Raw genomic sequence first — 144,179 nt, forward strand, 5'->3', positions numbered from 1 at the left:
CAGGTCCAAACTTAGTGGCAGAGCTGGAAATGAAATGCAGGCACTCTTGGTTTCTGTTCTCTTGTTCAGTATAGGGAGTCATGGTGACTATTTTGTAGTTTGTTGGTTGTTTGAATTGTAAAGGAGTATGTTTTTCTTCATTACAATGTCAGTAAGGTCAGAATTTCACCCAGTAATTCTTCTGTATCTCTCAGGTGTTGGGATTCCCTCTGAGACCTTTTCCATCCCGTTTTCCAATAACTCAGTTTGACTCCACATTTTGTCACTCAGATATCTTTATTAGGCATATAGCAAAGCTAAGTTAGTTGATCAGACATATGCAGGGTACATACATAAGTGCTGGAACTAGGAGTGCTGGGGGTGCTTCCACATCCACTGGCTTGAAGTGGTTTCCATTATATACAGGGTTTACAGTTTGGTTCAATGGCTCTCAGCACCCTTGGGTACATAACAGATCCAAAGTACTAAATAACTAATCAGCTTAAATACACATTCTGAAACAAACTCCACATGTGCCCTCTATTCTACATCAATTGTGATTGGTTCATTAGTTTCTGGGAACCAGTTTCCAAACAGATCGCAAGTTGTTCACACACCACACATATGCTTCTGTTACATATTGCTTACTATCCTACTATATTTTATATTCGCTACATACTTCACATGTTGACAAGGCTACTGTAAATTCAAGATTTGTTGATTATTTCATGTCCTTGCTTAAAATAGATCTACATTAGGCATATCACCAAAATGTCTGACCACCTTTTTTTTTTTTTAAAGATAATATAGCATATATTAATTGTATCTCTTTTGGCTTCCCCCCTGGATCTTTTATTCACCTGTTCATACTAAACTCAATAATGGAGAGGGAATATACCATTTTTAAGTGATCTCTCAGTATGTCAGTATCACATACCTCTCTATAGTCTTAACCTATATAATCCTGGGTTTAGATTTTAGTGCAGGTAGTTAAATTTTCCTATAGCATGTTTTCCAACAGAAAAGGTCATTAAAACATATTGTATTTTATATGTAATAAATAATTAAATGATTCCAGCAGTTGTTTGAATTTTCCTTGTTCAAGACCATAAGAAATGCTGGGGGTGGGGGGGTGGGGGAAGCAAGCAAAATAGGTGTTTCAGACATAGTTTGCGGTTACATATAGACTTTGAAAGATCATATTATACCCAAAGCTACTAGAAAACTTCTTTGTAATAATTAGAATCCCCTACAAGTTCATTTGGAAGGTTGAATTCCTGCCCCCAACAGGAATATCCCACCATTCTTCACAGCAGTCATGTTTCTGTAGCAAGCCATCGCCCTTGGAAGAGAGAATGTAAGATTCCTGAGAGGGTTCACATATTGTACAGCTGTGTGAATATCCTCCGTCAGTGTTGGCATGAAATGCAACCTGGAATGCAGAATGAGGTTATGGGTTTAATATCATAGTTAATGTTCTTAAAGTTTTATTAAAAAAATTCAAACATCAAAGTGTTTTTAAATGTTGTGAGATAGAGATGGCAGAGTTGCCAGACATGAAGGGCCCTTAGCCAGCTTGGATCCTATATTACTATAGTAAATGTAATACAAGGAATCACCCTTGTCAGAAACCTCTGTCTTGACGGATCATCCCAAAGTGTTCCAAAACTTATCATGTACAATTCTACTCCACATTTATTAGAACAATCACTTCTGTTAAGCTACCTGAGTTTTCTTGATCCCTTGTTCTGTCTCTAAAGACCAGTTTCACTGTATGTAACTGAGTGAGTCTGTAACTTAGTGTAAATCCTTTGTGCACCTCTACAACTAATTCTTGATTTGACACATTTCCTTTTAAAAATGGGTGCTAAGGCTGCACACCTATGATTTAAAATACATAGTCAGTATCCAAAGCACTTCAGAATGCAGAATATCTTGATGGATCAAAAGCGCCAGAATGAAATATTATATTGAAAATGCCTCAATATTGTGAAATTTGTATATGTTTTTAAAAGTTCTTCCATAATTGATCCTACAGGCTGTGGCCAATGTCATCCCAAGCCAGAGAGCCAAAGGAAATGCTGATCTAAGTTCTTGGGCTCTCCAGAACTCCTTCATCTGCCTCTGAGCCCTTCCCACCCACAGCAATAGTTCATTGCCAGCTCACTTTCTAATAGGATTTAACCATTCTTGCCCCTTGTGACAGAAGGTCTTTAAAGCTGTGGATGGGTAACTAGTCCTGGCATGACTATAATTACTCACCACTGAAATTTGCAACATGCTTGTGGGCCTTTCCCCATAGGATCATGCTGTACAGTGGGACTGTTCCAAGGTTCTTGTCCTACCCTGCCTCATTATGTGTCTCTGGATTTGCCATTAATCCCAGGTGTGGTGTTTTGAGTCTGTATACATTTCACCGCTATTCACCACTCTATAAGATCACCATCTCCTTTGTCCCAGTACTTGCACTGTTTGGTGTTAGACGAATGTAGTTAGTTTACAGTGATAGATTTAAGACCAGAGCTGGAAAAAAATTTTGACAAATCTTTTTTTTTTTTTCCAATGGAAAATGCTGGTTGATTGCAACTGGAACTTTTCAGACATGTATTGGTTTAATGAGACTTCTGTTGGGGAGGTTTCTAATGGCGGGATGGAATTTCTGGTCAAAATGAGAGAGAATTCCTCACCCCTTAACCCAAAATAGCCAATGGCCCAATGGTTAGGGCACCCACCTAGTTAGGCAAAGCAGGGACCTGAACCTGCTCTCCCACATCCCAGGGGACTGCCCTAACCAAATGAATATTTTAGACGAATGTAGTCAGTTTACAGTGATAGATTTAAGACCAGAGATGGAAATATTTTAGGGTGTGTGGGACTCTTTCTACTGGTTTTAATGAATATTTGTGAAAGTCTCAGTTTTGTCCCCGCAGGGAATGAAACCAAATGTTGAAAACTGAAATTTTTTCTTGAAACAGAATTTTATTTTCTGACCAGTCCTACCTTTGACAAATAATATAGTACTGTCCATCAGTTGAAGGTTAATACACTAGCATGTCATGTGACCGAAACTATTTGTGCCCAACTATGGTAACCTTAAGGGAGGCTGTTTGGAAGAACAAGTAGTATTTCAAGAATTTGCAAATATATTTTATGCCTATATAATTCATTATATTAGATACGAAGATGACATTATAGTTATGGAAGGCTTGCAAAAAGCAAAATAATTTTTTTAAAAAGTCTGCTCACTGACTTAAGTTTGAGTTTCACTTTATGGAAAAGTCAAGTTAATATTGAATATTTAGATTTATTGATAGCTAACAGTCATAACAAATTTTGAAATTAATATACCACATGAAGAAACCCAACAGGCAGAAATATCAATTTACACAGTTATAGTTTTCATCCAAAATATATTATATATAATATCCCTTAAAGACAGCTTGTGAGATTAATCTAGAATGGTTCTACAACAGAAGAACTTGAACAGTCTAATTTGTCATCTAGTGGAATTGCAGAAAGAGGTAGTATGCATTGTATATGAAAATCAGTTACCCAAATATAGACAATATGAAGACATACGAAGCATGCACTCTTTTCAGTAAGAATTTCTTTTATGGAATTTTTGGAGCTTTTGTGCTAGCTAAAAGATAAAGGCCTATGTTTTCAAAAGTTGACTTGTGACAACAGAGGACTGAGCTAGCTCATGTCTGAAGTATATGCTACTATGCATATTTTATACTGCTGACTGCTGTAAGAAATTGTTATATTTTGCTTTGAAAAATGTTTATTCAAGTACCACTAATGTGATACATGGGTCATATAATCTTTTTAGTTATATGCAGCAAATATTTACTCTCCAGAAGGAAAATATAGTATTACAGGAGCCTTTTGCCATGAAAACTGGTATTGTAATTTATTGATCCAATAAAAAGTATTGCATTATCTACAGTGGCTACTTTAGTCTTCTTACTGAAGATAGTTGCACTTTTTGATGGATACAGTTTGAAACATTTCAGACTTTTAAGGTAACCAAGCCTTTTAATGTTCCAATGCTTCAAAGGATTTTATAAAACATTCCACACTCTTTTTTTTATCATCTCCTTCTATGCTTTTTGTTTGTTATCAGGAGAGAGAGGAATCAGTTACTGTGTGACACCAGTGGTTTCAGGTACAATGCCTTTATCAGACCGTAAAGATTTTATTATCCTACCCAATTTATATTTTTTGAATTTCTGGATTTGATGCATGCATCGAGCTTGCTTCCCTGCTGTGCCAGCTGTCAGCATTTCCTATTCTTGGATTTTACCGTAACCATATTTTTCATGTTTGCTTTATTTTTTTTTTAAAAATTGAATTTTGATAAACATGCAGAAAATACAGAAAGTGACACATACATATAATCTATACATACGATGAGATACAGCAAAAATATCATAAAACAAATTAAATGTATGCAATAAATGCATTTTATCTCATATAGATGACACTGCATCCTTTGGAATTGATAGCATACAAATAAGCAATAAAGTAAAGGTAAAAACTTGATTATGCTGATGCTCAAGATTTTTATCAAAGAGTTTCTCCTTTGTTCTTGTGCATTTTGACATGAAGCTATAAGTTTTAACCAGTATATAGCATGCACTGTTTTAGTATAAAGTATGAATAGATGTTTGTCTCTGTGGATTTAAGAAGCTTTCTGAGAATGTCAGGAAGTACCTTTCTGAGCCTTTTCTTTCAGTTCACTACCAGTTTTTACATATACCTGAAATTTACATGAAATTTACAAAAATTACCAGGAAATTTACATGTACCTGAGATGGCTGCAACACTGCTTAATTTGATGTGTTATAAAATAGAAAATGTGTAAGGAGGTTTCAAAGAATTGTTCTCATGACACTTTTCAGAGTAGCAGCCGTGCTAGTCTGTAAACCTGGTGGCTGCACGTTGTGACTTTGTCCTCACCCATAACTATCTCACATTTGGGAACAATGTATATCTTCAAATCAGCGGCATTGCTACGGGTACCCGCATGGCCTCACAGTATGCCAACATTTTTATGGCTGACTTAGAACAACGCTTCCTCAACTCTCATCCCCTAATGCCTCTACTCTACTTGTGCTACATTGATGACATCTTCATCATCTGGACCCATGGAAAAGAAGCCCTTGAGGAATTCCACCATGATTTCAACAATTTCCATCCCACCATCAACCTCATCCTGGACCAGTGCACACAAGAGATCCACTTCCTGGATACTATGGTGCTAATAAGCGATGGTCACATAAACACCACCCTGTACTGGAAACCTACGGACCGCTATTCCTACCTACATGCCTCCACCTTTCACCCAGATCACACCACATGATCCATTGTCTACAGCCAAGCTCTACGATGCAACCGTATTTGCTCCAACCCCTCAGACAGACACACACACCTACAAGATCTCTATCAAGCATTCTTACAACTACAATACCCACCTGCTGAAGTGAAGAAACAGATTGACAGAGCCAGAAGAGTACCCAGAAGTGACCTACTACAGGACAGGCCCAACAAAGAAAATAACAGAACGCCACTAGCCATCACCTTCAGCCCCCAACTAAAACCTCTCCAACGCATTATCAAGGACCTACAACCTATCCTGAAGAATGACCCATCATTCTCACAGATCTTGGGAGACAGGCCAGTCCTTGCTTACAGACAGCCCCACAACCTGAAGCAAATACTCACCAACAACCCCACACCACACAACAGAACCACTAACCCAGGAACCTATCCTTGCAACAAAGCCCGTTGCCAACTGTGTCCACATATCTATTCAGGGGACACCATCATAGAGCCTAATCACATCAGCCATGCTATCAGAGGCTCATTCACCTGCACATCCACCAATGTGATATATGCCATCATGTGCCAGCAGTGCCCCTCTGCCATGTACATTGGTCAAACTGGACAATCTCTTCATAAAAGAATAAATGGACACAAATCAGACGTCAAGAATTATAACCTTCAAAAACCAGTCGGAGAACACTTCAATCTCTCTGGTCACTCGATTACAGACCTAAAAGTGATAATTCTTCAACAAAAAACTTCAAAAACAGACTCCAACGAGAGACTGCTGAATTGGAATTAATTTGCAAACTGGATACAATTAACTTAGGCTTGAATAGAGACTGGGAGTGGATGGGTCATTACACAAAGTAAAACTATTTCCCCATGTTTATTCCCCCCCTCCCCCTATGCCTCATAAGTTCTTGTCAACTGCTGGAAATGGCCCACCTTGATTATCACTACAAAAGGTTTTCTCCCCACCCCCCGCTCTCCTGCTCGTATTAGCTTATCTCAAGTGATCACTCTCGTTACAGTATGTATGATAACACCCATTGTTTCATGTTCTCTGTGTATATAAATCTCCCCACTGTATTTCCCACTGAATGCATCTGATGAAGTGAGCTGTAGCTCACGAAAGCTTATGCTCAAATAAATTTGTTAGTTTCTAAGGTGCCACAAGTACTCCTTTTCTTCTCATGACACTGATTCACACTGATGCCTGTTCAGCTACTGCCTTCTGTTATGAATGGGAATAAAAGTATCCAATACCACAAAGTTATTGTGCTGGTTATAAATCTCCCTGTTTGAAAAATAAAAGAACAAAAAAGGTTAAATTAATCTCATAAAAATTGACATTTCCAAATCTTATCAGTTTCTGTTACAAAACTGAAAATCTGCTGCTGATCTCTTTCCTGGAGGATTTAATTTTATTTTTTATTTAAAAGTTTATTTGCTTTCATCGAGCCAACAGGCAGTCCGATATCAGATTTGAAAGGAGAGGCACAGAGAATAGCTTTGAATGCTTTTGCCCATGACTATGCTGACCTCTACAAATGCCAAATGGAGACTGGTAACCTTTCAGTATAGCATATATTGATGCTCTGTTTCACAGGAAGTGAGTATCATGTTGTGGTTAGGGCACTGATCTTGGACTCATGAGACCTGAGTTCTGGTCCTAGCACTTACCTGCTGTCTGATCTTGGATCAGTCCATTCACCGTGTTGTGCCTTTCTTCCCTCTCCCATCCTTTGTTTGTTTGTTTGTTTTCCCCGTCTCCTCTGGTTCTTGTCATGCGGACAGAAAGCAGAAGACCAGATGTCTGAGGTGCAAGCAATGCAATGTTTATTGAGGTTAGTTTCCAGCAAGCAGGTCCATAACTCTGACGCTGCAGAGTCTTGTTTCCCAGTGTCCCATTCTCCCCCCTCCTTAGCAGGCATAACTATACCTGAAATGCATGCTCTTGGTCCCATCCCTTACAATTTATGGTCTTGTTCCATTTTGGGGGGTCATGAGTCTGGGGTCTTCATCCCAGCTCTTTTGAATCCCATGGGAGGAAGGAGGTTGTGCTACGGTCAGGGACAGGCATTTATTTGTCCTTTTAGTGTTTTATACTTCCCCCAAACCCTTTTTGCCCCTCCTGACTGGTTGCTTGACTTTGCCTTGAAACAGGAGTTCAGGCAGTCTTAAAGTGTGCGCGTGTATATTATACTCCCAACATGCCCAGTAAGACTTTAACTGTTTTTATCTGTTCCCATTATACTAACAAATCTATCTGGCTAGGCAGAACAACATACGCAGCGTCTTTGTTCTTTGTTTATATATATTAGTAAGACCTATAAGTGTATCAAGAAGCAAACGGGAGACCAAGACCTAAAATTCTATCTTGGGTGAAAATACAGGCCTGAATCCTACATTATCACTAGTACTCCTAACAGGGCCTTTCAGTGCTACTGAGTAATGATGATCATAATATATGGAGTGCATGTCTTTCCCAGTCTAATTTATTTTATGCTATGTTTGTTATAGCAGGTGGGATAGAAGTGTGTGATTGTCATGTGTTCCAGTTTGTTGGTCAAATTATCCCCTCCCAGTTAAAATTGGAAGAAGACCTGTTACTCAAAAATATGAGTATTTCCTACTTATCCTCCTTGGGTTGGAGGTGAGTTGTTTTGCGTTCTCTGCAGAAAAGTCTGGTATATTTCAAGGGATACATGTGGAGGTCCTTTACCACTGTGCAATGCTGGCCCCTGCTTTTCTGAAGTATCAGTGACTCCCACTAGTTACAATACCTCTCACGTTACTGTGAGGAAAGAGAAAGGCAAAAAAGTTAATATAGACATGGGCTTTGCATGTGATAACCTCCACAGAGAGTCCTCTGTAGCATTTGATGGGTGATAGGCATGGAGAAAATGCTATAGAGTCATTCAAGCTTCCCTTATACACATAGAGGGCACCTCCACATGCAAATTTCAGGGGGCATTTTTTGACCATACCAATGGCTGAGCAACAAGCTGCGGGATACAAAATACTGTATATCTTTTGAGTGTCCTCTCAGAGCAAATGGTCCATCATGGGAGATGTAGTCTGTCTAGGTAGCACAGCCAGTCAAAGAGAATTGAGTCATAAGGTACCCTCTTTACAACTCCCAGGAGGCCATGCAACCACATAGGGAAATGAAGTTTGATGCTGAAATGATTCAAAATGAAATGTTTTGGATCAGTTCAGCAAACTAAAATGAAACCGTTCAAATTGGGAATATTGAAATATTTGCTTCAATTGAAAATTCCTAAACAACACGTTTTACCATTTCCTCATCAAAATGTTGGGGGATCTTTCATTTAATAAAAATATGATATTTCAACTGGAAGAAGACCAATGTTGAAATATTACAATTTTTCACAAGATGGAAATTCCAATTTTCACTCACTTCTTCCAGGAACATTTTGCACTTGGCTCCTGCTTAGCTCTGCAAGGAGGATATCCCTACTTGTACTCCTTCTCTCTTCCTTACTTGTGGATTTGGCACAAGGTGGCCCCACATATGGAAGTCCAGTGACATCAAAAGGAGTTTTGCATGTGTGGCACCGTCATATAAAATAAGGGCCCAAACTTGTGTCTTGACACAATTCATATCCCCGAATGCCTTCCATAGGTAAATCATGAAGTTAGTAAAATAATAGAAGCTGAGAGAGATAGAAAACAAGTCAAGGTATTAGGACTGTCAATTAATCACAGTTAATGCATTTGATTAATGCAAAACCAATAAACTAGATCAAAAATTGTGATTAATAGCAATGTTAAACAATAATAGAATTCCAATTTAAATTTATTATATATATATTTTGGATTTCTTTCTACATTTTCAAGCATGTTGATTTCAATTACAACACAGAATACAAAGTGTACAATGCTCATTTTATATTTTTGTTTACAAATATTTGTGCTGTAAAAATGATAAACATAAGAAATAGTATTTGTCAATTCACCACATACAAGTAATGTAGTGCAATTTCTTTCTTGTGAAAGTGCAACTTACAAATGTAGAATTATTATTAGGGCTGTCAATTAATCACAGTTAACTCAAAATGAATTGTGATTAAAAAATTTAATCTCAATTAATCACAGCTTTAATCACACTGTTAAACAATAGCATACCAATTGAAATTTATTAAATATTTTTGGATGTTTTTCTACATTTTCAAATATATTGCTTTAAATTACAACACAGAATACAAAGTGTAAAGTGCTCACTTTATAATATTTTTAATTACAAATGTTTGCACTATAAAATAAACAAATTATAATTTTCTGTCCACCTCATACAAATACTATAGTGCAGTCTCTTTATTGCAAAAGTGCAACTTACAGATGGAGTTTTTTGTTACATAAATGCACTCGGCAACAAAACAATGTAAAATTTCAGAGCCTACAAGTCCACTTCGTCCTACTTCTTGATCAGCCAATCGCTAAGACAAACAAGTTTGTTAGCATTTACAGGAGATAATACTGCCAACTTTTTATTTACATCACCTGAAAGTGAGAACAGGCATTCGCATGGAACTTTTGTAGCAGGCATTGCACAATATTTGTGTGCCAGGTATGCTAAACATTCGTACACCCGTTCATGCTTCGGCCACCATTCCGCAAGACATGCTTTCAAATACTGATGACACTCATTTAAAAAAATGCATTAATTAAATTTGTGATTCAACTCCTTGGGGGAGACTTGAATGGAGACTGCTCTGTTTTACCCGCAGTCTGTCATACATTTAATGTTATAACAGTCTTGTATGATGACCCAGCGCATGCTGTTGGTTTTAAGAACACTTTCACTGCAGATTTGACAAAACGCAAAGAAGGTACCAATGTGAGATTTATAAAGATAGCTACAGCACTTGACCGAAGGTTTAAGAAGGTGTAGTGCTTCCAAAAGCTCAGAAGGATGAGGTGTGGAGCATGCTTTCAGAAGTCTTAAAAGAGCAACACTCCAGTGTAGAAACTACAGAACCCAAACCACCAAAAAAGAAAATCAACCTTATGCTGGTGGCATCTGACTCAGATGATGAAAATGAACATGTGTCAGGTTTGGGTTGTTATCAAGCAGATCCCATCATCCGCATGGACGCATGTCCTCTGGAATGGTGGTTGAAGCATGAAGGGACATATGAATCTTCAGCATATCGAGCATATAAATATCTTTCTACACCAGCTATAAAGTGCCATGCAAACTCCTGTTCTCAATTTTAGGTGGCATTTTAAACAAGGAGCGGGCAGCATTATCTCCAGCAAATGTAAGCAAACTTGTCTGTTTGAGCGATTGGCTGAACAAGAAGTAGGACTGAGTGGACTTGCAGGCTCTGAAGTTTTACATGGTTTTATTTTTCAGTGCAGTTATTTTTTGTATATAATTCCATATTTGTGAGTTCAACTTTCATGATAAAGAGATTGCACTACAGTACTTGTATTAGGTGAATTTAAAATACTTTTTCTTTTGTTTATCTTTTTACAATGCAAATATTTGTAATAAAAATATGAAGTGAGCAATGTACACTTTGTATTCTGTGTTGTAACTGAAATCAATATATTTGAAAATGTAGACAACTATCCAAAATATTTATAATAAATTTAAATTGGTATTCTATTTTAACAGTGAGATTAAAACTGCAATTAATTGTGACTATTTTTTTAAATCTTGTGATTAATTGTGATTGTGTTTTTTTGTTTTGTGTTTTAATAGTTGACAGCCCGATTAGGGACATCTGCTATACAGAAGTATATTTACAGCTGAGATTTTCAGAGACAGAGTTAGAGTTTATAGCTAGGATCTTCCCAAATTCCTTATTGCCTAACTTCCTGCTCCAGATTTAAAGAAAAAGTGGAGAATATACCTTAAGAATTTGAGTTTCCTCTGATTTTGTTTTGTTTTAAACAATGCATCCAAGCCACGTGAACTTTCACTCATGCTAAGTGTATCTATATTTCCTTTTCTGAAAGAGAATTAATGGGGATTATTTTGAAAAGCAGGATTATTTGCCACGTATGGGTTTGCCTTTGGTGTCTCATTTCAGAAGAACAAATTGTTATAGTAAGGGGGAATGTGCATGAGAAATAAAGTTTACTTCCAATTGCACAAGGGTACTGATAAGTAAAATCTTAAGTGGAAGCTGATTCTTGCTTCTCAGAACTGAACACAGTGTGCCATATTTGAAGGGAGGGGAGGGAGCTAAAAGCCAAAGGTTAAAGTTTCCGTGGCAAGTATGTTCCTTATGTAAGCATGAGTGGGAATCAATGTTATGAATTTGCTGAGATGCAAGTTATATTTTAAAGCTGCAATCTAATAAACTAGGTTTGCCAATTTGATAAGTGTTTGTAGTCAATATTAGAATTGAACGTAATTAGGATAAACATTTTGTTGACAGTATTTCTCAAATCAGGACACTTAGTGCTCTTAATAGTTTATTAATTCCCCCAGAACCACATAAGTTTACAATCAACACTTCATCAATCAAGTGTAGACACAGCCAATGTTCTAGCCATATACTTACCACAAAAATACAGATTCCAAGCAATTGTCATGTCATACTAGGGCTGAGCTCAGTTATACCATATAACAATAAAAATCACCACACTCTCTTATTACATTTACTTATGATCATCACTTATTTAGTATCTCTAACACACTTATTACACTTCCAGTATTTTTCCAATGAGTAAGGATTCACTTGTCTTAAATGCACTTTTAAGAGTGTGGTCCCTGCTATTTGAATGGATTGGTATGAAAGGGACAAATTTAAAACATCAAAAGCAATTGTGTAAACTTATTGTTTTAGATTTCTTAGATGGCTTTGCTTGAGTTTACAAAGGAGAGCATGCATAGCCAGTAAAAATCCAATATATGGCTCCTTGAGGTCTCACTAGAAAGAGTGTAGACCAGGGACAGGCAAACTTTTTGGCCTGAGGGCCACATTGGGTTTCCAAAATTGTATGGAGGGTCGGTTAGGAGAGGCTGTGCCTCCCCAAACAGCCAGGCGTGGCCTGGCCCCTGCCCTCTATTTGCACCCCTCTGCTTCTCACCCCCTGATGCCCCCCCCGGGACTCCTGCCCCATCCACCTCTCCTTGTCCCCTGACCGCCACCAGATGCCTCGCCCCTGACTGACCCCCATCACCCCATCCATCCCCCCTCCTTCCTGACTGCCCTCCACCCTGGGACCCCCTGCCCCCTTCAACCCCCCTGTTCCTCACCCTCTGACCACCTGGACCCCTAGCCACACCCCTGCCCCTGACCACTACCCCGAACTCCCCTGCTCTCTATCCAACCCCCCCACTCCCTGCCCCCTCACTGCACTGCCTGGAGCACTGGTGGCTGGTGGTGGTACAGCTGCGCCACCCAGAGCACCAGGACAGGCAGCTGGACCGGCTGGACCCAACCACGCCACCGAGCACCGGGTCAGGCTGCGGCTCTGCAGCTGCACTGCCCGGCAAAAGCTTGCAGCCCTGATGCTCAGAGCAGTGGGCGGGGAGGGGGGAAATATTCTGGGTACTCTTCTGGCTCTGTCAATCTGTTTCTTCACTTCAGCAGGTGGGTACTGTAGTTGTAAGAACGTTTGATAGAGATCTTGTAGGTGTTCTCCCCCCCCCCACTGTTCTTCATACGGTCTTGTCATCTGCTGGAAATGGCCCACCTTGATTATCACTACAAAAGGTCCCCCCCCACACACACACACTCCCCTGCTGGTAAAAGCTCACCTTACCTGATCACTCTCCTTACAGTGTGTATGGTAACAGCCATTGTTTCATGTTCTCTGTGTATATAAATCTCCCCACTGTATTTCCCACTGAATGCATCCAATGAAGTGAGCTGTAGCTCACGAAAGCTTATGCTCAAATAAATTTGTTAGTTTCTAAGGTGCCACAAGTACTCCTAAGATTTCAGGCGTCTCAATTTCTCTGTTGCTTCAGTCAGTATCCAGTAGAGGGCACTGATGTATAACAAATTTCTGCAGTCCTTTTATTGGAGGTTTCTTATATTTGATTCATTTCAAGGATAGAATTTCAGTATTAGGTTAGACTGTCAGTTCAATCCCCTTCCCTCCTCTCCCCACATGCCTTTTAAGCAATTTTTTATAATCATTCAAAGTTATAGCCTGGTTAGGTGCTTATATCTTTCAGTATTCTTTTTTGCCTTCTTGTGTCATTTGACTTGCACCACTTTTATAGTGCAAAAATCATTTCAAAAGAAAATGAACAAAATTCCTTTATAGTCTTCTAAATCTAGTGGACATAGTCCTTACATTCTTTGATTAGATATAAGTATTTCACAATCTTTAGGGCTTACAACAGAACAAGAGACATTGTCCACATATAAAGAGACAGTTTATCTGATTCATACTACTGACAAATATGTAGCTTCTGATCTGGGAGGAACCACAATTGAAGGAACTAAAGACATCATCTATGGTACATTTGTTTAATAAAGCAATAACTGCACAGTTTAAAATATAAGGTGAAAGCATGTAAACTGGATCTCTTGAGGTTCCTGTTTAGTTAGGTTAGTATGGAGAGAGAGGTTTTATCCATATGTAAAATATGACAGGCGATTAACAATAGTTTTACTTAGCCATCTTTCTTTTCTATTTTGGGGGAGTGGAACTGCTAACCTTAGCTGACTTGTGGGCCCTTAGACAAAGTGTCATCGCACAGTGATTCATTTTCTTATTGTCTGTACATCCTGGGGTGAGTTCAGTACTAGGTTGGTCCTATTTTGGGGTAAACAGAGGATAGCTTTTCTGATTCAAGGGGCAGAAAGAATTAATTGGTATTAACCAGTCCAGGGATATTCTCCTATATCTCTCAAAGTAAGAATTAATTACATTAGTTGTGCTAATGAAGCACAATTAATAAGGTTGTAATATAGGGCTTTTCATTTAAATTTCTTAAATAACTTTATTAGCTCTAATTAAATATTACCATGTCCCTATGAGGTAAGTATTAGTACACCCATTTTACAGATGGCTGATTTAAGGCCACCCACTTAATTGGTGTTAGACCTAGTAAAAGAACCAAGGAATCATGCATCAGATTTCTTTGTAACATGTAGTCTGAACTCTCTATGGTTAATATTGGAGGAGAATAACACTACATTGTTTCCATAAAAGTTGGTATCTTCTTCACTGTAGAATGTCTGTAACGTCATATAAGACTGGATCTATATTTATCAGACTTAGCTTTTTTGTTTATCAGTGTAAGTTCAACAAGAATACCATAAGATGGCAATATTGCCCTTTAGGAAACAATACCACAGTGAAGTTTGTGAAAGAGAAACAAACTTTTGGTGGCTCACAATACTTTTGAATTTAATCTTAAAGTGTTGTATTGCCTTACTAAAATTATGCCCCCTTTGTAGCTCTTTAGTTTAATTTCAAAGTAGTCAATTAATAATATATTTAGTAGCAAAGTAAATATATTTTTTCTGTTATGTTGGTGGATTTTGAATCACAACATACTACATTATGTATGTCTTTTGTGGAAAACAATTTCTTGGATTATTCACACTTCTACTTGAACCCAACAATTTCCTGATGATGATGTAGTAACAGTCCTATATTCTAAAAACAGCATTTTGTGAGAGATTGTGGACTGGCACTTCAGTGCATCAGCAACCCCCTTTGGTGAGACAGGGCTTTGCACAAAATCTGCACAGAATGGCAGGGTGGCCAGTCCACAGTCCTTGTCTGAATCTCTGTTGTCCTATTCTGGGGATAAGGATGTTAATGTCTATCTGTTCTGCTGGGGTTTACGGACTTCCCCTTACGTTTGGTGTGGGTTATCTGATCCTTGTCCTCAAGGGGCCTGGAACCCCCTTAAGTTCTTAATTCTCTTCTTAGCGATAGGTAGGGGAACCAGGCCCACCCAAGGCACTGGGTTACTGTTCAGGTCCCTTAACTCAGGCATACAGAATCAGGTCTCAACAATTGTCCTGCTGTGTCCTGAATTCCTTCCTATCTTCTTTGGTTCTATAGGCTTCTGCAGCCTGTAGTTCTGGTCGTCCCTTCTCTGGCTCATTGTCACTTTGGGGTGGCTTCTTACCACCTTGCCATAAGAACCTTCTTTCTCTAGCCTTTTTCTTGCTCTGGCAGCCAACCCATTCTGCGGCTTCTTGGCTATTTGATTCTCAGCTGCGGTGAGACTGCCAATCAGTGCTGGATGGCAGTTCCTGCATTAACTCTTGGTTGCCAGGCCTGCGTGGGGTCTATAGAACTCATGACAGAGATAAAGAATAAGAAGTGGAAGTTAAATCATGAAAAACTACAACAAAGTGAAGATGATTGGAGTGCTGAGGATGCAGTGAACTCCTTTGGAAAGTTATTTGGGCCACATTTTCACAATTGGCAGTGACTTGGGATATCTCAGTACCCATGTGTGCAACTTCAAGCACTTTAGGCCTAACATGCAGAAGTGTTGGGCACCCAAAACTCTGTTTAAGGTCAGTGTTTAGCTGTGGGTGCTCAGCACCCAGGAAGTGAGATCCAAGGTATCACAAGTTGAGCTGCCCAAAACCAGAGGCTACTGTTAAAAATGTTGGCCAAAATCAATCCTGAAGTCAAAAAAGGTGACAGAATGGTAATTTGCTAGGAAATTTAAGTCCTCAGTTCACTCATGAAACACGTGCAGCAATATTGATAACTGGTTCTTTAATGTCTTTATTCAGACATGGAGGGGCAGTGATTCTAAATGGATGACAGTGTTGAAAAGCATTCGTATTACCAATCTGCGGTTCCTACTGTAGAGACTTACCAACAGTTTAAAAGTAATAAAATGTAAATCAAGATTTATTTTGCAGATCTCAAGTAAAAACAAATCAACTATTTTTAAGAGTGGATACAGTTTCTCATAGGTGTTTGCTGTCACTGAATTATACGGGTTTCTTAGCTTGCATTTATAGACACTGTGACAGGGTTGGGCCAGATGGCTACAGGAGAGTAATAAAAGGCAGATATATTCACCCCAGGTTAAGCCGGTCTCTTTTCCCTGGGTAAGGTAACAGAGGCAGTTCCAGAACAATCAAGAACTTGCTGGAACCAATTAAAGCAGACAGGCTAATTAGGACACCTGGAGCCAATTAAGAAGCTCCTAGAATCAATTAAGGTCGGCTAATCAGGGCACCTGGTTTAAAAAGGACCTCACTTCAGTCAGTGAGGGGCGCGCAAGGAGCTGACAGTGAGAGGGCGTACTGCTGGAGGACTGAAGAGTACAAATGCTATCTGGCATCAGGAGGAATGTCCTGTGGTGAGGATACCGAAGATGTTGGGAGGAGGCCATGGGGAAGTAGCCCAGGGAGTTGTAGCTGTCACACAGGTGTTACACAAAACACTGTAGACAGCTGTGAGCCACAGGGTCCTGGGCTGGAACCCAGAGTAGCGGGCGGGCCAGGGTTCCTCTCATCCCCCCAACTCCCTATTGGATACAGGAGGAGTTGACCTGGACTGTGGGTCCCACCAGGGGTGGACCAGGAGAGACTGTGGGGATTGTTCTCCTTCCTTTTCCCCATGCTGGCCAGTGATGAGGTTAGCTGAGTGAACAGCAGGTTTGAGCCACTAGCAAAAGTGGCCAAACTCAGGGGTGCCGTGAATCTCTGAGGCGAGCAAATCCGTTAATAAGTGCAAGACCCACCAAGGCAGAGGAGGAACTTTGTCATAACACTTTAAATGTAGTAAAGAAGTGAGGGTCCCTCACTCACAAGACACATGATATTGGAGGAAATGTATAGGATGAATTGTACCATTTGGGATTTTTCTGTGAAGTCAAATGGAGGTTTACTAGTTAAATTATTTTCCACCCCCCGCCAAAGTTTGCATAATGTTCCAATTGTGAAGCACTATACACCCACATTGTACTGCTGTAAAGAACTACACAAGGGGCAGGGCAAATATGAATCGGAGCTTGTGCTCACAGGGAGTCCAAAAAGGAAATGTATGAATTTTTTCACCTGCTTTGTTGTAGTTAATTCACAAACCATGTTACCCTAGAAGTAGTGCATTTAAGATGCCAATGTGCAACAAAAAGGGCTATGTTAATTTCAGACACATTAAAAATGGGGAAAGATAAATATTAAATGGGAAGAAGATCTTAATTTCAAGCTCCGAGTAGAGTATTGCAAAGTAAACACTAAAGCCGAGATCCTCAAAGGTATACTTGGGAGTTAGGCACCTAAATACGATTTGAGGATCTGGGCCTACATCCAAATTAGACATGTTAAAAATGAAATGGTTGATACTGTCCTCCAATCATTGTTTTAATATTAGGTCTACTTTATCTATGAGTACCATAATTTAATAAACTGTTATTTAGAAGGTATATTTCAACTGAAAGCAAGTGGCCATGGAGGTTTCAGATTTTGTTTCAACAAGATCTAGCTTTAAAATGGCTTAATATATTTTTACTGAAAATAGACATACATCTGGCAGCAGTAATCTCTAGTATTTTAAAGTTTTCAATTAATATGCCATTTTTAGAGGTGTACATTAGAAAATTTGCTCTTAGCTGACTTGCAGTTTCTAATTGTTCTCTTTTTAAATTCTTAAAGGGTGCTGGAAGTTGCCTAAAATAGCTGAGATTCATAACTGTTTGTTGGGGCTATCCTTTTTTAGTGATCTAAAGTAAATGGCATTTAGTGCTTTTATTCTCCTATTGCTTGAGTCATTGACTTAGGGGGCAGAGACTGATAGGTTGTTGCATTCCTGTTTTCCCAAGTTGGTGTCTGAGTCCATTAACTCAACTGTTTTATCAATAAATTTTATTTGGGTTGTATTTTTTCATATCCATATCAGTTCTCTCATACTTATTAATGAGCTTTATTTATACTCAGTTTCTCATTTAAGCTCAGTTAAAAATATTCCTGGCTTCCTCAGTTCTATAGTGTCACTTTTTCAGTGCTTCCAGTTAGTGATGGGTTAACCTCAAATGGTTTGCACATTGAGTTCAGATAAGCACTTCATTTTTAGATGCTTATTCATCTTATCAAAACTATACAAGCATCTTGTGCTGATAAAAATCTGATGGTGATCTTATGAGACTAGCTTTTCTTGTAGTATTTGGGCATTTTTGCTTCATGTCCCAGGTGCAACTGACAAGTTCAGAGTTTCACAACAATGAAAAAGTAATGAGAGAAAAGTTTGTTTGACTTTGGAGAAGTATCAGGCTGTTTTGCTATTCAGTGTTCTGAATGAGATAATTTACGCATTCTTAATTTCTGCTTAAATATAAGTGATTTTGTAGTTATTACTACAAATGTAGTAATGGCCACAGCAGAAACTTGGCATTTTTAGAAGCTCATGCTAGATTTCTTAAAGCAGATTTATTTTAGCACAAACAAATAATTTAGTTTGATAATAGCAACATATGTACTATGATTTCTGTGACTTCTGCAGCAGCTGGTGTGTCTGGCCTGGGAGCCACCTGAGCAGCTTGGGCAGCCCCCAAACCAGATACACTGGCTGCTACTGGGATAGTCTTGGGCCCCTCTGCCCCACAGCAGCAGGACTGTGTGTGTGTGTGTGGGCTCAAGGCTGGGGATTGGGGTGCAGAATGGTACTTACCTGAAGGGGGGGTACTCCCCTCCCTCAGGACTTAGCTCCATGTGCTGCCTCTGCTGGCAGGCACCACACCTGCTACTCCCATTGGCTATTGTTCCCAGCCAATGGGCGCCACAGAACTGGGGCTTGGGGTGGAGCAGAGTCAGCATGTGGAGCTCAGAAGCCAGGTAGGGAGCTTGCCCCAGCCCCACCAACCTTCCCCCGCCCCCAGAGCACCCGTGGCGTTCCCTGGGCTGTTCCCCTCCCCCTCCCGAGGCACCCCCCCCAAATTTTAGTCAAGGGTATATAATAAAAGTCATGGACAGGTCACAGTAATTTTTGTTTACTACCATGACCTGTTCATGACTTTTGCTAAAAATACCCTTGACTAAAACATAGTCTTAATTACAATGCCATGCATATGATCTCTGATAAACTCAAGTACAACCAACCAAATCTGCTTGGTAGGATCAGTGCACTCCATTTTTTCTAGGTCATTATGCAACTGTGCATCCAGTAAGCATCTGGACATTAGATAGAAACTGACGCCTCATTGTGCTAGTGAGACACTTGTGAGCTGTCCCTTCAGCTTTCTGGGTTCCCTACTAAACCCGTGGCAGTTAATAAGAGGTTGAATTTCATTCTTTCATTCCTTATTACCAGAGTAGGGTAATCAAATCTTTTGGGCTTCCCTTCTGCTCTCATATGCTCATTTAGTGTCCAGGTCCTGTAACCAAAGGATTGCGTTGTAAACCACTCTTTAGATGTCAGATTGGGCACTCTCCTACAGCGTGAATTACTGTCTGCTGTGCTGCCCCACAGTTACAGCGTGGAGAGGAAGCCAGGCCAAGCTGGTGCATGGTTGCAGCAATTCTTGGCAAGCCAGAGAACAACTTATGGAGCCTGGTCCACGATCTACAATTAAAGATCTACAATGTGACAACTGGTTGGAATGGCAGTGACTGTCCTTGTACATGGATCAAGATGGGTTGATTAGGCCTGCATACTGATAGAACGCACATAATGTATCTATTGGAACATCACAGAATGAATGGAACATTACCTTGTGTAATGCAACATGTGTAAAGCATAATATTAACAGTAACTAAAGGAACTTAATAGATGTGGATATACACAGTTCAGTACACTATACCACTGCTAAGCCATGTCTTTCTGGGAATGCCTACCTTTCACTTATGGGCAGTAACCCTTTGGTTAGGAACTGATATGTGCATAGATTTATTTTTTTTTTGCTGTTTTTAATCTTTGAAAATGCCAGTATACACACAAGCTAATCATACCTTTTATTTATATAGCCTGAGGACACTACCTTGAAGGTATTTTGTCAAAGATGACAAGCTCACGAACTAACCTACTATAAATATTTTCCTTTTTTTAAAAAATTATTCCCTTTTGTAGGTAACTATCTGTGGAGATTATAGATTTTTATCTACTGCTATCACCTCCCATGTGTGTTGGCTAAATTCATATAATACATTCTCTTTAGTATTCAACTTTGAGCATATTATCAACAATCTGCCACTAGTCTGTTTCCACTGTGACTACTTCTAACATTTCAGAACCGCTTTTAATTTCTGTTTAACATTTAAATTTAACATTTCTGTTCCCTTGAACCTGCTAGATCTTGAGAGGTATCTTCCATAGTTTTCACATTGTGGACCTGCTATCAATTTGCAACTTCTAGCTGTGTCAAATTCGTCCTGGTCCTCTTTTCTCTGGTTGCCACAACCTGCTCATTCTCATCTCTCTCCAGCCATGTAGAATGCCACCGTGACCTCTTGCCCCTGGTGGTTAAAAGCCACTAGGCCTCCTCTCTGACCTCCCCATTCTCTGATTCCTTAGTGAGCAGCTCCTTTTTTCGCTTCACCTTGGGTACTTGTCTGTCCTGAACTGGCTATCTAGGAACTCCTCAGCTCTTCCGATTCTCAGTTGCAGGTCTACTTGCCCTCCATTCCAAGATGCTTTTCCTCCAGCACAGCCATCTACTTCCACTTCAGGCACATGAAATTCCTTCTGTCTTCAAGCAGGAAAGAGAACCTAGTACATCCATTGCAGGTCACCATGACTGTGCCATTGCTAGCTATCTTGATATCACATGTAGTGCTGAACCTAGAATGAAAACCTCTCTCACTCCCCCTGAAACTTTCCTGTTAGCTGCCTCTGTTAATGGTATCGTTGAATAGTTCCAGACCCAGGAGAGACCCTGTGGGACCCTTTTAGATATGTCTTCCCAGTTTGACAACAAACTATTAATAACTACTCTGAGTATATTTTTTCAACCAGTTGTGCGCCTACTTTATACCAGTCATCTATATCACATTTCCCTAATTTATGAGAGTGTCACGTGGCAAGTGTCAATAGCTGTGCCTTGTTACTTCCTCCACTTTCTGGAACAAGAAGATGTCCCCAATACTTACCAAGAATTTACAGGACATTTTGTGTTTTGCCATATTACTTTTTTAATGGATATGTAAGAATTTAAAGTTTCTCATTACTACTTGGTCAGAATGACATAAGCCATTCTGTTAACGTGTACAATGGATCATTTATAAACCTAAATTCAATCTAAGCTAAATATTTTTTCAAGTTCAAGCTGCCATCTTATCTGTAACCCATTTCTCAGTATGTAGGCTTGGCAGCATGTACTGGTATGAATCAGATGACTGCACGTTATTCTGAGATTCAGAGGCACATTTTTCTAGTATTTTTGTACAGTGCCTAGCCCAAAAGGGTCCTTGTCTATGAGAGTGGTCCCAAGGGCATTACCTCAATATAAATAATAAAATCATTAATATTTCATTCTTATTTAGTGCTTTTCATCTTCAAGGTACCAGATATTTTCAAATATTTTACAAATATTTTCTGCCTCTCTCAACATTTCTTACTCATAAATACAAGTTTTCTAAGAAGCAGCACCCTTAATTTATGAATTAATAAACAGAGGGCAAATAGTGTTCCCGAGGCCACAAAAGGAGTCTGTTTCAGAGCTCAAATTAGTAATAACAACAATACTTAGTAAGTATACAGCACTTTTATCCACACATATCCAAGTGCTTTACAAAAGTGTGTAAACCTCAGTACTCCCCTTTTTCTTGCTTTTAGAGATGAAGAAACTATACAGAAAGAGGACTATTTCATAAATACAATTTCAAAAATATCAGAAAAATGCCATTATGGATCAAATGTGGATATATTTTGTGAATAGTCAAGATTTTTTTTCAATATACATATGTATGCCTTGCAAGGGCAATGACTTATATTTGTAAACTTTTTTTTAAAAGGTGGTTCAGAACAGTAGGAGGATAGTACATGAGTGCACATGATGACATGGGGAAATCATGCATGGAACTAATGTTCACTTGAAGATGTTCTTGATGTCATAGGAAACTGGCAGTAAGTATCTGCTGTAGGTGATGCATCCTGTTCTCCCAAAATTGTTTAAGATAACTAATTGCAGCAGCTTGTTTGATGAGAGTGATGGGTCGTCCTTCAGGATAGGTTGTAGATCGTTGATAATGTGCTGGAGAGATTTTAGCTGAGGGCTGTATGTGATGGCCAGTGGTGTTCTGTTATTTTCCTTGTTGGGCCTGTCCTGTAGTACATGATTTCTGGGTACCCGTCTCGCTCTGTCAATCTGTTTCCCCACTTCCCCAGGTGGGTACTGTAGTTTTAAGAATGCTTGATAAAGATCTTGTAGGTGTTTGTCTCTGTCTGAGGGATTGGAGCAAATGCGGTTGTATCTTAGGGCTTGGCTGTAGACAATGGATCGTGTGGTGTGTCCTGGATGGAAGCTGGAGGCATGTCGGTCAGTATAGCATCAGTAGGTTTCCAGTGTAGGGTGGTGTTTTTGTGACCATCACTTTTTTGCACTGTCGTGTCCAGGAAGTGGATCTTTTGTGTGGACTGGCCTAGGCTGAGGTTGATGGTGGAGTGGAAGTTGTTGAAATCCAGGTGGAATTCTTCAAGGGCCTCCTTCCTGTGGGTCCATATGATGAGATGTCATCAATATAGCGCGAGTAGAGGAGGGGCGCTAGGGGACGAGAGCTGAGGAAGCGTTGTTCTAAGTCAGCCATAAAAATGTTGGTATACTGTGGGGCCATGTAGGTACCCATAGCAGTGCCACTGACTTGAAGGTATAAGTTGTCCCCAAATCTGAAATGGTTGTGAACTTTGTGACTTTGTCCTCACCCAGAGACAGGGCTGCAGATACAAACCAGGGCACAGTGATAGGCCCCCTGTTGGACATACGTTACCCTGGAAGGGGTTTGTTTGTTCACATATTCATAGAAGATTATGGTTGGAAGAGAACTCAAGAGGTCATCTAGTCTGACCCGTGCTCAAAGCAGGACCAACCCGAACTAAATCATCCCAGCCAGGGCTTTGTCAAGCCAGGCCTTAAAAACCTTGCAGAATGGATATTCCACCACCTTCCTAGGTAGCCCATTACAGTGCTTCGTCACCCTCCTACTGAAATAGTTTTTCCTAATATCCAACTTAGACCTCCCCCACTGCAACTTGAGACCATTGCTCCTTGTTCTGTCATCTGCCACCACTGAGAACAGCCTAGCTCTATCCTTTTTGGAACCCTCCTTCAGGTAGTTGAAGTCTACTATCAAATCCCCCCTCACTCTTCTCTTCTGCAGACTAAATAAGCACAGTTCCCTCGGCCTCTCCTTGTAAATCATGTGCCCCTGCCCCTAATCATTTTTGTTACCTTCTGATGGACTCTCTCCAATATGTCCACATCCTTTCTGTAGTGGGGGCCCCCAAAATTGGATGCAATGCTCCAGATGTGGCCTCACCAGTGCGGAATAGAGGGGAATAATCACTTCCCTCGATCTGCTGGCAGTGCACCTACTAATGCATTCCAGTATGCTGTTCGCCTTCTTGGCAACAAGGGTACACTGTTGACTCATATCCAGCTTCTCATCCACTCTGGACCCTATCCCTAGCCTCCAGCATATTTCTACCTCTCCCCGCATCTTAGCGTCCTCTACAAACTTGCTGAGGGTGCAATCCATCCCATCATCCAGATCATTAATGAAGATGTTGAACAATACCGGCCAGAGGACCGACCCCAGGGGAACTCCGCTTCATACCAATATTGATTGTGTGTGACCTGGCTGGAGAGCTGGGGGAGCCAGGAGAAAGAAAGAGTGCAAGATCGCATCTGACTGACAGAAGGAGCTCCAAGAAGTGATTGTCACAGAGATTTAGACATTAATCATCTTAAGCTCATTCACCTTTATTATCTGTCATTCTACTATGTCCTTTGGATCAGATGCCAATATTGATAGCAGATAGCCCTTCTCTTACCTAAGATGCCATCCTATACCGCTTTTGATGATGATGATCCATGACAATGTAGTCTGGAACTGAAAATTCCACATATGTGGTGGGATGCCTCTCCTGAAGCAAGATTTATAATAGTGCTTCAAGATTGTAAGTAGGTGGAGGTGGAGACAGATCCCTTTTTGCCACCAGTTTCCCCTGGATATTGAAATGCAGCATCCTGAAAATCAGCCACAGCACCAGAATTTCTGGTGGTGGCCCTGAAAGGGGCCCCATTAGAGAGCAGTTCTTTCAGGTTGCATCTTGCTTAGAACACAAGCCTGTGTTCTGCATTTTGTTTACGTTCATTTAGCTTTTATGCTACTCATAGGGTATGCCATGAGAAGGGAGTAGACATGTCCCCCAGCTACTTAGATGAAATGAGATTTCATGTTATCAGACAAGAGAGTGGCAACTAATACCCAATGCACGTAAATCTTCATAGAGTTGTAGTGCCTTAAATTGAACTCGGAAACAAATAGGAAGAGGGTGGAGACCACAGAGGACAGTTGTAATGTATACATTGAAATAACACCCCATTCTAGACCATCTGAAGTTTTCAAGTCATCTTTTTTTGGTGCAGCACCAGATTCAGTACATAATAATAATAATAATAATAATTAATACAGTTTCAAGGTAACAAATGGATGGACCATTGTTGTAAGGTTTCATGGAACTGTATCCGTTTTTTGGAGGTTTTCCTTGCAAGTATTGACCAGGTGCAAGCTTACTTAATGCATGAGATCAAAACAAATCAACCCACAGTAGAATTTGCTTAATTAACACACTGACAAACAGAAAATGCTTTAATTGGGATAATTGCCATGGAACTGATCTAATGTTAATATATTTCAGTAACTGAACAATGTATAATTGGAGTATGTCTGGGAAGCTTAATTGGCAGGTGCAATATATTGGACTTCATGCTATTTGACAAATAAACTAACAAGATGAAGATTATATATTTTTCCTTGAGGAATAAAAGATGTCAAGTAAGCCAGTCTGGTTGGATCTTTTGCTTGGAATGGAAGCAAAGCCCCAGGTTTGTCTGGCAAATGGACTACGGAACAAAAGTAATTGTAAGACTTAGAAAGGAAAAGCCAGTTCAGTTTAGATTTTTGGAGTTAGCAAGAGGTAATATCCCCAGTGTCTCAAGATCAGTTTTTTGGATAAAATCACTTAAGAAGATTGTATTGAATTAGAGACCAAGTTAATAACCATTGATATTAACAGGAGTCTGATTGCTTTCGACAGGCATCAGATTGTGCCCTTGTTGTTTATATTTTTACCTCATTTCAGTTTGAAATTCCTTTATATGTTCAACAGTTAATTATCAAAAGAACCTTTTTGTTGCTTTTTTCCTTTGAAATCTTGTTTAATACATTTTCTGTTTTTGTTTGTATATATCCTATTATTCGTGTTAAACTCCATAAATATTAATGTTCTGTGTCCCCCTTTCATGAGAATGATAGCTTATTTAAGATGCAGTACAAAGAGATAATCATTAGGTAAATTTAAACACTACTTACATAAATTATTAATTTATGTTTTTGTCACTAAAATTGCACTGGGCAGCTGACTGTTTGGTTAAGGATTGGACGGTCATGACAATGGCTGTGCATATAGATTCTCTGACGCCACTTTCTGATTGGCCACTGCTTGTTTCAAGCAGTCACAGAAAGTTATATAAATGTTACAGATCAACCAAATGACTCTTTGAGCACAGTCTGTGATACAATAGCATTTTTCAATGCAAATGAGTTTTGTCCAAATCATTACCATTGGCCAGAAAACATATGAATTACTAGGAAACCAAATTCAATTTTTCTCATTACAAAACATAATCCTTTTGCCAGTGTGCCATTTATGACCCTGTGACCATTTAATGTGGCCTTCTTTTTCAGTTTTTCTCTTCAATACAACTGTCAATATTTTCAGCCAAGAATGTTCTTGACTACAAATATTGACCAAGTTACTGCCCTCAGTATGAAGTCTTTGATCTCAGCAAGAAATAATTCACTCTCCATTCATAATAATGAAAGTTTCCCAAATAATTGAGATCAATTTATGAGATTGACCTAAGATACATTTTGATAGCTTTGCTTCTCCCTCATCAAAGACCCCTGAGTCCATCATGTGAGTAGCTATGTACACTTTTCAGTGATGTTATCTATAAGCCTAACAGTGTATGCTGAAACGTACCAGCAAAGTAGATTATCCTTCAAGGTCAAACACAACACTTTTGTGCTATCTTTAAGCTAGTTATTAATTTGACAAGCCTAAATTCAGATGGAAGTTTGAATATGCATACCAAACACTGGATTAATATGTGCACGGTGCAAAAGCATTACAATGCCCTATAATACTATGCTTCTGCTAAAATATGTGAATAGCAGCTGCCAGTTGGCATCAAAATCCTAAGCAACAGAAATGTGTTGGGTAACTGGCAAATGAATGATGGTTGACTGTCAGCATGAATTTTTTTAGCAAGAACCTTTAGATGAAAATCTTCAAGATCATTTGTTAAGCAACTACATTTCTATTTCCCTTGCCAGAATATCTTTTGTTTTTAAGTGATTTAGGTGCTGCTAAAATCTTTATTACTGAGTATTCATCATTGAGGGCTTCTGTGTATATCATCAAGTATTAAGCATTTCTCTATAGTCTATATACTGTCGTTTAGTTTTAGAAAACTCCAGGTCAGAAGTAAGGTCACACTTTCATGATAATTATTAAATGAATAAAACGTCTAGGTACAAGAGAAGACATTCTGAAAACTGCTTCAAGAAACCAGCTTTCTCAGCCAAGTTACAAATTGTTCAGTTACACAGTTTAGAACCACAATAGTACTATGAGCAATTCCTAGATCCAGTCTAAATCCACTTACTCCATATATAAACATGTCATTATTAATGTTACTTTCCAGTGTATGCACAAAAATACACATACATGATTGGAAATAACAATATATTAGCAAAATTACTGTGACTATTTTATTTAAATAAAATGTCACTAGTTTAATGGTCCTTCTGAGGTCAAACTGTCTGAAAGGAGGACAAAACAGGTTTTTTTTTGGCTCCATGGGTTTTCGGTCAACTGTGATGAAAGCACTACATCAGCAACAGTTGTGAGGAGGAGGAGGGAGCTGTGAAAGGGAGCCCTTTGGCCTAGCCATTAATGAATAGGTTGGAATGTGACTTTGAGACCCAAGTGTTCAGGAGGCAGACTGATGATCACGAGGGCCACCTGTCACCCACCCTCATGGAGGAAGATGACGACAGCTCATCAGAGTCGCCATTGGACAAGGTGAACAGAGAAGATGGTGCTATAGCAAATAAACTATAAAAAGAGGTTGCCAAGGATGGGGTGTAATGGGGTAGGTACTGACCTGAGGTTGAGTAGATCTAAACACTTGGGTCTTAAAGCTGTTTGTTTTCTGAAAATTACTCAACAGCTTGATGATGCCTTTCTAGATCTAGAGACCTTTGAGCACCTACACATAGATTTACCCCCACAGGTTACTGATCATGTATCAGGTTTTTTTGCTCATGCCTGAAAGACAGATCTCAAGAGGAGACCTCAGATAAGAACAAAATGGAAGAATAAACCAGCTCGCACTCCAGTAATGGCTCAGATTACAGCATCCATTTTCCACAGGCAGCTGTAAAATGGTGTGTTAAATCATGGTGATTAATAAAACCTGTTTTTGTTTAGATTTGTTGTTGTGAAGATGTCCCCTCCATACTCATGTTAGTAAAAGACATTGCAACTAACAGTCATGTCTATATAGGTGACTCTGTTAAAGAAAATATTACACTCTTAAGGAAATTGTGAGCTTCGGACCTTTCAAGAAGCCAAAAAAAATTATAAAACTTTGAATAGAAGACAAGTAACATCCTGGTATGAAACACAATCTGCTTACACTTTACACAAACCATTTTGAATATGTTTTAAAAGAAACAAGACCGTTTGCTTCAGATGTGGATGCACATTTTATGGATATGCAGCAGTGGTCCAAACACAACAGTAGTTTTAAGTAGGTCTTAACATTGCTAGGGGCTTTAGGCCTAGAAGAGAAGATGGGTGATGATGTTTTCAAAGCCTTTAGTAGTATTTTCAGTGAAGTTTATGTGCCTCAACAATTTCAAAATTCTTTTCCCTGGTCAGTTTGCAACAAACCTTTAAGCAAATTGTTAAAGAGACATGGTGTTCACCATTTTGTTACTAATAATGAAGTCAAAGCTGGAGTTGTGGAGCAATTTAATGGAATTTTAAAATGTAAGATGTGGAGATATTTTACAGCCCACGAAACATTTTGCTATGACAAAATGTAAGCAGGGTCTGAATGAACTCTCCCCTGACAACTGGACCAGGAGGGGGAGAGACTTCACGAGCAAACCGTATTTATGTGAATACACCTACTCTGTATGGGTATCTAGCAGACAGGAATTGTGTAGCTCTAAGTGGTCAGCATTGGTTGATGTTGGGTTACAAATCACTTTAGTATTGCAGGGGTAGTGAAATGTTATCAATGTTATCTTCATTGTATGACTAAATGGGAGCAGAACTGTGCTGAGCTTGTCCCGACTGAGGGGTCACCCCCAGTTGAAAGGAACTCGCTAAGCCAGGGGCTTGAATGCTAGACCCCTGTGGAAGTCAGAGGGATGTGGACAGGTGTCCTAGCCAGGAGATGGGGACTCTCCCTAAGGGTTCCCGGTCTAGTTTAACCCTGTTCCTCCCACTGTTCAAAGACAGAGGACCTAGGGGTTACAGTGGACGAGAAGCTGGATATGAGTCAACAGTGTGCCCTGTTGCCAAGAAAGCTAACAGCATTTTAGGCTGTATAAGCAGGAACGTTGCCAGCAGATCAAGGGACATGATTGTTCCCCTCTACTCGGCATTCGTGAGGCTTCATCTGGAATACTGTGTCCAGTTTTGGGCTCCACACGACAAGAGGATGTGGAAAAATTGGAAAACATCCAGCTGAGGGCAACAAAAATGATTAGGGGGCTGGAGCACATGATTTATGAGTAGAGGCTGAGGGAATTGGGATTATTTAGTCTGCACAAGAGAAGAATGAGGGGGGATTTGATAGCTGCTTTCAACTACCTAAAAGGGGGTTCCAAAGAGGATGGATCTAGACTAGTCTCAGTGGTGGCAGATGACAGATCAAGGAGTAATGGTCTCAAGTTGCAGTGGGGGAGGTTTAGGTTGGATATTAGGAAAAACTTTTTTACTAGGAGGGTGGTGAAGCACTGGAATGGGTTACCTAGGAAAGTGGTGGAATCTCCTTCCTTTAGAGGTTTTTAAAGTCCGGCTTGACAAAGCCCTGGCTGGGAGGATTTAATTGGGGACTGGTCCTGCTTTGAGCAGGGGGTTGGACTAGATGACCTCCTGAGGTCCCTTCCCTTCTGTGATTCTATGATAGAGCTAAATAGGCTTCATTAGGAGCCTTTTATTATGATAAAGTGCTCAAATGAGAGCTGAAATCACTTGTGGCAAGGCAGTCTAAATCCACTTACTCCACTTCTGTCCAGCCTGCAAAGAGCTGAAAATCGAAACAGACTGATGTGCAGAGGTCACAACAGAGAGAAAGGTGGTGGCAGAAGGTGACTGACAGCCAGCCAGCGAATGAGCAGCTGGAGAGGGGGCGAGCAGAATGAGAGGCTGGCAAGGCAACAAGCAACTGGTGAGGTGGCAAGTGGAATGAGTGGCTGGTGGGGTGGCCAGGTAGCGAGGAACTGTGACTGGCAGGATGGCCAGCCAGAGTAAGCGCTCAAATGGCAGAGCAAGCAAGGTGTCTTCTTCCCTGCGTGGGAGGTGAACTCACGCAGATGCACCTCTGAACCCTGGTCCTAACTGACTGAGGACAACCTCTGAGAGTGGGGTATGATGAGGGAACAGAGAGGGGCATAGAAAAGGAACTTTTCGTTATAGAACTCAAGAGCATGAGGCAGAAGGCACTGCCCAAAACGCTCTGGGGTGGGTGTCCTGCTCACAGTTTTATGATTATGAACAGAGCTGTCCCTAGGGTACGGCGAATCAGGGCAACCGTGTTGTGTGTGACCCCGCAAGAGGCGGGCAGGGAGGTGAGGTGGGTGGGTGAGCGGGGTGAGGAGGTGAACAGGGAGGCGAGTGGCAGGCAGGAAGGGGGGGAGGAGAAGCCCCCCCCTACCAGAACCTCCCCTCTTCCTAGTGCCTCCTGCCTGCCAGCGGGCCCCACTGATCAGTGCCTCCCCTCCCTCCCAGCACCTACAGCCTGCCATGGATCAATGTTTCACCTGTTGCATCAGGAAGCGCTGGTGGGAGGGGAGAGGAGCGAGGGCGCAGCATGCTCGGAGGAGGGGGCAGAACTGGGAGGGGAAGAAATGGGTAGGGGGCAGGGAAGAGGCAGGGCACGGGTGGGAAGAAGCAGGGCAGGGGTGGAGTGTTGGGGGAATGGGGCTGGGACCTGGGCAGAGACGGCGGATTAGAAACTCGACACCTGTGTCTGGGGCTTAGCACTCCCCTAGAGACAGCCCTGATTATGAATCCTGCTTATGGCACTTTCCCTAAGTAATGTCGGGTGACTTCCTTCCTTTCATTAAAAATTTATTTTCTACACTCAACTCTATGCTTGTGAGTGGGGACGCATTGTCTCTCAAAGGTGCCCAGGGGTGGTGTGCAATTTTCCCAGTTACTGGGTGGGGGCTTGAGCTGGTTCTGTGTTTATTGTTGAAAAGGAACCCATAGATATTGAACCCAGCCCTGGTCGCTACCGGCTCCCCCTGGCAGAAGGGTTACATCAACATGTCACCTGCATTTATAAAGAATTACAACCACAGCTTTCACAGAACTATAAGTACCAGACCAATTGATGTTAACCCCTCAAACTCTTTGAAGATATGGAAAATGGCTTATGGAGACAGTTTTAAAATAAAACCGGTTGTTGCCCCTTTTAGAAAAGGTGACCATGTGAGACTATCTAAAACCAAAACAGCTTTTGAAAAAGGTTATGAACTAACATTTGCCAATGAGATATTCATAGTGGATGAAGCTTTAAGAAAGGGCCAGAGGCCTGTATACTGATTAAAAGATTATGGGGGTAAGACAGTTACTAGATCTTCTTTCTCTGAAGAATTACAAAAAGGTCACCTCAAAGAGGACAGGATTTACAGGATTGAAAAAGTTCTAGCTGAGAAAGGAAAGGGGAGAAAAATGTATTACTGGTGAAATGGTAGGGGTGGCCCAAGACATTTAACATCTTGGTGGAAGCTTCCTGACAGTGTGACATTTAGATGGCTGGGGGGTGGGGAGGGAGACAATTATTCTTGCAAAGAGAGAATGAGCAACAGCAGCTTTTACATCACTTTGCTCAGGAACACCAGCTCAGGTTTTTCTCCCCAAAACACCAACTCTAACTTTACAATACAGCTAGTTAAGCCCTTGAATCTCCCAGGGTCCTGGGTGGGGAGGTTAGTGGAAATACAATACCCGGTACAGTATCAACCTTCTGAAATCACCTTTGGAGTTAAGAAATGCAGCTTCATCAAATGATAAGGCTATTACTTGTTCATACCTGAATTATTGGATCATATGTACAGTACTGTGGCTAGTCAACCAGGCCCACCTGAGGTGGTCATGAACTATGAACCTGTGGGTCGAAAAGTTAGACTTAAATTCCTCTGATGTTGCTTATGCAATCTCTTCTGGTGGGGAGCTAGCTAATATTTGGATTTGGGCCCCAATCACAGTGTCAAAAATCCATTTCTCAGGAGAAATTACTGGAGGTTTCAACTCCTTAAATCTGTACACGGACATCATAGAACATCAGTCTGTAGGGTACTTTTCTGGTGAGCTGCATTGCCATCTGAGGAATGAGCAATGAGTTTGTCACGATTTTGCATGAAAAACTGTCAACCCTGTCCGTAAACAGCACATCGACTCCATCCTCATTGGAATAAAGACAACCAGAAGAGACACATCTCATTTCAGTTCAGCAAGGTGGTCATCAAGCTCCATCTGCTCTCCCAGGGACAGGGGGTTTTAAAAAGCAAAAGGCTATGGTGACCCTAAAAGATTTTGGGGACCCTACCATCTGGAGAAACTACTTCAAAGCCCAGGCTGGATATGCCCTTCCTGGATATCACGAGGGTGGGTGGAATATAGCCTCTTTTAAAAAGCAAGGGGGAGTTAGAAATGACTAAACCCCACATAAAAGCACCACTCAAAACAGTCAGCTGTTCTGGAAAAGGTGGTAATCCAGCTACACAGGAGAGTTTGGGGCTGATGTCTACTAAGAAGAGGAAGCTTAAGAGAAAAAGAAATGCATCATACAAGAATCCTGGAAAACCCTTTAAAATAAGGCCTTTGACACATAGGGCCAGACACAAATGAGAGACCAAGAGGAAGCATCAACCTGATAAGAGATGTTTTAATAACCATGGCTTCTGTTCACTGTGTGTTTGAAGAATGCACCAAATCTGAACTAGACTTGTTCCCTGACTAGCAAGGGAGGAGGTCTGGCTCCTGAGGTAAGGAGGTAGCATCTTGGACAGAGCAGTGCTGGGCAGCTCAGGGGAGCAGAGGAGAGCTCCGGCCCAGTTATCTGCTAGGCTGCGGCCCCTCCTAAAAAGGGTCGAGAAGGTGCACGGGGCCAAAGGGGAAGTGGCCCAGGGAAGATGGGCAGTCAAGAGGGGAGAGAAGGAGGGCAGAGAGAGGTTTCCGCTAGAGGGTCCCTGCGTTGGGACCCAGAGTAGCGGGTGGCCCTGGGATCCCCTCCTTCCCCCCTTCCACTGCACCTGGCCACAGAGGAGTGTGGCCGAGACAGACTGCAACTTGCCTCTGAGGTGAGGGGATAGACTTTGGGGTTGTGGTTGGCCACCGAGGCAGGTGCTAGCCGAAGGACTGTCGTTATCCCCTCCCTCCCCCCCAGAAGGGGGTGAGACCGGAGTAGTGGGCACTGCCGGAGGGCAGTGTCCTGAAGAGGACGCCGCCAGGCAGGGAGCAATGCAGGTCCCAGGTCAGCAAAACAGACAACGGGCGAGACACCACACGCCGAAGGTGCTCCACAGCTGACAAGAGCTAATTCCCGGAGAAACCAGAAGGAGGTGCCAGCAGTGGTGAGGCATTACAGGGGGCCAGGAGGGCCATTTGGCCGGCGCCACAAGCTCAAGGGGGCCTCAAATTTAGACACTTGCTAATTTTTTGGCATTTGATAAGTTTTGCAACTTGTTTTTATGCGCATCCCTGTCGGACCAGAAAATAAAAAAAATATTCAAATTATGTCTCACTCTTTTTTTGGTGACTTATTTTGTTTTCATGTGTTGTCATTTTTTATTTTTATTATGGCTAGGGGCCTCAAAACCTGGAAGTGGCCTGGGCCTCTCTGGACCTCTGAGAGGGCCTGAGAATTACTACTGCATTTTTCTTATAACTCTTATTTACGTTTATCCAACACTTTCTGAGTAACAGAGTCAGAATGTTTTGGTGTTACTGGGGGGTTGATAGTCATGCTCCATTCCTGTTCAGGTAGAAACAGATTTATTGTCCCTTTATCCACATTCTTCTGTCTCACGTACATTAGTTATGTTTGGAGAACGGCACTGTAAAGTTAAGCCTTTTCAAATTCAAGTTAAATCAGTCCTTTGGAGAATAGCCTCCATTTTAACATCCAATAAGTGAGTCACTGTGGTTCTGATATATTCCTCTGCTGGAGTGGGGGCCCTTAATTGCTCAAACTGCTGGCTAGACACTAGGTACATTTTTTTTCTGCATACTCCATTATTGATTAGTCTAAAGCCCCATTATCAGAAGGAGAGCAAAACTTAATGGAGAGGTCTGATCAACTCTCTAAATGGCTTCACCAGTTGCTTCTTTCTTTTAAGTGTGACTCTTTTATTGCACAGAGCTTTTATGAATTTGCATCTTTTTCAGTGTGCACACTTGATTTTGTGTCAAAGTTACTTTTCCTTTTTAGGTATTGAGTGCTATTTCTCAGATAGCCGCTAGTAAATCATCAGAGGCTGAACAGACTATAGCCTTCCTTTGCTGCAGGGGGTGATTTGCTAAGTAATTTTAAAAGAGTCAGGTTTCTCTTCACACAGCTAGACATATTTTCAGTCAGCAGCCTTGGCTGTTAAAAAAGGCCTGCCGATAATTCATCTTTTTTTATACCCTGCTGTTGTTCTTTTCAAAATATAAACCACTTGCTTGTCTGGAGGGAAAAGCCTAGTTCTTAATCTATAAGCCTCTAGTGTAGCAGCATTTAAATCCAACACCAAGTACCCATAAGTTCTTTTTGGCAACAATCTCTAAAGCTTTTAGAAATAATTGTGCCTTGCCAGGTATATTTGCTGAGCCAAGTGTAACAATTTGTAATTTATCACCGGGGCATTTTAAATAGAACCAGGTACTTAACGTTTAGGTTAATTGTGCAACTCTTTTTTCCCTGACAAAATATGTTCTGAACTATATATATAATGCTCAGGTTCCTGTGATGCACATACTTGGTAAAGGCTTTCTCAATTTCGTCACTTGTGCAAGCAGAGTCCATGAAATTGTCTACAATAATCATATTTACTTTATTGGTAGGAAACAACAGGTCATCATTAAAAGCATCAGACAACACCTGCACAAAACTGGTAAAATGGTATTTATGAAGCAGTTCTTTATACAGAAGTAGCCAGCAACTGTAACACCACCCAATATTCTCAGGCATAACAGGCAACATTCACTCAGCATTATCCAACACATATTTTATATAAAAGTTACTTTTCCCTCAGTTCCTAGGCCCAGTGAGAATTACAGAAACAGGGTGTTTCAAAAGCTGTAGGGTAGGGTTTTGTGATGACCTTCTTGTTGTAAATGACTTTTTGCATTTTCTTAACGGTGTTTATCTCTCTTTGCCACGTTGTTTTTTTTTTTTGTTCCTTACAATAGACGGCTGCTGCACCTCTGTCTCTTTTGGGGTGCTCTCCCCTGGTTCAATGCTATAGTATATGAATGGATCTTTCAAACTGTCAAAGTTGATCTTTTCACAATTTAAAGTAATCCCTTTGACTTTCATATAGACCTTTCCTCCTGACAGCTTATACTAAGTTATTGGACCTGCTAACACAAACTCAGCGACGTGTTGATCTGGTGGGATCTCACTTGTGAGGTCCCCTAAATAATCTCCCAATGGGGGTTCCAGTCAGCCACTCTGTCCACAGATATCATCAAGTCTTTGTTATGGTACAGGCACCGCTCCTGCAACCTGTCTAGCAGGTTGTATAGTTCTAAGTGGGCATAAGCGGTAGAGAAACAATTTATGAATATGTTTATGTTACCAGAAACTTTGTAGCATTCTTCTGCATGGTTCCAAGACACCCAAGCTGTTTGATCATCAATAAACTTGCAGGGTGAAGCCTCATAATTGGGGCGGTGGGAGGGAATAGGTACTGAAAGAGTTTGTCAGGGTCTCTCAAGATGTTTGTATTGGGTAGGTTTGTCCTTTGGCCAAATTTACTTCAAAGAGAATTTAAAAGCAGTTGAGGGATTCAACATGTACTCATGTTGGTGTAAACACAGCCACCACCTTTCTGGTAGAAATCATTAACATACATTGTTTTTTCTTCGTACTTGCATCATTTGGGATACCCTGAAGCCTCTTGTTTCTGATGGATGTGTAATTTTATGTAGTTGGAAAAGAATTTCAGATTTTTCTTCAAAATGTTAGATTTTGTAGATATTCACCACCACGTACCCCTTTGCTATGGCCGCATTCAATTCCACTGTGCACCAAGTCACCAGGATGGCCCCCTCCTCATCAGTAACAGTGAATGTTTCCTTCTGCTTGGTTTCTGCACAGATCTGACACAGTGAGAACATATGTTTCCTACCCATTCTGACAGGTAACAGTGGGGGGAAAAAGAGATCTTGTGGGGCTTTGCTTTAACTTTTACAATTAGATTTGTGATACATGCAAACAGCATTAGTCATCCCTCCCAAAAAGAGCAACCCTAGGTACCAGAGGTTGAGGCAATTGGACTTAGTTTAAGAAATTTGCAAGCTCCCTGTCTGTTTCTATCATCACCTAACACTTGTGCTCCCAGAGGGTTCTGACTATATACCCTTGATTTTTCAGATAGTGAATCTTGAGCTGTGTCTGGTAATAAAGAAACCTAAATGTTGTCTCTATTTTAGGATTCTGCACTTTTTTACAATAACAGGTAACACAGCCATGGAAAAAAACACCCATACATTTTAAAGGCCATGTGTTTCTTGTCAATGATGGCATAATCGTCTAGAAAGTAGAGTCCTAATTGTAATTCCCCACCTTGTAATGCATGCCATATCTATATATTTTCTTTGTGAGCAGTATATAGCAGCTCTGTGATATAGTTGTCTGGAGAAATGCTACGGTGTAATTGTAAAAACATAAACCTGTATGTACCCATGCTGACAGATGCCAGCATTATGTACTGGAAAGGATCCATACACAATTTTACCTCTATAAATTTATCAGGACCTTGGTGTCCTGCTGACAACAATACACAAGCTCTTTCTGCAAGTTATATGTCTTGTCTTATCTCAGTTGTCCTGTTACCAGACTAGAAATTCTGCTCTCTCCCCAGGCATAATGCTGTCTACATTTTCATGTTCCACCCCTTCCACCTGGTCTCCTGCATGCATTAAAAAAATACACTTTTCTGATCATTGCGGCTTTCTAAGTTTGCCCATAAAACATAGATGATGGTACAGCACCAGAAATCAAACACTGACACTGCTTACTATGACTCCCTTTCCATCTGTACCCCTTGTCCACATAAGACTGACACTTATCACATAAAGTTTTAGACAGACATTTGACTTGTTTTTTGATGCCAAGTCTTTGTGTCTGAATAAACAGTCTTTAGACCTGCAATACAGTTTACAGCTAGAGCATCTCAGCTGCACACCCATGCTTTCTGCACATGTTATGCTCTAGAAGAGATGGCACCAGTACCTACAAGTGTAGTTGTGACTGTACAGCATATGGCAAAATTCACAATAATTTCTCACATCAAACAACTTCTCACATCTAGAAACCCATAGTAATGTTCATTGTGCAGCAGGATAAAATAAGTCTTGAGATAAACAGGTCCCCCATTTAAAAAAAAACACCCCCCTTCCTCTGCATAAATCACCATCTGTATATTGACTTGTAAATGCTGTTCAAACACTGCTACATTGCTGAGCATAATCTTTTTTTTTTTTATCTGACCACCCCAGTTTCTCATGCAGCTTTCTTGTTCATCTAACTTCTGCATCTGTAAGTTTACTTTCGGACATAACGACCAAGAGGCCACCCACAAAACACAGACTAGTACCAGTGTAAATCAGGTCTACTAAATACTGTCTCTTTTTATGAACAATCAGACCACTGAAGATAGAACTTTATGGCCACTCCTGATCAAGTCTTTTACAATTATCACAATACGGCGTAATGTCCCATCAACATGTGTATCTCTGTTACTCTGTAGCAGTTTGGTGGCCTGATGTAAGAAATCTTTAGCGGACAGATCATCTCTAGTTCTTCTTATTGAAAACAATTTATAGCTCTCTAAACGTAACTAAACAAAATCATCTGGGGCTAGTTTCCCGTTAACTTAATTAAGAACTAACTCTATCTGTGTATGGCTTCCACAATCTGCCATCTTGAATTTATTTGCTCAAGATTGACAAAACGAATATTCCTCACAATACACTCCATCCCTACATCTATGTAATTTATATTGCCAGTTTCTCACTCATTCCATATATACATCTGTTTTGGGTCTGCATCTGCATTTTCAAGGGTGTTTGGGGGTTTCTCTATAAAAGCACTAGGTGTCTTCTATATCAGAAGCTATTTGAAAGTCACCATTGCCCCTGAGGAAACATAGGCCAGATGCCTCCTCACTCTCGGCTATAAAAGTTTGAGAGGTTCCATTAAAAGGCATTTTTGTTTTTTCTCCTTATTTCCTCTTTTAAAATGTTAACAGTGACCCAGCCATAACTTTTTAGCAACTGGTTGTCCCCTGACCCTGCAGATACAAATGCTGACCCCAGTTTGTTTACCATTCAGCTGATGTGTATGCTTCAGGATGCCCCTTTTACCCATACCCCTTTCCATGACTAGTCATGCCTGCTCAGAACCAAAACCACCCTCTGGAAAACTGAAGTCTTTTTCAAAGTCATCCATGAGATCTTTGGCATTTTTGATGGAGTTTCCAGTCACCCTTCTTTTAGAATCCTTGAGGATATACAGGTTTCAGAGTAACAGCCGTGTTAGTCTGTATTCGCAAAAAGAAAAGGAGTACTTGTGGCACCTTAGAGACTAACCAATTTATTTGAGCATAAGCTTTCATGAGCTACAGCTCACTTCATCGGATGCATACTGTGGAAACTGCAGAAGACATTATATACACAGAGACCATGAAACAATACCTCCTCCCACCCCACTCTCCTGCTGGTAATAGCTTATCTAAAGTGATCACTCTCCTTACAATGTGTATGATAATCAAGTTGGGCCATTTCCAGCACAAATCCAGGTTTTCTCACCCTCCGCCCCCCCCCCCCAAACTCACTCTCCTGCTGGTAATAGCCCATCCAAAGTGACCACTCTCTTTACAATGTGTATGATAATCAAGGTGGGCCATTTCCAGCACAAATCCAGGTTTTCTCACCCCCCCCCCTTTCCAAAAACCACACACACAAACTCACTCTCGTCCTGGTAATAGCTTATCCAAAGTGACCACTCTCCCCACAATATGCATGATAATCAAGGTGGGCCATTTCCAGCACAAATCCAGGTTTTCTCACCCCCCCCCCCCACCCCCATACACACACAAACTCACTCTCCTGCTGGTAACAGCCCATCCAAAGCGACCACTCTCCCCACAATGTGCACGATAATCAAGGTGGGCCATTTCCAGCACAAATCCAGGCCTTCTCACCCTACCCTCCCCCCCACAAACTCACTCTCCTGCTGGTAATAGCTCATCCAAACTGACCACTCTCCTTACAATGTGTATGATAATCAAGGTGGGCCATTTCCAGCATAAATCCAAGGTTAACCAGAACGTCGGGGCGGGGGGGGGGGGGGGGGGCTAGGAAAAAACAAGGGGAAATAGGCTACCTTGCATAATGACTTAGCCACTCCCAGTCCCTATTTAAGCCTAAATTAATAGTATCCAATTTGCAAATGAATTCCAATTCAGCAGTTTCTCGCTGGAGTCTGGATTTAAAGTTTTTTTGTTGTAAGATAGCGACCTTCATGTCTGTAATTGCGTGACCAGAGAGATTGAAGTGTTCTCCAACTGGTTTATGAATGTTATAATCCTTGACATCTGATTTGTGTCCATTTATTCTTTTACGTAGAGACTGTCCAGTTTGACCAATGTACATGGCAGAGGGGCATTGCTGGCACATGATGGCATATATCACATTGGTGGATGTGCAGGTGAACGAGCCTCTGATAGTGTGGCTGATGTTATTAGACCCTGTGATGGTGTCCCCTGAATAGATATGTGGGCAGAGTTGGCAACGGGCTTTGTTGCAAGGATAGGTTCCTGGGTTAGTGGTTCTGTTGTGTGGTATGTGGTTGTTGGTGAGTATTTGCTTCAGGTTGGGGGGCTGTCTGTAGGCAAGGACTGGCCTGTCTCCCAAGATTTGTGAGAGTCCAGACTCCAGCGAGAAACTGCTGAATTGGAATTCATTTGCAAATTGGATACTATTAATTTAGGCTTAAATAGAGACTGGGAGTGGCTAAGTCATTATGCAAAGTAGCCTATTTCCCCTTGTTTTTTCCTACCCCCCCCCAGACGTTCTGGTTAAACTTGGATTTATGCTGGAAATGGCCCACCTTGATTATCATACACATTGTAAGGAGAGTGGTTAGTTTGGATGAGCTATTACCAGCAGGAGAGTGAGTTTGTGTGTGGGGTGGGGGGTGAGAAGACCTGTATTTGTGCTGGAAATGGCCCACCTTGATTATCGTGCACATTGTGGGGAGAGTGGTCGCTTTGGATGGGCTGTTACCAGCAGGAGAGTGAGTTTGTGTGTGTATGGGGGTGGGGGGGGGTGTGAGAAAACCTGGATTTGTGCTGGAAATGGCCCACCTTGATTATCATACACATTGTAAGGAGAGTGATCACTTTAGATAAGCTATTACCAACAGGAGAGTGGGGTGGGAGGAGGTATTGTTTCATGGTCTCTGTGTATATAATGTCTTCTGCAGTTTCCACAGTATGCATCCGATGAAGTGAGCTGTAGCTCACAAAAGCTTATGCTCAAATAAATTGGTTAGTCTCTAAGGTGCCACAAGTCCTCCTTTTCTTTTTGAGGATATACAGTCCATCAGTTTTCTGAATATATCATCCTTTTAGAATACTGATGCATTGTGCCTAGCTTATTTGGGCAAGAGAACAATTCATAACTATTCAGATACTTCAAAAAGAGATAATCACATGAGCTTTCCATTCTTGGTTTTTTATTTATAACCCTGAATAGAGCATAAGCTTTGGGTTTGTGAATCTTTTTTGTTTTCACTCACAGATTTCTCAAGGCTTGATGTGATGTCAACCACTGAGGAACTGGAGGTGCATTTGCATTGTTACTTTTTATTAGAGTCTTTTTATTTTGTCCTTTGGCTTATCATAGCCAAGCTTTGACCTGTCCTGGTGCTTTGTCTGTGTTCTGCTGCTGTTTTATGTTAGCGTTGTTAAAGGTCTCAGAGCAGATTTCCGGTTCTTTGTTGGTTCTCTTGGTGGTGTTTCTGTAGCTCTGAGTAAGGCATCATCAGGAGAGTTGCACAGGTCTGATTAGGAAAACAGAGATGTTCTAATTTAGCATCAAATAAACATTTTACAACATTCACACCAACCCCCCCCCCCCAAAAAAAACCCAAAGAAACAAGAAAACCCACAACTTTGCAAACTCTTTCTCATCAAAACGCACCCACATCTGTGTATTTGCTTAAAATCAAAATCAGTTAAATGACCAAACAAGCAAAGTACATTTACTAAGATTCAACTATCTGTCAGTTGCTGACACTGGAGAAATTTTCCTTTTCAGATGTTTTTCTTTTTTCTTTTGAGTTTGTTTACACTCTGTTCTAGGAGTGTTTCTTACTTTGACCATATTTGGGTGACAACTTTATTACAAAAACACATGAAACCATCTTGTAATATTAAAAAATAAAATACCAGTTATGGTGTTTGTCTTCTATTTAAAAGTCATATAAAAGTTATTGCTTTACAAAATACAGGCTGTAAAACAAATACCCACACACTACACCACCCACACTGTTTTTGGTTTATTTCTACCACTAGTGTTTCTCCAAAACACAGACTGACATTTTTAATACAGTCATGTTTCCTCCATGAACCCCAAACCAGTTTGCAACAAAATACTTTTTTAAAAAAATCCACACCTATCTTTCAAAAAAAATCCACACCTATTATCACAAATAATTTAAACATTTGAACCAACTTTTTAACCATTTTAAAACACACACAAAACACATTTTACACAGAGTAAAACCCCTCAGTATTTTAAGCATCCAAAACCCAAACAATTTGAAACAAAATATTTTTAAAAAAATTACACACCATCTTCCCCTCTTTCCTGAAATCACACATACCTTTTCCCATAGACAAAAAAGGCACATTTTATGTGCCCCTAAAACACAAATAACAATATAAGGATCAAAACTAATATAAAGCCTTTAAAATACACATTTAAAAGCAAGTTTCACAAATTTACCTTCCCCCACAGGATAAAGGGATGCTGGCACATGGTTTTTCTGTTTTCCTATACATGTACGTGAGCCTTTTGGTTAAAGAAAAAGCTAAATTTTATGCAATATTGTTGTAGCCATTTGGTCCCATGTTCGTCAGAAAGACTGGCAGGAGTTCTCAAGTGGGGTTCCACAGGGCTCTGTTCTGAGTCTAGTATTGTTTAACATCTTCATTAATGACCTGGATGTTTAACATCTTCATTAATGACCTGGATGTAGGAATAGAAAACATACTGATCAAATTTGAAGATGACACAAAGCTAGGGGGGACTGCCACCACTTTGGAGGATAGAGCTAAAATTCAGAGGGATCTTGATAAATTAGAGAACTGGTCTATAGATAACAAAATGAAATTCAATTAAGACAAATGAAAGGTGCTATACTTAGGGAAGAAAAACCAAATGCACAAATAGAGAATTGGGGAAAACTGGCTTGATAGCAGCACTGCTGAGAGGGATCTGAGAGTTATGGTGGATCACAACTTCAACATGAGTCAGCAATGTAATCCTGTTGCAAAAAAAGTAAATGCTTATATTGCACTAACAAAGACATAGCATGAAAGTTGTGGAAGGTGATAGTATCACTCTATTCAGTGCTGGTTAGGTTTCAGCTGGAATACTATGTCCAATTTTGGTCACCAGTGAATAGAAAAGATGTAGAGAAACCGGAAAGGATCTGGAGGCGAGTGACAAAAGGATAGAATGGAAGCCATGTGAACAAAGACTGAAGGAACTGGGTAGGTTTAGTTTGGAAAAGAGGAGATTAAAAGGGGACATAATAGCAATCTTCATATTTGAAAGGCTGCCATAAAAAGATGAAAAAAGAGGAAAGTTGTTTTCTTGCCCCAGAGGGCAGGACAAGAGGCAATGAGTTCAAACCATCGCACAGCAGATTAAGATTAAATCTCAGGAAAAACTTCCTAATGATAAGAACAGTAGGACAATAGTATAGACTGCCAATACAGTAAGGTACTTAAATGCATTCAGAATGTTTACGCGCTGAGGTTTATGCCACCTCAGAGGCATATAGGAGCAAAAAATAACTCTGTTCATCTGATTACTTTTTGATGAGAGATTTATTCATGAAGTCCATATCTGAAAGAAACCAGAATTCAAGGGTTTCAAGGGTCGGGTTGTCAGATCATATAATTTGATCTGGGCACGTCTTCCATGGACCAAAGATATGTGGCATTTTTAAAAAAAATTTACAAGATAGAAAATTGCTGGGAAGCAGCAAGGAAAGGAAGCAAGTATTATAAAGAAAAGAAAAGTATTGCCTTGGTTAATGTTTTTCATACTCTTATGGAAAAGTCCTATAGAACTACATAGAGAACAATCATTGTTTTGTAGGTATGTTGAAATAAACTATAGAATTTTATTAAGAATTAGATCTGTGATTTTAGAATTTCACAGAGTATTTAAAAACAAAAAAAAATAGGATGATTATATTTCTCTACTAAGTTCTATATTTGTAGAGTAATTTCTCTTGACTCCCATTGGGTTTATAGGATTTTTTTCCCCCTCACAATAGGAAGCAATTCTTAGGACTCAAATAGAAATTTGGGGTGCCTAGTAAATGCAGGAGCAGGACCAAAAGTCCGTATTGCAGGATGGAGATATGAGTGCTATAATATGCATATGTAAACATGACCATTTATTTTGCTCTATATACATAGAGCAAAATAGCTGCATTCATTTTTCAATAAGATTCAATCTTGAGCAACATTTAATGGGCATGAGAAACATTAGGCTTTTGACCCTATATGTCTTAGCATTCACTTTGGCGTTTAATTAAACATTTTAATGTATTTTATTACATGATTAATGTTGATGTCATTGACGAATGTGAGGATTATTATTTGCCTTTTATCACTTAGTAATTGAGTTCTGTGTATAATTTACTACTCTGCCTTTTATTGTAAAAGGCATCAAGGAAAGTTTCCATTAATCTTGTTCTTTCGGCTACAGTCTACTTTTAACAATGTGAATAGCTATCAGTAGAAGCAGTGTATTAAAAAGAACAATGACAAAGAAAGAATTTAATTTGGTCATTAGCCTGGTTGCAAAATGTGTTTGGAATGGTGAAGGGATCACTTCCCCATTACAGCTTTGTTACGTTTAAAAATGTCTTTTAATTTGTCAGATGTCTAATCACAATATAGCTGATAATACCATAGATTCTTTCAACCGTATAGTTTATTCACTGCTTCTATATGCCTCCTTGCACAGGAATTGCTTGAGCCTTGTTCACTAAATAAATAAACCTCTGATGGGATCACATTTTAAGAATAAATCATTACACCTATTCTTTGTACAGACGACTGTTAAAGAATTAGACTGATTATTTGGAATCCAAATGATAGAACTAATGTTGTTTCTTAATGGTGAGATGGGGCAAAAAAGATGAATAGTAAGCCATTATTAGTGACAACAGCATGTTTACTACTTACATAGACTAATTTCTGTATGCATACATAATTACCGTGAGGAGGTTTTGGAACAAAGGTTTTGCAATAGAGGAGGTTTTGGAACAACTAATAAATTAAACATTAATAAGTCACCAGGACTGTGATAAATAAAGTGGTGGAAAAGCTCCCTTTGATGGACACCCAGTCAGCCAGTTAGCTGTAAAATCCCTCTTGGTGGCTGTTCTCTGCTAACTTTACTTGTAAATGGTTAACAAGCCCACAGGTAAAAGGAAGGGAGTGGGCACCTGACCAAAAGAGCCAATGGGAAGGTTAGAACTTTTTAAAATGGAGAAAAAAACTTTCCCTCTGTCTATTGTGTCTCTCTGGGAAAGAGTGGAACAGAGGGCAGGAGGAATGCTGTGTAAGGTTAGGTATGAAAAAATATCTTCCATACCTAGAAGAAATAATTTGGATAAGGAATGTTTAGTTAGATGCTATCACGTTTATTTCTTATTTTGGCTTGTGATTCTCCTCTGTGCTAACCCCGATGCTTTTGTTTGCTTGTAACCTTTAAGCTGAACCCCCAAGAAAGCTATTTTGGGTGCTTAATTTTTGTAATTGGTTCTTTGAAGATCTAGCAAAAAGCCTAAATTCCAGATGTAATTTTTTCCTTTTTGTTTTTAATACAATTTAGGTTTTTTAAGAACAGGATTGGATTTTTGGTGCCCTAAGAGGTTTGTGCATGTTGTTTGATTAGCTGGCAGCCACAGCTAATTTGCTTTGTTTTCTTTCTCAGCTATTCCCCGGAAGGGGGGTGAAAGGGCTTGAGGGTACCCCACAGGGAGGAATTCCCAAATGCTCCTTCTTGGGTTAAAAGGGATTTTTTTGTATTTGGGTGGTGGCAGCATTTATCAAGCCAAGGTCAGAGAAAAGCGGTAACCTTGGGAGTGTAATACTTGCCACTCCAGGCTTGTATTAATTTTTAAAATCCTTGCAGGCCCCCACTTCCTGCAGTCAAAGTGACAGAGTGGGGATTCAGCCTTGGCAAGGACCAAATGGTGTTCACAAGAGTTCTGAAAGAACTCAAATTGGAATTGTAGAATTACTAAATGTGGTATGTAACCAGCCTCTGTATGAGATGACTGGAGGATAGCTAATGTAACTCTTAAAAAAGGATCCAGAGGCAATCCTGGAAATTGCAGGCCAGTAAACCTAATTTCAGTATCAGGCAAATTGGGTGAAACTGTAGTAAAGAACAGAATTGTCAGACACATAAATGAACATGATATGTTAGGGAAGAGTCACCATGGCTTTTGGGAAAGGAAATCATGCCTCACCAATCTATTAGAATTCTTTGAGGGGGTCACCAACCTATGGACAAGGGTGATCCACTGGATCGAGTGTATTTGGACTTTCAGAAAACCTTTGACAAGGTCCCTCACCGAAGGTTCTTAAGCAAAGTAGGCAATCATTGGATCAGAGGGAAAGTGCCAATTAAAGATAGGGTTCCTGTCTATGTCACTGGAGATTTTTAAGAGCAGGTTAGAGAAACATCTGTCAGGAGTGGTCTAAATAATATTTAGTCCTGCCTTGAGTGCAAAGGACTGAACTAGAAGACCTCTCAAGGTCCCTTCCAGTCCTACGATTCTATGAAAGAGTAGCTTTCATAGTGGAGAGCAGTAAATAGCGGGAATCCCTTGGGATCTGTCCTGAGACTTGTGCTGTTCATCATATTCATAAATAATCTGGAAAAAGGGATAAACAGTGAGGTGGCAAAGTTTGCAGATGATAAAAAATTACTCAAGATCGTTAAGTCCAAAACTGACTGTGAAGAGTTAGACAGATGCCAGAAAACTGGGATGAAAGAAAATGGCAGATGAAATTCAGTGCTAAAAAATGAAAAGTAATGCACATTGGAAATCATAATCCCAACTATACGTACAAAATGATGGGGTATAAATTGGTTGTTAGCACTCAAGAAAGAGATCTTGGAGTCATTGTGGATAGTTCTCTGAAAACATCTGCTCAGTGTGCAGTGGCAGTCAAAAAAAGCTAACAGAATGTTAGGAGCCATTAAGAAAGGGATAGATAATGAGATAGAATATTTTATAATGTCACTACATAAATCCATGGTACGTTCACGCCTTGAATACTACTTGCTGCTCTGGTCAGTTCATCTCAAAAATGGTATGTTGGAATTGGGAAAAGTACAGAGCAGGGCAACAAAAATGATTGGGAGTATGGAACAGCTTCCATATGAGGTGAGATTAAAAAGACTGGGACTGTTCCTCTTAGAAAAGAGATGACTAAGAGGGGATATGATAGGCATTTTTAAAATCATGAATGATGTGGAGAAAGTGAATAGGGAAGTGTTATTTATCCCTTCACATAACACATGAACCACAGGTTACCCAATGAAATTATGAGGCAGCACGTTTAAAATAAACGTAAGGAAGTATTTCTTCTCACAACACACAATCAAGCTGTGGAACTCATTACCAGGGGATGTTGTGAAGGCCAAAAACATAACTGAGTTTAAAGAAGAAGTAGATAAATTCATAGAGGATAGGTTCGTTAACGACTATGAGACAAGGTGGTGAAGGATGCAACCCCTTGCTCTGGGTGATCCTAAACCTCTGATTGCCAGAAGCTAGAACTGGATGGCAGGGGATGGATCACTTGACAAATTTCCCTTAGTAAGGCTCAATCCTTACTAAGGACGATGGATTAAAGCGAATTCAGAGTTTCTAGGACAAGTGGTTTTGGCAATAAATACTAGTGTGATCATCATATGTTCTGTACACAACATTCTTCAAACAAGAGTGGCTTGCCTCACATTATCCAGAAAAAAATTACCTTTTCATAATCTGACATTTTTGAAATTGCAGGTGGATTGGTTTAAGTTTAGCGAAGTTTGTCTGGGAGTCAGACTGTGGATCAAACGTTGAGCTGGTTATTCTATTCAATGCTAATTTATCTAGGGTCTTGCACTGATCATCACCTAAGAAATGTAGCACTGAATTCCACTCTAACTACATAGAGATGACAGTAGCAGCCTTCAGCCTTAAATGTGGATGCTAGAGTATATTTCTCGAATGCAAACACAGTAGTTTTTGATTACACAAAAAAGGCAATTAAGGAATGGTGTTTTATTAAATATTTAATACACTTGTTTTCTATATCACAAATTGTCTCATTCCTATATATGTGTATAGTTAGAAAATGGAAAAGTAAACAGGACATAATTCAGGTCATCTTATTCCCACCTTCTCACTTCAGTGACTACGTGTATGAACCGTAAATGAAGGAACATATTAGTCTTAATTGTTGTCTTCAGCCTGGCAGTTTTTAAATGACTAACTCCTTTTGAACTTAGTGTTTGTTTGCCAGTGTGAAATATTTTGGAGCTGATAGTGTCACATTGCTTACTGCAATTTTCAGCGAATATTTGCTAAATGGTACGTAACTGAGGGATTTTTGTTAGTGATTGGACAAATCTAAGCAGAGTTTAGTAGGAATAAAGCCATCTCATTAATGTGAGGTATAGTCTGAAAACAATGCAGTGCAGGAGCCATTGCTATGCCAGGAAAAAGAAAACGATTGTCTTAAATATTTAATACAACACAGCATCTCTCAAGTATTGTTTTTTGTGTGATGAGGTACTTACCTGTCATACCCAGGGAGCTTTCTAAGAAAGGGATATTTTTAATAGGCTCCAAAAGATCTGGAAATACTGTACTTAAATATAATAATTCAGGGTGGGTGAGAGATGTGTTTTTCCCCAACGGGAAACTCATGATGCTCAATGATTATTTCTAGCCATCTTTTCAGATGTTTTAATTTTGTAAGAAAGATGTTTTTTCACAAAGAATAAATTGAGCTGGAGAAATTAAAATAAAGTTTCTCTTCACAAAAATATGCAGTTTTTAAAAGAGGATGTAGTTGGATCTAGTGTGTAACCAGAGAATGTCCAAGTGCCTCCATAACTGCTGGAAATCAAGTTACTCCATCTATGGTGTGGGTAACTCCCCCATCCAGATCTGCTTGTTTCTGATGAAAGAATAATCAAAGTTGTATTATATCTGCCTTGCACCAAATTGCACCTGCCTTCCTCCCTCTTTCAATACAACTATTGAAGATATACAGAGCAACCCTATTTGAAACATCCCTCTGGAATCTATTATTGCATATGCAATATACATATTTTCCCCTGAAGCTCTTAAATAAAGCTTCATTTTTGGGATGCACCATGGAGATTCAATGGTGTACTATTGCTCTACATGGAACAACTAGATTGGTAATCAGTTCCATTTACTTAATAAAAATCAGATTAAACATGTATCCGGTCATTATCTTGCTTCTAAATCTATACACAGTTCTGACTAACTGCATTTAGAACTAATTGAGGACTTGGGCTTCCAAAAAGGGACTTAACATTTGTGAAGAACCTTGAAGAAGAGACATTCTGTACTCAAATAAAAGATTTACCTGGACACTTTAATCCTGATATATGAATGCTTTATGCAGTCTGCTGGCTGCTGTGTATTGCAGTGGAGGACTATTAGAAAATCAAGGCACCTGAACTCAGTATGGGATGAGCAAAAGGTTTATGAGAGGAGAGAAATTAAAAGTATGCGATGAACCCAACTGCAAAAAAATAAATTGATCTATTTTAGGTTGGAAGCAAATGTGTTTTACTTGTGGAAACGAGGAAGATATTTAAAGACCTTAAAGAAAGCCCACGCCTGTTCTGGATAACAAGATTTTATAGCATAATGGCTGGAATGGTCAGGTCTGATACAAACCTAACACCTGTGGTAAATCAGTGATCCTATGTGAACGTCCAACTTTGAACTAAACAGGGAATCACTTTCTTGCTTGGCCACTGATTTATTGTCTAAAACTGTCTGAACCTACAAGCCCCACCACTGGTTTTCCCCTAAAGGAAATAATTCATCTTTTTCACTGTGTTTGATGAAAATAAGTTAGCATCCCACTGTTTAAATTCATACAGGGTTTATTAGCTGTAGGAAGAATATGCTCATTGTAGGCACTGGGTCACAAAAAGTTAACTTGTAATATTTAATGTTAGCTGACAAAAAGGGCTGTGCAGACAATGTGATAATTACATCGGGAGAAGCAGAGGGCACTAGAGATATGGTGGTGAATTAGGTCGAGTTACATGCAGTACAGTATGTGAAATAATAACTTTACACAGACAGCTGTTAGTGGTGGGAAAATATTCATTGGCTCATACAGGGAATTATCTAAAACAGTGGTTCCCAAACTTGTTCTGCCGCTTTTTCAGGGAAAGCCCGTGGCGGGCTGGGCCGGTTTGTTTACCTGCCACATCCGCAGGTTCAGCCGATTGCGGCTCCCAGTGGCCGCTGTTCGCTGCTCCAGGCCAATGGGAGCTGCTGGAAGCAGCACAGGCCGAGGGATGTACTGGCCGCCGCTTCCAGCAGCTCCCATTGGCCTGGAGCAGTGAACTGCAGCCACTGGGAGCCGCAATTGGCCAAACCTGCGGACGTGGCAGGTAAACAAACCAGCCCGGCCCGCCAGAGGCTTTCCCCACACAAGCGGCGGAACAAGTTTGGGAACCACTGATCTAAAAGTTCAGTACACTCAAAATTGGAATGTAATAGATTTCTAGGCTCTGCCCCTCTGGTGTGCCAATGTTCTGCTTTGCACCCTTGGGGTAAGAAGATGAGTCAAGGTAGCTTTTAAGTCTCACAGCTGCTCTAATATTTTGCTTTGTAATATATCCTTAGGGCCAGGCTTTGATCATGTCTCCTACACTTTGGGAGAGGGCTGGGAGAGGACAACATAGGGAAATGGTGGCAGAAAGGGGTGTGACATAGCCAGCTGTATACCTGCTGTGGGTTCTTCCTATTTACCAGGCCAATCCATAATTTAGGGCAATGGTTCTCAACCTTTCCAGACTACAGTACCCCTTGCAGGAGTTTGATTTGTCTTGCATACCCCCAAGTTTCACCTCACTTAAGAACTACTTACTTACAAAAACAGACAACAAAATACAAAAGTGTCACAGCACACTAGTACTGAAAAAATGCTTACTGTCTCATTTTTACCATATAATTATAAAAGAAATCAATTGGAATATAAATGTTGTACTTACATTTCAGTGTATAAGATATAGAGCAGTGTAAGCAAGTCATTATCAGTATGAAATTTTAGTTTGTACTGACTTTGCTAGTGCTTTTTATGTAGCCTGTTGTAAAACTAGGCAAATATCTAGATGAATTGATGTACTGCCTGGAAGACCTCTGAGTACCCCCAGGGATACACATACCCCTCATTGAGAACCATTGATTTAGGAGATTGAAAGAATGAGTTATTTTGGGTCACCTATAATTCGACTGGAATCACTATTTGAGTACATATTGGGGAACACTGGCTAGAGCTGTGGAGAGTACTAAATATCCAATAGGTCTTTTCCATCTCTAATTTCTTTATATATACAGGGAAGGGGGCAGTGTAATATCCCCAGAGAAATTTCAGATTGTAATCTGATCTATGAGCCCATCTCCATGTAGAAATGATTTAAGGAATTCTCAATTTACATTCCACTGAATCTAAATGTTCAGGGCATTCTTTTTTCCTCCAGTATTTGCCTTTTCGCTTGTCTACAACATTAATTGCTGAAATCTAGTCCTTTTTCAATCTAACCATTCAGGCTGGGATTTTTAAACACAATTAATTGACCAAGGAGCACAGGTCCCATTGATTTTTCTCTGAGGGATTTCAGATTATCAAGATTGATGGGAAAATAACAGCAGAGAAGATGAAAGATGACAAGACGTGAAATGATCATTCTTGAGATTATCAAAAGAAAAATCTGAAGATTTGTCAAGTGAGTTGATTCACTGTCTCCTTAGAACGTTAAGGCAGTGCACCACGTATTACATGTTACTGAGTTTAGTCACTGAGGCTTTTAAGAGACATTTTTAGCATAGTGGCCACAAAAGCTGAAATCCTGGGAACTGAGAGGTTTTTCTGAAGGCTGCTGTCAAAGGAGCAGTAGAGTCAGCTGCATTTAAAAAGTAGATAATCTGAATGACCAATCCTAAGCATGATCCAGATCCTGGAAACAGACCCATGCTTCATTTTATGTGCATAACAGTTCTATTGAAGTCAATGAGACTACCCAAGATCCCGATCTTAAATGCTCTGAGATCTATGGACGAAGAGGGCTATATACAAGGTAGGTATTACTATAAGGATGTGCTTAAATCCCGCTGAAGTCAATGGGAGTTAAGCATGTGATTTTCTGATTAGGGGCACAAGTGTATGAAGTTAATGCATAACTGTTTGGAGGATCAGAGCCTATGAGGACCTGCCTTAAACTAACAAAAAATGGCACTAAATCTTGCTATCTACAGCAGAGCTAGTGTATTAAATATTAACAGAAACACACACTCTCAGGATTTTTTGTAACATTTTACGGTTAGTATCATATTATATATCTACGTGCCTTGTACTTGAGATGCATTGAAGTGCTATGCCAGAAAATACAATATTGTTCACTTTGCCATTATAGTGAAAAAGTATAGAAAGGGAAGTTTGAACTGTCTTACCCTTAGCACAAAATATTAGGATGACAATATTTTGAACACCGAATTGTGGATTAAAGATGCTTGCTTGGTGTTTAAAAACTTTGTTTTCCTCTTTAAATACAGTGCTTCTGGTCTTCAAGATTTTCCTTTATTGGGATCTTGTGCACTCAGGCATTTGTGAGTTTTCTTCAAGACCATTATTTATGCTTTTTGAACTATTTTCTGAGAAGGATGATTTTTTTATCAGACATAAGGAATAATATTGGATATGGTGTTCAGTGGATGTTTTCTTTGTCACTTTGCTATCTTTATTTGTGAACACTTATTGAACATCAGTGAAGTGAGAGGAAAAAACATTTTTCCCTTAATGAACTACATTGTTTCATTGGTAAATTACACAAACATTTCTAAAAGTGCTTTTTATTCTGAAATATTAGCATCACATAATTTTTCACTTTAGTTTTGCTTTGCTTTCCTAGTTTGCTGTAATTGTATTGGGCAATTGGTTCCTGTCAAGGTTCCTCCCCCACTCTGAACTCTAGGGTACAGATGTGGGGACCTGCATGAAAAACCTCCTAAGCTTATCTTTACCAGCTTAGGTCAAAACTTCCCCAAGGTACAAAATATTACACCCGTTATCCTTGGACTGGCCGCTACCATCACCAAACTAATACTGGTTACTGGGGAAGAGCTGTTTGGAAACATCCTTCCCCCCAAAATACTTCCCAAAACCTTGCACCCCACTTCCTGGACAAGGTTTGGTAAAAAGCCTCACCAATTTGCTTAGGTGACTACAGACCCAGACCCTTGGATCTTAAGAACAATGAACAATCCTCCCAACACTTGCACCCCCCCTTTCCTGGGAAATGTTGGATAAAAAGCCTCACCAATTTGCATAGGTGACCACAGACCCAAACCCTTGGATCTGAGAACAATGAAAAAGCATTCAGTGTTTTACAAGAAGACTTTTAATAAAAAATAGAAGTAAATAGAAATAAAGAAATCCCCCCTGTAAAATCAGGATGGTAGATATCTTACAGGGTAATTAGATTAAAAAACATAGAGAATCCCTCTAGGCAAAACCTTAAGTTACAAAAAAGATACACAGACAGAAATAGTTATTCTATTCAGCACAATTCTTTTCTCAGCCATTTAAAGAAATCATAATCTAACACATACCTAGCTAGATTACTTACTAAAAGTTCTAAGGCTCCATTCCTGGTCTATCCCTGGCAGAAACCAGCATACAGACAGACACAAACCCTTTGTTTCTCTCCCTCCTCCCAGCTTTTGAAAGTATCTTGTCTCCTCATTGGTCATTTTGGTCAGGTGCCAGCGAGGTTACCTTTAGCTTCTTAACCCTTTACAGGTGAGAGGAGCTTTCCCCTGGCCAGGAGGGATTTCAAAGGGGTTTACACTTCCCTTTATATTTATGACACGCCCCCCAAATCTCAGCTAGGGTGAAACACTGGCTGGGATTTCTTCCTGGAGCTCTAGGAAAACAGAGTTAATAAGACACATGCATCTCTAAATATACTACCAAGTACATAAAGACTAACAATATTTTCCACATCTCAAGGACGATTTTAACCAGTTGATTCTGGGAAACTTTCACGGGAGAGTGCATCAGCCACTTTGTTAGAAGCTCCTGAGATGTGTTGGATGTCAAAATCAAAATCTTGGAGAGCTAAACTCCACCGAAGAAGTTTTTTGTTAGTTTCTTTGACGGTGTGAAGCCACTTTAGTGCAGCATGGTCGGTTTGCAGGTGGAAACGCCGTCCCCAAACATATGGGCGTAGCTTTTCCAGAGCGTAGACAATGGCATAACATTCTTTTTCAGTGACTGACCAGTTGCTTTCCCTCTCAGACAGTTTTTTGCTGAGAAACACTACAGGGTGGAATTCTTGATCAGGTCCTTTCTGCATTAAAACTGCTCCCACACCACGCTCGGATGCATCTGTGGTTACTAGGAACGGTTTGTCAAAGTCTGGGGCCCTTAGTACAGGGTCAGACATGAGTGTCGCTTTAAGCTTGTTAAAGGCCTTCTGACACTTTCCGGTCCACTGAACAGCATTTGGCTGTTTCTTTTTGGTTAGGTCTGTCAGTGGGGCAGCGATTTGGCTGTAGTGCAGTACAAATTGTCTGTAATAACCGGCCAAGCCTAAGAAGGATTGAACCTGTTTCTTTGACTTTGGGACAGGCCACTTTTGGATAGCATCCACTTTGGCCTGTAGGGGGCTGATAGTTCCTTGACCCACCTGGTGTCCAAGGTAAGTCCCTCTGTTTAGGCCTATTTGACACTTCTTAGCCTTAACAGTTAGTCCTGCCTCCCTTATGCGCTCAAGGACTTTTTGTAGATGCTCCAGGTGGTCTGCCCAGGAATCCGAAAATATGGCCACATCGTCAAGGTAGGCGACTGCATATTCTCCTAATCCCGCTAGGAGACCATCTACAAGTCTTTGGAAAGTGGCGGGTGCATTTTGCAGCCCGAAAGGGAGTACATTAAATTCATACAGCCCGAGATGTGTGATGAAGGCTGACCTTTCCTTGGCAGATTCATCTAGCGGTACCTGCCAGTACCCCTTGGTTAAGTCCAAGGTAGAGATGAACTGGGCCCGTCCCAGTTTCTCTAATAGTTCATCTGTGCGTGGCATTGGATAGTTGTCTGGGCGAGTTACAGCATTTAGCTTACGGTAGTCCACGCAGAAACGTATTTCCCCATCTGGTTTGGGAACTAGAACCACTGGAGATGCCCATGCACTTTCAGAGGGGCGGATTACACCCATCTGTAACATATCCTGGATCTCCCGTTCTATAGCAGTTTTAGCTTGAGGAGACACCCGGTAAGGGTGGACCCTAATTGGGTGAGCATTACCTGTGTCAATGGAGTGGTATGCTCGTTCAGTCAGTCCTGGGGTGGCTGAGAACGTTGGCGCGTAGCTAGTGCACAGCTCCTGGATCTGCTGTCGCTGCATACGCCCAAGGGTCATGGAGAGGTTCACCTCTTCCACACCACCAGCACATTTCCCTTCGTAGTAGACACCTTCAGGCCACTCAGCGTCGTCTCCTCCCTGGGCTGTAAACTGACAAACCTTTAATTCTCTGGAATAAAAGGGCTTTAGAGAATTAATATGGTACACCTTAGGCTTTCGGTTGGAGGTGGGGAATGCTATGAGATAATTAACAGCTCCCAGGCGCTCCTGGACCATGAATGGCCCTTCCCATGATGCTTCCATTTTATGGGCCTGGAGCGCCTTTAAGACCATGACCTGGTCTCCTACTTTGAAGGAACGCTCTCTGGCATGTTTATCATACCAGGCTTTTTGCTCTTTTGGAGCATCCTGTAAGTTTTCTCTAGCAAGGGCTAAAGAGGTTCGGAGGGTGTTTTGTAGGTTGGTTACAAAGTCCAGAATGTTAGTTCCTGGAGAAGGTGTAAATCCCTCCCATTGCTGCTTCACCAACTGCAATGGCCCCTTAACCTCACGGCCATATACAAGTTCAAATGGGGAAAACCCTAAACTGGGATGTGGTACAGCTCTGTAGGCAAAGAGCAACTGCTGCAATACTAGGTCCCAATCATTGGAGTGCTCATTTACGAATTTACGTATCATGGCCCCCAAAGTTCCATTAAACTTCTCCACCATGCCATTTGTTTGATGATGGTAAGGAGTGGCAACCAAGTGATTTACCCCATGAGCTTCCCAAAGGTTTTTCATAGTTCCTGCCAGGAAATTAGTCCCTGCATCTGTGAGGATGTCGGAGGGCCAACCTACCCTGGCAAAAATGTCTGCTAGTGCCTGGCACACACTTTTAGCCCTGGTGTTGCTTAGAGCTACTGCTTCCGGCCATCGGGTGGCAAAATCCATGAAAGTCAGTATGTACTGCTTTCCTCTGGCTGTCTTTTTCGGAAAAGGACCCAGAATATCCACAGCTACTCGCTGAAATGGAACTTCAATGATGGGCAGTGGCTGGAGAGGGGCTTTGACCTGGTCTTGGGGTTTTCCCACTCTTTGGCACACCTCACAAGACTGGACATAGGTAGAAACATCCTTGCCCATTCCCTCCCAGTGGAATGATCCCCCCAAACGGTCTTTGGTCCTGTTCACCCCAGCATGGCCACTAGGGTGATCATGGGCTAAGCTCAAGAGCTTGGCCCGGTATTTAGTTGGAACTACCAACTGTCTCTGAGGATGCCAGTCTTCCTGGTGTCCACCAGAAAGAGTTTCCTTGTATAAAAGTCCTCTTTCTACAACAAACCTGGATCGATTAGAAGAGCTGAGAGGCGGTGGGTTGCTCTGTGCTGCCATCCAAGCTCTCTGGAGGCTTTCATCTGCTTCCTGTTCGGTCTGGAACTGTTCCCTTGATGCTGGAGACATCAGTTCCTCATGGGATTGTGGACCTAGGCTTGGTCCCTCTGGAAGCGATATAGGGGATGGAGCTGTTTCTCTTGACTGTGAACCGCTCTCCGCTGGTGCACTATGTTGGGATTCAGGCTCCGGCTGAGCCTCTTGTGTAGGGTTATCGGCTGCTGCCAGTTCAGGTTCGGTGGGGCCCTCTGGTGTTGAGGTTGCAAGTACTGGATTCAGTGCTGGCACGGGGTCTGGTGTTGGTTGTTTGGCTGGTTCCGGTTCTGGGACTGGTTCCGTTTGGGTCTCTGGGACTGGATCCACTACTGCTGTTGTAGACATTAGCCTGGGGTCCGGGTCCATCACCTCTGACTGGGTCCTGATAGAAGTTTCCGGAACAGAGCTAGGCCTCACGGCTTGTTTAGCCTGGCTGCGGGTGACCGTTCCCACCCTCTTGGCCTGCTTCACATGATTGGCCAAGTCTTCCCCCAACAGCATGGGGATGGGATAATCATCATAGACTGCAAAAGTCCACATTCCTGACCAGCCCTTGTACTGGACAGGCAACTTGGCTGTAGGCAAATTGAAAGAGTTGGACTTGAAGGGTTGAATCGTCACTTGGATCTCTGGGTTGATTAAATTGGGGTCCACTAAGGAAGCATGGATAGCTGACACTTGTGCTCCGGTGTCCCTCCACGCGGTGACCTTCTTCCCACCCACACTCACAGTTTTCCTCCACTCCAAGGGTATCTGGGAGGTATCTGGGCCTGTGGACCTCTGGTGTGATTCCAGTGCAATGAACTGTAATCTGTTGGGGTTCTTGGGGCAGTTGGCCTTTACATGCCCCAGCTCGTTACACTTAAAACATCGTCCAGCTGACGGGTCACTGGGGCGAGGAGGGTTGCTGGAGAACGGGGTGGTGGGACGATAAGGGGTCTGGAGGGTTCTTTGGGAGGTAGGTGGGGCTTTGGGCGGCCCCCGGTAATAGGGTGTGGTCTGGGGTGGTCCCTTCTGGTCTCCGCTCCAACTGCGACCAGTTTTCTTCTTCTCTGCCACCTCCACCCATCTGGCTCCAATCTCTCCTGCCTCAATTACAGTTTTGGGTTTCCCATCTAGGATGTATCTTTCTATTTCCTCAGGAACACCCTCTAAGAATTGTTCCATTTGCATTAGGAAGGGCAAATTTACTGGAGATTCAACACTTGCTCCTGATATCCAGGCATCCCAATGTTTCACAATGTGGTAGGCATGTCGGGTAAATGACATGTCTGGTTCCCACCGTAGGGCTCTGAACCTCCGACGAGACTGCTCGGGTGTTATCCCCATTCTGACTCTCGCCTTGGATTTAAACAGTTCATACTTGTTCATGTGTTCTTTAGGCATTTCAGCTGCCACCTCAGCTAAGGGTCCACTGAGCTGCGGCCTCAGCTCTACCATGTATTGGTCAGTAGAGATGTTGTACCCAAGGCAGGCCCTTTCGAAGTTTTCTAGGAAGGCCTCAGTATCATCGCCTGCCTTGTAGGTGGGGAACTTTCTGGGATGGGAAGTGGTACTTGGAGAAGTATTACTAGGGTTTGTTGGGATATTCTGCTGAGCCTTTATCTTCTCCATCTCCTCCACATACTTCCTCTCTTTTTCCTTCTCCTCCAGTTCTTTGTCCCTCGCTTCCATAGCTCTCCTGTGAGCAGCTGCTTGGTGTTGTTCTGCCTCCCTTTCTTGTTCCTTCTTCAGCTGCCTGAGTTCTATCTGTCTTTCATGTTCCCTTTGTCTTTCCTCAGCCTGAAATTTGGCTAATTCGAGCTGTAGTCGAGCCGCGGATTTTGCCATTCTAACCTCTCTGTTTTTACTAACTTTACACCCGAGGTTTAGAAATAAACAACAAAACTTGGCTGTAAAATTTTGCTGTGCTGGAATAGAATACCTATTCTCTGATAGTGATTGTCAGCCTACAGAAAAAGACAATTCCCTTGTCTCTGCTCTGGGCCCAAATTAAAGTAAAAAACCTCCAACTACTTGGAAACCTGCTTACCCAGCCCAAAGAAAAAAAAAATCCTTTTCAAACCTGTGCTCCTTGTAAAACAAAAAAAATCAAAATCCTAAAAAAAAAACCCTGCCACTTTTGTCTCCAGGCAAATGGGTAGAGCACACCCCCCCTATTTACTTTTAGGAAGAAAAGAAAAAAAAAACTATGGGTTGGAAGACTGTGAATTTCCCTGCAGGAGTTAAGTACCCTGCCTCCAGGCAAGAAAACCTGCAATTCACAAGATAATCCCCTTTTGTCTCTGCTTGGCCACAAAGCAGAGAGAAACCAAGCTGCTTTCAGTTTCAAAGCTGCTTTCTGGACTTCCTAAAAATTCCTTTTTAAAATCTGTATTTCTAGTTCAAAAAATCTCAACTGGATCTCAAAATGATTTCAGGTTAATCCCACCACTGTGCCACCATGTCAAGGTTCCTCCCCCACTCTGAACTCTAGGGTACAGATGTGGGGACCTGCATGAAAAACCTCCTAAGCTTATCTTTACCAGCTTAGGTCAAAACTTCCCCAAGGTACAAAATATTACACCCGTTATCCTTGGACTGGCCGCTACCACCACCAAACTAATACTGGTTACTGGGGAAGAGCTGTTTGGACGCGTCCTTCCCCCCAAAATACTTCCCAAAACCTTGCACCCCACTTCCTGGGCAAGGTTTGGTAAAAAGCCTCACCAATTTGCTTAGGTGACTACAGACCCAGACCCTTGGATCTTAAGAACAATGAACAATCCTCCCAACACTTGCACCCCCCCTTTCCTGGGAAATGTTGGATAAAAAGCCTCACCAATTTGCACAGGTGACCACAGACCCAAACCCTTGGATCTGAGAACAATGAAAAAGCATTCAGTGTTTTACAAGAAGACTTTTAATAAAAAATAGAAGTAAATAGAAATAAAGAAATCCCCCCTGTAAAATCAGGATGGTAGATATCTTACAGGGTAATTAGATTCAAAAACATAGAGAACCCCTCTAGGCAAAAACCTTAAGTTACAAAAAAGATACACAGACAGAAATAGTTATTCTATTCAGCACAATTCTTTTCTCAGCCATTTAAAGAAATCATAATCTAACACATACCTAGCTAGATTACTTACTAAAAGTTCTAAGGCTCCATTCCTGGTCTATCCCTGGCAGAAACCAGCATACAGACAGACACAAACCCTTTGTTTCTCTCCCTCCTCCCAGCTTTTGAAAGTATCTTGTCTCCTCATTGGTCATTTTGGTCAGGTGCCAGCGAGGTTACCTTTAGCTTCTTAACCCTTTACAGGTGAGAGGAGCTTTCCCCTGGCCAGGAGGGATTTCAAAGGGGTTTACACTTCCCTTTATATTTATGACAGTTCCTTTCCAAAATAACTTGAATCTCCCAGATGTAGCTTGTTAAAATCTCTAGTTTTTGAAAATAAACTTTAATAGTATGGTAGGTGCCAAATCCTGTTGTCCAGGAACTCATGTGTGGTAAGGTGCTTGATTGCAATGGGAACAATATTAAGACCTAAACATGAGAAAATTTAAACCTCAATATAGTGTCGTTTTTAAAAATCTTTTATTTTCACAGTGAAAACATACCAAACCAAACCTTTGGAACTGGGAGGGAATACCTCTCCTTTTAATGCACATTGGAGCATGTTAGAGGCTCTTAATGGCTTGGGTGGTACTTAGCTAAGAGTGCCTCTCTCTGTGACATACCAGGGGCCTGCCAGGAAATCTGAGCTGGAGAGCCATTCTTATGAGAGAGAGAGGAAGCATCTGGCAGGTCGTTGTTTGCACTGAACTGCTTGACTTTGGAACTTGCTCCCCCAACCCTTTTCCAAATTCATTTTCCTTCTGCACATACAGCAATACCTGTTAGTTGGGGAAGGCAGGGGAGGAGATGTTGTTTGTCTGTTTGCTTGTTTTGTTTCTCTAGGGAATGGAAAGGATATGAAGATAGACCTTGATGATTTACATTTAAATGTCATTTCTTAAATTTCTGGGTGTGGTGGGTACGCTGTTTAATAATTAAAAGGGGTTACTAAGCATAGTCTTTTTCCTGCTGGATATGTAAAGACTGCCAAAGGAAAAACTCTATTTTGTAAGTTGTGTGCTCAAACCTAAAGAAATAATAAATAAAATGTTATTACAAAATCCCCAAAAGCCTTTCCTATATATTATTAATTTGTAGTGCAGTAACACCTACAGACCCCTATTATAGACCAGGGCCCCATTGTGCTTAACACTGTATAAATGCTTAACCAAAAGATAGTTCCAGCCCCAAGGAGTTTATAGTCTAAGGGTATGTCTACATAGCCCATGGAAGTGAGCCTCCCAGCTGGATCGACACACTTGGCTTAGTACGGCTTGTGCTAGCACTGTAAAAATAGCTGTTTAGACAAAGCTTTGAAGTTGCTGCTCGAGCTGATGCTCAGGCTCTGAAGTCTAGGGAGGGGGGCTTCCAAGCTCTAGCCACAGCTACAACTTCAAAGTGCTGTCTATACAGGTGTTTTTTATAGTGCTAATGGGAGCCCCACTAGCCCAAGTCTCTTGACCCAGTCTGGGAAGCTCTCTTCTGTGGGCCATGTAGATATACCAGACGTGATCGTAAATAGTCCTCACTCCCCTCTTCCACTAAGCCCTTGCTTCAAGCTCTACTGTTTTCTCTGTACACCTTCCTGTAATTTATCCAGCCATGTATGTGAAGTGAATCTTTCCTTCATTGCACATTTAGAGCCTGATGCAAAGCCCACTGAAGTCAAGGGGAACCATTCTATAGACATGAATGGGCTTTGGATCAGGCTATTTTGGATTTAGCCAAAAGAACTACTTTGCATAATCACAGGCTAATGAAGCTAAAAAATTTATACCTATTTTTCTTCAGAACAAGGAGTGGTGGATGGGTGGGATTGAAAACTGACTTAGTTTTTTATGAAATCTAAAAGTGAGTGAATAAAAATGCACTTTTGGGCAGAGATTAAATCTCAGTGAAAGTTCCTGAAATTAACAAATGACTGAAATTTTACCTGGAAGTTGAATGGAAATTGTAATTTATTCTTCACTATATTAGTTGTGTCACTCCTGCTATAATGCTGATTTTAAGATGTGTATAGGAGTATACTAACAGAGGAAGAAAACGTCTCCAACTCGTGATTTGTGTAATCATTGCAGCCTGTGTTGTCTTTATACTGTTGATGTACAATATGATAATAATAACCACATTAGTATCTGAAGCTTTCTCCAATGCATGAAGTCTCAACAGGATATATTTTTAAAAGATTATTTTGAAAAGAGAAATGTGAAAGATACACCAGAGTGTTTTAACACAGTTGCTCTGCTGCAGCTAATATCCATCATTCCCACATCCGTACAAGAGAGACTGGCGAAGCTATCGCTATTATGATCATTTTTAAAATACACTTTGTATGGAAGAAGAAAAGGAGTACTTGTGGCACTATAGAGACTAACCAATGCATCCGATGAAGTGAGCTGTAGCTCACAAAAGCTTATACTCAAATAAATTGGTTAGTCTCTAAGGTGCCACAAGTACTCCTTTTCTTTTTGTGAATACAGACTAACACGGCTGTTACTCTGAAACCTTTGTATGGAAGCTAAAGCTCATAACTAAAGCTGGTCAGGAACTTTTTGATGAAATGTTTTTTCATCCAATAATGCCATTTCATGGAAACTGAAATGTTTCACAAAGATGTATTGATTTCAACAAAACTTTTGTCAGGTTGGTTTTCAGGTCCAGGGTAGCTTTTATGGACACAAGGGAGAGAGATTGGGATGAAAAAGCAAATTATTTCAATACAATTCCATTTTTCCAAAAGCTTTTAAAGGTTTTAGTTTTGTTCCATATTGGAACAAAACCAAATTTTGATACCTTGAAAGTTGTCACAATTCTTGTTCTCTGGCCAGCTCTACTGATGTCCCAGTTACAGCCATCTGTAATACAGGGGTGCTTAGTTGGGGAAAGCAGACATGAAGCACCCTTCCTCCAAGGCACAGCCACAATTTGGGCACACGTACTTGGAGAGTGAAGTGAGGAGGGTAGAAGCAGACAGTGTCTGTTCCACCCATACACCTACCAGCAGTTATATTCATAGTCATACCAACCAGTAGAGGGTTATACTGTCTCATTTTGCAGAAAAAAATGGAGACAACCTTTTCAAAGCAATTGAGGGAGCAATTAATTAAACCTAGCAATGCTTGTTAATCAACAATAAATCAACCTAGTCCTCGGTGTTAATCAAAAAGGCAAAGTTCGTTGTGGGATAAGTGTCACCTTCCAGTCACACACACCCCCTTCCCAAGTATTGCATATACTGGTCACAGACCAGTACCTGTATTGCACAAAGGAGAACCTCAGGATGGATTATGACCATCTGATTTCTGGAGACTCCCTTTGCAATATTTAATTATATAGCCTGTCCAGCAGAGGCTGACAAACCTACTGAGGCTTCACTGTGGATTTTATTATATTCAAGCCCAGGCATACAATACAATAGAGAGAAGCATTGTATAAAAGTCTAGACATATAGGACTGTCATAGATAGAAGAGACATTGCACTGAGCAATGTACACAAACTGATCTAAACTGAGACAGAAATTAAACTTAGCCATGGCCAGAATTCAGGTTTAGGTTATGGTGGGGGAAGGTAAGATTTTGTTTGTTAAGCAAATTGTTCCACTCTATTTATTTGTGTTTCTTAGATACCCTGCAAGTTGGGCCATGGATTCTCTGTGCGATTCAGAAATGAAACAGCTGGGGACACTCATACATAAGATAGGATTCTGTCACAACCCAGGCATCAGGGCAGCTGCTGAATGCCTTGCTGTCCAGAGCAAAACATTAACAAGAATTGAATAGACAATTTGCTGTGTTATTTTCAGCTGGCATCAGACAGCTTTATTATTTGAATTCACCTGGATGCTGTCCATTTTATATCCTGAAAGGAAAAGCAATGACATTTTTTTAGCTCTGGCAGTGATAAATACCATATTTGGTTGGCTATTGCACTGTTGAAAAGAATAAGATGTTTGACAATAATTACAAATTGAACTTTTTGGAAACCTACCCATAGAGAGAAAGTGTGTGTGGTCCAATGGTTAGGGCACTGGGCCGTGACCTGGGGTCTGGTCCTGGATTGGCCACTGATCTGTTGTCTGACCTGTGATACATCGTGGTGGTGTACCTTTGTTTTCCCATTGTCTTGCTACTTAGATTGCTCCTGTTTAGGTGCAGGAACTGTCTTACCACATTTGCACTGTACCTCAGTCAGTGGCGGGTACTGATCTTAGGTGGTACTGATTTAACACATGTGATCTATTTTGTTTTCTATGGACTCCCAAACAAGTTTTTCTACTTTATCACTTTCAGTTTATAAAGTGTCTTAACTGAGATTAACTACTTAATTGAAAAAAATTCTATAATTTTACTATTCTTTCATGGAGTTTAAAGTAATTTTTCAACTCTGAAGCTTGTTTTCTTGCGTGATCCTCTAAATAATGTACGCAAGGGTGGAAATTTCTTTCGTATGATTGTGTCCTGTGTGTTTCAAACCATTCTCTGAAATCTCTGGGGCAGTCCCTGCATATCATAGAATCATAGAATATCAGGGTTGGAAGGGACCCCAGAAGGTCATCTAGTCCAACCCCCTGCTCGAAGCAGGACCAATTCCCAGTTAAATCATCCCAGCCAGGGCTTTGTCAAGCCTGACCTTAAAAACCTCTAAGGAAGGAGATTCTACCACCTCCCTAGGTAACGCATTCCAGTGTTTCACCACCCTCTTAGTGAAAAAGATTTTCCTAATATCCAATCTAAACCCCCACCCACTGCAACTTGAGACCATTACTCCTCGTTCTGTCATCTGCTACCATTGAGAACAGTCTAGAGCCATCCTCTTTGGAACCCCCTTTCAGGTAGTTGAAAGCAGCTATCAAATCCCCCCTCATTCTTCTCTTCTGCAGGCTAAACAATCCCAGCTCCCTCAGCCTCTCCTCATAAGTCATGTGTTCTAGACCCCTAATCATTTTTGTTGCCCTTCGCTGGACTCTTTCCAATTTATCCACATCCTTCTTGTAGTGTGGGGCCCAAAACTGGACACAGTACTCCAGATGAGGCCTCACCAATGTCGAATAGAGGGGAACGATCACGTCCCTCAGTCTGCTCGCTATGCCCCTACTTATACATCCCAAAATGCCATTGGCCTTCTTGGCAACAAGGGCACACTGCTGACTCATATCCAGCTTCTCGTCCACTGTCACCCCTAGGTCCTTTTCCGCAGAACTGCTGCCTAGCCATTCGGTCCCTAGTCTGTAGTGGTGCATTGGATTCTTCCATCCTAAGTGCAGGACCCTGCACTTATTCTTATTGAACCTCATCAGATTTCTTTTGGCCCAATCCTCCAATTTGTCTAGGTCCTTCTGTATCCTATCCCTCCCCTCCAGCGTATCTACCACTCCTCCCAATTTAGTATCATCCGCAAATTTGCTGAGAGTGCAATCCACACCATCCTCCAGATCATTTATGAAGATATTGAACAAAACCGGCCCCAGGACTGACCCTTGGGGCACTCCACTTGATACCAACTAGACTGCCAACTAGACATGGAGCCATTGATCACTACCCATTGAGCCCGACAATCTAGCCAGCTTTCTACCCACCTTATAGTGCATTCATCCAGCCCATACTTCCTTAACTTGCTGACAAGAATACTGTGGGAGACCGTGTCAAAAGCTTTGCTAAAGTCAAGAAACAATACATCCACTGCTTTCCCTTCATCCACAGAACCAGTAATCTCATAATAAAAGGTGATTAGATTAGTCAGGCATGACCTTCCCTTGGTGAATTCATGCTGGCTGTTCCTGATCACTTTCCTCTCATGCAAGTGCTTCAGGATTGATTCTTTGAGGACCTGCTCCATGATTTTTCTAGGGACTGAGGTGAGGCTGACTGGCCTGTAGTTCCCGGGATCCTCCTTCTTCCCTTTTTTAAAGATTGGCACTACATTAGCCTTTTTCCAGTCATCCGGGACTTCCCCCGTTCGCCACGAGTTTTCAAAGATAATGGCCAATGGCTCTAGACAAGTTAAAAGCAAAGGAGAGTCTAGCATGGGACAGAGCTGACCATCTGTTCTTTTCTGCCTGAGTAATCAAGAATACCCTGTTATTTCCCATCATGATTCTTGGGCGCATAGAGGAGCTGGCACTTGCTCAAAGTCATTCGTATGGCTATTGAAATACAGCTTTCCTTCCTACCCACCCACCGTAACCATATTCACTGAAAAGAAAATGTAAAAGGCACATTCAAATATGTATTCCCATAAGAATCAAACCAGCAGCCTACTACCCTTCATGTAAATGGAAACTTACTTGCACTACTGGAGCTAGGTGCTAAATGGGCAAGGCAACACTTCAGACACCAAATAGTTTTCTCTCTAGTTTTGTCCTCCTGCTCTCATTAAAGACAGGAAGGGGAAAACAAAAACCAACAGCAACAACACACATTGAAATCAATGGGAGCAGGATGAAGACCAGCATATGTCCAGACTAGGGTTGCCAACGGTCTAATCACACAAACACAAACACCCTTGCCCCACCCTTGCCTTGCCCCTTTCCTGAGGCTGCACCCCATTTACTCCATCCCCCCTCCCTCCATTGCTCCCTCTCACCCTCACTCACTTTCACTGTGGCGTGGGAGGGGGTGCAGGCTCTGAGCTGGGGCCGAGGGGTTCAGAGTGTGGGAGCGGGTTCCGGGCTGAGCCTGGGGCAGGGTATTGGGGTGCACGAAGGAGTGCGGGCTCTGGGAGGGAGTTTGGTGCAGGAGGGGGCTCTGGGCTGGGGCAAGGTTTGGAGTACAAGAGGGGGTGAGAGGTATGGGCTCTGGGAGGGAGCTCAGGGCTGGGGCAGCGGGTTGGGGTGGGGGAGATGGTTTGGGGTGCAGGCTCCAGCTGGGCAGTACTTACCTTGGTTGGTCAGCAGTGCAGCAGGGCTAAGGCATTCTCCCGGCCTGCCCTGGCCCTGTGCAGCTCCTGGAAGCAGCTGGCATGTCCCTGCGGGGTTGGGGGGCTCCGCATGCTGCCCCTGCCTGCAGGCAGCTCCCATTGGCGGCAGTTTCCAGCCAATGGGAGCTGTGGAGTCAGCACTCGGGGCGTGGGCAGCACACAGAGACATTCTTCCCCCCTCCCCTCCCTCCCGGGCCGCAGGGATGTGCTGGCTGCTTCCAGGAGTAGCATGGAGCCAGGGCAGGTAAGGAGCCTGCCTTAGCCCTGCTGAACTTTTAGCAGTCTAAAATCTCCTGGTTTATAGAGCCTGATTCTGGGAGACTCCCAGCAAAACCAGGAGGGTTGGCAACCCTAACCCTTGTGAAACTTGCAAAAACTTAAATTTAGTCATGTATGTAGGAAGTATGAATGATCAAATGTTAGAAGAAGAAAAATATATAGCTCTACAAGCAAACAAGGAGCTGTATTCTTTAGAAAAGTTATTCATTGTGAAGTAATTGCTGAGCTCAGTAATTTTTTATTATATTACATGTGTTTTCATTTTTCCCAATATACATCTTGGAATAATGTGACCTACAAAAATAAAATATAATAATAATAATAACAATAATTAATAATAAATTGGCCAGGTGAGGGAGTGACATTCTTTATGAGAGTATATGCTACTCTCATTTTCTGAAAAACTGAGAGGTATGGAGAAGTCAGAGTTAAAATCCTGTTTTAAACAAGCACAGCATGGAAGGCGAATGTGGTAATGGAGTGGGTGGTTATAATAAAGTACCCATCTCCATTTCGCCTCTATGGAATAGATCAAAATGGTGTACAGGAAGCCCCTGGTGAATTTCATGTGAATACACTCATATAGAGATGTGGGCCAAGCATGTTGGGGGTAATCCTGCTTTCCCCCCACTTACCCTTTGTCTTGTCTGTTTTGGTTGTAAGCACTTTGAGGTAAGGGACTGACTGCATCTTTATAACATAATGGAACCACAATCTCAGCAGAGGTTTCTGGGAGCTATTGTAATACATGAATTATTGTGGAATTTATAGTGTAAATGGAGTTCAGTAGATGTGTGTATGTCACAAGGTGGACTGGCCTTCTCAGGGGAGTTCCACTCAGTCCCACCTGTGCCTAGTTATCTGCCTCCCAGGTAATGGGTTTGGGCCCATGGTTGGGTCAGGTGTCCATGTATCATGTGATGGTAGCCCTGTGTGGGGTTTTGTATAAGAGGAGGAAGCCACTGTGTGTAGTGAGAGGGAAACAATGGAAGACTGAGTGGGTGATCTTTTCAAAAATGCTCAGAATATATGCCCTGAGCTTGGTAGAGTTCTTCTGCCCAGAGTGCTGGGGAGTGGAGAGAGTGCTGGAGTCTGATGCCCTGAAGAAAGGGAAAAGGAGGAAGAGAGAGAGGTTGTGGGATCATGGAGAACCATGGAATAAACTCTCCCTGCAAGCTAGTGGGCAAGGGCTGGCTGGAACTACCTGTAGTGAAGGTCTGAAGCAAAATCCTTTTAGGGGGAGCTAGGAACTCCAAAGGAGTTAAGTGGACTGCTAAGTATGAAGATGGCTGGGAATGTCTAGCTTTGAGTTAAGCTGTTTTATGTTAGTAATCCAATCCCCAGAATGGGATAGTTATTCAGTGCACCAATTAGAGTGTTTTGCATCCCTGGGGAAGGAGGAAAACTGAGGTGGCAGGGACATCCAATGCTGGCTGAGGTAAGACTCTGTTACAGCTGTAGTTGTCAAGGGGCTATAACTATGTTTGATAATGCTCCTTAAACCACTGATCCAATGAGGTGCTGAGTTCCTTCTGATGAGCTGGGAGATCAGGCCCTAACTGAAGAAATAAAAACCACAAATGTCTTCAGTCAATATGAAAAGGATGTAAAAGATTCAGATGATGATCTTCTTTCTATGCAGTTGAGGAAATGTAATATACAGCCAGCACTGTTATATTGCTGCTCAGCATTGACTTTACCACAGCATTTCTAATGCAGTGAAGCACTTGTACTTTACTATGGCAATGCTTATATTTTAAACTAGAGGTGGGCCCAGACCATAGCCCTGGACTTGGATACCCCTGACCATTCCTTTGTTCAAAACATAGAGCAGGATCTGAATTTTGTAGCTAAGCCCTCTGTTTTTAACTTCACCCACTGTATTTTCACGGCAAAGTACTTTGCCATCTATGCTTTAAGAGCCTAGGTTGAGTTTATAGGACTGGAGGCTAGGGAAAAAAATCTTGAGCAATTTTGTTCTGAGTGTCACTAGAGGCAATGAACATGGAGGCAATGAATACAGTACCATTTCTCAGAATATAAGTGAACTTTAAGAAAATCAGAATTATACAATGGAGTAGATAGTATAATAGGTTTACGGATATCATAAAATGTGGCTACAGAAAGAACATCCTAGAAACTCTAAGGAACACATGAGAACTGTTTTCTTTTCTAGAAATGCATCTCTGGAATGAGAGGCTGTCAAGGTTCCTTCCCCACTCTGAACTCTAGGGTACAGATGTGGGGACCTGCATGAAAAACCCTCTGAACTTATTTTTACTAGCTTAGGTTAAAACTTCCCCAAGGTACAAACTATTTTACCTTTTGCCCCTGGACTTTATTGCTGCCACCACCAAGCATCTAACAAATAAATATATAACAGGGAAAGAGCCCGCTTGGAAATGTCTTTCTCCCCAAAATCCTCCCCAAACCCTTTCCTGGGGAAGGCTTGATAAAAATCCTCACCAATTCCCATAGGTGAACACAGACCCAAACCCTTGGATCCTAAGAACAATGAAAAAGCAATCAGGTTCTTAAAAGAAGAATTTTAATAGAAGAAAAAGTAAAAGAATCACCTCTGTAAAATCAGGATGGTAAATACCTTACAGGGCAATCAGATTCAAAACATAGAGAATCCCTCTAGGCAAAACCTTAAGTTTACAAAAAGACACAAAAACAGGAATATCCATTCCATTCAACACAACTTATTTTTTCAGCCATTTAAACAAAACAGAATCTAATGCATATCTAGCTAGGTTGCTTATTAACCCTTTACAGGAGTTCTGACCTGCATTCCTGCTCTGATCCCAGCAAAGGCAACACACAGACAGAGAGAACCTTTGTTTCTCCCCCCATCCAGCTTTGAAAGTATCTTGTCTCCTCATTGGTCATTTTGGTCAGGTGCCAGCAAGGTTATCCTAGCTTCTTAACCGTTTACAGGTGAAAGGGTTTTGCCTCTGGCCAGGAGGAATTTAAAGGTGTTTACCCTTCCCTTTATATTTATGACAGAGTCTTTCAAAGAATATCTGGAAGGGTACAAGACTTTTCTCCTAGGCTTTCTTGTGAAAGAGTTATGAGTGAACTATTGTAGGTACACTCTGATAATCTCCTATTGTGCTTATTGACTGGAAAAGTACGAGTATATGGCTTATCTCTGCTACTCAAACTATACAGGATATTCTCCCTGAGCGGGACTTGTGGGTCAGTCTTTAAAACAACAGATGGAAGTGCAACAATGTTCCAGTGTGTGTGTTCAGTGTGGCCTTAAACAGTTCATCTTTACATCACCTATATATTAAACATGACATTCCCATAATAATAATAATATTAAAATATCATTTAGTTCTTATCAAAGAATGCTACTTGGGTACAATCAAGTGGTGTGAGGTAATCCAAAAGTCATTTAATATAGCAGGGGACTTGGAAGTCTCCCAGACCAACAGGAATGTTCCTTAAACCAAAATCCAAACATGTATAAAGCTATTCAAAGGAAGCTTCAAACCTTAATGGCTTTTGTTGAGTCAAGTTCCTTTCTGGTTCACTTTCAATGTGAAATAAGTCGATTACGTGAGGTGGAGGGATACATTTTAAAATTAGTCAAGTTCCTGACTGGTTAAGCATGATCCCAAAAATAAACCAAACCATCCTGATTTAAAAATAAAATATTTGAATATTTAAATGTTATAGATCATTAAATCTTAAAAGGATTTTGGTGTTACTGTTCGCCTCTGCCTGTGGTATGAAAAGAGAGTTACAAGGAAAAAATGAGGCCACTAACCTTTAGATGGAGCTGTTTCTCCTTGGATAATATTATGCACGCAAATATTTTGTGTATCCAATAAAGGAATAGGAATGGACTGATAAATACTGTGACCCAATAATTAATTAAAAAAAACCACATTCTTACCACAACCAAAAGAGTAAGTGTACCCAGTTCAAACCTGCTCATGTAACTCTTAACAGTACTAAATTATAAACAGAGCGAATTGTTATGTCTCGAATAACCCTTGCATTGTGAGTAGCTTTCTGGGGTGATAAGCTTTTAAGCAATTCATATATTAAGGTGTATGTTATTGGTTTATGGATCTTTAAATATAAATGGTATGAATTGTGTACAATAGCAGTTGTTGTCAAAATGGCAGCTAATGTAAGTGGATGGATTTTGGCTTTTATACATCTAAGGTTGGTCCAGTGGATGCAGCTAACAACTGATGCACCAGTGAGCAGCAATAAATTTGAGAGAGTGGTTGGGCAATTCCAAATTGGCATGGGGGCGGGGGGGAGAGACAGGGAGGAAACAGGTTGGGAGCACAGAAATATATTTTTAAAAAAATTCCAACATGTGCTACAGCCACATTTCATGCAGTTATATGAACCACATAGACATAGTGATGTAGAATAACTGGAAGTTCCGGGTGTAGTAATCATACACAGTATCATAGTTAAGGAGAAAGTTTTTACAGAAACAGAAGTATAGGCTTTGCCCTAGTAGCTTACAGTATAGACTGGCTATAACACAGTGAGTGGTGGTGATTTGCTGTTGACACATACCAGCAAAGAATGTCTCATTCTCCCTGCTGGTATTTAATAAATAGACTGGCTTCTTAAGCAGATCTGATGTTTGGGCAGACTCCCTGATTTGGAGCCACTAGAAATGTAAAGGAGAAACTTGCCTTTCATTTTCTTAAAATAAAGATGTTAACTTTGTAAAATAGTCACGAGGGTTGTAAGGAACAAGCAGCTGGACTCTGCCTCTGCTGCAGCTGATTTTTTTTTTTAAATTTTGGGGAGCGATGGGGGGGCCACAGAATCTTCCCATGCACACATTTTCAATGTGAAATAAGTCAGTTACGTGAGGTGGAGGGATACATTTAAAATTACCAGTAGTCATTTCTCCTTGTGTTCTTTAGATTCCTGGATGTAGATAGGCAAATAGTCTAACACATTTCCAGGAATGCTACTGAGTCAAACTCTGATCACAATAGTCTATATCTCCTTCGAATTACATTGCAAGTTTATTTTTCCAGCATGTGCCCCTCCGACACAGCATAACAAATAATTGTGGCCAATTCCTAAAATAGGTCACAGACACTCAGAACCAAACCAGTTACTTTATTTGCTTCTTCTAGCTCCTGCATATGCTAAGTATAGATGGGCTATGCTAATAAATGGGTCTATTATGTTGTCAAATGTACCAAAAATGATGAAATATTTTTTTCAAGTAACAATGTACCAATAAAAGTGCTCCCAGAAAGTGCTCCCAGAAAATGCTCCCACTGAAACATATTCAGGGCCAGCTCATCACTAAATGGATGTATGCCAGCAAGTACTTCAGTGTACAGATCGCCCATTCCTTGTGTGATGTGGGTGGGGCTGCCAGTAGGAACATTGGCAGAGAGGTAACAATGCAGAAGTTGTCCAGGAAGGTTAATACAATATCCGGATCTGCAAAGGTCAGGTGGGAGTCTCAGGTTAAATAAAAGCCAGTGCTAAATGCAAGATTAGTTGAGGTATTTTACCTAGTGGCTTCTACAGCTGCATTTTTAAGATTTGAAGGAAATTCTCCTTCATGCTCATATCCTGCAATATGAGCAGATCCCTGAACTCTACATGAAATGGGGCTTACCTGAATGGGGCTTAGTGGTGTCTACCTGGTTTGATTGTATAGCATGGTCCTTAGCATGCTACAAACTTATTTTGAAGCAAAATACTGTAAATCTGACTTAAGACATTCACACAGAACAACCTCATTTCAAGAATGCTCAGGCTGTGGCTTTCCATTTATTTCCCTTGCCAGAGTTGCAGTTGTCTATGTTCTTGCCTAGCTCTGGCCAAAAATTCCCTCCTAAAAGTGAGAAATTTGTGAGTTTAAAAAATAAACAAAACAAGCCTGTGCTATGCAATTTTAACAAGCATATGTAATGGTGGGTACAGGTACAAGTGTAGTTCCCCTTTATGGGGGGTTTTGCAAATGCATCACTGTAGGTGTGGTGTTGCGGTTCAAATACAAGACAGCCCAAAGCTTTAAGCAAGCAAGCAGGCTGGTCTGCCAACAGGCTGCTCCTGTCAGCTTTCCACCCTCTCCTTTATTCTTTCTCTCCCCCTGCGCATTACATTCTCCAACAGATAAAAGGAATACACTGGCTTTGTTTAACATTCTTATTTACCTATTTCTATCTACCGCATTCCTTGCTCTCGGGCCTTGAGCCCAGTCCTGGGAGGCTTCCCATGGTTCATGTCATCTGGGCGAGATTCCAAGGTTCATGCCCTTGAGAGGAGCCATGTGTGCACTGCTCCTACACAACACTCCGGGTGTGCCCTGAATGTTGCCAAATGCATGAACCTTGTATGAATGCTACAGTGCAGATTTTTTTTTTAAAGAAGAAAATTATATTGGTGACTTGTGTGCTCAGAAAAGTGATGGATTAGAAGCATTGGCTGATGCCAGGCATAGTATGAACAAGCATTATACAAGCTTCCCTCATCTCTGCCAATTCAACTCAATCATTCAACCTAGCATGATACACCTTTGCTATGACATTTCTCTCTTGGCCAAAGGCTAAAGATCATATACATATTTTGCAAGATGGACACTGAAAGACTAGCATAAAATCACCCATATTTAAAAAAAAGTTAATCAGGTTGCTAGAAGAGAAGATAGGAAACTATAACCACATGTGCCAGCCAGCTTGGAGAAAATGTTCTCAAGGAAAGATTGCTTGGAGCCTAGCTGAAAGGTGAATCATAGTAACAGCAATGACTGGTGGTTGAAAAATTTCATTGTGTTGGGAAATTCCATGGTTTTATAACCTGGCTTTGTCCCAAATCAGCACCAAGAAAAAATACATATATAAAATCATTTTTCATTAAATATTCTCAGATACTTTGTCTTGACCATAGCAAAGCACTTCAGTTTATTTCAGTTCATATTTGACTCTGATACATCAAATATTATGATAACTTCCAGTCAAATTCTGACAAAATAGATGGTCATCTTCAAATTTGCCTTTTCCAACAAATTATCCACTGGAAAAATTTTGACCAGCTCTACTAGTGGTTGTTCCATCTGAGGAAGGCAGAGCAGGCACAGTGCTTCCTGGCAAATTGAAGGAACTTTTTTCTTAGCTGGCAACTAGAAAATATGCCCTTTTAAAGAACTCAGCATGTGCTTCCCTCGGGGCTAGTCTCCTCTGTACCCTCCTACTAATGCATGGGGGTGGGTTATGTTGATACCACTGCCATGTGCGCTTTTAAAACTCCCTATGCCAACACTTGGAGTGCAAACATGAGGATTCTGACTGCCCCTTCTGCAACAGAATTAGGAAGATGTTCCTTCCCCAAAACAGACAAGCAGCTAGAATCTAGCCTCACTTAATAAATTTGGGGTTCTAAATAAGTCACCCTGAGGTGTCACAGGGTAGAAATGAAGTACTGCAAAATCAAGAATATTTCTCTTGCTCTTCCCCCTTTGCTCCCCTCCAGCTGATCTGTCAATGTGACATGGAAACAGGATTCTGACTGTGTATTACATGTCGAGATAAGCCTTACCAACTATATTGTTGTCCTTTTTATTCTGCCTTTGTTTTCATAGTTGGTCACTGTTAGAATCCGTAAGATCTCTTGCATAGTGATGTGCCAAATGGTTCAGAAATAATTACTGCCTACAGTACTTTTTTCATGGTGTGACCATAATTTCTCATGTAAACCACTTTGAGCTAGAGTGAGGAGATGGTGCTATCTACGACTAATATCCACTGATCTTCAATGTATCAACGTGAGAAGGGTCCTCAACATTTCAAATGTCTTTGATGGGGAAAACAGTTCTTTAATGTGCAGGACAGCCATTTTAATTTCTGACCTAGCTTGAGACAGGCAGCATTTGAAAAAGAGAACATGAAGTGGAAAGAGGTAGCAGGCTTTGAACTAGAAAAGGATACAGACCTGTGGAGAAATGCAACTTCTAAGTTTATTTCCATTCTTAGAATTTCTACAAAGAGCTCTGAAAAAAACTGACTCATTCATAACATAGGATTGGATGATGGAGATGGGATGGAGACCTCTGATAAAGGCCAGTATAGAGGAATTGTGAGTAGGTTATTGCTTTTTAAATTGTTTTTCATATTCAAAAGTATATTATGAATTATTTGGGGTAAAGACTGCATTTTAACAATTCTCTGATCAGTACCTTGCACTTAATTGCAAATAGGCAGCAAGGCGAGATATGTGGACTGATGAACAAACACCTCTTACTTTCCAGGACATGGGCCTTATCTGGTACTGATGCTGCAGAACTGTGTTTGGCATGTTGGTGTCTTGTAGAATTCATTCTGTGTATTCAGGCATGTACCGCTTTTATTTTCCTAAGGCACCTATCAACTTTCTCTCTCAATCACTCTTGTTGGAGCTTTTCCACTTTGTGTGAATTACGTGTTGGGCTATAGAGTCAGTTTTTCTGGCCCAGAGATGTAGAGACCTGGGTTCATTCAGTGCTTTGCTTGATTCCTAACCAAAGGACAACTGATTATTCTGGAGTGGGACTGTGGGTCCCTTTCTCTGACTTTTTCATGGAAAAAAAATTCAAAGGGTCTAAATTTGTTACACACTGGGACAAAACTGAATTTATAAGACAACCCTCAAAACTTTGCCAACTGGAGATTTAATTTTCCAGCCAACCTTAATTTCCACTTGTTTCTGATTGGCCTCAGCCCACATGAGCAGAAATTGGTTTCTGTAGCCATGACAACCACACCAGAAACCCCAGAGGCAAGTGCAGTGTAGTGCTCCAAAATGGGCATTTAACACTTGGTGGAGTCACTTACTTGCAGGGGTCACAAAATAAACAAGGACTCTTACTGGCCTGGATGAAATATGGGAGTTCAATGTACAGAACTGAATAACTTTCAGTGTTAGTGACTGTGTATGGGGAATCCGAAGATCCCATTGAACTTCTCAAAAAGTACGGATGAAGTCTGGTGTCTTAGCCAATGTGTCTTAAATTAAAAAAAACAAAAACGCCTGTACCAAGTGACCCTGGATTTGTGAAATGTTTCTATAGCCGTGGAGCACGCACAGGTCTGGCAGCATTCTTCAACAGGGAAATACTTTACACATTGGGCTGCCTGGAGACTTATTTTGCCCAATACACTAAGTATATTTTACAGCACAGAAACACATTTAGCTGCATGGACATTCCAAAAACTGGTCCTAACCTCATCTTACAAGAAGTTTAATTTCTGGTATTACGGTCTACTTTTTAGTCCATGTCCAGCACCCCATAGTGCAGCTTTGTAGAAATGCGAACTCTTAATAGGACCATATTAACTGAAGCAACTTTACAGTAAATCAGGTCTGGGAATGGGGATCCTGCAATTCAGACACTGCCACACTTTCCTTCTGATGGCACCATTTACCCAAATATCATGATTTCCCAAAAGTGTTTCCAGAGTACCTTGTTTCTTCCAGCCTAAGACTGATCATGGACAAAACAATGTTGCAAGTCCTATCAAAACGGTGTTCATATTGGACATATCACACAACAAATATCCAGTTGCTTGCAAAGCTTTTGGATGCACTTTATTAGCTTTGAAAACTCAGTTATATGCAGAGGTACAACATATCTAGCAGCTCTTAAACAACTTTATCTGGTCTCTTGAGAGAACTCTGCCTCACGAGACTGGCAGAGAAGTCATCAGCATTACTGCCTCCTTAATTATGTATATGGGCTAGCATTGCACATCCTGGCTGTATGTAACCTGTATTTCTTTAGTATCTGCTCCTTTCTCAGGTTTCTGTAGGCCTTCCATACCTGATTCAAACATTTAACTGCCTTGCTCCTGGTAAGATCTCTGCAGGCTGCAATAAAGCTTTACTAGTTTCATTTGACTTTCATTATAGAATAATCAGAATTCAATTAGCAAATCCTCTTGTCACTGCTGTATAAATCTGGCATCACATCCTCCTGTTTCTCAGTTGGACGCTCTGCACGCGCTTGTGAAAGAAGTGAATAAATCTCTGCTGACTAAGGGCCTTATTATTATTATTATTATTATACTAAGGGCCACCATTATTAGACTCTATTTATTTCTAGACCATCTTGAAACACATAAACCCAGCCTCTGCTTCCCCTTATCTTCCATGAACAAAGTTATTGAGAAGCTGTCTCCAAAAATGCCTATCATCTGCAAATATCCTAGGCTCCTTCCCATAAAGTTTTAGAATCGGCTATTGCAGGAAATAGTGCTGGTCTTTAGTGTCTGACATCCTCCAGGCCATGTGTCATAAATATAAAGGGAAGGGTAACCACCTTTCTGTATGCAGTGCTATAAAATCCCTCCTGGCCAGAGGCAAAACCCTTTCACCTGTAAAGGGTTAAGAAGCTAAGGTACCCTTGCTGGCACCTGACCCAAAATGACCAATGAGGGGACAAGATACTTTAAAATCAAGAGGGGGAACAAAGGGTTTGGTCGGTCTGTGAGGCTTTTGCCAGGAACAGATCAGGAAAGCAGCCTCACAACTCCTGTAAAGTTAGTAAGTAATCTAGCTAGAAAATGTGTTTGATTTTCTTTTGTTTAATGGCTTGTAAAATAAGCTGTGCTGGAGGGAATGTATATTCCTGTTTTTGTGTCTTTTTGTAACTTAAGGTTTTGCCTAGAGGGATTCTCTATGTTTTGAATCTGATTACCCTGTAAAGTAGTTACCCTCCTGATTTTACAGAGGTGATTCTTTTACCTTTTCTTCTATTAAAATTCTTCTTTTAAGAACCTGATTGATTTTTCGTTGTTCTTAAGATCCAAGGGTTTGGGTTTGTGTTCACCTGTACCAATCGGTGAGGATTATTATCAAGCCTTCCCCAGGAAAGGGGGTGTTGGGCTTGGGGAGGATATTTTGGGGGAAGATGTCTCCAAGTGGACTCTTTCCCTATTCTTTATTTAAAATGCTTGATGGTGGCAGCATACTGTTCAAGGACAAGGCGGAATTTGTGACTTGGGGAAGTTTTTAACCTAAGATGGTAGGAATAAGCTTAGGGGGTCTTTCATGCAGGTCCCCACATCTGTACTCTAGAGTTCAGAGTGGGGAAGGAACCTTGACACCATGAATAACAGGCAAAATCCTTCCTTCTAACAACTGGACCATGCTGTCTTATATTTGCTCTTTTTTATACCCATTTTTTTAAAATTAATATCGCACATGTCTGAGTGAATAACTACATATCTAAAGGATTAATACAAGCTTTCTGATATTGATTCAGGAGATGGGGGAGATAAAACCTGTTCTTTATGCTCAAGGTAACATGTTGGAAGGAAATCCCTCCCCCTCTATAAAGGCACTGGGTTTTTTAGCTCATGTCTGCGGTTGTCTTGTTTTGTTCTGTATTCCATGTCCTAGAATGTCGTCTTGGTGTTACTTAATGTGTGTATATTCCCTTCTGTGCCTGACATCCACTTTCTCTTATCCTTCCTTGTATTGTATTACTATGCTGCTCATACTCTGCATTCCACTACTTCAATTTGGCATTTCACTTTCTGCAATCAAGGATAACTATTTTGCTATATTTTAAGTACCGAGGTAGATTGAACCCATTTCAGGAAGGATGTACGCTTCTATTTGCAAAAAGTGATTGATTGGCAGTCAGCATAAGTGATTTCACTGTTAAGATTTTTGGAATGTCTTTCATTAGCAAACCAGTTCTGTTGAATGTCACTCAAACCTGCTGTATGTACCATCCAGGGATCAGCTAGTTTTATTTCAGAAAACAGCTTGATGCCCAGTGCCCATCATATGCATCATCATTCTGTCACTTGGTATGCAGCCCAAGAATGTAGATCAAAATGTTCAGGCTTTTTTTCATTAGTACTGAATAGGATTGTGCACAATCTCCCTTGTGGCTTATGTTTCCATTCAGCTGATAAAGTGAAAAAGTTTTGTATTTAATCATCTTCTGGGAATTGTGCTTTATGCCTATTTGCCTTAGCTTTTGCTCACATAGATGCACACTATTATGTAAATCTCTTTATTTAATTTTGTTTTGCATCTACAACACAGTTTGACTCCTCCTGTGATTCAGAACAGTCAGACATTGACTCACTCATTTCCGTTAATGAAAATAAAAGTCTCAGTCACTGATCGTAATACACTGTCCATTCACTGTTCTTTAGTCTCAGGTTACTTTAAAAGGCAACTATTGTATTCTGTGAACTGATGCCAACATGGCAGGGTGGGGGATGACTATTGTCTTTTACAGCACTGAATGGACTGTATTGTCTCTGTGTAAAAGAATTGTAACATAAATACACAGGGAAAAACTACAAAATTCACATTATAAACTGTTTTCTAAACTTGAACAGCTAAATTCTACTGTTCATTTCAAATTTTGGGGGTTTATTTATCTTGTATGCCTCCCCCCTGCCCCCCCCACCTCACTGAACAACTTAAAATTCTTAATGGAATTAAACATGATATGTTGCCAGTACAACAGAGATGCAAACCAAAATAAAATTTCTTAGGTTTGTGTGTATTAAACTGTGTGTGTTTGTTTTGCTTTACTTTCTTAAGTAATCTGAACAAAGAAAAGTAACGTGGTATTGTGGTGAACAATGAATCAAGAACCACTTTTTCCTTCATATATATGTATTTAAAAGTGGTCTTTTTGTATATTTTTATAGAAGAGTGATCTGTGTCTCTCCCTCTTAACAACCAATGTATTTGCAAAGCAGATTACTCCAAATTAGTAAAAAAACAGTACTATTTTAAATAGGTTAATTTACATTTTACAGGAAAATAAATAAAATCTTGGATTATCCTCGCTGGCTGGATTAATGTTCCAAACATGGAATATTTGGCAATTCACTTCCTCTCTAGCAATTTCTGAATCTCTGTTCTTCCCATGCTTCTGCACTCTGTCCCCTCCCTGATCATATCTTTTCCATCTGTCTCTTTTACACACCTAATAGAGATGCCCATCACTCTCCTGTACCGTTGTACAGCATCAAGTATACTTTCTGGGGGATCACTCCATGCTGTCCTATCTGTGGTCCCAGCAAAGTCAATGCTTCAATAGGAAGAATATTAAGCCAATGCTGCGTGTTTTTGCAAATCCTACCCCAATGAGCCATGCTGGAAAGTAATAAAGTAAAATAAAGAATACCCAAAGGGCTTTACAGAAGAAATGAAGACACACAGCCTGTTTATGCGCTGCTCCAGCTGCTTACGTGCAACCCAGTCGGGGAAGGCAAAGCTTGTTGGTGGAGACAGAAGGGTGGAGTAAAATGAATCTGTCCTGTAACTGTTTCTCCAGTGGAATTAGTTCCCTGACTATTCTGACCTCAGCAGCAACGAGGACCCCTCAGCTCCAATTTACGCAAGGGCTGTCGGCTAAGAATCAAGAAGTCTTGATTAGCACCTCTTCTCTCCTGCACTTGAGCTCTACCACAGCACATGAGAGAATCAAAACCTCACAGTCTAAGGCCCTGATCTTGCAATCAACTTCACATTGGCACACCTTTACAGAGACCAAGACTTTAGTCAGGCTTTTAGCCTGTGTAGCGTTCCAGCCTTGTGCAACATCTTGCAGGATCAGGGTTTAATTTTATGCAAGATGTGATGAGGCAAAGTAAAATATACTAAGGGAATGGTAAGGAAAGATCAAAGGATTACAGCAGTAAGGGCACATCACTGCTTATTGTAGACTGGAAGGCCTAGGTTTTTTAAGGCATTTGACTTCAATGGGAGTTAGGTGCCTAATTACCTTCAGAAATCTGGGTCGTAGTTTGACTAACTGTATGTGTAATGTGTTTATATATTTTAGAATTAAAGGGACTAATTTTTGAGTTGTTAAGCAGCTCCTGCTCCCATTGACTTCCACCACTGTGGTAGATATTTAGTACTTCTGTTAACCAGGATAAAAATATTTAACTTAGAAGGGTGTAGTAAATGTAAAAAGTATCCAGTGCCAAGATAGGTCCATTACAGTAGCATTAGCTCTAATTGGCACAAGTTGTAACAGTGATGCTCAGTGGTGTGAGAATTGTCTCCTTTGAAAATGTCCCTCCTTTGAAACTTTCATTCTGAGCTTGATAAGTGTGAGCCAGCAGTAGAAACATGAGCATCAGTGGGAACTGGTTTGGGGAAAGGAAGGCTTGATCTTTGCTCCTAAGGCCCGATCCAATGCCCTTACAAAGCTAATTATAAACACTATTTAAAATATAGAACGGCAGAGTCCAGATTTTCAGAAGACTGCAGCATCCACACTTGGTATTAGAACTCACTACACAGGGAAATCTAAGGATCCTCTTATAACATTACAATACATGGTCCAAAATTTTTGAGTTTGTAAGGCTGTGAACTGATTTCTGGATGTGTCTGGATATTTGGTGCTAAGTGCAGAGAAGCAAAACATAATTATGAAATAGTTGGTAAACATAAGCATATAAAATTTCCTAGATGTGTACAAGTATTATTATTTAATTTTAACAAAATACCAATGGAATTGTGTTGAAGTTTGCTACCTTCACAGAATCTGGACGTAGATGGAGAAAATGCAACATGTGAAAAGTTTGTAAACTACCTTATGTACCAGAGGAAATCCTAAAACATGTAAGCTGTATGAACTCACCCCTGTTAAACCGCTCTGTGGGGTTTAAAATCAAAATATCCCCTATGCACAAAAGCAGTAAGCAACAATTATTTGCCATTCTGCTGCTTTGAAGATACCACATTGACCAGAACAACGGACTCCTCGTTGTTTTCACATTGACCAGATTGCTACGGATTTGGATCTCAGTTCATGACACAGGCCAGAAAGCTCCTACCTTTATTCTGAGACCAACTGCTGGTGACTCTTGATGATTCTCTTCTTTTCATTATATTTCCATAATGTGTAACCTTTTAAAAAGGTTTTGAAAAGCTGGAAAGAATTTTAGCTGGTGAAGGTATGAATGCAACACAGGGAGCCGATAGAGCTGGCTTTCCGTATGTGACTCCAGAGTCTTTTCTTCATTGCTGTGATTACAAAAACCTCACTCAACTGTGCAAGTAATATCTGGAATAATGGAAACATGAATTCCTAAACAGCACAACAATTCCTTCATCCAACAGTTGAAGAGCAACTTCCCCTGAGCCGTATTGGGATGGCAGCAATGCTTAACTAGCCCCTTTCAGTCTTGCACTGACTGAATTTCTGCGATGAAATTAATGTCTTCTGAAGTCAGAAGTTCATTTATTTTGGGCATGGCTGAGAGAGTGAAAATCCTTTTGCATTATCTTTACTAAACCATTTTGTCAAGAAGCAGATTATCTAAATATGGCAGAAACATTGAACCATAACATTACATCTCATCGGTAATTCTGAAGGACAGTATGTTATCTACTGCTGCAAAGCACAATGAGGTAAAGATATTTTACTGTATATATGCTCAGCACACTTTGTGGCTTTGAGGACAAAAATTCTGGATATTAGTCCATGTATTATGTATGACGTTTGTTAATTAGGAGGTCAGACTAGATGATCATGATGATCATTCTGACCTTAAAGTCTGAGTCTGAGAATATCTCCCATGACTTGCAATGCAAGTGATATGTTCCTGCTGAGAATTAGGATAAAAACATGCCCAAGGAATGATGGGCAAACTACAAGCAGTTTGAAAATGGGATAAGCACAAATAGTTTTTGATTCACATTCAAAATTCATGGGAACGATCCAATAGACTCTTGGACCAGCAGATGGAGCTGAAGATGTCTTTACACAGACTTCATGTGGTACTTCTGCTTCAAGTCCTGCACAGTACCTGGGAATAGAATCTAAAAATTAAGAATTTTTTTCTGATTTTTTTTTAAATTTAAAATAGGAATGCGCAGAGATTTCCAGGGTACTTTTGATCCAGTTATTTCCCCTCTGGTTAATTGTAGTCACCCAATCTTATTAAGAACTTCCAGAAACCTGTAGCAACTCATACGTGGGGATAAGAACAAGGCCTCCCTGAGAACGAGGTGCTAGTAGTATGTGGTGCTGTCTGAGTTCACTGGGATATTTAGTAAAATATAACAGCTATGTGAAAGCTTGGTACAAGAATTAAAAGAAATCTACCTTTATGTAGATTTTCTAAGAATCGTCACAACCAAGGAACATCCCTATTATAATATCATTGTCCATCGAGTTTTCTAGTAGACTGTCTTATCTCAAGTCCGTGAAATACTTTCTTATGCAATCATTTCTGCTTTCTGATGCATTTGAATGAGATGTAAGAATAGTTCCCACACAGCGCTTTTTCTACCATCTTTCAGGATAAAAGCTTGCTAGAAATAAATCTCCTTACTGGAAATGCCAGCTGGGCAATTCATGCAAAATGTAAGTAATGAGTTAATATTTTACTGTTCTTGTACATTTTAATAACGGTCTACTTCTGAATAGGCAATATGTACAGTATGGATGCATGCTTCCTGGAAAACTTCCAATATTCAGTTTAAATTATCTCTCATTTCTTTGTGGAGCTCCACTGTCCAAAGAATTTTTCCATCAGTTCCCTATTCATTAGTCCTGTCATCTTGCAATGTGTTCTCTGTATAGTCCAATACCTGCCTCACTGTAAACCATCTGTGGCTGTACTCAGTCTTCAAATTCAGTCTTGTCTGATAATCCCTCCTGTTCCCCACTCCACCTCATACAAGCTGACGTGTGACTCACTGTAAACTGAAGATATGCTTGCCTGCATATGATTTTCCAATAATAGCTTTTGCTCTTTGGAGTTCAGTATTGGGGTGAGTATGTTGCTGATTTTTAAGCATTTGCAGTTTGAGATGGAGATGCTTGTCATTTCCAATATATGAATTTTCAGATAACCATTATTAATCCATAGATAAAAATAGTCCAGGGAAAATAAATCCTCACATTTCAACTTGGCATGAAAAGAAGCTGCCAGTCAAACATTCTGTCTCCAAATATCTTGTTGCAATGATATTGATAACCAATTGACTAAACAAAAGCCTGAGAATGAGAAATGACTTACCTACAATTAAATGTAAAAAACTGTCAATGTAACTCTCTGCACTCATGCAGAACCCTGTGACAATCAAAAGGAGCTCTAGTATAGGTGCAAAGGTTCACCCTTGTGCAACTGCAACAACTTGCAGGGTTAGGGTCAAACACTGATTGGTGGGTTTTGTTTTTTTTTTAAATCCAAAAGACGGATATTGCACTTTTTTTTTACTAGCTACTGTGCATGCACTAATTTTTCACACAACTTTTGAATATGCATTAATGGACTCTTTCATACAAACATTATCAATGATGGGTTTATCTGCACATTGATTCTAACAACCTGACAATTCAAATACCCTTTTAATTATATTTGTATACTGTAAATTAGTGTCTCATAAAAGCTTATTTTTAAACATGGATTTAGAGAAAAAATAATTTCCATTGAGGCTGAAATTGCCATAGCTGAAGTAGCTACAGCAAAGCCAAGGCATTGTAATGGACATTTCAGCCTCCTGTGCTATGGGAAATGTACCACAACATTTAAATGGCTTAGTGGTGTGAAATAAGAAGTACTAATGGGTCTAAGATTAGCAAGAAGGGTCCAATCCTGTCTACATCCGAAGTCTTTGGAAAACACAAACCTAAACTCCTTGTCCTGTGTTTAAAATGTTGATATCCATCCGGGGACTAGAACATATTACATATCTGCTTCTCTTTTCCCATAATCACCTTTCCTTTTAACCGCAGTCTCACTTTAAATCTTTCCCTTTGTCAAACCACTCCTCTTCCTGCTCTCACTTAGCTGGTTCTAACCGTCACTGCTCTTTTCTTTCCTCTGTGAGTTTCCATTCTTTCTTCCTCCTTCCTGCAATCAGGGACCTGTGCTGAGGCTTCTTCCTGTTTACCCCACTTGTGATGTCACTCATGTTTTGCTGAGCTATATTGCCCATATCCCACCTGCTAAACTTAAGGCACCCATTCTTGTCCATTTTTGAGGTTTTAATTATATTGTACAGTGACCAGTTACTTTAGTTATTGAACCAATATGAAACAAATAGTGGTTAGGTTTGGATTGTAATTATAGCTGGATAGGAGTGAATTACTAGTACTGGCTCCCTGTATGGCTGTCTACACATTTACCATGTTCATTGTACACTGAAACCATTAGGGATCCAGAGTTCCCTTGCAGTCTCTTTTAGACATGTTGTAAAACTGTCATATTATTGTCTGAGACCCCTCAAGGTTGTGGCTCATGCCCTCTGCTGGGAATACTGAGATGCTTAATCACAACTGTGTTTTTAAGTCTTTCATAGATTAATTTATAATTCACATTTTTACACCCTGTCATTGCTCTGAGTCATTTGCCTCTTGTGAAATATTTGTCTTCTCTGGTCCTGAAGAAAACCAGGATATCTAATGTTGTCAAAATCGACAGGTCCTAGCCGACTTCAGGCAAGAATGATTTTGTTCTTAGTATTGTACAACATAGGCAGAGTCCTACCAGTTTTATTGCTTCATCTGGAAGAGCTACTGCATAGTACCCTAGACTGTGAAACTCACTTATGATACCCAACATCCTTAGATCTTCACACCAACAACTCACCTTGCCACTCTCTTGGTATAAAATATATTCCTCGAGTACCGACACTGCTAAACTATACATTTCCATACAACAAAGACTTTCTGGAAGAACTGATTAAAAATGCAATCTGACATATTATTGAACTTCACTAGATTCACTACCTAAGGAGACTTCAACATTCATCCAGATGACTTTGCAGAGGAGGTTTTGGGATACTGTATCAGCGAGCGCTTTATCTTTCAATTTCTCAGAGGTAACCTCTGGACCCATGTATGTGACTAGATCACTTGACTGAATATATCATGAGAAACCCAAGAATCTGGTCAGACTACTCCATCTCTAGGTGGAATCAAGTATTTCCATAACCATGCATTCCAGCATTAAGAAAACTACTCACATGGTCCACCTCTGAAAACTCCTGACCCCTGACAAAGTCCCTAAACTTATTTACAGGAAATGCTAGTCAACTAATAGGTGAAGGAATAGAAATATTAGTGAGGCACTACAGTTGCTTTCAGACAGTTGTAACCATCCTGAAAGCACATTCTGCCTACATGGATTATCATGGTTCTCTGGATGACCTACAACAGAAAAAGTGGGAAGGAAGAAAACTCAAGAATTAGTGGCGGAAAATATGGCCTGATGCAGACAGACTCATAAAAACTATTTCTACAGGCCTCTGTCACTACTTCATACTTCTCCTCTTCCATGCAGGAAGCAAAGTCATGACCTGCACCATAAATCATTTTATAAATCCAGACTATGTTCACTGAATCCCAGGATGTGGCATCTAACATTGGGAGGGAATTATCCTCTTATTTCATAGTTTATCACCTACAACTTGTGATACAGCAGGGCCAGAGGGCAGCAGGAGGGTGATAGAGGGGAGATGTGTAAGCCCCAGGATGATAAGAGTCTTATTCCCTGTAGAGGGAAGAGAGGTTGCTATAGATTAATTAGAGCACCTGAAGCCAATCACCTGATAAACCCCCCCTGCTTCAAGCAGAGAGTTGAAAGAGTTGAGGTAGAGTAGTTTGGTGTTGGAGCAGAGAGCAATTTGAAGGAGACCAGTTTGGAGGAGTTGAAGCAGAGTGGTTTGGTGTTGGAGCAGAGAGCAGTTTGGAGGGAAGCAGAGGAGAATTTGGAGAAGTGCTGTGGTGGGCCAGAAGACCAAGACCCTAGGTAAAGGGAAACCCGGCTTGTGCAGAGCAGAGGGACTCCACAGACACAAGAGGTTGGGAGAAACCTGGCCAAAGCAGAGAGCGGGCAGGAAACCCCACAAGCTGAAGGGCCGGAGTGGGAAGTAGTCCAGGGGAAGGAATTGCTAGTTCAAGTGGTTTGCTGCTATCCCTAGGGCCCCTGAGCTGGGATCCTGAGTAGAGGGCAGGCCCAGGTCCCTCCCTCTCCACTCCCCCTCTTTTTCGGATACTAGTGGGACAGTTGATACCCCAGATCAGGGGTGAGAAATGGCGCCCTGAATCCCCCCGCACACACACACACACGAAGAGAAAGTGTGGGACCCATCATAGCAGTGCCAGCAATTTGCTACCATCTGGGATGGCCTTAGGGGCTACTAAGAACAACATATCAAGAGCAGGATTAGAAACTGCTTTCGTTCCATGGTTTCTGCACATTCACACACTAAGCAGTCATGAGGACACTCTGGTCCATTGTTTGTGACTGACCACTTCTTGAATAGTGAATGAGAGAAGGGCCCCTACTGAGACAGATTGTCAACACTTCCTTTAAGAGGAACATGCAATCCAACCAATCATAAAGAAACCATCACTTGATGCTAAAGACCTTGCAAACAACTACTCAGTGACTCATCTCTGTCTTCTAAGCTCGTTTAGAGAAATAAAGTCTCCAACACTGCCTGTCATCTGGTTGTATGGTGGATACCTCTGTCAGGCTCCAGGCCTCATGGTGTGGTACGAAGAGAGCACTTGCTGCTCTACTATATGCCCTTCTCCTGTCCAAGCTCCAGGAAATTAAGTCCATTCCCCTCCTGTTGGACGACTCTGCAGTTTTTGATACTGTTCATCACTGAATGTTCCTATTTTGGTTTGAAGATGCAATAGGGTTTAACAAACTCCTTGAAATAGTTCAGGTCGTTCCTTTAGACTGAACCAGAGGATTATATGAACAACTTTTCCTCTATCTCCACAGCCCTTTTATTTTGAGTCTATAGGACTTTGTTTTCTCTTGCATAATAGTCGACATTTATATGAGACCAGTGGGAGAACTAGTGAGAACATGTACTGAAGTGCTAGCAGTGCACAAATGACACCTGGCACTAATCTCCTTTACATCACATGTAAATAGTATCTTCTCCCAGTTCTCTTAATTCTTACCTAAAATCAGCACCGAATTGGAGAGCTGCTGGCTAAGACTGAACCCAGGCAAGACTGAGGTGCTTTGGTAAGAAGTTGGAAGTGCTCTACAGAACTTTTATAACACCAGGGTCAGGGTCCACTGGGCTAAATTTCTTTTCAACCCCACAGTGCTACTATATGCCCAATGGGTGGCAGTAAATCCTACTCCAAGCTGCAGTTGACCAGAAGATAGTGCACCCATCCTAGCAGTGGATACTAGTGGATGCATACTCCATACATTCATGACATCTGGGATTGATTACTTCTACTAATATTTAGAAATGGAGCCCCATGCAAAATGTAGCAGCCCATCTGCTTAGCAACACAAGTTAAAATGAACATGTCACCACCGTGACCCATTCACTACACTACCTCTCCACTAAACAGAGTCCAGGCCAAGATCTATGTCTGAGCAACATTGTTAATGCCTTATAACAGTGGTTCTCATTCTATTTATGATATGCAGCTATCTGTGGATTATGTACGCCGCACCCACAGAATATACATACTACCTATAAGGCCCTGACGATGTCACATGGCCTACAGCTAGTACTCATTGGGCTGCTGGTGGTCCACAGGCTGCAGGTTGAGAACCACAGCCCTATAATGTTTACTATTGGGGGGAGAGGAAAGTTGTTGTAGTTAAACCAAAACAAAAATCTTTAGTTAGATTTTATAAATTGTTGTTGTTTGGTTTGTTTGAATGCCTTTGTGGAAAAACTCAGGTTCCTTTCAGGGAAAGCAGCTCATGATTCAGCTGAAAGGCTGTTGTGGTGGTAACGGTAGAGTGATGTCAATTAACCTTTCTTATCTAATAGTTTGTTTCCTGGAAGAATTAATTTTTTAAGCCTGTCACTTATGATTTCAAACACAGCAGGTGTTCTTTCATCTTTCAGCATCTGTAGCTGTTTTGCTGTAAAACTTTAGACAGGCTGAAAGCAAAACACTTAATTTCTGGAGACTGTCAATGTTAATAATTTGTCTCATTGTGTCATAATTGTAAATCAAATGTAACTAAGCTTAAACAACCCAGCTAAGTATGAGAGAGCAGTTAGGAGGGAATCAAGAGTCAGAAAGAGGTTATAGTACTTTTGAATTATTCTGTTTCTCTGGAAGATGCTCTCTTCATCTGCATCTCTATTTTTTAAAATTGCAGGATGCTAGTTTGACATCTGTTAGGCTGGTGTTTTTTTTCCTGCTTGTATATGGGAAGACTCATGTGAAAATGTTGGCTCATGTTTCTTGCTACCTTTCCAGCACAATTTTTCAGAGTTGAGTTATAGGTAAATGGATAAGTGAACAAAAGGTTATTTCTCCAAATTCTCTTGTTGTTTGCTCGTTGCTGAAGTTGCTTATTTTTTGTGAAGCATGAAACAGGCAGTGACCCTGCTATGTGATGAAATTCTGCACTAGATTTGGAAGAGGGGATACTATTTTTCAGAAATCAAACTGGGAAGGTAACATGCTTTGCCAGAATGCTTAGTAATAAAGGATGTAAAAGACTGTGCAGCAAATTCTCTCTAGTGCATGTGTTCAGTGCCATATAGGAACACAGGGAGGGAGCAATCTAGTTAGCTAGATATGTGCATTTGATGGGATGTTAAATTTTTGGAACCGTGTTGTGTAGGGGATTCTATGTTTGTTTGTGTGTCTGTGCTCATAGTAAGGCTTGTTAAGAACCTGAGGGAGTTCTTTGGCCCTCTGCCCCACCTAGTAAAGTACAGTGGTATTCACAGCAGAGGCTGATATGGCAGCCATTGGAAAATCAGCAGGGGAAGAGTCTGTTCTTGAAATTTTTTCCTGTGGGATGCCATGACGACAGAGTGCTCTTGGCTACCCCATGGAGTTCTAAGCAGTTTGTAGTCTGATAATTACAGGGCAGGGTACTGAATGCAGAATAACTTGTCACCTTGCAAAGTCAAATGAAGCCGGTGTGCCTTTCTTCCACACTTGAAATCTCTGCTTAGGTAAGCAATGGCTGAATCACTGGGAGGTTTTACTGCATCCTCACAGTTTTTGACTTTTTATGATAACTAATTGAAAAATTATGGACTTTTCAGTCCATACAGAGGCTTTCATGCTTAAGGTTTAAGTTAACTTCAGGCACTACAAAAGGAATGATGGCAATGAGATTTCTAGAACGGTTTGTTTTGGAGAAGCAGACTAACTCAGAGTGTTGAATCAGAGGGTACTGTGATAAATGGTGGTGACTTGATCAAGGGTTTGCCCATGAACATCCCAAAGTCACTTGCTTCTCATGCTGAAAAAGAAACTTAATCAAAATAAAGAAAAACAGTATTAATCCTTAAACCTATCTGCTGTCTGACTCTCTGCTTCTCTGTTGAACTTCTGCATAAAAACGTCTTCAGCCCACTCCTGCTTAAGTTTCTGCTACAGATCTAAACAGGCAGCTAGATAGCCTTATAAATCATATGATTGCTGGCTGGCTGAGTAGACCGGCTGAGCAACTAACTATTGGAACACTGCAAAGCTGCAGCCACATTAACAAAAAAGAAAAACAGTTGGGTCAGAGGAGAAATCAGAATTAGTGTGTGTGAATGCTATGTCCACCTTGAAGGGGTACATCAACTCGGCAACAAAAGGTTGAGGGAACATATCTTTTTTTATGTCCCCTAGTGGTTGTACCTATGTGGGCACACTGCATAGTTCAGGTTAACACACATAGCTATATACGTGTCTCATTTTCTAGTTTTCTAAATTGCATTTAATAGATTCCCCCTTAATCAATGAACAGGGGGCAGGGGAAGAGGTTCCTGGCTGAGTATATTACAACACTATTTATTGTTTTTAGTCAGAACAGATTGAGTGATATTTCATTATAAGGAGAACTGTTGTCCATTTACCTTACCTCTTTACTTTGAATTCTTATTAAATTCTTGATTTTTCAACAGCTGCAGAGGAGACTGTTTCAGCAATGAAATGCAAGAACTAATGATATTGTCTCCATATGTGATCAGCTATAGCTCTTGTTATCTTTGTCAGGTATAGGTTCAGTAAAGGAAGTGGTGTAGGGAGCTCGGGTTGTTTATCAGGCTCAAAGTTTCTTCTTAGCTGTCAACTAGTTGCATTTTAGCCTAGAAGTTTAGCTTGTAGATGGCATTCCCCAATAGAGATATCAAAATGGTTTCGTACTTGCCATAACCCACTCTTTTTTGTAACTTAAGTGAATGGTTTTGTTTGCATTTTCTGTGCCAAACAGAGGTCCATATCTTGGATGTTAATTCCTTGGCACATCTTTTTTTTTTTGTTTCTATGAACTGATATCATCAGTGCCTTAATCTCTTTCAGGTACATTACTGAAAGATTTTGACCTTGTAGTTTTGGGTAAAAATTGCTTGCAGGATCAACTTATTGAATAAGAATACAGTTTTAAATAAAAACAAAACTTGAACAAAAAGGAAAACAGGCCATAGAATCAGGCAACATTTATCAGCACAGGTTTAAGACAAAGGATGGAACCTGTCCAGGGAGAAACTTCTCCTTTCCTGGGACACACAATCAGATTGTCACCTCTTCATAGTCCTCAGTCATTCCCCTTTCTCCTAGAAAGATGCACATGAATATTTGACAGACCAGAGGTGATGCTTAGTTGTAGAGCCTTCTTCTAAATCCTTGTGCACCCTTCTTTTCATGCTGAAACCCACCCTTGGAGCAAACGCTTGGCTAAACTAATCTTCCTTTGGAACGGGTAACAAATATTGCTTTATAATCCCATATCTTCTAGCTTTGTTATATTTCATGTAGATAGTGGCCACTTTTCTTCTCCTTGTCTACTTCTCATCTGAGAATTGAACTAATGCTTTATTGAGGGAGCAACTTTTGATAGAGAGAGGACCAGCCATAGAAAAGGATATGGAGAAAGGGGGAAAAAACTTTCTTCCATTAATCCTCCCCTTGTTATACCCCAGATTATATACTGGACATTTTTTTGTAATCAGTATAACCTTGAGTATGATTTTAATATCATCTAATGTGTCTTAGGAATATCCCAGTCATGCTTTGTTTTATGACAGGAAGCTTATTCTTTTTGTTTCAATGGGACTTCTCTAGTTCTGTAATGTACCTTTCACATTGTCATTCTGACTCCTGTTTTGTTTTTCATGGCAACTGAAAGCCCATACTATTCCTGATCCAGCATCATCTATAATTCTTTAGTCATTCTCTGGTCTTAGAGAAAGTTTGATATATATTCCAGATATTTAGGGGCTAGTTTTTCACTATAGACGTGTTGCTGCCACCAGATGCCGGAATATTTACAGGAATACACATTTTATGAGCTTTAGTTTCAGTCTTCAGAGCGACAATTTACTTGCTTGTTTGCATAGGGGGACCTAGCAATACCATTTGACTTTCGTCTCGATCATCTTCATTGTTTATTTCTTCTGCACATCTCCCTTTGTCATTTCCTCCATGCTGCTTTATTTCTTAGGAGTAACAGAGGTTGTATGCAGAGCCAGCTGCCTATGCTTTCTTAGTAAAGAGTAATTAATGTTTCCTCCTATACTACTTCTGCAGAGATGGAAACTTCCATTTTTTAAAATACTTTATGGAGTTTCTTACTAAGGTGCTTTTAAAATTTGAATATACACAATTTTAATGTTTCATGTCAACAAAATAATCTCCAAGAATAAATAACTTAAATAACCTCAACTACATATGATATTTCAAAGGTCTTTGACTCTTACAAGTCTCAGTCTCTGTGACAGGTGATATAGCTATTGAACAACAAAATGCATTTCTGAGAGGGGGGGAGAGGAAGGATTTTAAAATAATTCTTTAGGATTTCAAGTTCTATTGAATCCTGTACTTCAAAGTCCTTTGAAAAAAAATTTCTGGTCTCTTGAATGCTCAATGGTTCAATTCCAAACTAGCTCTTCAGCACATGCATAATGGACTGATTTCAGACTTATTACTCAGAAAGACCCCAATGGTCACATGGCACTAGTTCTCTGAATAATATTTTCAAGCTTCCAAGTGCTTGTTTGTGTGAGCCTGAAGATCTCAGTAGTTCTAATACAATATTAAGCTCCTTTTCCTAACATTGTTCTTCCCCTTCCCTTTTTTCTTGATCATCCTAAAAAAGTTGAGCGGTGTATAAAATCAAAGTATTCACTAGTCTTCTCAACAATTGTTCCCTTCATTTGCATCATAAGGAACTTATCTTCATAAATGCACCATCACATTTCTTCCTATGGCTTTTTTATTTTCATCTCGGAGCGGTATTCCCTTCTGCACTGATGTTGTAGCTATTACAGAATGTTCTGTAAACATTTTGGGACAGATTCTATGCTGCATCTCATAGAACAGCAGGCACATCCTGTAGAGAAGCTGGTGATGATAAAGCCACTTTTACCAGCTAAGTGCTGGGTCAAGTGGAAGCTTATGTGGTCCCTGCATAAATTAGAGCAACCCTGGAGACTGGAGCAGCCTTACCAGTGAGGCTATCATGACCCCAGGTTTGCTACAACCCAGTCTGTTATCTATCACCACCAAGCTTCTTGCTTTGAAATGTTACCTCGGGGCACTCCTTTTCTGCCTTCTTACAAGGACTCTATTCGCAGGAATAAGGGTCACGCTAGGTGTTCTTTGAATGCCACTGCAGAAATCCCCATTCAGCAGACTGAATTAATGAACTTGTAACTTATTATTTACAGTTTATATGATTTAACTTGAGTACTGATCATCTGGAAGTGCCCAGTGTCTTCTTCAAGTCCCGGGACGTTTTTTCATACCCCTGTTAAGCCACTTTTCATAAACCACTGAGTCGGATGTTGTCACAATTTGATGTTGCCACTACCTGGTAGCCCAGATCTCTATCATCTCTCATGGACCAGTCTCTGGAGTTCACTCCAGTTTCAAAGTGGGGTAGATCAAAGTGCACTAAGGAACTTTTAATGCAGGGTAGCAGAGTCCACATGGGCACTGCAGCAGGCTAGTATGAGGTAGATTTATACCTCATCTTACCGCAAACTAGGTGTTCATTTAGTTAAGAGTTTAGTCTCTCTTGAAATTATTAGCCTGGATACCTACCAGCCTGTGGGTAGGGAAGGAATTTGATTTTGCCTCACTAAATTATCATTACAGAAGTACTACTTACTGGAATTTTGTATAATGATGAGCAAACATTAAGTGGAGAGGAAGCTTGCCCAAAACCTCTCAGCTACCATAGATTCTTACACCTGGAATAACTTCCCATTTCCTTGCACTATGTCTCAATCCACCCACGCTGGCTTAATCCTTATTTTTCAGTCACCTGTGATTTCCCTTTCTATTGCAATCCAAGGTCCAATTCCCTCCTTCCTCCAATTCTAACTTCCAGTCCCCTTACCCCCCACTCCAGCTCCTCTATGCCTTTGCAAATTAGGGGAAAAAAAACACCTTTGCCCCCTGGGATTGTATCAACACCCACATTTTCCTCTTCAGCATTTCCTAGCCCTCCTGCTCGCCTCCCCAGGGGTAATGCCTGTGAAACTCATCTTCCATTTTCAACTAGCAGCAGGCAAAATGGGTTTTGTGGTCCTTTCTCCATGACAGCTATATGGCCGTGGCAGCAGGAGAAAGGATAAGAGCTCAAGGCAGCTAGTGGCAGCAGGAGAAAGGATAAGAGCTCAAGACTAGAGTTGTGTAAATAACAGGTTTTTGTTTGTTTCATTTGTTGTTTGCGGGCTTTTTGAAAAATTGGGGGGAAATTAGTTTTGGGTCAACTTGAAATAAAAATCTTCAAAAATTTTTTTTAGCAAACTGAAAATTTGGAAAAAAAATTGGGTAGAACAAAAAATGTTTCATTTGGCCCAAAGCAAAACCTTTTGTTTTGTTTTTGAACTCCTTAAAACACTTTTTAATTTTATAAATAAAATTTAAGTAAATTACTAAAGAGGTCATTCTGAATTGAAATATTTTTGTTTAGAAAAAAGGCTGAAATGAAACCTTTTCAAATTGTTTTTGAATTATTTCTCTTTCAACTCAAACAATACCAAGGATTTGACATGAATTTCCAAAGGGTTACAGTCAACCTGCCTGAATTTTTTGGCAAAAATCTTTTTCTGAAAAATTTTTGTCAGCTATACTTCAAATGCTCTTCCCTATTGATTGGTGATGTCTTTATAATCATTCAGGGGAAAGCACTGCTAAATCAAAACTAGCCACTGACTTTCTAGGCTCCACTCACCCATCAGACTAGACAGTCTTGGAGGATGCAGTGTTGTGCCAGTACAGGAAGGCTATTTGTTCAGAAGTAGGAATGGTTTGGGACACACATGTCACACCACCACGCTTTCCTTGTCTTTGTGTGCGCATGAACATATGGGGCTGGTTAATAATATAGTTGTTTTGGGTTATTCTTGACACCAGGGATATTTTGGTCAAACAAAAAAATCACATCTGAGTTTTGGGAAATTAAATTTGCTTTTGGAACAATTGTTTGGGAGACACAGCAGGTATATAGTATCCCTTTCTATCAAATATGTTGTCAGAATAGAAAGCCAACAAATTTCAGTTACAGCATTTAACTGTGTCAGCTAAGCCTGGCTGAATTCTGTTTCAAATGTGCATTTAAGTATTTTCTATATTAATAACATGTTTTGTGTGTGTAAAATGGTTTTGCTTGGAAGATCCATTTTGACAAATGGATGCCACTGCATTTTATCATTGCTTTAATCTTCCATTACTTGGTTGTCTGTTTAACAGCAATTTAATTTTAAGGCTATTTCATTGTGCGTGCCTCCCTTTTATCTGCATTTTATGACCGAAGCTGTAAATGTGACTGTTGTAATCAAACTGGACCAGATTATTCGATTGGAGACATTTTAACAATGAAGTCACAATTTTATGCATGATCAGGAAGCATAATAGAAATATTCATATATCCATGAAGCCTAAAGTAATTATTTCAGCTTTTAATGAAAGTTACTAAACCTCCATGAATAGTCAGAATGTGTGTGCATCCAATATTTATGCATTTTTGCTTGCTTGTTTTACAGCATTGGCCATTACTAATTTAATGTTTTCTGGTGGAAGAAGAAGGTATTATCAAATGTGTTTCAAAAAGACAGAATTAGAAAACGTAATCAGGTATTAAGAGTGAAGGTGAAACAAACCCACCCCTTTAGCAACAATGTCAAGACGATTTATTTTCATTAGAAACACAATACAGAGATTTATAATCCCAGGGTGTCAGTTATTTATAATGTTTGTATTTAAAATTTTAATTATATCCTCATTGAACCAGACACTGCATTATTAATTATAAGACAGCAATGACTTGAATACCATTATTAGTTTTGGTTTTTTTAAAGTTGGCACTGTCACTGTTTCTGTACAACACTGGAGGCTGTTGATGTCTAAAAGGAAGTAGTCCAACTGGAAAATAAACGGGTGCTTAAAGCCAAATACAGCACTTGGTAAAGATCCTATTGTAGTATACCTGATTCAAGACAGAAGGAGAGGATTGAGGAATTTGCACTACAGTTCTGTCTATTATAGTCTTAATAATGGAGATATGCCAAAGAACAGTTTGGAGCTAAAAGCAAAAAAACCAGCCAAATTCAGCTCTGGCATAACGAGGCACAAATCATATTGAATTTAGTCCAACTTGTCTGTAACATAGTTCTAACTTTCTTAGAGTGTGTGGCACAGTAAGAGAGCATCAGTTGCCATGTCAAATAGGGGTTTTTTTAAAAAATTTCTGACAAGCATAATGCCCCATCTTTAATTCAGTAGCAACAATAAGCGAGTAAAATGCTCTCATAAACAGAATGTAAACATGACTGTGACACTAAGGGCCCCCCGATGGCCGCTGTCATAGGGCCCACTGTACTGTAACTACTTTCAGACCTGACACACTCATTACCTGCTACACACTGCTGTCATAATATATATCCAAAAGTTATCTTGCAAGGCATCATATGTAAATGTGTGAAATACTGATCATGAATGTCAATGTGTGATATCTGTATGGGTTGGGTTTAAATAGTTATATATTTGTGCAGGAACTGTGTTCTTAAAATGTATTTTGGAGGCAGTGCATAAATCAAGGCTGCCCCAGACAAAGGAATATAGATTCCCGATCTGACTGGCTTGATTGAATGCAGAGGACAATAAAAATACATTTATATATGAAGCAATCAAGCTAACAAGCAAGGAAGGAAACAGCTTAGTAGGCATACCAGGGGACAGAATCTGCACCCCTATGAAGTCTTTCTGCCTCTGGAAGTAAAGGCAATAGGCATTGGGTAATATAATGGAGCAAAAAGACCATTATCCATCCCTCCTCTTCTGACAGTGGCCAGTGCCAGAAGCTTCACAGGGAATGAATAGAACAGGGCAATATATTGAGTGACCCATCCTCTGTTTCATTTTCTGTGCTATTTACAAACAGCAAGAAACTTCTACAGTGCTTCTAGATATTTTTAGACTTTATAGCAAAAAGTTGTACTTTTGGAATTGACAGGAATGTGCCTGAACAATCCCATCATTTTTTTTATATCAGAGGGGTAAATTCTCACTTTGCTTTTTAATTGAGTTAAATCATGAAGTCTTTACCCAGGAAAAACTCTCACTGAAGTCATTAAGAAGTCACTGTAAGGCCCTCATGATTTGGCTCATTGGTTTTGGTGAAAATATAGAACATAAGTAAAGAACTTTTGAATAATCAGAAAATAAACCATAACAAGCATCACTCGGCATGAACTGAAGGAAAATAAATATTACTACATATTCACAATATATTTCTGTATAAAAATGAAACCTAAAGTGCTGCAGCTGAACTCTTGTACTACAAATAATCTGTTTTTTAAAATCACAATGGCTCCTTGTTACTTTTTATAGGGTTACTGACAGCACCTGTTAAGGTATTTTTGAATGAAACTGAAATAATACATCACACTGATTTGACTGTCCAGGGTATCCCGATTTTTAAGTTTGCCTCAATGTCATTTGAGGAATAGGAAGGTTACATGCAGCAGCTAGGAAGCGTTTTGCAATATAACTGTTACAACTTTATTAAACTTAAAGCTCTTTTAAATTTGTTTTGCTCTGCAACACTTGTGCTAGGTAGGACTTAAAAGGAGGGAAGCCCAACAGAGAGGGGGTCTGACAGAAATAGATACAGTGGTGGGTCTAGCTTCTGTAGTGGAACAAATTCCAGGGAGGCAGCCTTGGGGTTAGTGTTCCTGAAAGTGAATGGGGAGCTGAGGGGGAAGAGGCTTTAGTGGTGGTTGATTTATTAGTAGTTTTGTTCTTTTGAGGGGCTTGAGGGAGAAGCCCTGGATATAGAAATTATAATCCCTGTAATTGAAAAATATTGTATCAGTTCTTAGTCTACTCTAATGTAGCATAACAGAAGTGTGGTCACAATAGACAGAGATAAATTCTGCCCTCATTTACAACCTTGCAGACTGAACATTGAACTTGACCATAATACTTTTAAATTATTAGCAGTGAGAAATGGCCAATGCAAATGTTTTATAGTGGCATCTAGAAATACTTTCTTTAGAGCAGAGGGCTGAAGTGTAATATTATATCTCAATTGTGTTAATGAACTAAAAAATCCACACAGTATGGGTAGAGGTTTGATTTTTGAAGTGCTCTTTAGAGATGTCCATATCTCATACATTATTGAATCGTATGTAAGAGTATGCAGAGGTACCACCTGGTCACCGGCAAACAAGGAATGAACTCCAGCTTACTTTCCCCTAGCTCTGCACAAATGTTTGGGGAGAGATGATAAAACTAGAGACTACCAGCCGATAGGATTCCACAAGAGTAGTGCAGTAAACAGCCCAAGAGAAGCTGCTTGACACACAGAAAGGGGAGAAGAGACTATTGTGGAGCTAGCAGGACTCTGCCAACTTGTCACAATACGGCTGAAATAGTAGCCCAGTTTGTTTTTTGTTTTCTCTGAGGAAAAGATATAATGTCAGAACTTCCTTTTTGTGCACTTCCAGCTGGAAAATCATTCATTAACATGGTGGAAGACTGCTGCCCATCTGCTTCAATGAGTCGGAAAACTTGACGGGGCCAGTAGCTATTTGGAATGGGGGAGGAGAACACCTGCTGGGGGGATGCAAGGGTGGCCCCCGTACCTTCAGACTCTTTAGCCACTCATTGCCCAGACAGCGGAGGAAGGGAGCTGATTGATCTCTCACCCTATCCTTTATTAATTAAAACCCTAGCCCAGGCCATGTGGAGCCTCTTGCTCTCTGTGAGCACCTTCTCCATACACAGCCCCCCACCTCCTAATAGAAGCCTCAAAGCTGTGTTTTGCAGATGCTGCAGGTCTAATCTCCTGTTTGGGGGTCAAGGAGGATTTTTTAATTTCTGTAGGAGCCAAATTGTCAGAGGGCTGGGGAATTTTTTTGCCTTCCTCACAGGATCCTGGAGTTCAATAGGAACAGGATTAATAATTAGTAGTAGTACTTGGTAGGGTGTTAGTTTGTTGCAACTTGCAGTCAGTTTCCAGTGCAGTTAAAAGGATAAAACGAACAGTTCTCAGAAGTAAAAGAAATAGATTTTTGCTGATAGGCCTTGTGCTCATGGGATGGGCCTCCAGGGGCTGAGGGGTCCCCCTTTAGTATCCTCTGACCTGTCCAAGCAGAAGGGGGGTAGGACTGAGAAGAGCAAACTGAGTCCTAGAGGTAGTCTGAGGAGAGTCTACAACAAGTTATGGGTTATATGGTAGAAGCCCAGAACTGCTTAAAATACCTGGTATGTGAGAGTATAGGTGATGTGGTGGATAGTGACCCTGCCATCCGTTAATAAAGTTTCTGCCTGTCACTTAAAGTCCATCCCTTTGTTTATCCTCATTCACCAACATGTCCAGATCAACAGGCACCATAGCTTCAGTAGGCAACAAGACCTACTTACCAGGGGGAGAGGAATCCCCATTTAAAATACTAGACTATTCTATACTCGTGCTCCAAAATACTACACTTTTCAAGAGTGTTACTTTTATGTTTTGGACCATTAGTACAGACTATTGTGTCTGATAAGGGCTGCACTGAGTACTTAAATCTTCCATAAGTCACTGTGCTATCTCCCTCTCTCCTGTTTCTTCAGACCATTTTTCGTACCTACAAGAGTTTGCAGAATTCTGTCATTATTTCTGTTGCTGCTCTCATTCCATTCTATGACTCTTGTTTCTCTTCACTGATCCTCTTTTCTCTTTTCACTGCTCATGTCCTTCATACACTTAGTACAGCCTCCCATTCCTTATGTACCAGCAGCCTCCCTCTCTCCTTTCCAATACCCCTTTAAAAAAATCTATTCTTTTAGAACAAAAATTCCTGTGTTGATCTCTTCACTGATATCTCCCTGCCTTCTTGTATTTGAATGGCTGTCCTGTGCAGGGTTTCCCTGTCAGCTGGATTTGGAGCTTTTGGGGGCAGGGTCCTTTTATGTGATCCACTCCACACACACACACACACACGGCCACAGGATGAAAGAGCCAACCTTACTCCCCACGTGTTCTGACTAATTAGGAGAGGGGCAAAGAAAGGAGCTGGCCCCAGAGCTCTGGCTGGTTAGAGAAATGGCAGGAAATCCCAGGTATAACTTCCTGCTTCTAGCCCAACTCTTACTGGAGGAGAGGAGTGCCACTCAGAAGTAGGAGCTCAGACTTACCCAATCCTCATATCCCCACTTTGGGTACTGGGCCTTTCAGCTGGCACAGGGACAGGGCTGGAGAAAGGAGACACCTAGCTGTGGAAAGAGAAAACATTATGGCTACTTCTGGAGGGCATATACCCAAATACAGCCTGAATCTGGAGCTAGAGGACTGGCCTCTGGAATAGTCGGGGACTTGACCCCAGCCAGGTTGAAGGAGCAATCTCAACCTAGCAAAGTGATCATGGGTAAGGGAACCAGACATTGTGGCTGGGATGCATCCTCTGAATTTGCACCATACCTAAGTGCCAGTGAATATAGCAGATGGTGCACTTTTTGGGACTGAGAAATGGGAGCTGGCTGTTTACACTCTTAATATTTAGGCCCTGGAGACTTCAGTGCATTGTGTTATTTTTAGTGGGGGGAGTTGTGACTCCTTATAGGGCCCTGAAGTGGTCTCTTGTACTAATTGAGGTAGGGTGTGCCAAACAAAAAGATTTATTACTGTGGTTAATTCCTGTCTTTTCAAAGGTTGGGAAGAGAGCCAAGGAGCTTGGACCTAGTGGGAGGCAAGCAGAGAACTATTTGCCATGTGGCTTGGCATTTAGGATCCACATGATGAAGCTGGGGTGTCCCCACCACAAAGTACTATGTATGCTTGAAAGAGACTTCATAAATAGTAAGGAATGTGCTGCGTCTCTTGTGTTCTTCAGTCCCAGCGGACCTTAGCACATGAACACCCCCCTCCTTTCTTAAAGATGTGGTTAGAAGTTCCCACCACCACCATCCACCAACAAAGAGCGATGTCTCAGCACTCCCTGTCTTTCTTAAAAGAAGCAGAAGCCAGAGTGGCAGGGATGATATGTATGTCCATTTTGTATATATTCCTCTCGATCCCCTGCAATGTATATCAATAACTGATTTCCCTGACCTCCCTAGCACCTAAAAAGGTATGTGAAAAAGGCACACTGTGTTCATGTTTGAAAAGTTTATGGTTGAATTGTTGTGTTAGATTACAAAAATGTGTTGGAAAACTTGGGAGAGTATAGATGTATACTTGTCGTTTTTCAGATATTTTCTTATATCTGTCTGCCTATCTGTTCTTATATTTTCTTATATCTGTTCACCATAAAGTCAAATGGCCCCTTTAGGCTCATTTGGGAAAGCGCACATACAGACACTCACTCACTCACTCTGCAGATCACCTGTTGGACTCTGAATGAAAAGCAAAATTGCAGGCTGTCCATGTTTATTATACAGTACTTGAACAAATCATGCTGCAACAGTTTGGAGCCTTTCAGTGTTTCATTAGCTACTCCATAGCATTTGGCCCTAGTGAAAAGACTCTCCCAAAATTGGGGGTTGGAAGGAGGGTCTATTTTAGTCATTTTTACATGCCCATTTGGGAAAGTTTATGTACTTTGCACTCATGTAATGCAACAAAATGGCTTTGTTTTGGAGCAGACTGGCAGTTTGGTGTTAGTCCTGTTTGTGGGATACCTTGGATTTCTTGCTTACAAGGCTAGCAGTTGTTAGAACACTTATAGAAGGTGAAGGGAATGCCACACAGGTCAATCAACCCTTCTTCAGCCAATGCTGAAAGTAAAATAATAACCTCTTCAGGGAGCACTACCCAGCTATTTTTGGTTAGAGGAAATAGTCCCAGGTCACACTTGGTTGGATGAGGTCATTCCCACTTGTAAAGTACTTTGGGATTCTTTGGGATGTAATGTGCTACAAAAATGGCCAATATGTTAATATTTCTCATTTTACCAAAATGATTAGAGCATGTTATGAATTATTTCCCCTTCCCCAATATTTTCCATTTAATTTAAAGTTAGTGTTCCTCATTTACTTTAAATATACCTTCCATAGGCTTTCATCTTATTACATGGGGAGAAAATGCTGGCTCATTAGCAGAGAGGAGGAGATACATTTAGGTGTCACTATGTTCTTTTACCTTAGATTTGGATGGTTATCAAATTGTCACCAAACACTGTCTTTCTTATCCTGAAAATAAAATACCATTTTCTGGTCTTCTTGCTGATCAGTTTCAGTGAAATGGTTCATTAGCATCTCCTAGGAGGACATTTAAACTTGGATTTTTTGCCTGAGCTAATAGAAATTCTAAGCATTCTGTTCACATGGATTCCTCCTGAATTAATTAGTTTCCATATAATGATTCATATGGGCAGTTCACAAGATTTTTTTAAAAAGAAAAGGAGTACTTGTGGCACCTTAGAGACTAACCAATTTATTTGAGCATGAGCTTTCGTGAGCTACAGCTCACTTCATCAGATGTTTACCGTGGAAACTGCAGCAGACTTTATATACACACAGAAATCATGAAACAATACCTCCTCCCACCCCACTGTCCTGCTGGTAATAGCTTATCTAAAGTGATCAACAGGTGGGCCATTTCCAGCACAAATCCAGGTTTTCTCACCCTCCACCCCCCCACACAAATTCACTCTCCTGCTGGTGCTAGCCCATCCAAAGTGACAACTCTTTACATAATCAAGTCGGGCTATTTCCTGCATAGATCAAGGTTTTCTCACATCCCCCCCACCCCCATACACACACAAACTCACTCTCCTGCTGGTAATAGCTGCATCCTGCTATATTTTTCTGTACAAAGCAACATGTACGATTCCAACAGCTTTTTGGTTTATATTGAATAGAAGGATTCCTGAGGTAGGGCCCCAGTTCCAAACACCTCCAAAACTTTGGAGAAGGGGGTTGAAAACCAAACTAATTTCATACTCATGAAATTAAAATCCCTTTCTAAAGTCCTGATCCTGCAAAGGCTTAATGTGACACAACATATGGCCCTATTTATTTCAATGGGACTATTCACAATGCCTAAAGAATGGGCAAGCCTTTGCAAGATCTGGGCTTTCATTACAATGATCTATTGAAAGCAAAATGAATGTGCATGGTGGCATAGGCAGGAAAAAGAAGCATCAAGAAAAAGGTATTTTTTGTTTCAAAACTACTTAGTCATTTAATCCAAAGGTTGGTTGCAGATAACCTCAGCATTCTCGTTAGATGGGGTGGGATCTGAGTTACCCAGAAAAGAATTTTCTGTAGTATTTGGCTGGTAAATCTTGCTAATATGCTCAGGGTTTAGCTGATCACCATATTTGGGGTCGGGAAGGAATTTTCCTCCAGGGCAGATTGGAAGAGGCCCTGGAGGTTTTTCGCCTTCCTCTGCAGCATGGGGCACAGGTCACTTGCTGGATGATTCTCTGCTCCTTGAAGTCTTTAAACCATGATTTGAGGACTTCAATAGCTCAATAGGTGAGGTTTTTCAGGAGTGGGTGGGTGAGATTCTGTGGCCTGCGTTGTGCAGGAGGTCAGACTGGATGATCATAATGGTCCCTTCTGACCTTAGTATCTATGAATCTATGAAACGTGTTTGTATTATTTCAGGAATATTGTATGTTAAAATACACAGCCAAAAACCAAACCAAAACAGAAGTCTCACTGATTACGTACACATGCTACAGAGGCAGAGTAGTGACACATTGTTTTAAAACTAAGCATACTGGAGCATAAATTACATGTTCTTAAATTAGATATTTTAATATAAATATTGAACCTCATGTTAATGTAACAGCACAGCCTTTCTGAAAGGATTCAGTATTGAATATTTATTTTGATGCTTGTGTGAGATTGTTCTGGACTTTGCGCATTTAATTTTGCAGACACACACAAAAATAAAATAGGTTTAAGACTCACCTCCTGCCATGAACTGCCAAGGCTGTGTATTTGGCTCCTTCATGAATCTGGATAAAACAACAACAAAAAAAGACATTAGCTCACTAGAATATTGAATTTTACAGTATTTTTGTTGTTTATGAGCTTTATTAATGCCAAAACTGAGCCATTTATAGATACCACTTAACATTAATTTAGTCTTCACAGTTCTTCCAAGTTCCAGAAGTAAAATACCTGAACATAGCATCTCCCATGAGACTTTAGCTACATATATGTCTCCCAAAGAATAACTTGCTGTCTGTGATCACTTAGCTTTTTGGAAGTGTAAATAACAACTAATCGGCCTGCCCTCTCCATAACTTCCACACTTTGGCCTCTCACTCCCAATTATAGTGTTATCAAACTTTAGGTCACTGACAAGCTTTCAGAGGGGTTACAGGCAAGTATATAATTTTGTTTTTGTAGTGGAGAAAGTTAATATTCAGGACCAAGCTAATACTCCTTGAATTTCTTTGCCATTCATTAATTGGAAGAAAGCTGTCAAACCATACTTAGAGCATCTGGTGGCATTTTTTCTGCACTTTGGTGTAATTTATACTGAGTTTGAATTTCTTCCCCTCTCTTAAATTTCTTTCGTCATTTAATCACCTCTTGAAGGAATATTATTTGCATATGGTCATTTCCAGTAATTTCCTTTTACTTCACATCTTGCTTCATGATCTGTGTAGCTTTAATCTCTTTTTAATCACTGATGAATCAGAGTGAGATGGATTTAATTACATGTTCATCAGTGGAACAGGAAATAAAATCTAGCTTTCTTTAACTTGGCCATCCCAAAATATTGCTGTTGGGGTGTTTCTAATAATGTATGGGCACTATTTACAGCTACTGAGAATTAGATAAATCTACTCCAGAGGAGGTTAACCAGGAATATTCCTAGCCAAATGTCTAAATATTTTTCTTATATTATCCTCCTCTCAGAATTCCCAGCTTATCATTATGAACATATTTGATGTAAAGATTTTCTTTGTTTTAATGTAGTTTATTTTGAATCTGAATGTGAGAGTTGTGAAAGAAATAGATTTTACAGGAAGGGACACTGACATCTTGTATTTATACAGAGAAAACAGAATACCATGTGCAGTGATGTTCCTGATATATATTTTATATATAAAATCACATTATTGTCACTCTTGAAATAATTGAATGCCTTTACAGTACATCAATATTCTATAGTTGTTCTGTATACTAAGCAATTATGTTTACTGGCTGCTAGGTATTTCTCAACTAGGGAAGATTTGAATGGTGAGCCTCTTATCTATTTTTTTATAACAGTATGCTAAGATTCCCCTTGTCAAACTTTCTGTCCCTTTGCTAAAGTATTCTCCATTAGTGACACTTCCGTAGTACCAGCATCCTGCAGGGATGATGAGAGAAGAAGGATAGGAAGAGATGACCTAAGAAGGAGCAAACAAAATACTAGTGGAACAAAGAGATGATAAAATAAGAACAGGTTGAGTGCTAAAGTCAAAGGCCACATTTTTGAAAAGTGGCTAGTGATTTTGAGTGCCTCAAACTTAGGGTGTTCAACTTGAGACACATGAAAGGGGCCTAATTCATAGGGTGGTTGCTATGCAGTTGGTGAAAATCAGGCCATGTTAGGCTGTCTCAAGCTGGGATGCCCAAAATCAGTGATCAGCCCTGAAAATCTTGATCAGTGAAGTGTTTTTTAAGAAAATCTTCTTAACCCCCTAGTTAAGCATTAAATCAGGCTGTACTGAACAAATAAACATTTTAATACTGCTTCTCAAATCTTACCTCTCTCCAAAATCAGTCTGTCACTAACAATCGTGAAGAATCTACACTGTGAATAGCAAATCCATTAATGTCCAAAAGGGAACAACTTTTCTCGCACAGCATTACTACTCTCCTTTTTTCTTTTTACTTGCTTGCTCTGTGGTATGTTTTGGCTCATTCTGGCCTAGTTGGGGTCCCAGCTGAAGGAAAGTTGGAACACCCAAAGGGACAAGATAATGGCCTTGATCTTAATAGGAAGCTTGGGAGCACAGAGACATCACAGTTACACAAATGTACATCGTATGCCTATATAAATTTCAGCTACTTTGGAAACTAAAGCTCTGCAGTAGGTTTCACATGGTTTTATTTCAATTTACAACCATGGAGTAACCACAGAAGTAATAGAAAATGGTCACATAATGTGATCTTTAAGCAAATGTTTATTCATGAAGTACCCATTTCTCTGCCAGTCCTCTCTGACTGACTGGTTGCTCAGCATGTACTGCAACAAACACCACATGGTATAGTAGTAGGTAATGAACAACCAGCAGTAAGGCATCTGCTATGCAGTCAAAAAGAAACTTAAAATACAACTCCGCAGAAAGAAGAATATATTTCACAGACTAATGACTTCATTATTCTTTCACAAGATTTTAATATGACAAGGAAGCAAGTTTGCTTATCAATGACATAGGTCATTTCTGATTGACTCTGAACTGGTGTTTTGCCTGAAATTGTAGAATCATGTTAAATCAGTTTTTTTTTTTAAATAATCAGTTTCCATACGTTGTATGCAGTGTAGCTGTAGCTCTGACAGTCCCAGGATATTACAGAGACAAGATAGCTGAGGTAATATCTTTTATTGAATCAACTTCTGTTGGAGAGAGAGACAAGCTTTTGAGCCACACAGACCTCTTCTTCGGATTTGGGAAAGGTACTCTGAGGGCTAGTCTACACTAGCAAGATGGAACAGATGCAAGGTGGAACAGATTGTTTAGCATAAGTAGTTAGCACATATTGTAAGTGACCATTCAAGGTAGAGTGGCCTGTTAATACCGCTACAGTTTTCACAAAAGGATCACTCTATATTTGACCTATCAGTCCTCATCCTCAAAGGAAACCTGCACAACACTTTCAAAAGATGAGCCTGGGAGCTTAAATTCATAACTCCGCTAGACAGTAAAAATAATGGACTGAACAGAGACTCTGGATTTGTGGCTTATTACAACAAACTTATTACAACTCACCCCCTCTTTTTGTCCTGTGACTTCAGAGGTATTAACAGGCCACTCTATCTTGAATGGTCCCTTACAATATGTGCTAACTACTTATGCAAAACAATCTGTTCGACCTCACATTTAGCTGTGATGCTCAGAGTACCTTTCCCAGATCTGAAGAAGACCTCTGTTTGGCTTGAAAGCTTGTCTCTTACCAATAGAAGTTGGTCCAATAAAAGATATTACCTCACCCACCTTGTCTCAGTTTTCATAGGAGCAGTTTGAGAATATTAGAGATTTACAGTACAGGAATGACTCAAGTCCCTCTGAACATTGAACACTTAGTACTGGTTAGGCTGGTGACCACCTATTCTGCTGTGTATCTTTTTCTTGTGACTTTGTGCTCCCCAAACCACCATTGTCTGTCTGTCTGTCTGTCTGTTCTCCATTGCATGTTGTCAGACTCCTAGATGGTGAACTCTCTGGGACAGGAATTGTGAGAGTTACATATTTATACAATGTCCAGGAAACCGGGTTCCTGATCCCTGACACAGGTCTGTAGGTATTATCTCGCTAAAAGTAAATACCTCAAACATCCTGTAAGTGAACTGCAAAAATAATCAAGGCCAGATCCTTAGCTAATGTAAATTGTCATAGATCTGATCTGAGGTTGTGGCAATTTGCGTCAGCTGAGGCTGTGCCCACTCTAATCAAAACCTTTACCCAAGCTCCTGGTAGACTGTCAGTCTAGGAAGATAGACTAGAATGGAAAGCAATAGTGCTTTTCTTTTCTCTTTGCTTTTCTTTGCTTTACTTTTCTTTTTAAATAGAGGGAAAGTGTAGGTGCACAGCAAAGCTAAATGGTATTCCAGTGCAACAACAGACACTCAAGTACCTGAGATATGGGAGGGCTTTGTCTACATTACCAAATTTTGTTGACTACATTTATATAGACACCCAAAATTTGACCTAATAAAAATTGGAAAAGCTTGTTCACACTAGCCCCCTCTGGCAACAGATCATGTCCACATTTGGGGCACTGTCATCGACAGTGTGAGCAATGCACTGTGGGTATGTATCCCACAGTGCAGAGTGACACCTTCTGTCGCTAGGTGTTGCGGGAAGGAGGAGTGGATTGCGGTCCATTTTGGGACCATGCTAAATGTCCTGTCATGCATTGTTTTGTGTCCCAGCCTTCCACTGGTTTCTGGCTTTCTTTTGCACCATTTTTTCAATGGTCATTCTTTGCTGTGCACCCCAAAAAGGGATGGATCCCACACTTCTCTCCTATTCTCTGTTAAGTGTCATGAGGACATTGCACATGGCAGTGCAGTTAATTGTGAAATTACTGACAGAGGAAGACTCGCAGGTGCCTGATATTCTGTGTGATATGGATAGAAGCAACTTTACATTGCTTTTGGCATTCACAGAGCAGCTACATAGGCTAGACCATCGCTTTTGGGCTAGGGAAACCAGCACTGAAATGGTGGGATCACATCGTCATGCAGGTGTGGGATGAAGAGCAGTAGCTACAGAATTTTTGGATGCGTAAAGCCACTTTCCTGGAACTGTGTGCTGAGCTGGCCCCAGACCTGCAGCACAAGACACCAGAATGAGAGCCACCCTCTCAGTAGAGAAGCATGTGGCAATCCCTGTCTGGAAGCTGGTGAATCCAGACTGCTACCAATCAGTCTCAGATTTGTAGTGGGGAAGTCTACCACTGGGCCTGCATTAATGCAAGTGTGCAGGACAATAAATCGTATCCTGCTACAAAGGACCATGACTTTGGGAAATGAGCATGAAATGGTGGGTGGCTTTGTAGAGATGGGTTTCCCTAACTATGGAGAGGTGATAGATGGCACACCTATTCCAATTTTAGCACCAGATCATCTTGCAACAGAGTACAACAATAGGACGGGGTACTTCTCCATGTTGTTGCAGGCACTTGTGGATCACCATGCGGGGTGGTCTGGAGAGGTGTATGAAGCATGCATCTTCAGGAACACCAGCCTGTAGAGAAAGCTGCAAGTGGGGACTTTCCTTCCAGACCACAAGATTACAGTGGGGGATATGGAAATGCCCACAGTGATCCTGGGAGACCCGGCTTACCCCTTACAACCTTGGCTCATGAAACCTTACATGGGACACCTGAACAGCAGTAAGGAGCATTTCAACAACAGGCTGAGTAGGTGCCAGATGACAGTTGAATTTGCCTTTGGCAGATTAAAAACGTCCTGGTGTTGCCTTTATGGCAGGTTAGACCTTAATGAGGAGAATAGTCACGTGCTGCACTTTGCATAACCTTTGTGAATCTAAGGGTGAAATGTTTGCGGAGAGGTGGAGCGCTGAGGCAGAGTGCTTGATTGCTGAGTTTGAGCAGCCAGATACCTGGAAATCTCTCTGAAGGATTCCCATGGGATATCAGCATCCATTAACACCCTGTTCCACTGTACCAATTAGGTACATGGGGAAATGTCCAGCTCACAGAAACAAAGCCAGCCTCCCACATTTCTATGCCATGAACCCACCTCCGCACTAAGCAAGCCACAGCCACTTACCAGGCATCTCATTTCCTGCTTCTTGCTCACCGGAGAGCAACTGCTGAGACTGGCTAGGCACCTCAGGAGTGGAGAAAAGTTCCTGGCTGCATGCCCCACTGAGAGCTCCACATCCTCATCTAGCTCCACCTCTTCATCAATGACTTCATCCTTTAGGTTAGGTCCTCTTTCCGCCGCCTCCGTTTCCTTAGAAGTATCCACAGGGCTGTTGGCAGCGGAGGTGGGGTTACCATCAAGGACACAGCCTTATAGAAATGGCAGGTCTTAGGTGCAGCTCTGGAGTGATGGTTTGCCTCCCTCACCTTATGGTACACCTGCCTCAGCTCCTTTATCTTCGATCTGCATTGTAGTGTGTACCGATCATAGGCCTTTCCACACAAGCCTAGAGAAATGTGCCCATAGGTATCCCAATTCCTATGGGTCAAGTGCAGCTGGGACTGCACAGACTCCTCTCCCCATATACTGATCAGATCCAGTAGCTCCGCTGTGGTCCAGGCAGGAGAGCGGTTGGTGCGATGGCCAGCCATGGTCACCTGGGAAGATGTGATGAGATCTCCCCATGCTGAGCCAGCAAGCAGGAAATGGAATTTAAATTCCTGGGGCTTGAAAGGTGGAGGGGCAGATTGAACTCCACTGGCCTACAGCCAGATAAACAACAAACTGCTGACCAGAGTGGTCAGGGTGGGCATTGTGGGACACTTCCTGGAGGCCAAATAAAGCTATTAAAGCATGTGTGGTGTCTACACTGGCTCTTTGTCAATGATAAAGGGAAGGGAAAAGAAAAAAATCTCTTGTAGGGGTGGAAGTATTTTGTCACTGAAACCAGGCATTTTTCCCGACAAAAGTCGCATCACAGTGTGTACACAGCCACTGTTTTGTCGCCAAAAGGCAGTTTTTGGCGACAAAACTTGGTAGTGTAGACAAAGCCATGGTAAAGCCTCCAGTTTTAGAAGCCAAAGCTGAATGAAAAAGTAGAGTTGTGTAATTAAAATAAATATTTTGTTCCACACATCTTGTTGCAATTCATGGCAATATGGGAAATAATTAATGTTTTTCGTAATGGCTCCACTCTAATGATGCTATAGTTTCCCCTGAAAATACTCTATAATTGTCATAACTGGTTTGAAAAGGATTCAAGTACACTTTGTGCTGACCTGTTTCCATTCCACTTTAAAACCTGAATTGCAGCAAAGTCAGTAGCACAGAAAGCATTTCAAAATTATATACAACTTGTTTTACTAGGTTTCTCTTTCATTTTAATAAGCCCTAAAGTAAGGGGCTTATGTTATCATGTGAATTTATTTTGGTTTGGTACATAGATACACTGAGTGACTGCTGTAATATATAATAATTCACTGCTTTTTAACTATTGCACTGATGTGGTTATCATCCTGAAAGCTGTGGAAGATGTGGCTTTCCTTTTTGTCTATTTGGGAGCATGTTGCCTGTATTTAATTGCTTAATAGACTCTTGACTATGGAAAGCCAACATCAGAGCTTTCATTTTGGTGACTAAAGGTATCATGGGTCATTTTCCCATTTAAAGATCAGATCAAATGACCATATCCAATGCACAAGATATATGTTTTTTTGTGTTGTGCAATTTGGTAGCAGGCCTATTGTATGTAAAGTTAGACCATTTCTCAGGGGAAAGAGCTGGAAAAGCCTCACCAAATGCACAGCTAGGAGTTGCAGAGCTGTTTGCAGTTTAGAGAATTAATTTAAATATTTTATTAACTTTTTTGACGTATTCAGTCTTAGGAAAGGTGTCCCTCTGCTACTCTTGCCCTCTGACATTATTTAAAACAGCCCAACTAAAGCAAAACTAGTAGTGTGTAAACTACTATATCCCATCTTGGTCTTTTTCTTTTATGTCCCTCCTCCTTGCAAGTTTGGACTGCCGAGCTGTAGGAATTCTGTGGTACCCTAGGAACTTCATAGTTGTCAACGTGCTGCACATTATGGCCACTTAGAATGTTGGTATGATAGTACAAATAGAACTTGGAGCCTCTATCTCCAAAAAGCACAGTCCCCTAGTGCTTGAGCTAATGGAGAGTCTCCATCAATTGCTAGCAGTATAAGGCCTAAGATCACAGCTGAACATTTGATTCCTTGTAAGAGTTAGAAGGCAGAAATATATATTAGCCAGGTCATATGTCGCAAAGGATTAAGTTAAATCTTCCATTAGCTTCATGGAAGTACCTTTTTTCTCCCTTGCAAGGCTAAGATGAATCATTTCCAGCAGTGATATAAGGTACAAATCAAAATCTGTCACCTCTTTCCCCAGTGGTAGCAAGCTAAATCTTACAGGCTACTGTAGCGTTATATGCTCAGATTATTTTTGAATGTGATCATCAGTGTTCATAGAAAAACATCCAAAGAAATGCTTACTGCTGTTAATGTGCCTGTTGGAATACTAAAGATGATAAAGAAAATCCTGACGGACCGACTCCAAATAACATTTAAATATTCAAGCTGTTTTTCCCAGAAATACTAGTTCTAAATACGTTAACGTAGCTGGCAAAATTGTGAAAGACAGCAGGAAAGAGCTGTTGCCTGAAATGTACATAGCTTGACATTTATCAGAGTCCAAAAGCAGAAATGTGTCTACTCTAGGAAAGCACTCATGCTGTTTATACTGATGATCCAACCATTTGTGTATTTGATGGTGACAGAAATCTTTGCACAATGTTCTAACTTCATTATCTTGGTAAAAGAATCTGTTAATGTTTAAGAATGAGAGAAATATTACTGGAAGAATGGTCAGTGACAATAAAGATGCCAAGTGCTGAAATGACATTGGTCGCAGGGTATAACATTTGGAAGGATGCTGAAGGAGTCAACATCTTCTTCAGTCACTTTCTTCCTGCTGGAGGAATATCTGAGTTTACTACTTTGAAAGATGATAACATTTGTTGCCTTTTAGAGAGTTTTGTTTTAAAAACTGTGTACCTGTGTTTTCAGAGTTGTTCTGGAAGATAAGTGTCTCAACCCAATGTGCTTGAGGTAGAGCTGGGCAAAATTTTTCATGGAAAACCTGTTTTCGGCCACCAAAAAAAGTATATTTGAGTGGACCAAAACAAGTTACAAATTTAGGCTGATTTTGGCAAATTCTTTAGGTTAAAAAAATGAGACATGTCCAAGTGATTTGTTTTGGCATTTCTGAAAAAAAATGTCATGACTTTTCATTCCAGAAAAAACATTTAATTTCAGAATTTCCTTCGACTTCATGTTAAGTCATTTATTAGAGAAACCCAAAATGAAACAAAACATTCTGTTTCATGTGTTTGACCCAAAATGATTTTTTTCAGACTTTCAGTTTGCCAAAAAAATTGTTTCAGGTTGACCCAAAGTTATTCCCCCGGCCCCCAACATTTTAGTTTGTCCACTGCGCTGAAATCAATTCTTTGCATAGCTCTCGTTTGAAGCAGCCAACAACATTTTAACCACAATGCTTGTTAATTTCTCAGAACCTTTTCATGTGTATAAACAGTCCTGGTAAATGAAGAAAAATTAGGGTAACATTTTATGGGCTGCTTAAAAGAAAGCTTTGTCATAAGCCCCTCCCTTCTCATTTGACTAGCAATTAAATTCTAGCAACTTATTACTACACTGACCAGAAAGAAAGGAGGCAAAGAAAAGCTTCTGATCATGAGAGGAGAAGGAACTCTGACAACAGGAATTATTGGTGAGAAATATTCTTATTTATATCTAACGTCAGATATTGTGTGTAAGTAGGTGCACATTTTCAATTAGATAAATGGGGAGGTAAGAGAGGACACTAATTTCCCCTTTCTTATTTCATGCTCCATATTTCCCATACTAAAAAAATCTCAGTTTGTGACAGATTTTAAATAATATGTCTTGAACATATTACAAAATCCTTTCATTTTACCTTACAGCAGATCCCCTCTTGCACACAGACCTTTCATCCTCCATGCCCTGGAAAGGGCCAGGCGTTTAGGGTGTTGAGAGGGAAGTATACTCAGGAATTTAGTCACCCTGAGCATACTCAGGAGCAGGGACATTGCACAGTGTGAGTTCCTCCTCCAGCAAAGAAGCCAGACTTATTTTTGGCCTTTGTGTTTTTTTGTTTGTTTGTTTTGAGGGGGAGTGGAGGAATGTGGTTGGTAGTGATATCAAATTATTCTCCCTCCTGGAATCAAAGGAAAAGACATCTGTGGTGGAGGGGTTTTAGCTCAATAATGATGCAAGTAAAAACTGAGTTTGTGTTCAGGCAGCTCCAGTCAACTCACTAAACCAGGCAGGATGAGTTGAATACCAACGACTTGTTCAGCTTGGTCAGCGCAGGTTTGGCTGAGGGGCTGCGATAGGAGTAGCCGTACCAGGCTAGCCTGGCATACAGTCAGCAGCCTAATCCTAGTCCTTGCTATATATAACTGTTGAGAATAGTCAAACGCTTTGCAAACAACTTTGCGCAGTATATTCTTCCCTTGGACAACTGTTTCTGTTAAGTGATATCTCAGTAAGGATGGCTCGGTCTTTCCATGGAGAGCAGTTGCCAACCTATGCTAACATACATGTCTACTGCTTTTTCATTTGCTCTTCAATAAAGTCTTTCTAGACTCATTACTGCATGTTACATACCTTCCTTCATTCTGTTCATGCTCCTGACAATTATGAATGACAAGACGGTATCACGTAAATTTTTATCTTAGGATTTCATAGGATATCAGGGATGGAAGGGACCAATGGAGGTCATCTAGTCCAACCCCCTTCTCAAAGCAGGACCAATCCCCAATTTTTGCCCCAGATCCCTAAACGGCCCCCTCAAGGGGCCCCCTCAAGGATTGAAATCACAACCCTGGGTTTAGCAGACTAATGCTCAAACCACTGAGCTATCCTTCCTCCCAATCTTAGGTGATAAACACATAAAAATCTGTACGGTGACTAGCCAGGCTGCATGTCTAACTCTTCATCAGCAATGGAGTTATATTGGATGGTGGTTTTGGACTGGGTGGTCCTTTGAATAAGGAGTCAAACTTTATTTATCTGGATTAGTGGTTGAAGTAGTTCTGCAAACTTCAGGTATATTTTTATTTTTTGTGTCCCCCCACACTTGTTTTGCTAATTAGCAGGAATTTATTGACCCCTCCCCCCCGCAACTTAGTCACATGCCACACCCGCACTATTTTTCTATTACAAACAGCACTAGTCTCTTTCTTAATTCAGTCTGCTTAAAGTTTAAAAATCTAATACAATTAACACTTTGAGTGCAATTCTAGACTTGAACCCAGAACTTCAGAGCAGCATCATAGGCACCTTTGCATTGAGAATATTAACTCCTCTCTAGTAATACTAATTAAACATAACGTCAGTGGTTTAGAATGTTGTCTTAGGTTGAGAAGAGCCTGCTGTGACCTAAAGGGCAAGGCAAAGCTGAAGTTTTTTATGGAAAATAAGTGTTAAGTACAATTCTAAACCATTGAAGAAAGTAGTGGCCATTTTTGGCAAGCTATGGTTTTAGTGGTGTTTTAGCCACTCCACAGCAAACTAGCTACATGAAAATACATTTGTATCATTATCATGGCAGGGTGAAACTAGAATACCCTCATATGTCTTACTTTACAGAGGACTGCAGCTTGAATACATAAACAAAGGGAGAGTGAATTTGACATAGAAAACATGGATCAACAGAGGCCTGATTTTCAAAAGTGCTGAATTCCTACAAATCTCACAGTTAGCATCTCTAGAGATTAAGTCATAAATCAGGATCACCCTGAGCACTGAAACTTAGTTTGTATTGCACACCTTACTATTTTTTATTTCTATTATGGGGGCAATTAGTAATCTCTATCAGGATTCCATGGTGAAGGGCTCTGGACAAACATGTAGGAATCAGACCATATAAAAAGACAAGTAATATGCAGAGGGGGTGGCAAGAGATGATCAAATATGTACAATTTTCATATGTTGTATGCTAAGTAGTCATTTTTATTTGCATGTAAACAGAACCAAACTAAAACCCAATAAAATTAACAAAACAGAAAAAATCCCAAGACTTTATGGTTGTTTTGTCTTCCACATATAATTGTTGTGAATATAGTCCTGTGTAACCCTTGAAGGATACAAGTCTTATCAGAATTTGTTTGGTTAACTAGTTAGGTTGGATACAATGCAAGAATAGATTACTCATAATTGTTCTCACAATATGTGGTACTTATACTCCTAATTGATTTTAAGTTATATTGAGAAATACAAATATTAAAAAAACCTGAAACTTTGATGTTTGATTAAGTTTTGATGGGGGGGGAGGGTGTTGAGTAGGGCTTTTATTTCATTTTCACTAGTTTGACTATCTGCAATATGTCAGACTGACTTGTTTTTATTCATGTCCGAAAAGAAGTTGTAATGTGACCTTCTTTGATCACTAAAAGTATTATATTTGGCTACCAGAACTGCACAGATGCTCCATTCTTACACAGCCAAGGATGCCTGTGGAGCTAGAAGAGTATCAGTTGTGCAGAACCCTAACTGAGAAGAGATAGTTGGCTTGTTACATTAGGGGAATTATTTTTATTTTCTTCTACCGCCAACAAATGTTCATGTGCAAAAATGTTAAGCTATTTACAGTAGATCAAGAGAAGAATGAGACTTTGTACTTGTGTCGTTGCCTGCACTTAACTTTGATTATTTAGAATTAAATTGTGTTACGATTGTATTCAGAACCCCTTTTGTCCGACTTGTATTGTAGGTGTGTTTAGCACATGCATTTTATCCTCTACTGTAATACATGTATTCATTACTGATCACTGACATTACCAATAAATTAATAACCCACTCTTGAAAAAATTTAACATTTCGATATAACTTTATTTAAATGTCTGGCGTGGGGGCTGCAATTCTTTGTATATCCTGTTAAGAAAAGGGTTGAAGGCTCCAACCTCCCTCCCCTCCCTTTTCCTACATTGGGTGTGTTCCCACTGAAAGTGGTATTGCAAGTACGTCCATGCCAGCTCCATGAAAATGGCTACAGTCTAAATGTAAGAGGCCCCAAGAGAAGAATGCTACAGTTTGTTGCATACCTTAAATTTATAAAAGAAAATACCAAAAACCTCACGTACACTATTAGAAACAGTAGAAACGGGAAAGAGGGGGAATGAGAACTAACTATGCAAATTTATCTTTTAACACTGTGTAAATACCTCAGGATTAGAACTGGTTGAACCTACTCATGAACCATTTCACAGGTTCTTTATACTCCTCTACTCCTCTTCTCAAATATTTACATGGGAAATGTTGAGTCCATAACTGAGATGCAGTCTTTGAAGAAACTAATGGCCTTATTTTCAGAGGTGCTGAGCACCTGTCTCTCCCATTGTCTCAAATGTGGATGTTCAACACTTCTGAAAATCAGACCAGTGATTGAGTTTGTGACCAAACAATTGATTTAGACTGGTAGCAAAAGTAGTTAATTAAAGATACGGGCCTGACTTTGGGACACTGGGAGTTGGCCAAAACTCTCATTGATTCAACATGTCTGTAAATTGGGCCTTATGTTGTAAAATCAGTGTACAAAATCAATACTATATGTGCAGCTGACACGTCCTAAAACTCTGATTGCAGATTCCATGTACTCAGTAAACGTGATTACTCACCACGAACAGGTGGCAAACAATGCATAGCTCAAACTTGTGTGTAAAAACAATTTTTCACAAAGCAAAAATATTTGATGTGTTTTCCTCTCATTCTCGTCTTCCACCAGAAGTGTTCAGGTCCACTGGGAACACAATCTGGAGTATACACTGCCAAGTTCTTCCTGCTTTTTGTGATTTTTAGACCAACCTTATGAGAGCGTTGAACATACATCATTTTTAGTGATCTAGTGGTATAAACTTTTAGCTGGTTGCAGTCCAGCAATATTGTACGACGATGATACATGTTTTCAGTTGATCAGCGATGTTTACTATGTTAAGCAGGCACATCTCGAAGAAGTTATACAGACACAGTAAATCCTAAAATAATTAAACCAAACCCCATATCATATTGAAATTACTTTAAAGGACGGTAATATTTTGTGTGACATTTTAATCTTGTCTACTACAATTTATATTTTGTCCATAGAAAATAAATTTATAAAGAGGATTAAATCTATTTTGTCAAGAAAATGCATTAGGGAGGCCCAGAGCATGTGCTGCTATAATGGATTATTACACAGGTTTCACAGCCATTTGGCAAAATACAGGCTAGGGGATTCATTCAATTCATACAGGGTTTTTTTCCTTCATTTAATCTCTAGTGAATAAATATTGATATGGAGGGACTATCTATCTAGGTTTTAATATAACCATTAATTATGATATCTGAGTACCTAATTGTATGAACAACATACTATTGATCATACATACTATTGAGGGTACATCTACACTGCAACTGAGACCGTGCTTCCAAGCTCAGGTAGACAGATATGAATTAGATCTGCTTGAACTAGGGAGCTGCTGGGGTTATCTGCCCAAATACATATCCAGCGAGTCTAGGTGGGTTTGTACTCAGGAGGCTAACCTGAGTTGCTGCCATTGCTACCCCTGGCTATCCTGCTATTTTTAACATGCTAACTTAAGCAGAGCTAGCATAAGTCTGTCTACCCAAGCTAGGAAGCACACTCCCAGTTGCAGTGTAAACCTATCCTAAGGCTCTTTAGTGAACCAAAATCTGGGTTGAAATATAGAAATAGTGACTTTATTATTTTTTTAAATGGTTCTCCGTTGTACATTATGACTGCAGCGTTCATGTATTAAAAGTAATTAAAATAAGGCAGTACTTAAAGTGAATTACTGTAGGTGATTGGTACACCTTTGTGCAGACAAAACTTAGCCTCTGAACTAAAAATATGGTGGAGAAAAAGGACAGCCATGCGCACAAATGCATGGTTATAATGTAGGCGTGAGTCCTATTTTCACAGACTGCTTTAACTGCTGTATTGCTGTCCATTTTTTCAATCCATATTTCAAATATAACTACAGTATCAGCGCATCTCATAGTTCCCAAAGCTTTTCTCCAGAAGTCTTCATAACCTCTTCAAGAATGAATAAGTTGAGCTTCCAGAGTCAATTGATGAAGCTGTTGGAACTTACAAGTGAAATCTCAGCCCTGTTTGAAGTCAGTGTCAAAACTCCTGTTTAATTCAGTGGAGACCCCTGTATTTTAATTCTCCTGGGTTGTTATTTCTCAGCTCTACTGGCAAAACCTGCAAGCTTCTGTACTTTCACAGCTCTGGGTTTTTTGTTTGTTTGTTTGCTTTTTTAAATTTTTTCTACTCTTGAATAGTAACAGGAAATTAAGAGATGAAAACTTTAAAGTAACATTAACATAACATGTAAATAATTAAGGTATCAGAATGCCATTAGCTTTGGTACATTTGCATGTCATTTGACTTTCCTATTCTGCTGCTTTTTAAATGTTTTAAAAGAATAAAGGAACATACGGTTTGCCAATCATCATATTGATAACTGTTTATGTTAAATATCTGAAACTGTTTAAGGGAAAGTTATTAAATTTTGTTTGTATTCTAAGTATTAAACCGCTATAGAGAGACTGAATGTTTAAATGAAATGGGTGATGACTGAAGAAACAATTATTGTATATTAATTTAATTATTGAATAGACTTTTAAACTTTGTTTTAAAATAGGAGTAATGTGCAGCACAGCAAATATCTACTACAATATAACAGAAGCCTCCTTTACTCTGTATGCTGTGCAACACTTTCGCTGTATATGAGGAGTTATAAACAGTGGACATGTTCTCCATCGTTCTCATGTGGTATTTAAGTGATGGCATTGGAGTGTGGGCAATGGCTTTTGCTCTGTGAAAGACCAACTCTAGTTTACCATCAAGGAAGATCTCAGATATTTGCAACAAATTACAGAGTTCTATGTGGACAGGCAAGGGTAAAGGAGAGAGCTGTGGATAGGAAAAAATATTGATTTCATTTCTCCAGTAAGTACAGTGGAATTCTTCCCTCAAGTCAAGGGGGAGAGTAACTTTTCTAGGTAATATTTAACCTCAGTGTCTCATTAATGAAGCAGGAGTGGCATTAACTTATAGGTTTAATATGTCTTACATCACAGCAATTTAACATCCCAGTATTTCTGAGAATAAATGAGTCCAGTTGTATGCCACATACCCACTACCTTTTGTGTAGCAGAATTTCACATTTCTAGCGACTCCATTTTGATTAACTGTGTACAAAAGTAAAATGAAATGGTGAAAGCATTTGAGTGTTTGGGTAGAGAGAGCAAGGTAGAGACAAATGAAACTGATTCTACTTCTCCTTTTGGGCTATTCCTACCATCGCTTCTTATTGCTGAAATTCACAACTACATGATGCACGATGATGGCTCTGGAAAAGCTGTATCAGTGTCTCAGGTCAGTGATCCAGGGATTATTGGTTAGAAGTAAATATGTTTTGATCATCAGACATTAATGTCTTCAAAGGAAATGGTTAATGCACTAAGTTCAAATATATCCAGAGTCAGATATACAGATTCAGACATCTCAGATTAAGATAGGAGTTGCATAGTGGTGTCAGCAGTACTTCATACATTTATATGGAGATCATGACAACTGTATAAATGTTCAGCAATTTTCCTGAGACAACTGTGTAATAGCATTGCTGCAATCATATGGGCACAGACAGAATCCTATTTTATTCCAATGAGAAACCCTTATCGTAATGACAGTCAATGATTTCAGTTAAAGCATTTCCTATTTCATTGGCACTGAAGCCTTTATACAGTGATTCCAGTGAAATGGGGTGGACGATCCCCATTTACAAAGATATTTAAGCATCTATCTTAACGCTTCCCTCCGTTTCATGCCCTTATTTGCAAGATTATTTCCATTGCATTGAGTTATATATACATCATTCACTCTAGGGTACACTTAAAATGGGGTTAAAGTTGGAATGGGGGAAGCTTTACTGTTTGTAGTCCTGTTCATTTTACTCAACATTTGTTGTTTTTCAGTGATTTTAAATGATTTTTTTTTTCAAATAAAATCAGCTTAGTTTTGAACTAATCCATATTGTGCAACTAAAACTTACAAAATAATCTTTCTGAAGCATGGAGATTGAATGTTCAAGAGGCCAAATAAGAGCACCCAATACATTAGGTTTGAAGAAAGAAAAATAGTTTGTCATTCCAAAGAAAAAGGCTGTTCAAACAGTCTTTCTTAACTTGCAAATCATTGGAACTAATTTTCCCTCAAATATTGACATAAATTACATTCACTAGAGCCCAGCTCCTTGTTTGGTCTTAGGGGCTGCTCCAGCAAGGAGTTCAATAAAATATATTTGGAAAATTGAGTTTATCAAGCTTAAAAATCTTGAGATAAACTTTAAATACAAGTCTGAGTACTTAACAATACAATTAAAACCACTAATCTCCAAGCATTAAAATATCTTGTAACATGTCTTATCATATGAATGGAGGGAGTTTGAACCTAATACAGCATAAAATATTACACTAATTGTGGTAATATTTAGTGTTCATTTAAAAAATAGCTGCTCTTGAAAAAGCACTTTCTGAGCTCTTGTAATAATGTTATTGACAAGCTCCTAAACATTCTGCAACATGGTAAATCCTACAAGGGCTCAATGTGCTCATAGTTCTTAATTGACTGTTTTGCTTTATTTGGAAGCAAACAGTCATTGTATTGGAAAAAGCACATATTTGTAAAGCTGAAATGTAACATTTTGGGCATTCCTTTGAAAAATCAACATTGGCCAGCAGTTACTAAATTGTAGTGTGTGTTAATATTTTTTCTGTTGCATTAGTTACCAGTGTGTGGTAAGTTTTGGCAGATTCTAAATTTTTAATGGCAGCTATCAATAATCATATTGAACACTTAGGGGCAGAGATTTAGGCCAAAGTCTCAACCAGGATAGATGCAATAAGAGTCTGCAAATCCCTAGGTTCGAAAGGCATATCAGGTGGTAATAACTTAACTATCCATGTGTAGGTGCAAATGGGTACCTGAATATTTGCAGAAACCCCTGTTGAGCTCCACTTTGAAAACTGCTTTATCTGCTATGTTTAATTTGCTTATTTTTTGGTGGGTGTTGATGCTACCTCTTGATTCAAAACTTTGACTGGCAAATAGTTGCTGTCCAAATTGTTTTTTGTTAATGTGAGGTACACATCCAACTACCCTTGTAAGTAGAACAATGAACTTGTTGGTTCCACCAGTTTTCAAATTATTGCTGAACAATTTGACACATCTCTACTCCTTCCACTCCTCTATCTCTTGAACAAATTGCTTCAAAAAAGAAGTATGATACACCGAAGAATCTTGAGCTGTAAATTCTTAACTCTATGTTGACTGTCATTAGTACTGGTACTGTTCTGAGACCAAATGCTCTATAGATATTCAAGCATCAGTGAAGCTTCACTGACTTTCCTTACTAGCACATATTAACAACAATATTATTATGTACACTGCAGACAAGACTCTATTTTAACTGAAGTGTAGGGTGACCAGACAGCAAATGTGAAAAATCAGGATGGGGGTGGAGGGTTATAGGAGACTATAGAAGAAAAAGATTTAAAAATTGGGACTGTCCCTATAAAATTGGGACATCTGGTCACCCTACTAAAGTGGGACTAATATACCTTTTTAGAATATACTTATTGGAAGCCCTTGAAACTTGCAAAATGCAAACACATGGAATAGTTTTGGCTGGAATCTGGGTAAAACAATGATTTGTGATGAGGTTCAAGATATAATTAGATTAAAAAGTCATGGTGCAAATCTACATCAACCAAAAATATATGCACATGCAGGTTCATTAAATCCTATAAATTCAGACCTCCAAATTTTGTGCCACTTTCTTTTTGTGTGGTCTGATTTCCTAATGATTCATCCTAGTAAATAATCTTAGTGACAACTGCATAAACAATAAGTTTAAAAAAATGGTTTCCTCTTGAAAATCATAAAATACACATGTAACTCAAGAGCTGATCATGTGTTCTCATCTATGTAGTCTATTCAGCGAAGCAGCAATAATGACTGCTTTTCGACAACAGCAAAACAATGGTGCAGAAGAGAAGCAACGCCCCCACAACCCAACACTAGCAGACCCTCTATTTTCACTATCTGCGATCAACCTATTTAAAACTGTACCCTGCACAGACTAAACTGCCCTTTCAGTTATTGTGAGAAGTCCATATTCAACAGTCTAAAGAATAAATTTTGTTTGGAAAAAATCAATTAAATACCTTTATGGCTTCAAGTTCTCAAGTTTTTTTAATTAGAAAGACTGCAACATATTTCAATTTAAGTGACTGTATTGCAATGAAAGTGCAATGGCCCTGGTGCTTCAGGCCCTGGTGCTTCAGGCCAAAGCAGACTTTGTCAAAAGGACCTTGTAAAATGAAAATGCTAATATTTGGACAGATTTGCTAAGAAGGTATTTAACAATTTGATACCTTAATGCAGCAGTTCCCAAACTTGTTCCACCGCTTGTGCAGGGAAAGCCCCTGTCGGGCCGGGCCAGTTTGTTTACCTGCCGCGTCCACAGGTTCGGCTGATCGCGGCTCCCACTGGCCGCGGTTCGCTGCTTAAGGCCAAAGGGAGCTGCTAGAAGCTGCTGAGGGACATACTGGCCACCGCTTCCAGCAGCTCCCATTGGCCTGAAGCAGCGAACCACAGCCAGTGGGAGCCGCGATCGGCCGAACCTGTGGACGCGGCTGGTAAACAAACCGGCCCGGCCCGCCAGGGGCTTTCCCTGCACAAGCGGCGGAACAAGTTTGGGAACCACTGCCTTAATGCATGATGTATTATTTTTGTTAGTGTCATAATAAGGCAAGCAGAGCTGGATAGTGAGCTAATTTTATACATCCTGGAATTGCTATGAGGTGAGGATACAGAATTTAAGACTGCTCATTGTAGTAAACATGAGGTACATTTTAACAGGCCTGTTAATAGCACACAGTATTCAGTACATTGATCCTTGCCAGACTCAAGTATACAAGGTGGTGGCAGGCCACACTTCTGTTACTCCTTGAAATATTTCCACTGGACAGAAGTGTAGTGATCATTCTTTTACACCTAATTTAACATCTTGCAGTATTGTCAAGTCAGTTCCAGAAACTGCATGTAGGTATTGTGCCTGTTCGAGGAAATGTGTAGGTTTTATTGGAGGTGAGGTGGGTGTAGGGGAGGATGTGCTCCATCAAGTTATGTCCTTTGGTCACGTATCGTGCACCTGTTCAGGGAAAGGTTAGGAATATTTGTTTTATCTCTAATCTTTCAATAATGCTGTGTGCTCACCCTTTTTCAAATTGCAGAATTTTGCTAAGTGGTATGAGTGTATCATAGCTGCATACTCCTTTGAAAAATCTAAGCTCACATGTGAGACTTAAGTGTTTTTCTTTTTTCACTTGCACTGTCTTAACATTGAACAAATGGTTAGACACTAGAATTGTAAGAAATCCATTATTCTAGAAAGGATGAAATCATGCTTCTCTGGCTAGAAGGCCCCGGATTTTGATATCCACTTAGGCATGAGTCCAGCTGAATATGACAAAAAATACTTGTGGTATAGTTAGTCTCTAAGGTGCCACAAGTACTCCTTTTCTTTTTGCGGATACAGACTAACACGGCTGCTACTCTGAAACCTAAAATTAGCTTTTGGTATTCAAAACTTTTTATTTGTTTCTGAACACTCAGGGAAAACAAATTGTTTTATTTTTATCTATAGGATTGCATCTGAAAGAGTATGTCATGAATACGAGCTCAAATAGTGATGAGAGTTCACTCCAGAAAACCATTGCTTAAAAAAAAAAAAAAAAAAGCAGTTTTCTTGCAACTTAAATTTGTCAGATTATGAAGGTTTGGAGGTAACTTGAAAACAGTCAATGGGACAACTCCTAAGCAGACATGTATTGTTGTACTGTTATAATGCCCAAGATCCCCAGACATGGACCAGGATCCCCGTTGTGCTAGGTGTTGTAAAAACACAGAACAAAAAGATGTTCCTTGTCCCAAAGAGCTTAGAGTCAGCATCTTTGTTAAAGTGAGATCACACAGTCAAGCAATATAAACAACATGTGGCTAACGTGCCAAGTCATAAGAGGTAATTACCCACAGGAATCAGTTTGCAACCAAGCCATTGGCTAAAACTTAATCATACAAACTATTTTATCAAGAGCAAATTAACATTCATTGAAATCACAACCTGTTCATTACAGCTTTTTGAAAAAAGGAAAATAGTTTTGCAAAAATGATTGTGAGACATTTTAGTTCCAAAACTGAACCTTTTTCCCACCATTTTCTTGACATGTTTGACAAAACTGAATGATTAATATGTACTCTACTGGGTCTTCCACAAGTTAACCCCTAACCATTTTGATTGACAGGCCAGCTGACACAGTATGGGGTGCTCAAGGGAAATCAAAAACCCTCTAAAACACCGTCCATGCTACAGAAAAATTCCTTCTGAACTATAGATCGGCAGTCAACTACAGCCCAGAGCAAAATGCAGGAGGCATAGCACCTTTAAAGATTCTTACATCTAAATTATACTAGTCTTCTTGCCATTGAGGAATACAAACCAGCCAGCGGATGGGTAGAGAGCAAGAGAGGAGAGAACAGAATGCCTTCCAGCAGAAGCAGGACAATCTATATAATATTGCACACACAAAGACAATGAAGGCAGCCGATGGGGAAAATATTAAAACACTTCAGTAAAAAGGGGGAGGGAGTAAATAAAATGCCCGTCAAGCCCACCACCAGTGGGTTCGACTGACCTTCACTCTAGCCCCAACAGCAGTTGGGGGAGAAAAATCAGACAGGCTGCCTGTTGCCATCTAATGGCTGCCCCACTGATGATCTTCCCCGGTGTACCTTTCCAAAGATTCCTGATCAAAGCTATCAGCTATCAAATAACGCTACTGAAGATGGAGGAGTCTGCAAAGATTACATTTGCTAGTACAGTTTAGCCAGATAAATATAATTCTGTACATCATGAATATAACTATATACTGATTCAGGGTAGGTCTCCACTGCAGATTGATTATGATGGTGTGCGAAGTACATAAACTGCATGTCCCCTTACCATGAGCATAAAGAGCAGTGTAGAGGGTGAGACGTTGCTTAAGTGCGTAGGGTAAAGACACCAACACCTTAGAGTATGTAGAGCTCTATACTCGCCCAAGTAGTGCATCCCCCATCCACACTGGTACTTTTAGCAGTGTTGTTTCCTGCTGCCAGAGGCTTTCCCCACTGTAAGGAAAGAACTTGGCTGTGAGAAAAGGCTCTGGCAGGGGAGAGGCCACAGGGAAAGGCCCCAGCACCACACTGCAGCTAAAGCTTTTCCCTGATGCGGAAAGGTGCTGGAGGAAAGACTTTCCACCATGAGAAAAGACTCTGGCAAGGGGAAGACTCGAGCAGCTCCATCTGGCAGGGAAAGGCTCCAACAGCACAGGCTGCCGTTGGAGCCTTTCCTAGCTTCCTCTTCCCTGCCTGAGCATTTCACTGCTGCATGGAGCTACACAGGAGACTGTGAGCACAGCCTGCTTGTCTACACATAACCTCCATGCCACCACCAGGTGTGGACAAGGCCTATATTTAACACAGAAAGGCCTGAAAGAGTTGCAGCAATGATTATGAAGGAAAATTTCCGTGGTATGAATGGGCTATGTGCCATGACCCTCAGGATTATTATAGAATAGCCACCTATTCTTTATACATTTTTTTGTTTTTGTTAGAATGAAAGGCAGTTTTCACAATGGAAAAATGTCATTTTACCACAACTTTGTTGGCTGAATGACAATATTTCTCATAAAAAATTCAAATTTGCCTCTGGGCAATAATACAATTTGGATCAGAAGGTAGACTGTCTGTGTGTGTGTGTGTGTTTGTTTGTTTGTTTGTTTGTTTTACAATGTGAAAGATTGATGTTATGGATAATATAGAACTGGAGTTATGAGGTCAGGGAAATTAGGAATTTGAAAAAGCAGAGGATGATTCTCGGTAGAAGGAAGCTTTCAGACATGTTGTAAAAGTATCTAAGCTCTGAACGTTCTGAGGTTAGATCAACTATAGAGAAACCTAAGAGATTAGGACTACGTGCTTAACTTTTAAAAAATGTGAACTTAAACCATTAATATTAAAATACTTTTGTTAAAATTGCCATTGTTAAAAAAAGCTATGGTTTGATTTTGGTCATGACTCTGTAGAAGGTGAACAATTTTGTTGCTGCAGTTGAGTAATTTTCCATGCATAATTACAAACGGCTACAATAAGATAAAGATGCCCTGAAAATCAGAAAAAAATGTATTGTATATTTCTTCCTTTCTCTGGCTCCTTAACTAATCCAACAATGAAATAGAAAATGATAGCCTCCATGTTATTGCATTTTACTACTTTAGCACCTGCATTTTATAACTGCTTATAGGAACTGTATTTTCTATGATTCATGAAATATACAATTCATTACAGAACTACTGAACATTACAGAACATCTTTCTATCATTACTCGTGGTGATGTGTAGATGTCAGCTGAATATATTACGTAAAATGAAATTGTACAGATAAAAAAACAATCTATTCTTTATACCCAAAATGTGCTTTGACTGAAAGGACATAAAAGTGGAGTTTAAAAAAAGGAACACAAGAGCCAATAACTACTTTAGCTTGTTCATATCATCTTTTTTTAAAATGATTATGCTATAAATGAAAAGAGCTACGGCTATTACCTCATAGGAGTGCTAGGTATGCTAAGCACAGATTGCCAGGCAGCTCAAGCTGCTGCCCTAACAGACTTGCAACATAAGAGCTACAATAAGAAATGCCATTTCAAAAAGACAGTTCAAAGGTAAGTGTTTCAATTTGAATGGAGAGGGGGAGTTCTTTGATAGTAATCACATCTCTGCTCCCTGATTATAGCCTATCTTGTAAGTGTTAGTGTGATTATCTGTTAGATAGTACAGTATAGCTATATGGCCCTCAACAAAACAGTGTTAATATTGCATTAACATGCATCATCCTTGTGGTGGTTTCCAAATTGGTGACTTTTAAACTCAGTAGCATGTAAACATCGCAATTAATGCTGGGGCCAGTGATTGAGTATTGTAATGTGGGTAACATGATTATCCTGTCACTGATGACTGTATTATGTGGTGCCTCATTGTGATAAACTGTTATGAAATGCTCGTTAGCAGTCCCTATGATCAGTATATTAAAAGGCTTAAATGAATATTAACATTAGTGGAAAGTGCCAAATTTACAGTCTTGGGGTGAAGTTTTGCCATTGACCTTAGGGGAGCCAGGATTTCATCCCAAGAGGCTGGAATCCTCTTACCACAGAGCAGGGACAACACAGGTAGTGCTATCTTCTTTGGCTCTTATTTAGGCAAAAGGGTTTGCCACCCCCCTGAAAGCAAAGACCAAAATAGATGGAGGAATAGATTTTTTTCTTGTTGTGGTCTTTGCTGTCACAGGCTGTGACAGAGTGCTGGGATTCAACAGTTGAGACAGCACTGATCACTTAAACACTAATTAACTCCTCCCTTTCTCCCTCCTCCCCATGAACCTGACTGCCTAATTAGCAGATTAGAATGGGCTGGGGAAGATTAAAGAGCTCATTACCCATTAACGCAAAGGGTAGAGAGAGGCAGTGCTGGGGGGAAAGGCAGTCTAGGACAGCCAGAATCAAGAAGGATCTCTAGGAAGAGAAATCTCTTTTCTTGCCTTGGTAGAGGGCTGAGGCGAAACAGATGCCGCAAATGATGTGGTGTATGGATCAGTAAGGTGGTGGGAAGGGCAATGCAAATAAACGACATGGTGGTGTTTAACAACTGAAGGTCTCTGAATTGTCTGTGTAAACAGGTGCAGGACTGCACCCTGTCACACATGCTTTTTTAATTGCAGCATATTGTCTTAATTGTTTGTAATTAAACAATTAGCTACCAGATAGCTCATATTAAAATCCCCCACTCAAAAGAAGTATAAGCAAGTAATTGCAAGTGGAAGGTGTATTAACATGTCCTCCAAAGGTATTGCTAGTAAGCATACTTGGCTTTATTTATTTGATAGAAGCTACTTGAATAAAAACAGGTAGGATCACAACGATGGAAACTGTTAATGTAAATTATTCTAGCCCTAATGGATATACAACAAAAGTCTTGTATGACATTATTATAAGAATTATGTCAATGCAGTGTCTCTTGCCTGCTTGAGACGTTGATTTCTCTCTAGTGTGATAGAACATCCCGGGGACATGAGTTTGTGTTGCTGTATTTTTGCAACATATTTTAGGTATGTTACTTATTTTTGATCAAGCGGGGTGTTATCCTATTTCCATCCACATTGTATGTGTCTAGACAAATTTATACTCTGGAGATTACCCAGAATGAAGTATATTTGTTAACTTGATCTTTTATATCCAGGTAGTACCCAAACAGGTATTGAAACCTCTTTTAATTGACCATGCAAAAGACTGACAAAAACAGGTTGCTGAGTAGATGTGGTCTTCTAATGTGCTTTGAGTAGGATTGTAGTGTGTGTGTCTGGACACTTGTTGAGTCAGCCTCTTATGCCAGAGGCAGCCTTACGGGTGATTAATTGGACAGGTTCCTTTGTATTACATAAATGAATTTTTTCAAATTTTCATTTTCTTGATTCATATGGTTTTAATATGCAAAGTACTCAGTGTCATGCAAAACAGGATCTCTCTATGACTAAAGTATGTGACAAAGTTCCTCCTCTGCCTTGATGGGTCCTGTGCTTTTTGGCAGATTTGCTCACCTCGGAGGTTCAATGCAGCCCTCAGTTTGGCCTCTTCTGCTAGAGGCTCAAGCTTGCCGTTCACTCAGCTAACCTCATCACTGGCCAGCATGGGGGGAAATGGTCAACAGTCTCTGTTGTTCCACCTAGTGGTTGGGGACAGGCCAGATCCCTTTCCCAATTACACCTTCCCTTCTGGTGTTGTTCACAGACCAGGTCAATTCCTCCTGTGCCCAACCAGGAGTTAAGGGGGCCCACCCTCTAAACCAGGTTCCAGCCCAGGGCCCTGTGGATAGCAGCTGTCTACATCTCCTGTATCAGCTGTGTGACAGCTACAACTATAACTCCCTGGGCTGCTTCCCCCCAGCACCTTCTTTATCCTCACTGCAGGATCTTCCTCCTGAAGTCTGATTACGCTTGTACTCCTCAGTCCTCCAGCATCACGCCTTCTCACTCCCTGCTTCTTGTACACCCTCCACTAACTGATGGGAGGTCTTTTTTAAACCAGGTGTCCTGATTAGTCTGCCTGCCATAACTGATTCTAGTATCTGTGGCGCCTTAGAGACTAACAAATTTATTTGAGCATAAGCTTTCGTGAGCTACAGCTCACTTCATCGAATGCATGTGAAGTGAAGCTGTAGCTCATGAAAGCTTATGCTCAAACAAATTTGTTAGTCTCTAAGGTGCCATAAGTACTCCTTTTCTTTTTGTGAATACAGACTAACACAGTTGCTACTCTGAAACCTGATTCTAGTATGTTCTTAATTGGCTTCAGGTGTCTTAATTAGCTTGCCTGTCTTAATTGGTTCTAGCAGGTTCCTGATAGCTCTAGTGCAGCCCCTGCTCTGGTCACTCAGGAAACAGAAAAGTATTCATCCAGTGGCCAGTATAACTGCCTTCTACCAGACTCCTGTACCCCACTGAGCTGGGTCTGTCACAAGTAGTTGTAACAATATTTAAAGTGTGTGTACCATATCTCAGTTGATTATATGATCATCTATGACTAACCTATTACAATTTGTTAGCACAGAACTGACCTTTTTCTTGTAAGCAAAGGGCACATCTTACAGCTTTCTGAACATGTCTTATCTATTTAGAAGGTTTTATAGAAAAGTAAGATGTAGTGACATTTAGTTTTCTTCTAGTTCACTGCCATTAACCTCCTCCTGCTGACTTTAGATAGTTGTGCTTAGTGCTTTATCAGAAGAGAGCATATTAAGCTTATTCAGGGCTTGCAGTTGAGGCATGTTAGCATATTACAAATTGTTATATGAGTGCAATATTTAAATGAAGTTGTTTCATGATACAGTGCACATGTGCCTGGCTATACATGTGTAGACAATCATGTAATTACAAAACACAGCCTAATGAGAGAACTGCTAATCTACTGTCAATACTGAAACACTGTTCCTTTAAATACAGAATGACTTCCTATGAGTAGTAATCACTAACTAGCTTAACATCCGTGTGCTTAGATGTACAGGAGTCACACAAAATAACTTGCATGCTAAAGTACTTCCAAACATTTCTGTTTCATTTGGTATGCAATTCCATTTCCACTTATGCAACGCCATGCCATTTAGTATGTTCAGTGCTTTGCACCCCGCAGATCAATTCAGCTATGAAGTTAACAAAGTATGGAAGCTTTCTGTGAGCATATATTCAACCATGCGTTTGCTTTCCTTTATTCTGCAGTATGTTTAATGGATTTGGACATAAAAATCTAAGGCATTTCACAGGCTGTTTGGTATGTATGGGAAAGCACAGTTCAAAATGAGATTTTCATTTCAGTTAATGTAATGTTTGGTGTCAGATTTACTGAAAGCTGGATAGTTATACTATGTGAGCAACAAAGGAATCATATCATCCCTCCTCCACCCCTATGGTTAGTCTTCCTTGCATTTGTTCATTAAACTGATAAATGGTTTCCACAGGGAACATTAGAAATGCTCCAGACTAAGAAAAAATAAAGTCAGAATTGCATAGAAAAGTATCTGAAGCAGACTGGAAGCCACCTCCCTCTTGTTAATTATTGCTTTGGGTGGGTGGGGTTTTTTTAAGTTATATTACAGCTTCCAATATGTGAGGATGTTGATGGATTTTGAAATCAGAGCATTGAATAGGAGGTCAATCCAAACTTGCATTGACTGCTAAATGTGCTTTGCCTACTTGCTTATTGGAACCATACTACTGAATGGCAGAATAAGGTTATTTTGGATTTTATGCTTAGCCAGGCACAGGACTCTTGCTAAGCAAGTAATATGCAGTGTGGCTATATATAGAGATGAGAAACAGCCCAAGGAGGAGTCTCATTTCCTTGAGTATCTTTTCTGTCTCTTCAAACTTTGTAGACTAAAGACGACAAAGTTAAAATAACATTACACTTATATTTACATTCAATTAATTGAAATAGCCTCTATTTCCTTAGCCATAGGATGTGGTTCTGAAGGCAGAATCCTCTAACCAAGAAAAATAGTTTATTATGGTTATTTATTAGTCACAAACAGTTTTATCCTGGTATTATCTTTCTAGAAAGGCAGATCACAACAAATGTCTGTACTCAACATGTTTTCTCTTACGCATCATGAGACTTTCAAAATGACACTCAGTTATTTGCTGAGAGCATAAATTCCAGTTCCAATTTGTAAAGACAAGCCTGGAGGACAGGAGGATAATTGCTAAACAGCTAATCAGAACTCCAGAGATATAAAAGCTCAGAATCTGTATGCCAACATCTTAGTTTCCTTCCCCCACCCTCCCCCACCAAGCAAATATGTTTTGGTGCTTTGTGAGGAAAATAAGTATAGCACCCAGTAAGTGGACAAAGTTTTTTTTATTTTTCTTTAAAGTTGTTAAGCTGAAGGCAATTGGACAGATTTACAGGGAATTGTGGATATAATGACGAGGAATCCTGTGCATGTTTTTCAGGACGAGTTCTGCACCATTGTGACTTAATCAGAACAACAGTCTTGTGATACCTACCACAAACATGTCCATAAAGGCAGTAATAACTTAATTACAACAACAGTCTTTATAGGACCCATGGGAAAACAGTTACTACTTCACTAGAATTGAACATACGCCAACCTGGGGGAAGAGGAGGGGGAGGAATGACTTTATAAATATTTCCGAAGTTAAACCTAACTTTGAGCTGAGAAATTTCTTTGATCCTGCACATATGACTAAGGATGAACTATGTCAACATTGGTATAGTGTTCCGAATAACCGCACTTGAACGTAAGAGAGTCCATGTGATCTTGTTGTTTCCTACTTTCATGCCCATATACTGGGATTGATTGATTGAGGTGGAAATGCTTGCTTCAAAGTGCACCAAACCCAAAGGTATGCCTAAACCACAAATGAAGGTGTGATTGTAGCATGGATAGAAATACCTGTGCTAGCTTTAATCTAATTAGCAGTAGTAACAAGAGTAGTAAAGACTTCATGGCACAGACTTGAACACAGGCTAGCAACCTGAGAATGTACCCAGGGTCCCTGGCAGCCTTGTACTGGGTCAAATAGCCTGTGTTGAAATCATACTGCCAAGTCTACTACTATTGTTACCCAGGGTAGCTAGACTAAAACTAGCCTTGGTATATCTACCCACAGTACAATCAGACCTTCATTTGCAGTGCAGATGTACGCTAAGATGAATTTATATAGGTGATCTGCCTAATGATGTAAGTTCTGTTTTCTGCAGGTCAGATCTCATACGTGCTTTCTGTAAACTTATCCAGATGATTACTTTGAGGCCAATTTAATGTTTGAAGCACAAACACAATCTAGTCAAGCAATGAATCCTTAATGAGTTTTATACTGTCTCTGAGAAAGGCGCTGAGAGCTTACACTACAATGATAACAATGAGGAGTCCTTGTGGCACCTTAGAGAAATTTATTTGGGAATAAGCTTTCGTGGGCTAAAACCCACTTCATCAGATGCATGGAGTAGAAAATACAGTAGGCAGGTATAAATACAGAGCACATGAAAAAATGGAGGTTGCCTTACCAAGTGGGGGGAGGGAGTCAGTGCTAATGAGCTTGGCCATAGACAATGGATTGTGTGATGTGGACTGGAGGCATGTAGGTAAGTATAGCAGTCAGAAGGTCCAGGCTGAGGTTGATGGTGGGGTGGAAATTGTTGAAATCCTTGTTGGAATTCCTCAAGGGCCTCCTTCCCATGGGTCCAGATAATGAAGACTTTGTCCTCACCCACAACTATTTCAGATTTGGAGACAATTTATACCTTCAAGTCAGTGGGACTGTTATGGGTATCCACATGGCCCCACAGCATGCCAACATTTTTATGGCTGACTTAGAACAACGCTTGCTCAGCTCTCGTCCTGTAACATCCCTACTCCACTTGCGCTACATTGATGACATCTTCATCGTCTGGACCCATGGGAAGGAGGCCCTTGAGGAATTCCACCAGGATTTCAACAATTTCCACTCCACCATCAACCTCAACCTGGACCAGTCCACACAAGAGATCCACTTCCTGGACACTACAGTGAAAATAAGCGATGGTCACGTAAACAGCACCCTATACCAGAAACCTACTGACTGCAATACTTATCTACATGCCTCCAACTTTCATCCAGACCACATCACACGATCCATTGTCTGCAGCCAAGCTCTAAGATACAACCGCATTTGCTCCAATCCCTCAGACAGAGACAAATATCTACAGGATCTCTATCAAGCGTTCTTAAAACTACAGTACCCACCTGGGGAAGTGACGAGTCAGCTTGACCGAGCCAGAAGAGTACCCAGAAGTCACCTACTACAGGACAGGACCAACAAAGAAAGTAACAGAACGCCACTAGCGATCACCTACAGCCCCCAACTAAAACCTCTCCAGCGCATCATCAAGGATCTATAACCTATCCTGAAAAACGATCCCTCACTCTCACAGGCCTTGGGCGACAGGCCAGTCCTCACTTACAGACAGGCCCTGAACCGGAAGCAAATATTCACCAGCAACTACTCACCACAAAACAAAAACACTAATCCAGGAACCAATCCCGGCAACAAAACCTGTTGCCAACTCTGTCTGCGTATCTATTCAAGGGACACCATCATGGGACCTAACCACATCAGCCTCACCATCAGGGGCTCGTTCACCTGCACATCTACCAATGTGATATATGCCATCATGTGCCAGCAATGTCCCTCTGCCATGTACATTGACCAGACAGACTCTATGCAAAAGAATAAATGGACACAAATCAGACATCAAGAAATATAACATTCAAAAACCAGTTTTTATGAAGAACACTTCAATCTCCCTGGACACTCAATAACAGACTTAAAAGTGACACTTTTTCCAAAAAAAAAAACACCCTTCAAAAACAGACTCCAATGAGAAACTGCAGAATTGGAATTAATTTGCAAACTGGACACCACCAAATTAGGCCTAAATAAACACTGGGAGTGGAAGGGTCACTACAAAAACTAATTTCCATCTGCTGATACTCGCAGCTTCTGAAATGGGCCACCTTGATTGCAGTGGCCTCATTTACACTACAAAAGTGATTTTTTTCCCGCCTTTGCATTCACCCCTTCTTGTCAACTGTTAAGAATAGGCCACTTCCAACTTAATTGAATTGGCTCGTTAGCACTGACTCCCCCCCACTTGGTAAGGCAACTCCCATCTTTTCATGTGCTTTGTATTTATACCTGCCTACTGTATTTTCCACTCCATGCATCTGATGAAGTGGGGCTTAGCCCACGAAAGCTTATTCCCAAATTTCTTAGACCTGGTCTATACTGGGGGGGGAGGAATCGATCTAAGATACGTCGACTTCAGCTACGCTATTCTCATAGCTGAAGTTGTGTATCTTAGATCGACTTAGAATCACTTACTTCGCATCCTTGTGGAGTGAGATCGATCGCTGCCGCCGCCGCTCCCCCATCGACTCCGGTTCTCACCCTGGTGGAGTTCCGAAGCCGACAGCAGAACAATCGGCGATCGATTTATCGCGTCTACACTAGATGCAATAAATCGATCCCCAATAGATCGATCATTACCCGCCGATCCGGCGGGTAGTGTAGACGTGGCCTTAGTCTCTAAGGTGCCACAAGGATTCCTTGTTGGTTTTGCTGATACAGACTAACACAGCTACCACTCTGAAACTACAATGATACTTTTTTGTTGTTTGCTGCTATTTGATTAGGGGCAAAGGCAGTATCTAGTCTTGAATTGTCTATGAGATTTTTACTTATCAGTTTATATTAAGCATCACCTTGACAAAGGACAGCAGTAATTCTACAGAACACAGTGAGATCTGGCAGCTAACGTGTGAGGTTAAATCTTTAATACAGTACGGAAAGATTACCTATTGAAGATCTGTGACTTAATTTAATAGGGAACTGGATAATTTTATTACCATTATTAATAACTTTTACGTATAACACTAAGAGGGGTCAGGAGGGATTTATCTTCCGACTACATACAGAACTGCATAACTCACTAGATATATTAAGGGCTTATTTGCCTTTTTCTGAAGGATTAGATACTAGCCACTGGCGGAGTCTGGATAACAAGTTAAATGGACTAATGGTCCAATTTGGTAATTTCTATACTCTTTGTCAGTATCTGAGAGCTTTTTGATGTGTGAAGATGTACCTCTTCTGTCGTCATGTATTCAGTTCAGAGCTAGATGGCTCAGCAAATCAGTAATGGGATATGTAGCCTTTTGTTGTCTGGTCAGAAGCTCAAATCCATCCTACGATGATGGGCATTAAAACTCATTGCCATCCAAAGGCTCTTTGTGATCTGTATTGCACCAGTCACAGTTCTATTTCATAAAATATTAAAGGTGCACATTAAAACGTGATGGCTCAAGCTTGGTTGCTAACCATAGCAACTATGATTCTCAGAGGTGATGGCTCCATATGGATCAGTGTTGTTAATTTAAAGTACTTGGCTATCAACAGCAAGATGGGCTCATAGAAACTGCTTTCGCAACAAATTAAAACCCTGATATTCCTGCGTGTATATAGGGCTGGTCTTCATGTAGATGCTTAATAGTAGACTAACGTTCACCTAATCAATGGGATATGGATTTGGCCCTTAAGATTTGTCTACCCTGGGGATTTTTGCATTAGCTGCACTGATGATAACCTCTAGTTTTGCTTACTGATGCTTGCTATCGTTTGTAATTGCAGTAAGCCACACTTGTACAAATGACTGGTGTATCATGTCTAGAGTGGGGGCCGGCATGTACTGGAACAGCTACACTGACCACAGTATAGACAAGCGTATGGTAAACCTCATATAAATAATTAAAGGGATGGGGGAGAATTGTTTTGTAAAATATGGATGTTTTAATGATAAATACTAGAAAGAAAAATTCTGGATAAAACACACATAGTAACTTTATATTTACATATATGTACACACACATTAGTCTATGTACATATGTGTGTATATACTTAGCCAAAGATAAATAACAAGGACATATCTTTTTAAAAAAATGACTTTTCATTGACATTGCTTAGATGATGTTTGCATTGTATTTACATCTCTGAAAAATTGGAGAGTGTTATGCACTCCTAGACACTTGTTTTTATACTTTATGGCCTCATTTCAAATCAACAGCACTTTTGTATCAGTGCTTGCATGACACTGAAATAATTGAAGGATTAGTTTAGATGAAAGATTAGCCTACCAAGGACCACAGTGCACTGCATGTGTGCTAGCAGTAAAACTGACAAATTGTTAAACACAGCAGAAAGCACCACTGCCTATATTTTACTAGCTAAGCTAGCATTGCCTTTATTGCTCCAATTAATATCTAACATATAAACAGGAAAGAAACTTTAGCCTAATTCCTCAGCTTGAATATTTGTTATTTCTAATTTGAGGCATCATGATAATTTGAGGCACTCCAAGCATCTTCTGCTCCTCATAGAAGGGAAGTAGTGTGTAGCATTTTCCCCCATATAATGTACTCTCCTAAGCATCCAAAGATAGGCTGATAACAAAGGGTTTAAGTAGGAATAACAGAATGCAATTGAGACAGGAGAATATTAGGAAAAAAAAATATGAGGTCAGCCATATTAGGCAAGAGAATATTTTTCTCAAAAGAGGTGATAGAAGCCACATCTGTTGCTACACTTAACAGTAAAGTGGACAAAACGAAATGAGTGTTCTGCATTACACATTCATGCATGGGCTTTGATACAGATGAGTAGGTTTTTTTCAGCTCTGATGTTTGATGCACACACACTGCATATTAGTGCTCATCCCCTTGATTCTATGCTAGCCTTTACATTTTCCATGTTGCAGTCTTTTCACTTGCCATTTTGTGCTGTAAGCACTGCTGCCTGTGTCCAAGAATGCATGACACGGAGGCTACCACTGTTATCTTTTTCTTTTCTAAAAAAAAATATCCACAGTCTGCTCTGGTGGTGTCTCTGCTACTTAAACTGGCAGAGGCCAGATTTTTAAGATAAAAATATACTATAAAACGAAGTGTGTATGTATATGTAAAAGATTGACTACCATACAAATGAGCATTTTGTAGAAGAATATATACCTTTATTATGAACTGTCATTCACTGTTTACAATGACTTGTTTGCCTAAATAAGGCACTTGCCTAATAAGGCACTTGACTCATGCTGTTGAAAAGGCTTTATAATTATACTTAAAACCGCTGATCTTTTGAAACTTGTAAATCTATTGCAGTGGAATTTGTGGAGGTCACCACTATTCAGCGTGAAATTTTTGTAATGCAGGACAGTAATTTTGAAAGTTATTGTGATCACAATTGATATTTTGTGTCAAACAGTTTCAAATTTAATCAATTTTATAGTCTTTATCGTTTTCAGTAAAAGAACCAATTCTAGGCTTTGACACTTGTTCCAATGCCCCTGGAATCAGTGAAAAGGATCCAATTGACTTCAACAGTTGTTGGATCTGGCTCCTCCATTCTGGGGAGCATTTTATTTTAATTTCTGGATGACAGAGACATAGCCCAACTCCTACCTTCCCTCTACCCTCCCTTCCATGCAATGACATTTGTGGAATTAGAATTAAAATGGCCAGTAGTCGAATTCCTGCTCTGCATCAGAAAAGGTCAGAACGTTTTGTTTTGGCATGGTCTACTCTAAACATTTCTTGTTTTCAAAATGGGATTATTCGGCTTTTTTTAAAAAAATCTTCTTTTCATTCCGATTCAGGACAAAGCAAAATTCTAGATATTTTTTTTTCATGAGATGAAAATTCCATTTTTCAGCCTCTCTATTTGAATGTTGCTTATTTGGGCAGTGGTCCTCAGCAAGAATTTCATTCTGTTCTCCCTTTTCCTTCATTTTGCATGCAGTTATTACATTGCTTAAAATACCCAGTAGTTGGTTTGGGGATTGGAAACCAGATTTCAATTCAATTCCACGTGACCACATCTAATCTGGTTTCTTTTTTATTATTACTTTATTTTATCATGCGAATGTTCTATATTGCAGCGGGTTAGCTCATTGAATGTTGGAAGCCACGAGTCAGGATTTCTTGATGCAGCCAGCAAATGCAAGAAGCATTAATGCTGATGTGAAATCTGCACACAGGTGGGTGACAATGTGTTAATTAACTGAGTACATTTTCAATATCGCTTCTTTGAACCATTGTATTGCTTACCCTAATCCCCCCCCCCCAAAAAAAAACAAAAAAAAAAACCTCTCAGAATGATTGTTCAGTCTTTCACACCTTATGAATTACATTGTTTTTCCCCAATACTGTCTACACAGTGGTAACTTTCTTTTTGAGGTAAATAAACACCACCCAGCAGATCTTTTACACACACAAAATCAGGGCAAGTTAAAAATCAGTGCCTTTACGGAGATTCATCAGCAACATTGCACTGGAACAGGCAATGCAAGTATGGCACTACGGTACACTGTATTTATTTATATTTATAGCCAGTACAGTGTACCAGAAAGACACGGGAGAGGCCGGTGGCCCCAAGCTGGCAGCTCCTTTGGTGCGGCTGCACCATCCCGAGCCCCTCCACCTGGACAGCAGCAGGGCTGTCCTCGGGCGCAGGGGCTGCTGTAGTCCACAGAGGGCGGATGGAGATGCAGGTCCGTGGAAGGGCGCGGCTGGGGGTTCTGCTCTTTTCCCTGCTGCGGTTCCCGGGAGATCCCTGAACCACAGGGCTCTGCCGGGAACCGCAGCAAGGAAAGGAGCAGAACACCGGCAGCTCCTCCAGCCGTTGTACCACCCTCAGCGCTGCCTTGGCTGCTGCACGGACCGAGGCCGGCGACACGGCTGCGCGGAAGGACAGGGGGCAGGGCGGGGGCGGTAGAGCTGTGCCTGAGGAGCTCCTTTCCCCGCTGCGGTCCCGAACTCTCGGACACAGCAGCAGGAGAACCGAGCCCCACCCCCCAGGTAAGGTGGGATAGATCATGGAGAGAGTGTGGTGGCCCTAGGCTGGGGGCGGAGAGGAGTCACATGGAGGGTCACGTGAGGAGACCATGTGACCTCCTCCTTAGTTGGTGCCCCCCCCCCCCCCCCCCCCAATCGGTGAGAAATGGATTTTACTTGCACCACTGACTGGTATACTTAACTAAATTACTAACCGCCCCCCCCCCCCTTCTTACGTTAAGCATAAACTGCAGAGGGAAAGGACTAATGAGGGAATACAAAATTAGAAATATAATGAAGCAGAAGCAAGATGCTCACACTAATGACATGCTTAGAACATTAAACGCTGCAGTTTAGGGATCGGGCCCACAAAGCTGAACATACCTAGCAATGCCTCCAACGTAATGTTGAGAATGACCTTCAGAAAACCTGTGTTCTATATTTCAGATTATCAAATTCAGTTTAAAGAAACTGAAATCTAAAGTTGCTGGCAACCAGGTATTTCTGAGTATCTAGTCAGACATGCCAAAGGAATGAACTGGTTTATCGATCATTTTTTAGTTTCATCAGAAGAATATTATAATTAGGGCTGACTGAAAAACAAGAATTCAGTTTCATGGGGAAAAAAATGATGTTTTGGTATTTGGTCCTGTTCCAGCGTGGAACAAAACTAAGCCAATGGTTAGGGCCCTCCCATGGGACAAAAGAGATCCACCTCCTAATTCTGGCTCTGAATTAGGTGGAGCAGAAACTTGAACCTGAGTCTCCCACATACTAGGTAAATTCATTAAACACTGGGAGTGGAGTGGGTGGATTGGTCAGTCCAAAAACTCCATCCCGAGAAACCTTCCCTTCAAAACCAATACATTTACCTGAAATGTTTCAGTTTTGAGAAACTGGTATTTTCCAGTGAAAAAATGTTAAGTCAAAAAATTCCTAACCAATTCTAACGATAATAATCAAAACTCATTGTCCCAAAAGTGTTGAGGTATTCTTAAAAGGTACTGAAAGATAAAGTAAACTTTGTGCAGAAGGTCCTCAGTAGGGATAAATGGATCCATTGGAAAAAGCCATCCTTGTAAGAGTGCATCTGTTCCTAAAAGACACTGAGTGAGGTTATTTTTATTTTTAAACCAGATAGAAGCCAAAAATCTCATGTGACAGCTTGCTTCATATCACAATCAAAGCATCTGCTTTTCTTTTTTGTTTTTTTTAAAAAAAAAAGCTTCTGAGTGTATTGGGCCTTTCAGTTCTTAAGTCAACTAATTCTGATTTCAGACATGCAGTGTAATTTAAAATTGTGTTCTTACAATAGCCAGGAAAGTCTAGCGTTAATGCTATGGATATACAATTCTACACATTTTTCTGAATATTGTTACTGTAGAAAGCTTTAGGAGTTAGTCAGATTGATGTTGGTTTCAAAAACAGAATATGCCCTTTAAAACAAACCAAGGGCTTGTTTGAACTCTTAAATATTTTTTGAGTTATTACTGTGAGAAAAGAGGTCAGATTAAGTGGAAAATGACTCCACTGTAGTTCTGAAAGCTTGGTTAGTTTCCTCTTTCACTGCTGACCTGCTTTTAAAATAGTGATAACTAAAGAAATATAAGGAAACTCAGATATATGTTTTGTTCCTGTTGTTGAGGAATGAACTGACCTTTGGATGACAAATGGTGTGTTGATGTGTGTGAACTTGCAACATTTCCAATATTGAAGAAAAAAATGTAGGTTTAAACCAGTGACTATATTTTCTTTAAATTAATTCCTACTGTGAATGCGTTTAAGGCTCTGATTAATGTCTGGGCTGTACTTAAACATTTAAATTAAACTACTTATTGTAATTAAACACTCATCTCTGTCTCTCTCCCACTCATGCTATAAATGAACTCTAAGATTTATGATAAAATTTTCATTAATCTACAGAGCTTTACAGAGCTAAAGAAAGAATCTGCATTACTGTAAACTGAACAGTTAATCTCAGCTGCAGTAATGGGTCATAAACATGAATTTAAATAGAGTCTTTAAAGGATCCAAGAGTGTTTTACAAACTGAGGGCCAGGTTGTGCCAGGTGTGACAAGGTGACTCCATTGCCCCTTCCACCACTCTCTCTTCTGTGCAAAGGCTGAGAGCCACTGTATGTACCATTCTTTCCTGAGCACATGGAATTCTCTCTGCTACCATCCCTGTACAAGAAGCTCATGCCTTTAGTCTTTCATAAACTCACAGAGCATTTATATTGTATATTGTCTTCACAAAGAAACAGGTTAAGGATTACTTCATCTAACTGCACACTTAGAATCATAGAATAACAGAGTTGGAAGGGACCTCTGGAGGCCATCTAGTCCAACCTCCTGCCCAGAGCAGGACCAATCCCAACTAAATCATCCCAGCCAGGGCTTTGTCAAGCCTGACCTTAAAAACTTCTAAGGAAGGGGATTCCACCACCTCCCTAGGTAACGCATTCCAGTGTTTCACCACCCTCTTAGTGAAAAAGTTTTTCCTAATATCCAACCTAAACCTCCCCCACTGCAACTTGAGACCATTACTCCTTGTCCTGTCGTCTGCTATCACTGAGAATAGTCTAGATCCATCCTCTTTGGATCCACCTTTCAGGTATTTAAAAGCAGCTATCAAATCCCCCCTCATTCTTCTCTTCCGTAGACTAAACAATCCCAGTTCCCTCAGCCTCTCCTCATAAGTCATGCATTCCAGACCCCTAATCATTTTTGTTGCCCTTCGCTGGACTCTCTTCAATTTCTCCACATCCTCCTTGTAGTGTGGGGCCCAAAACTGGACACAATACTCCAGATGAGGCCTCACCAATGTCGAATAGAGGGGAATGATCATGTCCCTGGATCTGCTGACAATGCCCCTACTTATACACCCCAAAATGCCATTGGCCTTCTTGGCAACAAGGGCACACTGTTGACTCATATCCAGCTTCTCGTCCACTGTCACCCCTAGGTCCTTCTCTGCAGAACTGCAGCCGAGCCATTCGGTCCCTAGTCTGTAGTGGTGCATTGGATTCTTCCATCCTAAGTGCAGGACCCTGCACTTATTCTTATTGAACCTCATCAGATTTCTTTTGGCCCAATCCTCCAATTTGTCTAGGTCCCTCTGTATCCTATCCCTACCCTCCAGCGTATCTACCACTCCTCCTAGTTTAGTGTCATCCGCAAACTTGCTGAGGGTGCAATCCACACCATCCTCCAGATCATTATTTGAAGATATTGAACAAAACCGGCCCCGGGACCGACCCTTGGGGCACTCCGCTAGATACCGGCTGCCAACTAGACATGGAGCCATTGATCACTACCCTTTGAGCCTGACAATCTAGCCAACTTTCTACCCACCTTGTAGTGCATCCATCCAGCCCATACTTTAACTTGCTGACAAGAATACTGTGGGAGACCATGTCAAAAGCTTTGCTAAAGTCGAGGAATAGCATGTCCACTGCTTTCCCTTCATCCACAGAACCAGTAATCTCATCATAGAAGGCAATTAGATTAGTCAGGCATGACTTTCCCTTGGTGAATCCATGCTGACTGTTCCTGATCACTTTCCTCTCGTCTAAGTGCTTCAGAATTGATTCCTTGAGGACATGCTCCATGATTTTTCCGGGGACTGAGGTGAGGCTGACCAACCTGTAGTTCCCAGGATCGTCCTTCTTCCCTTTTTTAAAGATGGGCACTACATTAGCCTTTTTCCAGTCTTCCGGGACTTCCCCTGATCGCCATGAGTTTTCAAAGATAATGGCTCAATGGCTCTGCAGTCACATCCGCCAATTCCTTTAGCACTCTCAGATGCAACGCATCCGGCCCCATGGACTTGTGCACGTCCAGTTTTTCTAAATAGTCCCGAACCACGTCTTCCTTCACAGAGGGCTGGCCACCTCCTCCCCATGCTGTGCTGCCCAGTGCAGTAGTCTGGGAGCTGACCTTGTTCGTGAAGACAGAGGCAAAAAAAGCATTGAGTACATTAGCTTTTTCCACATCCTCTGTCACTAGGTTGCCTCCCTCATTTAGTAAGGGGCCCACACTTTCCTTGGCTTTCTTCTTATTGCCAGCATACCTGAAGAAACCCTTCTTGTTCCTCGAACATCCCTCGCTAGCTGCAACTCCAGGTGTGATTTACTCTTCCTGATTTCATTCCTACATGCCCGAGCAATATTTATATACTCATTCCTGGTCATTTGTCCAATCTTCCACTTCTTGTAAGTCTCTTCTTTGTGTTTAAGATCAGCAAGGATTTCACTGTTAAGCCAAGCTGGTCGACTGCCATATTTACTATTCTTCCTACACATCGGGATGGTTTGTCCCTGTAACCTCAATAAGGATTCTTTAACATACAGCCAGCTCTCCTGGACTCCTTTCCCCCTCATGTTATTCTCCCAGGGGATCTTGCCCATCAGTTCCCTGAGGGAGTCAAAGTCTGCTTTTCTGAAGTCCAGGGTCCGTATTCTGCTGCTTTCGTTTCTTCCTTGTGTCAGGATCCTGAACTCGACCATCTCATGGTCACTGCCTCCCAGTTTCCCATCCCCTTTTGCTTCCCCTACTAATTCTTCCCGGTTTGTGAGCAGCAGGTCAAGAAGAGC

The sequence above is a fragment of the Lepidochelys kempii genome, chromosome 9 (genome assembly GCF_965140285.1).
Source record: "Lepidochelys kempii isolate rLepKem1 chromosome 9, rLepKem1.hap1, whole genome shotgun sequence".
Lineage (NCBI taxonomy): Eukaryota > Metazoa > Chordata > Testudines > Cheloniidae > Lepidochelys > Lepidochelys kempii.